At 35.2% G+C, this 144,179-nt stretch overlaps 10 protein-coding genes, 5 non-coding genes and 4 pseudogenes across 19 annotated transcripts; 12 read left to right on the top strand and 7 right to left on the bottom strand.

Annotated features, from left to right (window-relative positions):
• Window positions 1-13,121: 13,121 nt before the first annotated feature.
• Window positions 13,122-13,559, bottom strand: LOC143631857 (uncharacterized). The gene has a single exon (XM_077100481.1). The coding sequence runs from the start codon at window positions 13,557-13,559 to the stop codon at window positions 13,122-13,124; it is 438 nt and encodes a 145-aa protein (XP_076956596.1).
• A 10,272-nt stretch (window positions 13,560-23,831) lies between these two features.
• Window positions 23,832-26,636, top strand: LOC143631856 (GDSL esterase/lipase At2g30310-like). Its single transcript, XM_077100480.1, has 4 exons — window positions 23,832-24,605; window positions 24,737-24,987; window positions 25,516-25,523; window positions 26,191-26,636. The coding sequence occupies exons 1-4, from the start codon at window positions 23,895-23,897 to the stop codon at window positions 26,379-26,381; spliced, it is 1,161 nt and encodes a 386-aa protein (XP_076956595.1). The 5' UTR covers window positions 23,832-23,894; the 3' UTR covers window positions 26,382-26,636.
• Window positions 26,637-29,623: 2,987 nt separating this feature from the next.
• LOC143631814 (GDSL esterase/lipase At2g31550-like) lies at window positions 29,624-33,322 on the top strand. Its single transcript, XM_077100448.1, has 3 exons — window positions 29,624-30,272; window positions 31,001-31,250; window positions 33,030-33,322. Exons 1-3 carry the CDS (start codon window positions 29,649-29,651, stop codon window positions 33,236-33,238), a joined length of 1,083 nt encoding a protein of 360 aa, XP_076956563.1. The 5' UTR covers window positions 29,624-29,648; the 3' UTR covers window positions 33,239-33,322.
• A 4,633-nt stretch (window positions 33,323-37,955) lies between these two features.
• LOC143631855 (laccase-12-like) lies at window positions 37,956-40,370 on the top strand. The gene is made up of 5 exons (XM_077100479.1): window positions 37,956-38,570; window positions 39,010-39,161; window positions 39,256-39,500; window positions 39,593-39,721; window positions 39,961-40,370. The coding sequence occupies exons 1-5, from the start codon at window positions 38,547-38,549 to the stop codon at window positions 40,368-40,370; spliced, it is 960 nt and encodes a 319-aa protein (XP_076956594.1). The 5' UTR covers window positions 37,956-38,546.
• An 8,671-nt stretch (window positions 40,371-49,041) lies between these two features.
• LOC143631904 (laccase-3-like) lies at window positions 49,042-50,126 on the top strand (annotated as a pseudogene). The gene is made up of 2 exons (XR_013153448.1): window positions 49,042-49,572; window positions 49,745-50,126. The product of XR_013153448.1 is annotated as a laccase-3-like (transcript).
• A 25,760-nt stretch (window positions 50,127-75,886) lies between these two features.
• LOC143631854 (uncharacterized) lies at window positions 75,887-77,750 on the top strand. Its single transcript, XM_077100477.1, has 7 exons — window positions 75,887-76,035; window positions 76,131-76,179; window positions 76,269-76,406; window positions 76,655-76,735; window positions 76,968-77,144; window positions 77,462-77,548; window positions 77,652-77,750. Exons 1-7 carry the CDS (start codon window positions 75,887-75,889, stop codon window positions 77,712-77,714), a joined length of 744 nt encoding a protein of 247 aa, XP_076956592.1. The 3' UTR covers window positions 77,715-77,750.
• A 47-nt stretch (window positions 77,751-77,797) lies between these two features.
• Window positions 77,798-77,868, bottom strand: TRNAG-GCC (transfer RNA glycine (anticodon GCC)). Its single transcript has one exon. It is a non-coding gene; the product is annotated as a tRNA-Gly (tRNA).
• An 808-nt stretch (window positions 77,869-78,676) lies between these two features.
• LOC143631919 (U6 spliceosomal RNA) lies at window positions 78,677-78,778 on the top strand. The gene has a single exon (XR_013153457.1). It is a non-coding gene; the product is annotated as a U6 spliceosomal RNA (small nuclear RNA).
• A 1,093-nt stretch (window positions 78,779-79,871) lies between these two features.
• LOC143631911 (U1 spliceosomal RNA) lies at window positions 79,872-80,032 on the top strand. Its single transcript, XR_013153449.1, has one exon. It is a non-coding gene; the product is annotated as a U1 spliceosomal RNA (small nuclear RNA).
• Window positions 80,033-81,125: 1,093 nt separating this feature from the next.
• On the top strand, window positions 81,126-81,224 carry LOC143631921 (U6 spliceosomal RNA). The gene has a single exon (XR_013153459.1). It is a non-coding gene; the product is annotated as a U6 spliceosomal RNA (small nuclear RNA).
• Window positions 81,225-82,281: 1,057 nt separating this feature from the next.
• Window positions 82,282-82,352, bottom strand: TRNAG-GCC (transfer RNA glycine (anticodon GCC)). The gene has a single exon. It is a non-coding gene; the product is annotated as a tRNA-Gly (tRNA).
• A 64-nt stretch (window positions 82,353-82,416) lies between these two features.
• Window positions 82,417-86,000, top strand: LOC143631853 (putative protein phosphatase 2C 26). The gene is made up of 11 exons (XM_077100476.1): window positions 82,417-82,655; window positions 82,751-82,802; window positions 83,750-83,829; window positions 83,957-84,038; window positions 84,258-84,328; window positions 84,438-84,517; window positions 85,268-85,365; window positions 85,428-85,551; window positions 85,643-85,725; window positions 85,803-85,851; window positions 85,948-86,000. Exons 1-11 carry the CDS (start codon window positions 82,525-82,527, stop codon window positions 85,998-86,000), a joined length of 903 nt encoding a protein of 300 aa, XP_076956591.1. The 5' UTR covers window positions 82,417-82,524.
• A 2,442-nt stretch (window positions 86,001-88,442) lies between these two features.
• LOC143631812 (UDP-glucosyltransferase 29 pseudogene) lies at window positions 88,443-90,079 on the bottom strand (annotated as a pseudogene).
• Window positions 90,080-91,380: 1,301 nt separating this feature from the next.
• LOC143631811 (UDP-glycosyltransferase 87A2-like) lies at window positions 91,381-93,307 on the bottom strand (annotated as a pseudogene). The gene is made up of 2 exons (XR_013153434.1): window positions 92,792-93,307; window positions 91,381-92,246 (listed from the first exon to the last, which is right to left on the bottom strand). The product of XR_013153434.1 is annotated as a UDP-glycosyltransferase 87A2-like (transcript).
• Window positions 93,308-94,507: 1,200 nt separating this feature from the next.
• LOC143631810 (glucan endo-1,3-beta-glucosidase 9-like) lies at window positions 94,508-97,860 on the bottom strand. The gene is made up of 2 exons (XM_077100447.1): window positions 97,505-97,860; window positions 94,508-95,718 (listed from the first exon to the last, which is right to left on the bottom strand). Exons 1-2 carry the CDS (start codon window positions 97,855-97,857, stop codon window positions 94,608-94,610), a joined length of 1,464 nt encoding a protein of 487 aa, XP_076956562.1. The 5' UTR covers window positions 97,858-97,860; the 3' UTR covers window positions 94,508-94,607.
• Window positions 97,861-104,693: 6,833 nt separating this feature from the next.
• LOC143631808 (gamma-interferon-responsive lysosomal thiol protein-like) lies at window positions 104,694-105,687 on the top strand. Of its 2 annotated transcripts, XM_077100446.1 has the most exons (4): window positions 104,694-104,829; window positions 105,047-105,187; window positions 105,265-105,357; window positions 105,454-105,687. In XM_077100446.1, the coding sequence occupies exons 1-4, from the start codon at window positions 104,782-104,784 to the stop codon at window positions 105,583-105,585; spliced, it is 414 nt and encodes a 137-aa protein (XP_076956561.1). In that variant the 5' UTR covers window positions 104,694-104,781; the 3' UTR covers window positions 105,586-105,687. The 2 variants fall into 2 exon arrangements, with proteins under 2 accessions (XP_076956561.1, XP_076956560.1); XM_077100445.1 differs by lacking the exon at window positions 104,694-104,829 and having other exon boundaries at window positions 104,927-105,187.
• Window positions 105,688-107,201: 1,514 nt separating this feature from the next.
• On the top strand, window positions 107,202-110,823 carry LOC143631903 (cinnamoyl-CoA reductase 1-like). Its single transcript, XM_077100535.1, has 6 exons — window positions 107,202-107,403; window positions 107,470-107,642; window positions 108,800-108,985; window positions 109,654-109,816; window positions 109,913-110,099; window positions 110,545-110,823. The coding sequence occupies exons 1-6, from the start codon at window positions 107,283-107,285 to the stop codon at window positions 110,687-110,689; spliced, it is 975 nt and encodes a 324-aa protein (XP_076956650.1). The 5' UTR covers window positions 107,202-107,282; the 3' UTR covers window positions 110,690-110,823.
• A 3,181-nt stretch (window positions 110,824-114,004) lies between these two features.
• Window positions 114,005-116,301, top strand: LOC143631807 (gamma-interferon-responsive lysosomal thiol protein-like; annotated as a pseudogene). The gene is made up of 5 exons (XR_013153433.1): window positions 114,005-114,238; window positions 115,340-115,405; window positions 115,620-115,761; window positions 115,835-115,927; window positions 116,024-116,301. The product of XR_013153433.1 is annotated as a gamma-interferon-responsive lysosomal thiol protein-like (transcript).
• Window positions 116,302-123,364: 7,063 nt separating this feature from the next.
• LOC143631806 (protein LIGHT-DEPENDENT SHORT HYPOCOTYLS 5-like) lies at window positions 123,365-124,386 on the bottom strand. The gene has a single exon (XM_077100444.1). It carries the CDS (start codon window positions 124,058-124,060, stop codon window positions 123,410-123,412), a length of 651 nt encoding a protein of 216 aa, XP_076956559.1. The 5' UTR covers window positions 124,061-124,386; the 3' UTR covers window positions 123,365-123,409.
• Window positions 124,387-144,179: the final 19,793 nt, after the last annotated feature.

Below are 144,179 nucleotides of genomic sequence, written 5' to 3'. Positions count from 1 at the left end.
AGGAAAATAGTTTCTTTCAATCATATCTATAAAATGAGAACCCAAAATTTTTTTAAACCAAGTTAGGCATGACAAAACCTACTTGGCAAATCTGTTTTTCCTGTTCAACCGTCAAGATTAAAGTCTGGGCACACTAACTTGACCGTAACCCTTTTTGACATCATTAGTGGCCACGGGGGCGTGTTACTTAGGGCGTGTGCCATGGTGGACCTTGACACAGGAGTCATGTGTTAGCTTGGGCAAAGAGGTGTGTGAAGACACGATTTTCTGCCTTTTAGTGATGGACAAGGGGGGCATGACATATCGGGCACGTCCCTTGCTTGGCCTCTCTCATAAGCTCTTTCTTCAATTTTCTTCGTGCATGTATCCGCACATGTTTGATCATCTAGCTAGCGGCTATTTGTTCTTGAAAATTCAAACTAAACCCAATAAATACAAAACCTACTAAAATCCTCAAAGAGCAATAACTAACGGTACGCAATTGATGTGCATAGGTAAATGATGTGTAAATATTTACACATCATTATCACATGCATTCATAATCGATGTATGTTATCATATTCAATAATCGCATGCATCATCGGATTACCGACGAATCTAACCATTAGTAATACTTCTGTAGTTGGTAAAATAATGGTTCACAAATCACAATTGTTTAAAAGCTCCAATTTTAACTTTGGTTAACGTTGAAAGATCGACTTATGGGAAAGGTCATATGTAACTCGAATCATGCAAAGGTCATATAAATAGGAAAGGCCATCATAATTAGTGTCAACATTAAATATTAAATTGAAGGACAAACTTTTTATAAGTGGTGACGTAGTTAAGATGTAAAATTAATCAAAATAGCATATGCATTCAACTAGCTTTCTAAAAGGAGTGGTGTAAATTAATTTGTTCATTGTAAAATAAAATAAGTTGCCTTCCTCTCACATCAATTGATTATTTTCATGGTCCTATATGCATGTTACAACCTCAAACATGGGGTTGTTTCGCAACCTCTGCGCCGTTAAGCGCTAAGCCAGTAAAAGACTTGAATGGTTAAAACTTTAGAGACTTTGATTCAGTAAGTAACTTGCTGAATGTGTCGATGTAGTGATTGGTGGTGAGGGAGGTGGTCTATTATGGAACATGAATCATCACCATTTGTAGATCTCCACCTTAACAAACACCTTATACCATTGGGTTACATATCCGAATAAGTTCATAACAAAAGAATGCCGTTAGTAAAATAATAATTCAATTGTTATTTAATTCATACAAATATGCCATGATGGTGCATGCTTTGTCACTCGTTTATAAAGTTGTTTAGAGTGGTGTTCGCAAGAAAAAAAAAAGTAGAACATTGAACAAATAACGATATAAAAAGTAAAATATCGAAAATGCATCTCCTTTTTTAGATAAGGAGATGTGACAATATATTAGTTTTTAATAATCAATGTCAACATGTTTTTTTGTAACCTTTTTTCCTTCGATTTACATAGTGCTAGGAATGAGCTCGTGAGATGCCGGTTCAATTCCAAATTTTTCGGTCCCGACTTTATAAAAATTTGATATCATATCGATACTGAAATGACCAAATTTTTCAATCCCGACTATTTAAAACTTTGATATCGTATCAGTACTGAAATGTTCATTTCAGTATTTGTCGATACCTGGTATTATGTGCTCATCCCCACCTAGTAGTTCCATACATCATGTTCATATAAACATGAATATTCTAATCGTAAAATTGCATAATCAGAATCAAGAGGAGCAGTTAAATATTATATAGGTTTTAATCGATGAATAATGAAAGCTGTTACTTTATCAAACAACTACCGGAATTTCAATAATAATATTTAAATATTTTGTACGACCATAATTACTTGACACCTGGAAATAATTTGACCGCCATAATAATATTTTATAATCAACGGGACCGGCAAAATCCTAGTCACCCCACAAAAAAATTACATAGAAGACACAAATTTGTAAAATAGGCTTGATAACTTATTAGATTTGATAAAAGTTGCACTAAAGGAGATAGTACAAAAACTAGTATTTAAAATTATACCGATGGTGTCATAAGATTTTTCTATTTGATTTATAGTTTTCTATTATCGGGTCGGTAGCACTCAAAAGTAACTTCAATTATCATACATTTGCAATAAAATGAACGTTTCCAAACATGTTAAATTTTCGATAACTTTTCGGCAAACTATGTTATAACTAATAATAACTTAGAACTACAAAATAAATTCATTTAATACATATAATGTTATACCTTGTATTTAAACAAAACACACACGCACACTATGATATAAGGTATGACATTGTCTTGGAATTTGATTTTTCAAGAAATAAACCGGCATATTTCATTTACTTGGATTATAAGATTAGTATGAACAGTGATCGACCTGATTAGACCAGACAATGACGTAATTACCTTGTGTCAATGAGCAAACACAAAAGAAAGTAGTGACCCAAAAAGTTAATTGTTGCAACCTTGTGTCACCGAGTAAACAAACACAAAAGTAACGACCCAAAAGGTTTCAATTCTATGTTTGAAATGCGAGGAAATTAGTTACTTTCGCTTACCTTGTTATGTTGTTTGGAATGTAAAAAATATCAGGCTGGGAACCAAGTTTCATAAAATTCATCATTGAGGTTATGTGGTTCTTAGTTTTACATTCTTAATACTTACTCTTATTAATTACTCATAATGTTAGGAGTTTGGATCTGACAGGGTTGGGCCGATGAATCGGGTCAAAGGAGTAAAAAGAGAGGGAAATGGGCCGAGAAACAATGAGTGAGGAGAATGGGCTGGTAAGTAGTTCGTTGGTTTTCAAATGGAATGGTTAGGCTTAGAGGTGAAAAAAAAACCCTTACCCGGAACCGGACCCGAAAAAATACTCGGAACCGGTTTTCTTTATACTCGGATATTCTATACCCGAAACCGGAATCGACCCTACCCGTAGGGTATGGATAGGGTATGCATTTTGAGGTCAATACCCGTGCCCGGAACCGTATCCGATTTATACTCATAAATACCCGGACCCGGTCATACCCTATACTCGATACCTGATACCAATTTTCTAATACCCGTAATAATACATGAGTTTTTATAGTATATTTTTATGTTTACTTCACGACTTTTATGTTTAAGTTTTTTTAAAATGCATATTACTAAGTAAATAATTTGTAATTAAGTGGATTTATGGTTTTTGTAATATAGTTTAATTCATTACAAAGCAAATTTAAATTTTAAACAAATTAAAAAATGTATAAAAAAATTACAAACTCAAAACCAGGTATTAATACCCGGTCGTACCCGGTTCCAATACCCAAACCCGATCATACCCTACCCGGGTACATAGGGTTGAGTTTTTCTCCTCAATACCCTACCCGAACCCTACCCGATTTTCCAATACCCGATCATACCCGAAACCGGTTCATACCCAAACCTGGGTATTAGAAAAAACCCGATTTGTGCACCTCTAGACTTAGGCTTAGTGATAACTGGATTGTATAGTGGGTTCTAAACTTCCAATTAATTAATACTTTTGTGTTAGAGGTGCACAAACCGGTTCTTGGGAGGGAACCGGAATCGGGTATGGTGTGGGTATGGCCCAATCAGGTACACATGAACCGGGTTTTCCCGGGTGTCAAGTAGGGTTACGAGGGGTGGGATTCAATATCCACTAGAACCGATCCGGGTCTGGTCCGGAATCGAGTGCAATCGGATTTTATTTTAACAAAATGAATTCGACCATTGATAACAACTATAAAGTTGATCGTTATGGATTATGATTAATTTTTTTAAGTACGAAATAAATTTCTTTCTTTCTGCTCCAAAAAAAAGAAAAGAAAAAAAACTATGATACGAGGAGTACACCTTGATCCTTGCTTTGGTACAAGTTAGGGCGAAGAAACAAGTGTTCAAGAACCGGCCCTGATTTTTGGGATCTTGTTAAAGATATAGATTTTGAAAGAAACTATATTCTCTGTTGTTTATCTTTACAACAGTACCAATCAATAAATAGACACAATGAGATGAGTGATTTAAGGAGCTAACTGCGGAATACATAATCCACTTCTAACAAACTAATAAATACATTTAAATACAAAAGATATGCCAATAATATCTTTGATATTATCGGTTAACACTCCCCCACAGTTTAAGCCATAGGTTGACGAAGGCATAAACTGGACCGAAACCGTTGGAAGAGATGTTTCGGTAGACCCTTGGTAAAGACATCTTCATACTGATAGTCGGCAGGAACGTGTAGGACTTTAATTGTACCAAGACGGACCTTTTCTCGAACAAAATGGATATCGAGCTCGACGTGCTTCGTGCGTTGGTGTTGTAAGGGATTTTCCGAGAGGTATACCGCCGAGACATTGTCACAATATATAACTGTTGCATGCGTGACCGGAACATGGAGTTCGAGAAGAAGGTTACGGATCCAACAAACCTCGGCAGTAGCATTTGCCACTCCTCTATATTCGGCTTCGGCACTAGATCGAGAAACCGTAGGTTGACGTTTGGAAGACCAAGAGACCAAATTTGCGCCCATGTAGACACAATACCCGGAGGTAGAGCGTCGTGAGTCGGGGCACCTGCCCCAATCCGCATCCGAGTATGCCGTAAGCTTCGTGGGTGGAGATGGAGAGATAACGAGGCCGTGTGATAGGGTACCTTTGATGTAACGAAGGATCCGTTTAAGTAACTGAAAGTGCGGTTCCCGTGGAGCATGCATGAAAAGACAAATTTGTTGAACCGCATATGAAATATCCGGGCGAGTAATAGTGAGATATTGAAGAGCACCGGCTAAACTTCTATATAAAGATCCATCCGAGATAAGTGGGCCGGCGGTAGCACTAAGCTTAGAGCCCGCTTCGACCGGGGTACTAGCAGTCTTACAGTCGGTCATGTCCGCCCGTGTTAAAATGTCGGATGCATATTTCGATTGAGATAAGAATAGACCGCCCTTTTGTTTTTGAACTGTGATGCCGAGAAAATGATGCACCGGACCGAGATCGGTCATTATGAATTCTTTGGAGAGTGACCGGATAATATGTCGGAGTAATATGTCACTTGAAGCTGTGAGGTGATATCATCAACGTATAGTAGAAGGTAGGCCATTTGATCGCCTTTTTTATAAACAAACAACGATGTGTCACAAATGCTACTCTTGAAACCCGCACTTTGAAAGATATGTTGCAAACCGATGATACCAAGCCCGTGGTGCTTGTTTTAAACCATAAAGTGAGCGATTAAGCTTGCAAACATGTTTGGGTTGCGATGCAGATACGAACCCTGGCGATTGGAACATATAAACTTTTTCTTGCAAATGGCCATGAAGAAATGCGTTTTTGACGTCCATTTGATGAATGGGCCAAGATTTGACACTGCTAGACTAAGTACCGTCCGAATTGTGGTGGGTTTCACCACAAGACTAAACGTTTCACCTCAATCGACACCCACGGTTTGACTTTTACCGTTAACAACTAATCTAGCCTTGTACCTTTCCAACGAGCCATCAACTTTGAATTTATGCTTGTATAGCCACATGCACCGAATGACCGGCACGTTCGGTGGTCTCGGTACTAATTCCCATGTATTACTTTTCAATAGAGCTTTATATTCATTTGACATGGCAAACTTCCAGTTCGGATCGGTGAGGGCGGCGAGATGGGATTTAGGTTGAGGAGAGAGAGAGACGGAGACGTTTCAGTGTTTAAAGAAAGAGGGAGAGACGAGGTTTGACGATACCGGAGCGTGACCGGGTTTGCATGGGATGGGAAGAGTTGGAGTCAGTATTGTTTTCGATGGAAACAGAAGGTTGTGGTGGGTTATTTATGGGTGGTGGTGGATTATTTATTGGTGGTGGTGGGTTCTGAGTATTTGGTGGCAGGTTATGTAAGGGTGTGGGGTTGGGTTGGGTTGTGGGCCGAGAGATGAAGGAGGGCTGGGTGGGGAGTCAACATGAGAGGTATGGGTGGATTGGTGGTTAGTAATGGGAGTCAATGAGGTTAGTTGGGTAAATATTATAGGAGATGGGTCTAAGAAAGAGTGTGTTGGAGTGGGATGGTTAGGTTTGTTGTATGGGAATTGAGATTCATCAAAGATGACATGTCTAGAGAAGATGGTCTTTACGCTTGAAATATCAAGACAACGGAAACCGCGATAGTTCGCGGGATACCCAAGAAAAACACATGGCGTGGAGCGAGGGGCTAGTTTGTGAGGGCGAGTGGAAGAGGTGTTAGGATAGCATAAGCAACCGAACACGCGAAGGTGATCATACGCGGGGGTGCGATGGTAAAGAAGGGAAGTAGGGGAGAGGTTGTGGTGTAACACCCCGTAATCGCAGCGGAAACGTAAACGGGGCGCAACAGACACCTCTGATATCAACCACATTGTTTATAAAGAAAACTGAATACATTAATATACTTCAAATTACATTATCTCTTATTTCATTACCGTCTAGGTGATACACACATCATACAATACGATATATAATTCTATTTATTATAATGTATCCTAACATCCCGCACGCAAATCTTACACACATCAAGCACTTAGCACGTAAGCAATCACTTCATCTTAATTGTACCTGAAAAGCATGTGAGAAAACGGGTCAACTACGAATAGTTGGTGAGTTTCACAATTTGAGTAAACCATGATAAATCCATATCTTAAGATAATAGTATCGATGTAATTATGCTGAGCCCACAAGTGAAACCTCTGACTATCCACACACACAACCCCCGTGGCATACTCCGCCCACGGACCTGCCCCAAACCGCTATGTCTAACATTACATAGCAAAATATATATAACAACAAAATAGACATGTGCAACTGGCTGGGAAACATCAGCAAATCCATGCCGGACCAGTTGGGTTTGTCAGACCAATAGTACTATCCACACTCTACTGGCTTTCAGTTAATCACTCGTGTTTCGGGGCCTTAGAATGTTAGCAACTCAGACAATTACCATCTTAGTACATTTCCGTACGATTCCCGTACAATAAAAATATATAAATCCACGCAAATCCATGCGTTCAGTATGTACTTAAACATTTCAGTAGTAACATGCTTCCGCCCCGAGAAAATATTTAAAAACAAATCAGAAAAAGGGGCTCGTGAAACTCACCTTAGCACATGCAAGCAGGTAACAACAGTCATTATCAGTTAACATGTCCAATCTGTAATATGATCCCTACGATAGTTATTATACATTTATAGTTTATATAATCTTTAACCGTGTTAACCGGTACATCTGGGACACTGTTAACCCAGTACTGTACCCATTCCGGGGGCAATGTTAACCCAGAAACACTTCTCCGGACTCAGATTGTGATATCGTTTAGAGTTCAGTAGTCAAAATTACTATTAGTTTGTTTTTCCCCGTTTTGCGTGCCTAGCACGGTTATCCGTTTTTACGTTTCAAAAATGAGTTTGGTCACACACGACCTGAAAATAGTGGTTGACTGATAATTTAATTAAAGTTGTGAAATTAGAGCTCGGTTTAGACGCCCCGATTGGCCGCGGGACCCGTTTCCGTCTTTAGTGCACCGGAAACTTGTTAAATCGGAAAAATTACTCAAATCATCCGAATTATTTTCGGATAATTAATTTTTACTTGTTTAACTCAGTTATATGAAAATAGTTCATTTTTAGGGTTTTTATACACCAGTCAGCTCGTCTACCCGAACTTTGCTGGTTTACGCGTTTTAAACTTTAAAAGTTTGTTTTTATTTTCTTTTTAGCACAAATAATTATCCGTTTAGTCTCGGATCTTGAAATTTTTCACAAATCACTTTTTGACAGTGGGGAATTTTATAAAACTATTTCCAGAATTAATTTTTATATTTAAAATTTATTTATCTATTTTTAAACACCATTTAAACTTTAAATATGTCGTAAATACCAAACTACCTTAGAAAAATCCCAAATTTTTCCTGGATGACCCCTTCCATCCACATAGTCCCCTGTAATTTTTCCAGAACCAAAATCTCTTTTTACATGCCATTTTCACTAAAACCGAGCTAGAAAACCCTAGAACTCGTTTAACCGAAAAGCCTACTTAGACTTCTCCAACGGACCTAAAATTTTGTGTGTAACTTTTACATGTTATAAAAAGCTTATCTGGAATTTTCCATAATTTTTCATGATATTTAACTATTTTTCACGATTTTTGGCCAAAACCAAGCATTAAATTCACCAAATATTCATCCTTTATCCAAAAATTACCAAAATTTCACAGAACTCTTATTTTCATGTGTTTAACACCTCTGTCAAATTTCATGATCTAACTCTAAACCGTCAACAATCTGTCCAAAAACTCTTAACCGAACATAAACCGAATATACCTTTCGTTTTCCGCCACTACAAGCTACAAACTCGTCTTTCCGCCTTATCTACCACTAAATACAGAACCTACAACCAACATACCACAATACCAAGCAAGTTACACTCACAATCAAGCCTCTTACACTATAGTTTCGGTTATTGTTTCAAAACTAAAGTTTAAACCGTAAAAATTCGTTTTTGGTTCGTTTAACTCCTTTCTTGGACCAAGATCCCTTGTATAACCCGTATACATCACTTGATCATGCAAGAATCGGTTTTCATCTTTGAAACCTCATTTTCTTGCAAATAAACTCAAGAAACGAAGATGGAAACGTAAATAACTCGACCTTTTTACCTCGGTTTTCTTGCTAAAATCTCGGTTTTTAGTTCATGAAGTGGAGAGGAGATGAAGATTGTTGAATTGGTTGTTTAAAAAAAATGAGAGGCAATGGGGTTACACCCCCTTTAGGCCGATCGGAATTCAATGGGGGTGGGGTGGGACCCACCTCTCCATTTCTAGCCACATGTTTGGATTTCTGAAATCTGGATAACGTTTTGGATAATCTGGTTCAGTTCCTTTTTCGGTTAAATGTTTAATCTAACTTAAAACGAGGCTAAAATGGTCGTTTTCGGCTTAAAAAAGAAATTTATTTAAAACCGATTTAAAAACTTTAAAAACTTAAACCACGACATTTATCAACTTAAAACATCATATTATTAATAATTGCGCATCTTTTTCGGCTTGATCGATCGTCTCTTGCTCGGTTTGGTATTAAAGGTTTCGTTTATTGTACCGACGTACCATTAAATCGAAATTCTTTTTCCGTGCCGTACTTTACTTGTCCTGAAGCATTAATGCTTCGTAAAATCACTAAATATTATAGATATCGTCTATAATTGAACCCTCGATTCGTTCGGGTTTCAATAACTATCGATCGATTAATCGCATAATCAATACGATGAATTGTATATTCACGTACAATCGATACAGTGAACCATGTATTCTCGTATAATTACTATGGTGATTCATTCCCCCGACATTAAATATAACGTAACTATTGTCTACCGGTTAGGGCATGCCTGGTTTCGTCGGAATCGTTACATTGTGGTGTAGTTTGGTGGGGAGAATATTGTAAATATAAGAGGCCGTGTGAAGGGCCTCAACCCAAAAGGACGATGGAAGGGAGGCATGGGTGAGTAAAGTGAACATGATTTCGTTTAAGCGACGAATCATCCGTTCCGATTTCCCGTTTTGTTGGGACGTGTGAGGGCATGAAAAACGGAGTTGGATACCATTTTTTTTGGCAAAAATTTTAAAGTTTGTGTTGTCAAATTCGCCTCCCATATCGCATTGAAACGATTGTATCTTCATGTGAAATTGAGTTTCAATATATTTATAAAAGTTGGCAAATTTGTCAAATGCCTCGGATTTAAAACGTAAAGGGTAAACCCACGTATATTGTGTGAAGTTGTCCGTTAAAACCATATAATATTTGTAACCGGCGTGGCTTAAAATGGGTGAAGTCCACAAATCACAATGTAATATAGCAAACGGTAATTAAGTACGATTACTGGAATCCGAAAACGGTAATCGTTTATGCTTCGATAACTGAAAAGCATGACAAACAAAAGGAACTGGTAATTTATTACATGAAATAAAATTATTAGAACGAAGGAACTTCATGACTGGTTGCCCCGGGTGTCCGAGACGGTTGTGCCAAAACGAGGAGTCTTTATTTGTCATTAGACAAGCGGTGGTGGCGGAAGCATCGGTGGTGAGGGGATAGAGATCACTTGAGCTATTGTGACGACTCAGGATCGTGCCATCCTTGAAATCTTTCAAAGAGAAACCAAAAGGGTCAAACTCAATAGATGTATAATTATCAATATTGAATTTTCGCACAAATATAAGGTTTTTAATGATGTTAGGATTAAACAAGACCGATTTTAGGTGTAGAGGTTTTGACGGAGTAGGTATGGTGGAAGTTCCCGATCCAAGGACTGGAATTTTATTGCCGTTTCCTACAAATATTGACTCTATTGGTGAATACGAAGAAAAATTAGAGAGTTTACCTTCATCATTCGTTATGTGGTAGGACGCACCCGTGTCAAAATGCCATGGATCTTTCATATCACCAGAATCCATGGAAAGAGCCTGAACCGCATCGGCTAACTGGGTCGGTTGAAGAGGGTCCACTTCGGCTAAGTGGGCTTGCGCGGGTTGATTTCCAGATGTTTGTTGGGCTGGAGCCGAGCTAGTTGGCCGAGACGGGTAAGGCCTCTGTTGCCAAGGTTGAGCCCACCCTTGTGTAGGGTACGGGCATGGAGGAGCCCAATAAGGTGGTGGAGCCCAGTAAGGGTATGGAGTCTGTGATGGTGTATTGGCAAAGTAAGGTTGGGAACGGGGTTGACTTGATGCACGCCCATTTGTTTGGTTATTGCGGTTGTTATCACGGCGCGGAGCATTGGTGCGGCGAGACGGGTTATCACGGACTGGTGGTGAAGAAGCAACTGCGGCTGCAACGACAGGGGTCGGTGATATTTTTTCGCGAGCGGCAATTCGCCTAGCCTCGGATTCGAGTTGGTCGATTGCATTCTCCCACGGGGGAAGAGATTGATTAAGAGTAGAACCGATTGTATCGTACTCGCGAGGCAAACCACGAACCAAGTAAATTATTTGTTGCGTGTTGTTGATTGGACAATCAACAGCTGTGAGTTGATCCGCGAGTTCGCGGATTCGCTGACAATATGCCTCAAGGGAGGGCATGGCGACGAGAGTCAAGTTGGTAAGCTCGTGTTGGAGTGCCGCTACTCGAGAACCCTTGTTGTTTAAGAAAAGATTTTCTACCCGCTTCCATGCCTCATGGGCAGTTGATTCATCAACCAAAACTCGGTCGAAAAGTTCGTCCGAAAGAGTCCCGTATATCCATTGCAACACTATGGCGTCAAGCTTTTTCCAAGAGGGGTACGCGGGTGGTGGCGACGAGTGCCAGCGAACCGACGATGTGTTGTAACACATCGAACCCTGTAGCATGGAGCTTAAAGAGTTTCACCCACGAATGGTATGAAAGTTTTTCTCCGTCGAGAACCCGGATTCTTTGTTGGATGTTGGTGACAGTATAGGCATGGTGAAGAGACGAGGGTTTGGGATCTTGGTTGGCTGCCATGAGAGTAGGTTGTGAAGGGCAAAGGTATGAAGGAGAACAAGGAATAGGTTTTCAGTATGATACCATGAAAGAAACTATATTCTCTATTGTTTATCTTTACAATAGTACCAATCAATAAATAGACACAATGAGATGAGTGATTTAAGGAGCTAACTACGGAATACATAATCCAGTTCTAACAAACTCTTAACAAATAATAAATACATTTAAATACAAAAGATATGCCAATAATATCTTTGATATTATCGGTTAACAGATTTGACGAGGAAATGGGTTTTTCAACCGATCGTACAAGAGATTAAATATTGTCAAATGGAGTCGTGTATCATTAGTTCTTGAAAGGTTTGAGACATTCTATCATAAGCGAATGGATAATTGGGAGATGATCAAAACAATGAGAATATTGTTGAAGAATCATGTGAAGCGTCTCGATTTGGGCAAGTGCGGAACGAGAGTGTAAAGCGTCGAACCAGGGTGCCTAACAGCAGTTGAATTTACTCATATGACAAAGTTCTCAAACAAAACATTTACTCGATCAGGTTTGATGAGACATTAGAATTTCTCACAAATATGATCATTGTATTTAATTTAAAATAGTTGACAATAATTTGTTAGGAAAACGGTAGTTTTTTAATTGAATAACTATTAAAAGGTAGGGTGTTTGTTGTGATGGCGACGACAATGTGGTGCCAACTATGGTAGCGATGGTGAGTTGCCAAATGGTGGTGATGATAGAGGTGGTCAGAGCCGGCTCAACCACTTTTGTGGCCTATAACGATGTTTAAAAATGAGGCATTGTTGTAAAAAAACCATCTTGATTTCACTCCAAATAAATCAAGATGTTGTCATCATTTTATGCAAATACATAAATAATGTAATTCCTCACCCAAACCAAGACCTAATTCAGTTTAAAAGCCGATGAAATCACACAAGCTAATCCAAATCCCAATTTACAAATGTTTAATTATTAATTTTGTTTTGGAATTTGGAGGCGTTAGAAAGTGGGGGCTTAAAGCTCTACCTTCATTTCACTGTCCCTAGAGACGGCCCTGCGTGTTAGTGGAGACAGAGGCGACGAGGGTAGTGCCGATGACATTGGTCTTGGCAGCGACAGGGATGCCAATTGTGTATGCTGGTGTCAATAACTACGAGTATATGGTGAAGACAAACAATGATCAAGGTAATGCTAACCTACTTGGATCCATTCTAATGTAGTATTATAAGTATAACCAGTTTAACCAGCCCGATATATGAATTAACTAGACCTAATTTTCTTCATAGTAGAATTTTAGTGAAAACAACTTATTCTTTGAATAGCAGATTCATAGTTTAACAATGAAATGAACTACCTTAGTACCTTCTATTGTCTTCCTTTATATGTTTACAGATTACATGATATATATGTTTACTTTGAAGGTTCTAACAATAATCCATTAAGTTGATTAACTCACACATATTAATTTGTATTTATCCTCAAACAATATAAAATTTAGCATTGTTCTTGACATTACTTTGTTTACAAAAAAACCATAAACAAAGGTGTACATTTTCCAAAATTGGATTAATGAACTTTTTAAAATCTATGCACAAGAAACCAAAAATTTACAAATAATCATTATTCTTCACATATTCTCTCAAGATGAGGCCTCCAATCTCCATCAACACTCCGGCGAGCTCTTTGCCGCCTAACCTTCTTCTCCACCACACCCGAAACCTCCACCGCATCACCCATCACTGTCTTGATCTTCACCACCTTATCCGAATTTTCATGCTTCGGTTTCCTCTTGTTTTCAGGAACAGAAGAAGCCGGAATCAAGAAATAAATACCACCTCTCTTAAGCTCAGTATTACTTGATAATATAAGTATTCTCCGGACAACCCCTTGTGATGTAGGTTTACTTAGTACATGATTAGGGTAATTGCTAAGAACCTCGCCTGCGGTAATGGGACGTGTGAATTCTTCAACGACACCGTTTAAATGAACAATTCTGATCATGTCAAGAGCTCCACAAGGAATTAGACATGATAAACAACACCTTAAACTGTTCCCCATATGGTAACTAATGTTCTTGCTTGTATTAGTTTAAAAGTGTAAGATGATCAAGAAAATATTTGAGTTTGTGTTGTGGGAATGATTATGGATAAGTATTTATAATATAGGGGAGAGTGGTTGAGTGAGGTTTAAGATAATATCCCGGCAAAAGTTTGGCAAATCTTTTGGATCGTACATTTTAAACTTAATCATGAGATTTAGGAAAATTCCTATGTAACTAGTTTTGTTGTTATATGAGATTATTTTAATGTTAATATTATATTTATCGAATTAGGTTCTTGATTGTACTTAATCATGCTTTTGTAAGTAGCAAGGAAGCTTCAAATCTTGTACGTTTTAGATGCCCACCATTCCCATGATAGCTTAATTATAAGAGTTTTGAGAATAATATCCTCTCATAAGATTCTACTTTTCAATTCACATGATTTAATAATTTCCCTTGTGATAAGATTGTCTCGTTTCTATTTAAAAGGTTAAAAATTTTACGAGGTGCTCAAGTATATGTGATAAACATGAGTAAATTAGTAATTGAAACACTTTTGAAATTTATTTACTATTCTATGACATTTTCCGTTTTCTTCTTTATTCTTTTCGAATTGATGTTATATAAATGGAATATATACTAATCCTGGTTACTTTTGGTGATAGAATTAAAGTCTGGTATTTATTAGTCTCTCTCAATTTGTAGTGAAAGTTAGTGATGTTACTTAAGAGTATGTTGTTTTGTATATATTTCTTTTAACAACAACTGGAACAACTCTTAATATCTTAATAAGTTTGCCTAAGACGTCAACTGTCTATATTGATTTTGACGCTCAATATCTAACTCACCCAGAAACACCATCAAAAATGAAACTCACCACTATAAAGAAAACCCTCATAAATCAGGTTTTAAACCTGAAATCATAAGATCTAACCATCTTCATATGACGTAATATACACGATTACTTTAATACAAAACTGATAAATTAATATTACTACAAGTTAAACGTTCAATATTGTTACTCTGACACCAAAATGCACGAGGGGCGGTTCTATGATTTAACATAGTAAACGACAAAAAAAGACACCAATTCAATATCTTGTGAAACTTTGTCTTCATCCTCGATCTAAGGTGGAAACTTCTGCTAATTAAATTTGATTAAAAGAGCTATTTAACATTAAACTTTAATCATTAAGTTCTAGAATAATAATATTTTAAATTGTTCATTCGTGTTTCTTATTGTTTATTGTACATGTTAGTAGCAACATAGCAAATGATGTAGTTAGAGATATGTTTTCTTATTTTCATCTATTTTTAAATTATATTAAGAACTCCTCTCATGTATTAAGTATTTATAAATAAAGTATTTATATCAATATAATAATGTTAGCCATAAACAAAACTAATTGAATCATAACACATATTTAATGGTAGATGTGTATAGTAAGTTCTTTTTCCAGATAATTATACTTTGTTTCAGGTTTGTTAGTAATCTAGCTAAATGGTTGTTTCAAAAAATAATAATTGTTGATATTTTATAGTTTTAATAATAAATAATTTTTCACAAAAAAAATGACGAGTAACATGGGTTATTAACTTTTTTGTTAATTAATTTATTATTAGTAGTATATTTTGTTAATTAATTTATTACAAGTATACTAATTGGGGGTGGTGGGGTGGGGGTGTGTGCGGGTGGGGGGTTGTTCCAAGTTCATTGTACGGGTTGATTTATAATTAAATTAATTAGTGGGTTGATGTTTCGATAAGATATGTAATGAAGATCTTTTATACAATCATGAATATATGTCTCACATGTTCTTTTTGTTTTCTTTCACATTTTCCAAACTCAAAAGGTTCTAATAAAATGATATATAGTTTGTACTTTTGAAATTACCCTTCTATAAAATCAAATTTCACAATATTGTATGCTTTAATAAATCAATATAAGGTTGGGAATTTTGAAGAACGAGAAGGGTCAAATTTTACATGGGCATTCAGTTTAAAAGTGAATAAAGCTCACGTGTTAGGCATGTGAGAGACTTTCCAATTAAATTTTAGCGATTGTTAGTGTTATTTACCTAATTGTATTACAAAAAATAAAGCATAGAACCAAAACCTGATAATTGAAATCCTTAGCATCCAAAGATGTTAATTATTGGAAACCACATGAATCGACCGTGTAATTAACGCCAAACTTATTTATGTTAGTGATTTGAGTTTCTTTTATGTTTTTACATTACCACACTCATATTTACCACACTCTTTAATGTTTCGTCTTGCTTGCGGTGAACACATATAATGTATATACTTGTGGGCCCTCGAGTGGACAAAAGTGAAATTGCACTAATTTTGATGTTATATTACTAATCTCGTGAAAATAACGTTAAAAGTGGCGGAATGTTAATCATGCATCATGTGGTGGCATTGATAGCCGAAAGACAAGGGTACATGCACCAATCAGTGGTGTCCCGATGGTTGAGTGTTATGTGTCTTACGCCCAAGGCTTGATGCAAAACTACTATCGAGCTGGGGGTCTTACCGGAAGCAGTCTCTCTATTCCTAAAGAGTGAAGTTAAGACTGTCTACATCTTACCCTCATCAGACCCTATCATAACTTTGATATTGGTGAGATATACTGAGTACGATGATGATGATGATTTTACCACACTCATTTATTTGCATATTAATTTTTATATATTTTTTAGATATATTTTGTATGTAAATAAAAGAATTATGCAAAAAAATATTAAAAAAAAAACATGTATGACACCATTTAGTTTTTGTATATATATAGTTGATTAATGAGTAGTTGATTTTAATATTTTAAAACTGAAGAGGTAGGTCCCAGCAGAGCCCAGTTGGACCCGCAAGACTCACCTCAAAGAGGGACGTCTGCGCTGTTGAACCCGCAAGACTCACCTTCAACAGGGACGTCTGCGCAAAGGCTAAACTCGCAACTCACCTTGAAGAGACGTCTGCGCAGAAACCAACTGGATCAGCAGGACCCACCATGCTCAGAGACGTGACGTCCTTACGCGCAGTACGCAAGCTGTTCCCGCAGGAAAAGCCTCCCAATGGTCGACGTACTCCGCCTGTTCCCGCAGCAACGGATACTAGCCATCAGGGAAGGCTACCCGCGCAGCAAGGCTACACGCACAAGACACTTAACTCTTAAATAATTCAGTAATGTCACCTGAAGAAGGAGTGAGCAAGCCGGGAACACTCCCGCACAAAGCCGGGAACACTCCCGCACAAATGAGCCAGTCCGTACGATACTGGAGGATCTTTTGTACTGTACCTGACGAGGTATGGACAAAAGATCTGACCAAAGATACGACAGCTCACTGACAACAGTATGACGAGCAGCACGCTCTTGTACTGTATGTCACTATCAGCCGCTGCCTACTCACCAACCTGTCGGAGGACGTGCATAGCCTGCAGTTGGTGGAACAGGAATAGTACACAGCCGGCCTGGTCACTATCAGCCGCTGCCTACCCACCAACCACCAGCATGGCACGTGCGTAGCCCACAGTTGGCAGAACAGGAATACTATTCAGCCGGCTGTACCTGCTTGGAAACCTACCTTCGGCTATAAATACTCCAACACCTTGGAATGGTATGGACACATTACATTACATTACCTTATCACATCTTATCTTTTCTATCAATCTCTTAATATACACTTATATTCAAGAGCAATCTAGTATGATTCTCACGCCGGAGGGTGGTCACAAGGAGGTACCCCCCCCTTCTAAGTGACGAGCTCACGGTGTCTGTTTTGCAGGTCACCAGAAGAACCATCTTTGCCGGACATAACCCCTCGTGGGAAACATCTATTTAACCCCCAGATTATCCGTAATCTGCTCGGGGTCAATTAGTGTTTCTTCAATAACCTAGAGTCCAATTAGTTTGACTGTCAATGCCACTCTGTTCCAGCTGGATATTTATTTGCAAATCCTTTTGGAGAGAATTTAATAGCGATTAAAAAAACTAGAAAAAAATCAGAAGCTGGTGAACTTAGGATCGTAACTTGGAGATGTTATGAAAGACCAATTAGTTTATTATATTAGCTTGCTTCATGTTTCCGGACATCAAGCTTTCGCAATTTAATGCTTTAGTTATCTCTTTTTTTTTAATCAAAATATTTGAAATCGTTTTAACTGAATACATAATCTAATAAATATATTTAAGTATTTTTACAGGTTAGGAGAGAAAGATACAAAATTGGATAATGATGAGTAATGACCATCAAATATGTCACAAAATTGGTTAACCTGTTAGACTATCCTCTATGCCTCTATGGTGAGGGGCATCGATCTCCTTCTACATTGCCACGTCAGTGTTGCGTAAGAACTTGGAGGCGTCGATGCATTTCTATAATACCCCATTATAATTTAATGCCCTTTGAGCGCCCTATATATGCATATGTATGTATATGTGTGTGAGAGATGGAGAGAGAGAGCCCACAACCCTCCATCACCGTGCCTGGCGTTTTGACAACCCTTCATCACCACGCCCCACCACCAAGGGTGCCCCTTGGTGGTGTTACGCGCTCTCCGCGCCCCCAGGCCGCCCTCCACCGCGCCCATAGAGGATCGTCTTACGGAGATTTGTAACCATTTGACCGCCGTAAATACTTTTTTTTTCTCGGCCGTAAATACTTTAATTGGCGATTTTAGACACCCGATATTATTATAAATTTACAGAATTTCTTCGCATGGTACCTTTAGACATAAATAAAATTAATGACTCGGTTATAATGTTATATGACCTTGGCCTATTTATAAAAACTTGCTAACAATTTTATGCGACCTCTACAACTAACCAGGTTTAATACTTTTTACCTTGATGCATATTTACTCTTCCGGTGCATGTTTTTTGCTAGCTAGAATCCTAGTGTTTAGGATCAGAGTTACTAATTAAGTGGTGCTATAATACTCATACATGTATTTTATACTATTACTAGTTTATGTGTATATACTTGATAATCAGGTATGTTTTTTCTTCTTTTGTGTGTGTGTTATGAAATAAAAAACTATACTTAAAATTATTATAAAGTGTATCTTGAAGTAAATCATACAATTAGTGATTTTACAAAATTTTTGAAAATTTATAACCTCCAAGCTTGGTGGAGAATTTTTGTAATGCATATCCTAGTCATATTCCCGCTATTTGTCCACTTTGTTTATAAAACTTAATTCTACTAAGAATAAGAATATATATGAGTAATCAGGGATAGAATAACTGTGAGAATTTTTCTGAAGAATATTGTGAAAAATGAGTGGCAAATTACGACATAAATAAGATATATTTATTGAATTGTTTAGTAACTTTTTATTGAAATGAATTGTGAATTACAATATATATAAAAGGTAAGAGTTTTTTTTTTGTATATGTGTTCTATATATGTTTGCTTTTGACTCTAATGAATGTAAGTATTTATCTTGTTGATCATTGCATTGTTCCAGCCATTTTGAACAGTAACTTGAAATTTGAAAATGAGGAAGTGAACATTTAACCTGTGTCGGATAAAGTAACATAAACAAGTTAATCCAGATTATTAACTTGTGAAGGAAGAAGAAGTCATGTCGGTTATATGGTTTATCTAGATGAACCCATGATAGCGGATCAAAGGTTTATCCGGATGAATAGGCTATACCAGATGGATGAGTTAACCTAGATAGCGAAGGTTCTGGCGGACAAGATAAAACTAAGATAACTAAAATGGCAGGTCTTGTTCAATCAGATGAACAAGATAAGAATCAAGTGATTCTGGAAGATAACTTGCAAGCACAAGTTAATCTAGAAGAATATCTTCAACTGTTCAAACTATAGAACTCAATGGTTTAACATAATTGAACAAAATTAGATTAGAAATTAACCAATCAATATAGACTTCATTGAGGATTTTGATGAAAATGTCATGAAAGTCACAAAATTAAACATACAAAAAAAGGTAAATCAAACAATATATCACACTCAAAAATGAATTCTGAATTATCTTCAACATTAATCGAAACCAAATTTGGTTCTCTATTTTCTCTCCCTTCGCGATTCTTCCTCTTTTTCAACCAGTCGTTGGTTTCGTATCCATCAAACATTGTTTAGCGAGAAATACTAATAAAATGGCTAGGTTACTCAGGCTCCTAATCCTATAGCCAACGTTCAAATGGCCCCTCTAGCGCGGCATGAACTCCATTTGTACTCAATACGAATGCAAAGTTCAATATTTTTTTAATACAATTGTCATAGCATGACGATCAACAAACTCTACAGCCTACGGAATCAGGCCAACGTTTGTCATAAACTCCATGTCATGAGTTGTAAATCCATTTTCTTTATCGACATGAGGTTTATCCCCACCATAGTAAGGTTTGGTACTCTTGAAGCTAGCGAGATCCAGGTAATTTTCTTTATTTTTTTCAATGCAGAAAAATTACAATTTATAATAAAAAGTGATGATCACCATGATATATCAGTGGAATGGTTTGATGGTTTGGTTAACAAAGATGTAGATATCACTAATGAGATTTACTCTCTTAAACTATTGACTTTGATCATCAAGTAAGTATTTTCTTCATTAAAAAAACATAGATATTACATCAACATAGCAGATAGGCGGGCAACAAACTGCGCGCCACCCCTTTCTGAATTGCAAACCCTAACCTGCTAAAGACATACCCCTGCCCCTTTGGAGTCGACACATTGCTATGCACAACCCGTTGGACCCTGGTTAGGAAACGGATAGCTTCCGGTGCCAAGGAGCCAAAGGTATCAAAAGCCAGAGGGACAAAAACATGTTGGTTCTCTTCGCAGAAACGGATAGCTTCAGGTGTCAAGTAAGTTATTTTCGATTTTTCTAAATTACATATAACGGCATGATGTTACTAGCATTGCGTAATTGTCAAGTATATATTGTTATGAAGGATATGATGCTCTACTCTTTAACTGAAGATTACAAATTGCACGGGATAAGATGGATTTTGTCGAGGAAAATTTCGCTCCCCTAGTGGCTCTAGATATCCTCGACAACACGCTTCGACTTCCCAACTCAGGTCGGTATTGGGATTGACAAACATGAGTGATTAATTGCAAAGAATACAAGTATAAGATGTCTAAGAAGATGAAGATTCTTACTATTGAGATGGAGTAGTCTTTATATAAGAAGTCACTAAGGCTTTCAATGGCCTCTATATGATAGGCCCAAAAGCGGATGGCCTAGGCCCAGTTTAAGAACATACTTCTCTGATATTAATGATTTTTTTAGAACGAGTATTTTTTTTTATTTAAGTCATCACACTTTTTAAATTGGAGAGTTCTGTTGCTTCATTCTGGCCAGACTATGTTGTTTTAACTGGGCCCATGTTGGCTTTGGCGTACGACCGGGAAACCATACCGCCGACAGCCACTTGATAGTCATTGTGCCGCCACAAGAGAAGAATTCTCTGACATAACACACGGTTAGACAAAACCCGGGATTCAAACTGACAGCCTCACGAGGCCTAGCTTAAATCTTTCATTGCCATAATCTACCAAAAGTGACATAAAGAGGGGATCAAACTTAAATCTCTACTAGAAAACCCAAAATTTTCTACCACTAGACCACAAGTGATAGATTCACAACATTAATTATTTAAGGACATAATTTTTCATGTACATTAAAAGTAAACGGTTTTGTTTTTGTGACATGAACAACATAATAAATTAATACTCTTTTGAGAGATACTAGCCAGTGATGCCTCGTCGCATTGTGTTGTAGATGTAAACATATACATTTTTTCCTGCAAATTTAAGACGTACACAAAGGAAAATTGGTTAGTATTTGTTCGACGTCGAACCTAACCCGAATTGACCCATTATAATATAACATAGCCCGAATCAACCCGTTACATATAAATCATAACTTGAGTTAGACATGATAAGAAAAATTAAATGACTTAAGCTCAACTAATTAGAGAGAGAAGACGTTTGTCCCATTAGAGATTATAATCCACAAGGTTTTCCATAATTATTACTTGAGTTTAATTATTTTCTTAAAACTGACCCACTACAAATAAAACAACCCGAATCACCCCGTTATAGATAAAACAAATTTGACAAATTTGAGTTAGACTTGTTTAAAAAAGTGACCTGAGCTCATTTCAGTAGAGAGTAAACACATTTGTCCCATTAGAGATTATAATCCACATTGTTTTCATAATTATTACTTGAGTTTAATTATTTATTTAAAACTTGGCATCCCTATCATACGTCCTCACGTATGTAAGATGATGTAATGAATAAGGAGATAATATGTAAAAAAACAAAACAAAACTCTAGAGTTAATCTAAGAAAATCCAATTCTTTAATGTAGCAATTCATTCTTCTTTTATATATTAGACGAGTGCCTGCGAGATGCGGCAGGTATTTGGTATTCATGGTTCGGCCTAAACCCTTAAAACCGGTCATTGGTGTGGTTTCAGTGTTCGGTTTTCGACGTCAAAAAGATGTTACTAATGGCTGAACTCACGGGTTAACATAGGACCTTCAAAACCGACAGTAAACACCCAACGTAGTAATTTATTTAATTTATAAAACTATTGCAATATTATACTCAAATTAAAGTGAATAAAATGTTCGTCTTTATGGTATAGCTTTTTTAGAAAAATATTAATATACGAAAAAGTTATGGTCGTTAAAACTTGTTGGGAAAAGTTTGTTTAAAATTGAAATTTAATTTAATATATGGTTAAAGATGAAGGGGTAAACATGTAATTATTCTTTCATTTGACAAAAGTTGACTAAATTGGGGGTGTAAAAATGTAAATATTTTATGAATTTTGTTTAAAATACAAGTTTATCCTTTTTATGTATGTACCTTATGCATTATTGGTTATAAATTGCTTAAAACCAAGTGTCTTAATTTGTCATTGTCTCCTATATTATATATAGTATAGATAGTATAATTTTAAAACCAACAATTCATTTTCCTTAGCATTTGTAATTGACATGTTACTCCATTTATTTTATTTTATAATTCTCACAATATATCAAATAAAAAACTATTAAGTTTTTATTTTTGTTTTACAACTTTTTATATATTTTTATTATTGATTTATTATTTTATTTCTTTAAAATCATATTAAAAGATTTATTTATTTTTTACATGTATTAAAAAGTTTTGTATATATACTTTCTCTAGCTAGTCATTTTTATAAAATGTTTTCAAAACAATTTGAATATTTTTTGTTAGCTAGGTTCGGGTACATGAGATTAATATTACTTGAGAAAAGAGCCAAATTTGTTTATCAATTTATATTTTATTTAATCCATTTAAAAAAACAATATAATTTTTGATAAAAGAATTAAAATGTACGTATCTTAACTTCTTATTGAAAAAACACTGTCCTAAAATATTAAACCAAATATTATTAAAAAAAAATTAGAGCAAGAAAAACAACATTTTTTAAATAAGAAAAAAAAGTTTTTTGTTTTTTATTTTTTTTTTAATATACACGAAAAGATAATTAAAAAAACACTTTTAAAAAAATAGACAAAAAAATATTTTCTAAAAATAATAATGATAATAAAAAATACAAAATGATAAAAGAAACAATAAAAACGTCTGAATCATATTTATGTAAAATTTTAAAATAAAGATATATTTAGTAAAATAAATAGAAGTAAATACTTTTAGCAGCACCCTTAAATAATTCTTTTAACACCTTTCTTAAAAAGAAACTCATTAAACTTAAGTCCAACCAACTCATCATCATGTACTCTCGTATTAAATTCTTTAACAAACTTAAATAAATTTAATTGAAATTTTCCTTTTGACCTTATTCGTACAAAACTATAACCTTTTTAAAGATCTATAAGCACCTAAATCTTTCAGTATAAGTAAAAACATCTATATATATATTTTTTTTAATATGGAAAAATAGTTAATTTGAAGATTTTGAATCTAAAATCTATTTTTTTTCTTGTTACAAATGTTACCTTCTATTTTATTTTTGTAAATGGATAAGAATTAAAAAATAAAGAGAAAATTTATAAAATAGTAAACAAGTTTCAAAATTTAAAAGTTTTTGATAACTTAAAAGTTTTTAAAGCACCAAAGGATTCTTGAGGTTTTGGCCTTTGGGTTCAAATCTCCCATATAACAAAAACATTTAATAAAAACAATAAAAAATTGGTATCACATTATTTGTTATGACTCCATCATAGTGACGTTATTTCAAATAAAATGCAAATAATATTACCAGTACGTATTTGATACATGTAATAATTTTAAATTTCAATATATTACAATTTACACATTTAATGCAAAACTCTTTTACATATCTATATATACACACGTACATATTTTTGCATGTCACATAAGCCTCAAAAGGATCCATCAATGGCGTTCACCCTCTTCATCTTCATCGCACTTCTCAAACTAGCCACCGGTGATACAATCCATAACCACACCAACTTATTCAAGGCGATCCTTGTGTTTGGTGACTCGACTCAGGATTCGGGCAACAACAATTACATATCCACCACATTAAAAGCCGACCACCAACCATACGGCCAGGATTTTCCTGGCCGTGTCCCAACTGGCCGGTTTTCAAATGGAAAACTCGTGCCAGATTTTTGGGCCTCTCTTTTAGGAATAAAAAAAACAATTCCCCCATACCTTCAGCCAAATCTCTCCAGTCATGATCTCATGACGGGAGTCAACTTTGCTTCTGCAGGATCAGGTTACGGTGACATCACATCCGGTGTTTCTCAGGTGATTTCGATGAGCACACAGTTGACGTATATTAGGAAGTATGTTAAAAGGTTGAAGAAGACGTTCGGGGTAAAAGAGGCGAAAAGTATACTTTCGAGTTCATTAGTGTCGATTAGTGCTGGGGGTAATGATTTCCTGATTAGCTTCTACGATCTTCGTACACGAAGAGACGATTTCACAGTTGGTGATTATCAAGATTTTGTTTTGAAGAAGCTTCAAAACTTCACCAAAGTAAAACTTCTTTCATTTAGTCGCATTTTATTTTTTATGTGTTATTATACTTTAGTCACATTTTATTTTATCTATGTTACTAAATTTTAAATGTCAAAATTTTCTCATCATCTCATACGTCAATAGCTCTACTATAAATGAAATTGTACTATATGCTTTTTATTTTAATTGCGTTTTCTGAAGACGATGATGGTGATTTTTAACAGGAGCTATACAAGCAAGGATGTCGAACAATTGTGGTTTCAGGCTTACCGCCACTTGGGTGTTTACCGATTCAAATGGCGTCTAAATTTACAAGAAAATGTATAAAGGAACAGAATTTTGATGCAAGAACTTATAATCAGAAGCTCAAGAAGTTATTACCGCGAATACAATCTTCTCTTCCAGGAAGCCGGATTATGTACTCGGATATATACAATCCGTTGATGGAGATGATTCACCATCCAAAAAAAACATGGTAACATCATGATGTTATTAGTTTCTTCACACGTAATAATTAATTAAGAAATGAATTGTTTTTAATGAATTGAGTCAAATAATTTAATTAAAAAGGTAAAAAACGGTTTAAAAGGTATCTAAAAATACGTTTTAATGTTATATCAAAAAAGTTAGATATATCTTTAATGATCTTGTTTTGATAGTCATAAATTATAATGACGTTTTTTATTACCATTAAAATACGGTTGACCGTAAGAAATTACTTTTCCTTAATAAAGTATTTTTATTATATTTTAATACTATGATTAACAAAGCCTTTATTTTAATTATGTCTTGAATGTAAGTATAGTTTGGATGAATCATTAACAAATAAAATGACTACAACTTTCTGTATCTTTATGCATGCAAGTACAAAAAACCAATAATTAATTAGGATAAAAAAGTTGAAGATAGTATACACTTTAAGTATTCATTAATATTTTGAATTTAATCAATTTATTTGGCATATCTTTTGATAAATATTTAAATATTTAAATAATATATACAGCAAAATGGGTAAAATTTAATACTTACAATAAATGTTATAATAGTTTTAAAACTAATGCAAAATTTTCCTTTTTTTTACTCTCCACAGCTCACATATTGGTAAGGCTGAAATTTAACTTTACTATTTTCTGATTTTTATTTATAAATATAGTCTAGTTTCTTTTCCAATAATTTTCATTATTTAGTAAAAGTCTAAAATTACAACTTAATGAACTAATTTTTAATATATTTAAATTGAAAATTAAGTTGTGTCCAACATACTTTTGTTTTTTTGTAATTAATATATTCAAAAAATATTTATAATTATATACAACTCAGATTTAATAAAATTTATAACAAAACTCATGAGACAAATATATGTAACAAATAGTTTGATTTATATTGAATATATAGGTATAGCAAATTTCTTTGAGATAACTAAACTATGTTAAAAAAAATATCAAATATTATTACCTTAAGGTTAAAAGTGAGAAACTTGTATCTTGAAACCCAGGTATATATAAATTATAATAGTTTCTTGTTAAACAATTTGGGTTGACAACTTGACATGAAACAGTTTATCAGCAAACTTCTAAATAAACTATTGATAACACCTAATTATAAGCATTTTTATATATAATTTTACTTTGAAGAATATAAATGTAATTATAGTGAAACAATCCATATGTTTTTGCAGGATTTACCCAAACTAAAATAGGATGCTGTGGATTAGGGTTTTTGGAAGCAGGGCCAACATGTACCCCTTACACTCCACTGTGTCCAAACCCTTCAAACCATCTGTTTTTCGATAGCGTTCATCCGAGCGAGGCTGCGTACCGTTACATTAGCAAGACCCTTTTCAAACAAATCCTCCATTACATGAAATGAAGTCATGAATAACTCCGGCCATCGATCCAAGTCTTTTAAATCACATTGTTGATTAATGATGATGTAAATATTGTCTTCTCGTATGATTGCGAAAAATATCTACTCTAAAGCTGCATTGTTCATTAATGATGATTTGATGGTTGATTTTCTTTAATAATGGGTTATTATATATAGCATCGACCTCTAAAAATGATTTTGTCAACTAAATCAACGAAAATTGCAAATTTGCATAAGGTGTGATCGAAATGCCAAGGGACTACCCTTTTTCGATAATACCCAAGCGCCCTACTTAATTCTGAATGTCGTGCGCTTATATATTGCCTTCATTATGATATGAGGCGGATACACAAAACTTTTGTAACGGGGCACAATACTGTTTGGCGACGGTAGTGAGGCAACATGACGCGATGGGAGGCAGAATATAAGAAGTCGGAGCGGTGTCTGGGAGGTAGATGTTTAATAACGATGACACGACGCGTTAAAGAAGTCAACATTAACCAATCAAGATTGGATATTAATTGGTTTGGGCCTTAGGCTTAAAGTTTTGAAGGGCTAACATTTAGACTAAATCAAGAAAACTTTTCAAACATGGTGTCTTTGTTAAAGTTGATTCACAAATAGTATGGTTTTAAGATGTATTTCAAAAATGGTGTAACCGTGGTTTGAAACCACGGTTTGGGTATTTATTTTTTAGAGTGTGTCAGATGTGAATTATATAAAAAAATATTTTGATTAAAATAAGACAAGCCGTGGTTTAAAACCACATATTGCATAAAATATTAACCTAATACCACCTAGGAGAGGTGATGGTTTTGCTTATTACTAAAGCCGTGGTTTGAAACCACGGTTTGAACTTTTTAATATTTTTAAATGCCGAGAAATATATGTATGTATATGTTTACCTTTTGTATCTTAACTCAAGCCGTGGTTTTAAACTAAGGTTTGAATTTTATTATTATTACTCTTCTCAATTCAATAATGTTTACACGTGATGGTTGATAGCTTTTTCGTATTGAAGTTCTTACCGTGAACTTATATGCTTACCTTTATTAAAAAAATAATAAAAAAACATCAAACTGTGGTTTCAAACCACGGCTTGACTAACAATACCATCACTTTCACGAAAAGTGATATTAGGTTGCAAATTTAGCTACAATGTGTGGTTTCGAACCACAGTTTGTATTATTTTAATCAAGATGTATTGTTTTATGAAATTCTATCTGACATGCTTAAATAAAAGAAGACAAACCGTGGTTTGAAACCACGGTTACACTATTTGTGAAAAAGTTCAAAAACCAATACCATTTTTGAAATAACTTTTATTAAAAGCACCAATTATGAAAAATTTCCCTAAATCAATAAAGGTTTGCACTTTGTTACACTACAAATGAAGACAGGACGGTGTGCCAACGCCCACTCTTATTACACTTTGAACCCTTCTATGGTTATGATATGTTCTTTGAGAGTCTTAAGGTTGGGGGAGAATATACGTAATCGATATGTTTGTGATCAATTCGTTCAATCATGATGACGTTTAATTATTGATATTCATTGTGCTCTTGCTTACTTGATTAAATTGTGTTTATTTCTGTTGCATTTTGTTCTCTATTGTTCAATTAGTTGTGTTAAAGAACGAATCCATCCTAACAATTGATTTCAAAACCTCATTTATTGAAATTTGATCAAATTGTGATGCGTTGCTCTTTTTTTGAATTTTATGTTTATCGATTTCAGTTTCAAATTCAAATATTGTTTTCACGGCTCGTTTTTATGATGAAGGATTACTTGAAAGAAAGATCTTGTCACATAGAATATTGTTTTTATACTAGCTTCCTTTGATTGTGCGATTAGGTTGTTTTGACAAGCCTCTTATTTATGATTATTAAGTTGGATGAATACCCGTCATAATGTTTTTATGCTAGCATTAGATCACTTTTATTGGAGTATAATATTTATTTTTATCTCAGTTTATGATGTTTTGTCATTTTCATTGTTATTATTATTATCACTAGTTAAGTGGATACATGTTCTATGTAGCTTCTTTGGATTGATTTTTTCTTGCGTTTTACTTTATTTCGTTGTATGTTCATTTAGCTAAGAAAAATTCAAACCAAGATTTCTTTATTCGGTTAGTCAATTACAACGATTTAGTATTATAAAATTACCTTATCCATGGATTGACACTCGGTTCTTAACGTCACTTTATTACATTCGATAGGTACAAATGTACAATTGTCTTTCGTGTGTGGTTTAGTTGTAGGTGAAAACCCATTTCATAACCCGATTTGCGTGGAATTTTTGCTTAAAATTAATATATATATTTACACATGTATGTAGTACTGTCGATTTTGATATTGTTAGGGATGGAAATGGAATTGATTCATTTCGACTTTAGGTTCAGATGATTTCGAGTAGAACTTATTTTTATTTTTTTTCTTGTTACCATTTGAGTAGAAGAGTAACATATATGAACATGCCCGTGAATTTTAAAAGAATTAATTAATGAGAGGTCTACATTTAGAAATCAAGCAATCTGGTGTCTATAGAGGGGTGAGAGTGACGTGAGAGTGACACGTAAGATTTTATGTTAGACAATTATAGATAGTCAGATATATAGATTTGATATAAAAAATGGTCATCTTTTTTAACAGCTAATACACATTTGTCCATAGAATATAAGGTAATTCGGCAGATTTCTTCTTCGTAAAACTTGAACCTCTTATTACCAATAGGAAGAAAAACCTTTTGGGAAAACCTCTTTGACAATGCCACCAAGGTGATGGCAAAATGATAGAAAATTGATTGAACTTAACGTATAAAAATATGTGTTATTATTTTATTATTTTAAGTAATGGCTATATTAGCATTCGCCAACATAAATTTACAAGCTTTATCTCCGAAATCCCAAACCGATTCCTAGCTCGATAGGCTAGCGATAGTGTTCCAGAAGTACCCGACCCGATGCCCCGCCACCCTAACCTTGGATCGTCTAATTAGCCATATGACTGTTTTGTTTACCACTTGGTTTTGTTTGATAAAAAAAGTGAGATCACATTATTTGTTCATGATGTATCGTCATAATGACATTATTTCAATTACCATACAACTAATATTACCATGTACGTGCAGTCAAATGCAATCTTATTACAACAATCAAATAATAAAGTAAACATTACACAATAATACATACATTTAATGCTTAACTTTATATAGTTCATAACAATAAACACATATATACACACATGTAAAAGTAAAACAACCCTCCAAATGATCCATCACTCATCAATGACGTTCACCCTCTTCATCTTCATCACTCTTCTCAAACTCACCACCGCGGATCCCACACATAACCTCACTAACTTATTCAAAGCCGTCCTAGTGTTCGGTGACTCCACCGCAGACTCAGGCAACAACAACTACATATCCACCCCATTCAAAGCCGACCACCTTCCATATGGCATGAACTTTCCTGGCAAAACTCCCACCGGCCGGTTTTCTAATGGAAAACTCGTGGCGGATTTTTGGGTATCTTTGTTGGGTATAAAACAAACAATCCCACCATATTTGAAACCGAATTTGTCACATTTTGATATCCGGACAGGAGTCAACTTCGCATCGGCTGGATCCGGGTACGATGATATAACTGCTGGTGTGTCTCAAGTGATTCCTATTAGCAAACAGTTGAGTTATTTTAAGGAGTATATTAAAAAGTTGAAAAATGTTGTGGGAGTCACAGAGGCTAAAACTATAATTCAAGGTGCTATGGTGTCACTTAATGCCGGGACTAATGATTTTACTATTAGTTATTATGGTTTGCGTACAAGAAAAGATGAGTTTGCTATTGGAGAGTATCAAGATTTTGTTTTGAAGAAGGTTCAAAACTATACAAAGGTAATTCCATCTCTCTATATCATTACATTTTTTTTTTGGCTTTTTGCATATATTGTTATACTTCTACGAGAAAAGGTTTGCTCAAAATCGGCTCGGTTTGTAAATGAACCGAGCCAGCTTGGTTTGTAAACATGACAAGCCCTAGCCAAACTTAGTTTGGCTTGTTGGCTTGCTTATTAAGCTTGTTTAACACGCTCTTATAAATTAAAACCCAGACTTTAATATTAACCGGCAAAATAACTAAAGTTTTACGTTATAAATTTTATAGTTTATTAATTATATATTATGGTTTTGTTATAAGTATTGCTTTTGTCTTTTTAATTGGGATTAGGATATCTTGAGAACTATGGTGAGTTTCAAAGACCGGCAAAATTTTATATTTTTTTGAACGACAAGAACTTGTGCAAACCATCAAATTTGTTTCTCATTTTTTCCCAGATGAATTAAGTTCAAATTATCATACAAAATACGTAGAAAACATATGCTTAAATTCGAATTCTTATATGTAATTGTCGTTGCAAAAATGTGTGATTGATAAAAAATTACATATGTAAACATATGACCTGAATTTTTTTGCTAACACGTTTCCACATATATAAGAAGCCTGCATACGTAATAATTTTGTTAATTTTGTATCTATAATTAGCATATAATGCATATGAAAATTCAATCAAACAAGTCGAGGGCACAACTCATTTTTCTTAAGATGGTGATGGTGGTTTTAACAGGAGCTCTACAAGCTTGGAATTCGAACAATGGTGATTTCAGGGTTACCACCGATGGGGTGTTTACCGATTCAAATGTCGTCTAGATTCACAAGAAACTGCTTGAAGGAACAAAATTTTGAAGCAAGAATTTATAATCATAAACTCAAGAAGTTGTTACCTAAAATTCAATCGTCTCTACCGGGAAGCCAGATTATATACGCTGATGTCTACACTCCGATGAGAGAGATGATTCAAAATCCACGAAAACATGGTACGATCTTGACATTATTTCTTTACGCGTGAAATCAACAAATATTCTTAGTTGAGTCACACAAAATAATTCAACAGTTTAAAAGGTAATTAAATAAATGTTTTAATTGTTATATCTTGTTTAATGAACATAAATTTTAAAGATTTTTTTAGCTTACATTAAAATGTGTTGATCGTATTAAATTATTTTACTCTAGTTATATCACGATTATGATATCAATTTTAGTGCCCGTATAGAATAATATTAAAAGTAATGTATTCAAAGATTTTTTTTACTTACATTAAAATGTAATTGACCGTAATAATTATCTCTCTCTTTTGAATTAATACATAGAAGTACAAAATACCATTAATTAAAAAAAATACAGAATTAAATTATAGAAAATAATTGATTTTTCACCCTTTTTAAGTTTTAATATTGAAATCTTTCAACTTAATTAGCATATCTTTTAAAATAATTTTAGATATTGTATTTAGCAAAATGGGAGCTATTTTGTGCTTATTAGTTACTAGTTTTTCAACCCGTGTATTACACGGGATTTTTCAAAATGATAAAAATTAATAAAGTTTGTTATTTGAAATAAAGACAGAAAATTAAATGAAAAAAATAAATGAATTATATAGTATAAACAATAAAAAGTATAAAATCTTAATTTTACAAATTAGAGAAAATCTTTTTATATACAACATTTGTTGTTTTATCATAAGTATGCACTACTTAGTATTATTAGGACTATAAACATAATCAACATTTTTTATTTTGTATCTTTTTTTTGTTTCAAACAATTAATTTTATTAATTTAAACATTGACAAATCTCGTGTATGACACAAGTTCTAGAGCTAGATGAAATGAACAAACGACAAAATAAATTTATTTAGGTTTACATTCATAGTCTAATTTTCCTCCTAATTTTCTAATTTATAACCCTTTTGACAAAATGGTTTTACCCATGACCCATGGATAGATAGGATGAATAATGTGAGAGATTAGAAAATTAGGAAATAAAATTAGGCTAGGATTAAATATTGTTAGGACACCTAATCATCGTTATTTTTGTTTATTAGAAGAGTAGGATTATAAATTTTGAACCAATTATTACAACTAGAGATTGAATCAAATACAAATGAAATTAAATTGCTAATTGTGAGAATTAAATAAAGTAATTATATATATATATATATATATATATTCAAGTAGAGTAATTATTTAATTACATCATAGAATAATTATGTAATTACATTATAGAGTAATTACATAATAACTCTATGATCTAATTACATAATTATTCTATTTGATTCTCATAATTAATATATTAATTTCATTTATACGTTAACTTTCTCCATTACAACTAAAGCAATTTTTTTAATCTGTTTTTGCTTTCAACTTATAAATTTTTATTTTTATTTATAATATAACTTAACTTTTTTTTATCAATGGTCTTTCGCATAGCGGTATAAAGGTGTTGAATAAGAATTTTCTTTTCAAGGGGTGAGGGTTCCCGTTGTTTGTAAAAGAAAAAGGAAAGAAAGAAAAGTTTGATTACTTAGGAGTACTAGAGTTACATCTTTTGTTCTAAAAATACATAAAACTTCGTTTATAAAATAGTTCATATTATTTATTTAATATTGAGTTGTATCCAACATATGATTTATTTTTTTCGTGATAACTAGAAAAAAAAATACTTCACATACAACTCAGTAGAAATGGGTTTTTGGAAGCATTTACTTCTTTAATATGTCAAAAACTATTATAATAAAACAATCCAAATGTTTTTGCAGGATTTACCCAAACGAAAGTGGGATGCTGTGGAACTGGGTTTTTGGAAGCAGGACCAATATGTACCCCTTATACTCCACTATGTTCAAACCCTTCAAACCACTTGTTTTTCGATAGCATTCATCCGAGCGAAGCTGCGTATCGCTACATTACCAAAAGCCTTTTGAAACAAATTCTCGGTTACATGAAGAAATCAGGTCGTAGTTTCTGAGATTGTAAGGGAAGTGAAGTTAGTTTGTTTTCCAGTTAAGAAATGATTAGATATAGAACAAATGTGTAAGTTAGAATATTTGAAATGGTCATTTCTTATTTGGGAAATGGGGTTCTATAATAATTATGTTTAACATTTTAGTTTATATTTGTTTTCCGTAAACTTCTTGTAACTGATGGCAAAAGTGACCCCATATCACAGACAACGTTGGAAGGCCCTAGCTAGCCCACCATTTCTTGTTACAGGGAAAGGCCAAAAAAGGGCCCACTGCGGTTAAATGCGGTTTTTTATATGATACTTTCATGAACTGCTTTTTTAGAACATAATTTTTCAAAAATAAAGTTAAAAGATTTTTCATTCAAATAATGGTTTGTCACCACCACCTCATCGTCGATGCCCTCCACCACTTCCCTTCTAACACCACCTAAACGCCATTGTCGTCACTTCTGCAAATCCGCAATGCTATTGAACCGTAGTTCTACTTAATCCATGTGGAGCGTTTATTGGGTCATTAACGTTTATGTATGAACTGCGTGCATGGGCTGGACTGGCTTTGTCTAACCAAAGTCCAAACAAGGCCGGCTCAATGTGTTCGGATGTCTAAAATCAAGTAAAATGTTGAGGGTTTTTTTTCTCCTTTTTAAGCATATAGTTATAGAGAGTATCCATTAATTATGGAATATGGATTATATGAAGTGATAATAGGACGTGACATTTCTCCTTAACTTGTGACTCATCACTAAGTTATTAATTCAAAAAAAAACACTTTTAAAAACCCGTAATACAAACTTATGTTTTAGGTTGATAAGTGGAGGCCTAAACCCCTTGGCCTTATTTGGCTTACCCACGAGATGGCCTTGAGCCTACCTTGGGCAAAGCCGGCCCACAGGGGGTGGCGGGGTGGTTAACAGCCACAGGCCCGACAACTCATTAGGCCCGAATTTTTTTTTTTTTAAAAAAAATTATATTTATTTTTATTAAAAACAATATGTAAATTTAATGTTTAAACCTAATTACATCATCAATAGTATGGTCTAGTGGTAAAGGGTATTACTCTCAACCGAAAGGTTATGGGTTCTAGTCTCATTTGAGACATGTTTAATCCTATTTTTATACAAATTTTTTTTATACAAACCAAATTATAACCAAGTAAACCTATATAAAAATTTAGTTATTTAAACCAACAAAATACTTCTTTTTAGTTAAAGCCTAAAAAAATCGCCTTCAGCCCAAAATTTTTTTTTGCTTTCTTGAAGCCGGGCTTGACCTTGGGTTTATTAGGGTGTCGAGCTCCAAGTCTTAAAACTATAACATGATCACTATTTTTGTTTATTATTGTTCTAATCTTAACAATGGATCGTTTGGTATTCATTTGATATCAACAAATGCCGCCACCACTAGCAGCGAGAAAAAAAATATTTAGCGAAGTATATTTTTCTCTATACCGTCTTAAACTAAATAAAATTGGTATATTTTGTAATGACCCATTTTATGAACTTGTTTTGACAACTTAGCAAACCCGGCAGCCTATACAAATTAAATAAATACCCATCTTATAAATAGACACTCATCGTATAATTTTTTTTTCTAAAAACGAAATCTTTTATTTTTCGAGACTTGAACCCAAAACATTTAGTTGATCAACAATCCAAGACATTTAGGTGATCAACAGATTTCGTATCTAACACTGAGCCACTAATCCCAGGACACCAATCGTATAAATAAGTTGCAACTAGCAAGTTTAGAGTAGTTAGTTTGAAAGCCCAATTTGGACGATAACAGTACCCAATCGAATAGACCACTAAAGGTAACAAGCCCAACTCTGAAGAGTCAACTCTTAAACATGTAAAAAATTGGTTACTAGCCTCAAAATGACCAAGTCTCTAATGACTATTATTTTTTTTTATTTTGAGTTGGTCAAGTGTAAATACTTTCCCTTTTGTTTCAAGATGTTATATATACTCCTTCTGAATGACCAAGTCTCTAATTTTATTTTAATATTTCAATTTCGTCAATAGTCAAGTGTAAAATACTTTCTCTTTTGATCAACGTAGTAGCAAAGCTGTTAGACCGAGTACTTGCTCGGCATTTGGTCACTATCATTGCCCATTAGACCATGTCAAACAACTCAACTACCATGACAACGGTCCAACAATCTGATAGTTTTATCGTCAATGATCCGCAGAGTGGAGAACCCTATTTCTAAAACCAGACGACCCACACGAGTCTTCATCATAGGTATCATAATATATAAAATATATTTATTTTCATACTTTTATAGGTATAAACTAATGACGCTTCCATTCAAATTTCACTGTTTAGGTAGTTGAGTTGACAAATACAAAGCAAAGGCACAACTGCCATGGTTGAATTTATTTGTTTAACAAATTTTTAGTTTTTTTTTATAAACAAATTTAGTTAGGCCTTATTAGTGCTTGCTAATTATGGCCTTGATTGAAGGCTCACCTAAGTTAACCTACTTTTGAAATTTTGTGGCTCTTTTAATTTTCTTGAGTTACACTATTTACTTATTATTTTCAGTTAATATTCAAATAAAAAAATTGCATATTGGAAAGTTTATATAGAAGATTTGAGAGTATTAATATTGAAGTTTTGAGAGTATTAGAGTGATCGTAGTTTTGTCGTTAAAAAACATAATGGAAAATTTATAGTCCACCAGCACTAGAGTTTCCACTACCGTCGTTGTTGCCACCTATCAGTGCATCTCCACTTGCCGATTGATTAAGTTCTATATATGAGCAGTATATCTACTTAGTAGCGAAGCTTGGATGAAGATGTCGAAGGGGCTAGACGAAAATAGACATTGAAAAACCGTAAACGGAGGGGGGCGGATCAAATTTTTGGTTGAAAACGAGTAAATTTACACTACGTATAAAAAATGTCGGGCGAAAATGAGTAAATTTATCCTACTACGCGAAAAAGCGAATGGCCCCGGCCCCAACTATCCTTTGTCCTTGTATCTACTCTTTAAATTTATGTATGTATAAGTACAAATACAATAGTAGGTCATGTCCATGCTAGGAGTCTATCGTGTGCATAATCTATTTCACAATTTTTATGTATTACACTTTAAATTATTCAAACATTCTAGAAAGAGGTAGCAGAACTAATCTGGTATTAGGAGCCCATTCCACGTGTAACCAACCTTATTATTTGTTATTAGTTATAATCCATTTTAAAAACAAATCTAGGAAACAAATACACATGGTTAAACCAAGAGAATAAAAGTAAAAAGCAAATAAATCTTCTTCAACTTGTACACATTACAAGTTCAAAGTTTCACTTTCATAGTTGACATTTACAATCACAAATATATATTTATATATTGGTGAAAACCCAGTCACACGTAAGAGAAACAAAAGAAGAAAGGAGGTGCCTACTTGTAACTGTATTAGTTTTTTTTTTTGTTGGTTATGAAATTTCATTGCTAAACTCAAGCAATTACAATAAAGTGCCAAGTAAACGGACAACAAACAGAGTCGTCCCCCTTTTGAATAACAAAACCAATCCAACAAAAAATAAAACTTTGGTTCTTAGGTGTCGAAAGGTACTTTATTAGTTACTTTTTTTGTTGGTTGCGAAATTTCATTGCTAAACTCAAGCGATTATGATAAAGTGTCATGTAATCGGGTAACGAGTTACGCTACAACCCTCTTTTGAATAACAAAATCCATCATACTAAAAACAAAACTATGGTTTTTAGGGTCTGAAAGTTACTTAATGTGTTATAAGTTACTTTGTGGTGTAAGTTACGAATGATAAAACATGTCGTGTTGTGTTAAACGGGTAACGTCTACTGAATACAAACATGACATGTATGTCACAGTGTGTCATTTTATTAAATAGTAACATGTTTAACAAACGAGTTACACGACACTATTATGATTAACATGAATGAGAAGACACAACACATTAACACATCAAATATAAGTTGTTCAATAGCATAATGAGACAACATGTTTTAACGCAATTATTAGCATGACACACTAAACACGTTTAACAAGTAACACAACACAGATGACATGATTAAAAAATTAAATACCAAATTTAAAATCCATATTTGAACACTATATATTTAATTATTTATAACTATAAACAAGTCATAAAAGTTGTCATGTCGACCTACTAACGTATCTAACAAGTAACAACGCAATGTAAATATGTTTATATGTCTTACGCGGGTTGTATTTAAATGTGACAAAACATGGCGGGTTAGGTGGATATGAGAGGGCAAAACAACATATGATAAATAAATAAAAAAGTTATTAATTTGCTTGAGGTCAAAACGGATAGACTCAAATTAAAATGAGTTGTTTTAGGAAAAAAAGAAGTAATAAAATAGGTTATATGCTATTTTTTAAATATTTTATGGTGGCTAGTAGCGAAGTGTGGAGGTGGGACGGTGGCGACTATGGAGGTGGCTTGAGTGGTAGACTGGTAGTGACATTGTGGTGGCAGAGATGGGCGCGACAATGGAGATGATGGTGACAAGTGGCGGCGTTGGAGGCGACAATGATTGTGATGCAACAACGATGGAGACAGACAGTGGTTGTTGGCGGTGCTAACCCTTTTGGACATATTTATGTTAACGAGGATTACAAGAGGACTTGATGTATAATTTTAGTATAAGTAAATCGATTCGGTCTCTAGTTTAAGTTAACCTAAATGAACCCATATACAAAATTGTTTTTGTCTAGTAAAACTCATTCTTTTAGCAATTAGTCATGATTGTCACCTATAGTTGAATCTATTTTTACAAGTTTATAAGCACTCCGAACTGTTTATGACCCATACATGTTTTAACCCAAACACTTATTCGGTTAACTTTGAGTCGAGTCAAGTCGAGTCAATCCTCTTAAGGTATCATACCATAAATGGCAACTCTAGGGAGACCTCAACTGAACTTATATGCTAGAAATATTAACATACTAAAGATATCGATACCTATGCATACATAAGTCACAAGCGAGGATCCTTAATTAATATAAATTCAGAAATATGAATGTATGATTCCTTGGAGTTTTTCAACAACAGAGAAATAACAAAATAAAAAATAGTTTGAAAGTTTAAAAAATAACCATGTTATTAACTTAAATGTCAAAATTATAATTGATTTCTAGTTTGTGGTTGCACCAAATCTTACTTGTTTGTTGGACTAAGTTGCAAAAACTATTTTGTTTACTATTGACTCATTAAGTCATTAGTGATAACAACATAGTCACCCTTTATTAATCTTACTATAAATAGACCACCTCTTCTGGCAACAAAAGCCACACTTCCAAACACAATGGAGTCCAACCTTGTCTTCATTGTTGGCTTACTTGTCATTCTCTTAACACTTGTTTCCGTGACCAATGCAAATGAAGCAACTCATTAATATGAATTCAATGTATGTTTCTAAATCTTGTTTATGTTCATTAAACTTCTATTTGTAGGTTTTTTTAAAGTCGTCGTTAGAAAGTTTGGCCAATTAAATTATCGTCGATAGAGTAGTTAAAGTAAATGTTAAATATACATACCATGGCTTTCTTATTACACCGTTTTACATTCGTCACTATTGTTGATTATTAAATATGCATGATATATGCATGATTTATTTTTGGTAATCGGCTTTCCATTATAAAAAATATGTGTTTATACAATAAACAGTAGTAGACTTTCTATAAACAATTGTAAACGATAACATTGTTGGTTTTGTTTTTTAGGTTCTCATTTTTATTTGTTTTTGCTAACTTTTTTACTAATAAAAGGTTCAAGAACAAACAGTGACGCGGTTATGCAAATCCCATCAAATAATTACGGTCAATGGACAGTTTCCCGGTCCGATTGTGGAAGTACGTAACGGAGATGCCGTTACCGTCAAAGTCACAAACAAAGCTCGCTACAATGTCACAATCCATTGGTACTTTGCATGTCATTAAACCTTAAATTCTTCCATAACAATGTAAAGTTATAAACTGCTAACATATTTTTGGGTGCATAATAATGTTTCCTAGGCATGGGCTTAGACAGATGCAAAACCCATGGGCCGATGGGCCCGAGTTCGTGACACAGTGTCCAATCAGGCCCGGCAACTCGTACACATACCGGTTCGTCATACAAGATCAAGAGGGCACCTTGTGGTGGCATGCCCATAGCCGATGGCTACGAGCCACGGTCTATGGTGCACTCATAATTCATCCAAAGTTGGGTTTTTCATACCCTTTTCCTAAACCAAAACTAGAACTCCCTATTGTTTTAGGTACATTTATTAAGTTATTACATGTCTAAAACTTTATATACCATTTTGATTTTCGTAAAATATTGTTAATCACTTGACGATGATCGTCACAGGCGAATGGTGGAACCGGGACATAATTAGTGTCATGCAACAAGCGTTATTTAGTGGTGCGGCTCCTAACATTTCCGATGCACTCACCATCAATGGTCAACCCGGTGATCTATTCAAATGTTCACAACAAGGTTTGTTGGCACTAACCGAAATTAACAAATAAGTGGTTGGGGGTTCGGAGGTTTAGTCTAAGACTCTCCGCTAGAGATGATCAAATGAACGGGTTGGTTAACGAGTTAAACTGTACTTTTTAACCGGGTTATAACAAATTTAAACAAATATGTTACTTTAAGACAATTTCTGTTTAAAACTTTCATTAACATATCTTTTTCAATAATATTATTAAGTAACAATGTATGTAACAATGTAGGTACTGTAAGATATATAGTGAACTCTGGTGACACTATTTTACTACGAGTCATCAACTCTGCACTCAATCAACAACTTTTCTTCATGGTTGCAAGCCACAAGCTAACCATGGTCGCCACCGACGCGGTCTACACTAAACCATTCGCCACCGACGTCATCATGGTAGGACCCGGACAAACCACCGACGTCCTCCTAGCCGCCAATCAAAAACCAGGCCGATACTACATGGCAGCCCGAGCCTACGCTAGCGCTAGAAACGCCCCTTTTGACAACACAACCACCACCGCCATCATCGAGTACAAATCCGCCACTTCACGGCCAATCCTACCACGACTCCCCGTCTATAACGACACTGAAGGGGTATGCACCCGCCTTAACATCGAGCGGGGTGGATCAACCCACAAGATATAGACAAGAGGCTTGAAATCAGGATGTCACGAAGACACAAAGCCAAAACCTATGCGCGTGGAGCATATCACATATGCTCACGCATCACATATGCTCACGCATATCACATATGCTCACGCATATCACATCTGCGCGTGGCGCATATCACATATGCTCACGCATATCACATGCTCACGCATATCACATCTGCGCATGAAACATCTGCGCGTGAGAATAAAGAGAAGACCTTGCGCATCCCCGGGATAGGCGCATAAAGGACAACACAACAAATGAGACAATAGTCTAATCCAAATCAGGATAAGGACAACCATGATTGTACTCATCAGACAACCTTCCAGAAGGTATCTTTTAAGGAATAAAGAATGTGCTGATGTTGACAGCTGCCAATGAAGGGTGGACAACTCAGCAAAACCCATGTGCCACCACGTGATGGCACATGGGTCAGGTAAAATACCTTGGTCAGAGAATAATCAATGAAAAAGCACCGGGTGTCCTAAGTACACGTGGCGCGAAGCAATAGGAGGAGGCCAAAAAGGCCCTAATTGGGTCTGAGCCCAATCATTGGAAACCCTAATACTATAAATACCACACCACCTCCACAGTTGGGGGAGGGCAAGAAATATATTCTGAATCCTTTACTCATTTTCACATTCTTATCTTCTCCTGCAATATCTTATTCTCACACCGGAGGGTTACCCCAAAGAGGACCCCTCTGTCCCTTTCTGAGGGGTAAGCTCACGGTGCTGTTCGTTTTGTAGGTGGAAGAACCCGTATCTCGGAAAACCATCGGTGATATAGCATACTCGTACCCGAGGAACGTTGATCGTATACAAGTAAGTCGATACACGTTTCTTCATTGGCGCCATCACCTGTTACAACGGCAACAAAACCACTATTTCATCAATTTTCTCTCTGAAAATCTTCACCATGGTTTCCGGTGTTCAAAACAACGATCAAGTTCTGGAGGATAATGAGCTTGAGGATGTTAATGAGGGACATCAGGTTCTGAGGGCGCCGCGTGACACTGCGCGCACCGCCAGTAACCATCCCTTCAACATAACACCTCATAATCAAACTGAAACTCCCCCAGACGATCTCACGTTCCAAAATCTGACTGGTACAAAACAAAAAGGACCAATGGGCCCGGAAGTTGAAACCAATGACCCTAAAGAATGGCTCATAAACGAACAACGGCGTTTAATGGACAAATACAATGAGTTGGTAAAACACAAAAAGTTAGCCGATTTAACACAAAGGCTCGCGTTTGATAAACAAACCATTCAGGGAACAACAAAAAAGACGCGCGCGCTGGAAGACGGTCATTCTGTTCACACCGAACAAGCTGATATAAGTGATGAGGAAGAGGTGCACAGCATGAAGAAGACGCGAGATACTCATGCAGGAGGATCACAGCTTCGCGCACACGTGCACACAGCACCTGGAGCCAAAGCTGATATGGATTTATACACACCATACAACCCACAAGAGAAAGCGCAAGTGGACGTAACCACACCATATAGGCCAGCCATCTTGGTAAAACATTCAAAATTCACTGAGCGCATTGCGAAGGCTCCCATTCAACACAAAACCAAGATGCCAAGTGGTTTAGGCAAGTACGATGGTACAACAGATCCAGATGATTTCTAACAAGGTTTTTATAACACTGGAAACTTAGAAAGCTGGACGATGCCAACATGGTGTCACATGTTTGCTCGCTGCCTCACGGGTGCAGCGCGTGTCTGGTTCGAAAGCTTGCCGACAGGACAAATCGATGGGTTTGAAGAGCTATTGGAAAAGTTCCAGGCTCACTTTATACAGCAGCGCAGACACACGCGCGACCCCGATGACATCATGCACTGCGTACGCAGAAATGATGAAACCATTGAAGACTACATAACTCGTTTCAATCAGGAATCTCTGGCAATTGGAGGCATCACTGAACAACTCTTGCGCGTGGCCTTTATACAAGGTGCGCGCAGTGATCAACTCCGCAGAGCTCTCGTGAGCAGAGAAGGCATGCCAACCACTTGGGCTAAGCTTATGGAAGCATCGCGAGTCTTCGCGCGAAATGAAAAACAAATTGCCCAAGACAGAGCAAGAGATAAAGGGCATCGAACAGAAGCACCACGCAACAATGAAAGGAGGGGCAAACAAAACTCCGTATGGTCCAGGTTGCAACAAACCAATTATTCTCCCACAGAAAAGCAAGCGCAACAAAGTTCACCCCCACCCCAAAAAGACATTCTTAATCGCGGAGAAGGTGACAAGAAGGAAGGTGGCAGAGAACCTAACAGACCTCTACCAAGAATATGGACTCCCCTCACCAAAACGCCTTCGCAAGTGTTAAGCACAGAGAATGTCCAGTTTAAAAGCCCCAGGCCATTACTCCATAAGGGACCACCGAACAGTGGCAAATATTGTGAATTTCACAAATCCACAGGGCACAACACCGATGCATGCCATCATTTGAAGGATGCAATCGAAAAAGATGTGAAATCAGGCAAGTTGGCTCACCTGGTAAAAAATCCAAGACCAGAGAATGAACAACCAGACGGAGCCTCAGCCAGTAAAAAATTCAAAAGAATCTGTGTAGCTGAAGGAAGAAAGCAAGGGCAAAGATCGAGGAAGAGAAGCGCGCAAATCCAAGGGGATTGGCGCGAGCAACAAGTAATCTTTCCAAGAATCAAAGGAGGCCCGTCTATCAGCAGTCCTCTAGTCATCACTGCACACATCGCTCATTATGAGGTGTCAAGAGTCCTGGTGGACACCGGTAGTGAGTCAGACATCATGTATGAGCAATGTTTCAGGAAGTTGGATCCAGAAGACCAAGCAAGGCTCGAAGTTGTGAGTGCACCAATATCGGGTGTCTCAAACGAAATTATTCACCCCTAGGTCAGATACAATTCGAACTAACTATGGGGGATGAGAAGCACAAGCGAGCTGAAATTGTCAACTTCCTGGTCTTGCCCACCACTTCATGCCATAGTATGATCTTGGGTAGAGGAACGATTGCCCAATTCAACGCCATACCGTCACCAGCGCATGGCGCGTTGGGGTTCCCAACACCAACAGGAGTAACATTTGTGTATCGAGATCATTTATGCGCAGTAACAAGTATACCTCGAGAAGGGAGAATGAAGCTTCCAATGGCAAACAACGCGCCAGAGGAATGGATTCTCAACCCAAAATTCCCAGAACAGACAATCACAATCGGAGCTACGATATCAGATGACACAAGAGTGAGAATGAAAAGATTGCTCACAACGTATATGTCAGTCCTCGCGTGGCAACATTCTGATATGACTGGGGTTCCGCGAGACCTGGCGCAGCACTCTCTCAACACATTCAAGTCTGTAGAGCCAATTGCTCAAAAGAAAAGAGTCATGGGAGACGAGAAGGCAAAGGCCATGAATGAGCAAGTAGAAGATCTACTGCGCGCGAATATCATTCGCCCAATACGATACCAAACATGGGTAGCCAATCCTGTGATGGTAAGGAAGAGCAATGGGTCATGGAGAATGTGTATTGATTTCAAGGACCTCAACAAGGCGTGTCCAAAAGATTGTTACCCCCTCCCAAACATTGACATGAAAGTGGACTCTGTGGTGCCATTTAAGCTCAAATGTTTCCTGGATGCCTATAAGGGCTATCACCAAATTCAAATGGCACCGCAGGATGAAGACAAGACTGCTTTCAGAACTGACAAGGGTGTTTTCTGTTACACAAAAATGCCCTTTGGTTTGAAGAATGCAGGAGCCACTTACCAAAGACTCATGGACGCAATTTTCAACGAGCAGATTGGAAAAAACTTAGAAGTCTACGTGGATGATTTGGTGATTAAAAGCAGGGAGGAAAAACAAATGCTCAAAGACATCGAAGAAACCCTTCGACGCCTAAAAGAAGTAAACATGAAGCTCAACCCGAGCAAATGCACATTCGGCGTGGAAGAAGGGAAATTTCTCGGCGTAATGGTCACCAAGGATGGTTTCAAGGTGAACCCAAAAAAGGTGGAGGCTATCCTCGGCATGCCCTCACCATCCACCATGAAGGAAGTTCAAAAGTTGAATGGTAGATTGGTATCAATTAACAGGTTTCTAGCAAACCATGCAAGCAAATCTACCCCATTCATTAACACATTGAGAAATTGCTTAAAGAAAAGCCAATTCAAGTGGACGCCTGAGGCCGAGCAAGCTTTCAATGAGATAAAGGAGTGTCTGATAAATCTGCCTGCGCTCACAGCTCCACTACCTGGTGAAACTTTAACGTTGTACCTGTCAGCAGGAGAGCGCGCCATTGGCGCAGTATTATTGGTGGATCGCAAGGGAATCCAAACACCAATTTATTATGTAAGTCGGGTGCTGACAGATCCTGAGACGCGCTACACCATCATAGAAAAGTTAGTTTTATCACTAACGCATGCGTCGCGCAAGCTTCACAGATATTTCAATGGTCATCCTATTGAAGTCCTGACTGATTACAACATCCAGCAAGTCTTGCGATGTCCCGCGCTCTCAGGAAGGCTGACAAAATGGGCGCTGGAATTAGGGGAGCACACGATCACCTATAAGCCTCGTCCAGCAATCAAGGGACAAGTCTTAGCTGATTTCATCGCAGAAATTCCTGAAGGAAAAGTCGAAGAGGCTCAGCGCGAAGTAGACCCTCCGCCAGCCAATAATGAAGAAAACGTTTGGAGATTATTCACTGATGGAGCTTCAAACAACGAAGGGTCCGGCGCAGGCCTCAAACTGGTGGATCCAGAAAATCATGAGTATACTTACGCAATCAGGTTGGATTTCAAGAGCACCAACAATGAAGCTGAGTATGAAGCCCTGCTGGCTGGTTTGCGCATCGCGCGCAAGTTCGGAGTTAAAAAGCTAGAGGCTCATGTAGATTCATACCTGGTAGCAGCACAACTCAATGGCCTTTATGATGCCAAGGAGAACACCATGCCTCTGTATCTAGAGCAGGCGAAGAAACTCACTGAACAATTTGACTCTTTCAGAATCATACACATTCCACGCAGTGAAAATAAGTCTGCCGACGCGCTAAGCAAGATGGCATCAACCAGCTTCGATCATTTTGGCAAAGATGTCAGGGTGGAAGTAATGAGCAACCCGTCAGTGGGAGCGAAGTCTGTCCTTGTAATTCATACAACACCTTCATCATGGATAACTCCAATAATGGAATTCTTGAAGGAGGGAAAGGTACCAGACGATCGCGCACAGGCGAGGAAGATAAGACACAAGTCGCAGAACTACGAACTGCTTGATGGTACGTTATATCGACGCTCTTATCTTGGACCGCTCATGAAATTCCTAGACGCCGAGGAAGCAAGCTATGTGATCAAAGAGATACACGAGGGAATCTGTGGAATACATGCTGGCCCGCGCATGGTGGTTGCCAAGGCAATGAACGCAGGTTACTATTGGCCAGGCATGTACTTGGACGCGTTAAAAGAAATCCAAAAATGCAAAGCGTGTCAGAGCTATGCGCCAAACACCATGCGGCCAAAGAACAACTTGATTCCGGTGACCCCTGCATGGCCTTTCCACAAGTGGGCAATCGATATTGTGGGTCCCTTACCACAAGCGCCAGGGCGAGTAAAGTTTTTGGTAGTGGCAGTAGACTATTTCACAAAATGGGTTGAAGCCAAGCCACTGACAAAAATCACAGCTCAGGCAATGAAGCAATTTATTTGGTGCCACATCGTATGCCGTTTTGGCCTGCTCATGGAAATCGTGAGCGACAATGGCAAACAATTCGCTGACAGGAAGATATCCAGTTGGCTCAAGGAATTGCGCATCAACCAGGTCTTCACTTCAGTATACCACCCTCAAGGGAATGGCCAAGTGGAACGCGCGAACCAAAGCTTGCTGAATGGGCTGAAGAAAAGGTTGGAGGGAGAGTCCCATGCATGGGTCGAGGAGTTACCCAATGTCCTGTGAGCGCACAGGACATTAAGCAAAACCAGCAATGGTGAGTCCCCGTTCAGCCTAACCTATGGAACGGAGGCTATGATTCCAGCAGAGATTGGATGCCCATCCTATAGAGTGCTCATGATGAGTAAGACGGATAACGAGCGCGAAAGGAGGTTGGATCTCAATTTACTTGAAGGACGCAGAGAGGCGGCTATCATCAGTGAAGCCAAATACAAGAAAAAGCTAGAAAAATACTACAATCAGCTCGTGAAAGAATGCCACTTCAAGAAGAATGATTTTGTCCTTCGGAACAATGAAGCTAGTCGCGCAATACCTCCGGGAAAGATGTCTCCCAACTGGGAGGGACCTTATCAAGTCTCGGAAGAATTGGGAAAAGGCGCATACGCTTTAAAAGATTTAAATGGAAAGAAGATCCCGCCCACATGGAACGCAGCACAACTTAGAAAATGTTTCATGTAAAAGTTGTCAAGTTTGTAATCAAGGCTTTTTAAGCCATTATGAATAATGATACGCGCTATTTTCTCTTAATATGCGTTCTATTACCTTTTGCATACATGTTTCACACTTCCCTTTATTAATTTTGAGCAATATGACAACATTGTATTGACATCAAACTAAAGATAAAACGAAGTAAAACATACATGCGCGAGCTTCAAGCTCAAACGCGTTAACGAGCTTTAACTCTAAAACGTCAGGGCCTTAGCCCAATAATATGAGCCTTAGCTCAAGGCCTTAGCCCAATAATATGAGCCTTAGCTCAAATTACTCATAGCATCCATCCTACGTATTGCGCAGCTGGCCCATAAAAATACCTAAGCACAACTAAGGCAAAGCACATGCCAAAGCATAGCTGTTAAGGTCTCAGGTCGGGGCCGCGCATGGGATTATAATGGATATATGCAGAGTAACACATACTGACACGTAAAGGCTAAAAAATTCATTCATAATTCCCTATAATAAATGCACGATAACGTCGCGCAAAAGAGGAACAATGAAATGCTAAGGCACGTGTCAGCATATTCAGAATATTGCAAAATAACTGGAAATATGACAACTGTTAAGGATTAAATAAAATAATTTCCTTACAGCCTTGTCCAAGTTTCAATGTGTAAGCATACCTTATATTCAACGAGCACAAACATGCAATATAAAGAGACAAATTGGGAATGCGCAAGATGCGAATAAGGGAAAAACAAAATTTCATTCCACAAACATAGAAGTTTACAAATTTACAAATGATGAGGTAAAAACTACAAATACAAAAAAAAAAAAAAAAAAAACATGAAGGGCTTTTCAAGTCTCTATATCAATATCAGCCTCTTCATCGTCCTCATCATTACTTCCTCCCTCAGCATTTGGCGCAGCCCGCTCCTCGTCATCTCCAAACTTACCATAATCAAGCTGTTCGTCTTGAATATAGTCGTCTTCTATTATGATAGCGTCAGGAGTAGGTCCTTTGGCCACGCCAGAGCCGCTGGCAGAGGTAGCGTTGCCCGCGCCATCATCATGGCCACCAGTCCCTTCACATTCATCAAGTAATTTCTTTAAAGCGCCAAGATCGGGCTGGTCAGCAAGCGCGGCTATCTGCAAGTCACAAGGAACAGTATGAGAACAAAAGATTATGAAAATAAGTCAAGTAAACTCATTAAGGTTAAAATACCTGCTCAAGGATGGGAATTGGAGTATTCAGGTACTTCTCCCCCACCTCAGCCATGTCAGCGCAGACAACGTCGAGCTGATAAGGGTAGTCGGATGGATTCTTCTTTAGCATGCCATATTCATAACCATCCTTAAACCCTTCAGCTCGACCCACCAAGCGCGACGCCGCATTACAATCCATCACAAGGGTCTGAAACTCGTCTGAGTATTTCATCGCATAAGCGCAACGAGTCACACCCTGTGAAATCAGCCATTGACGGTCCTGCGCGAGGGAAGAAACAGACGTCTCAAGAGCAGGGATCTGAGAGTTTAACAACTCAACAGTTTCCTTGGCTTGTTTTAGCTCTTCTTTGTCAGACGCCGCTGCCGCCAAGGCTTCATTCTTTTCCGCTCGCGCAGCATCGAGCTCTTTCTTCAGGCGCGCAACCTCACTCTCCAATAAAGATTTGTCAGTATTAACCTGCGCAATAGTTTGGTCACGCGCCTCTGCTTCCAACTCCAGGTCACGCGCTCGACGCGCGTACTTGGCCGCGTCTGCCTCTGCCGCTTGCAGCTTCTCCCGCGCAGCTTGCAGCTCAAGCCCGCGCTTCACAAAAGCAGCGTTGGCACTTGCCCGGTTCTCGCTAAGTTCTGCTTGGAGTTTCTCAGCCCTCTCTCGGGCATCAGAAAGATTCCAAGCAGAAATCTTAGCCTTTTGCTTGGCCTCCGCAAGGGCATCACGTACCTTTATATAATCATTGCGAAGCTCTTGGGAGGCAACAAAGAACGCAGACCCAGCAAAAAGGTGGTCATTAAGCAAGTCCACGCGAGCGCGGTCCTCTTGAAACATCCTTTCAGCTGGAGGAACAGAGTGAGCCCAAAAGTCTTCACATACGCCCATGGATTGGAACGAGCTCTCTTCAGTGATATTCCAGCTCGGGCGGTATATGTGATCGGCTCCCTACAAACACAAAGCAACGCAAAGAAAGGTTTTAGTTATCTAAACACTAATTTGGAAGTCTACACAGCGGAGCAAAATAAACTTATACCTGCGGAGAATCGGCAGAAAGGTTAGCGCCAGCTGGTGAGCTCCCGAAAAAGTCAACGTCCCGACAAAAATTGACCAAAATTTATTTTTCACCATCGGTTTCGGGTTATTCAACTGTTCTCCAGGTCCAAGATGTCAAGGACCAAACAACACACGGTTCGGTGCTAGCATGAACAACGTCTCATTCGTGCTTCCTAGTCGAGTTTCATTACTTCAAGCGTACACGAACAAGATTCCTAATGTTTACACAACCGATTTTCCACAACACCACCGGTTAAATTCGATTACACTGGTAACGTCTCTCGGGGACTTTGGCAGCCGATTAGAGGAACAAAACTTTACAATTTGAAGTTTGGTTCTAATGTTCAAATAGTGTTACAAGACACATCTATCTTCACAACTGAAGACCATCCTGTTCATCTACATGGGTACCATTTTTATGTTGTGGGACAAGGTTTTGGTAACTTTAATCCTTCAAGTGATCCCGCTAGATTTAATCTAATCGATCCGCCACAAAGGAACACAATTGATGTCCCGGTTGGTGGGTGGGCAGTCATTCGCTTCGTTGCCGATAATCCTGGTAAGTTTTTTTTTTCCATTTACTAAAAAATCGATAAACTCGATTAAATTAACTAAAGTAACTCAAAATTCAATTCGTTGAACGCCCTTACGAAAAACTGATCGAATAATAATTCTCTTGTACTCCAAGTTGTGTAAAAATCGGCATTGTTAAGTGATTTGAAGTGCAACAGGTGTATGGTTGATGCATTGTCACATTGATGCTCATCTAGCTTGGGGTTTTGCAATGGCGTTTATTGTTGAAGACGGAGTTGGACCGTCGCAGAAACTTCTGCCACCTCCTTTGGATCTGCCTCGTTGTTGATTGATCAAGATTCTTGATTCGATCTGTTTTCAAAGTAACAAAAGTTTTAATCATTGAGAGGCTTGTTGGTTTCTTTCAAAGTTTGTATTGTACAAGCTATGTTCATTGTGTCATTTATACTTGTTTTAATAGTTGTTCCATGTTCTATTTCGTTTTAAGAATAGGTTGTTGTTGGTATACTTGATAGTTCCTTTTGATCATTTTAATTTAAGTATAGGTTCTTGTTAGTATACTTTATATGTTCTATTTCGTTTTAATACACTTCTTCTAGCAAATCCTTACACACTTGAAGAATCAGAATATCGATCGGTCTGTGTCTGGTAACTTGTATAAATGGGATGACCTAAAGAGCATGCTCCCTAATGCTACTTAAAGCCCGCTCTTACGCAACATTTGGGCCTTAGAGATTAACGAGTATTGAATAATTGTTGATCACATATTGGCCAAATACAAAAGTAATTGTTTAATTGTTGTATGTATTGTAGTCTATAAAACAAAAGTAAACAATTAAACAAACCTAGGTCCATATACAGCGGCCCATTCACTAACAAAAAAATATATTAATTTATTTTTCTTAGGATTTATTAGACAACGTTTATGGTACAATGTGAGTTCGGAAAAATCAATGTGTAGGACGCTTGTTTGACTAGGATATAGAACACAAGCACAAGTGTTTTCATGGTTGTTCAACCACCTTGTTTTACTATCTCAAACCAACGATCATGCATTTAGTTTGACTAGCTTAACCTCTCTCAAGTGATGGCCAATAACAAAGTTAAATTAATAAACTATCGTGTGTGACAAAGAAATCAACACATGACCACCCCCCCCCCCCCCAAAAACAAAAGAAAGATAAGTTGTATGAGAAAATACACTAATCGTTTTTAAGTTATCATCACATGATGTAACTGGTCATGTGTATCTGACATGTGAATACGAGTATAAAGAGTTGAGCTGAACCCAAGGTTGTCTAAGCTGTAGCTTGAAATATGATGCGCTCATATGTTATATGTAAATTATATTAAACATATCTGTAATTATGTTATATATGATGTTAATTTTATCAGTGGTGTGTATTTCCTAATGATATATTGATTATATTAAATGAAAATCGTTACTCTTGTAAATAATAGACTTATAGACATTTTTAGTATCGTGATTGACGACTCTGATCAAACTTAGCATGTGAAACTCGGACTCAGTCATTTTTTTATTAAATGATCTCTAGTTTTTAGTTTTGTTTTTGAACGCCATTTATATATGCTCCATTAAAAAGTAAGTTAAAGCTAGTTTAAAAAATAAGCTAGTTTAACTCATCTGGTTTACTTCATAGACCAATTGACCAGTTTTTTTTTTTTTTTTTTTTAATTGACAAATCACATATTTAAAACTTTACTTCTTAATTATATCTCTTTTTTTCTTATCACATGACTTTAATCTTTGCCACTTGAAAATAGAAATATTATCTAACATAATACCAAGTGACAAATGAGATGGCCTTTTTGATGAATTATAAAGTCAAAATTAAACTACTATTAAATATGATGAATATTGGCGTCCGGTGTCATCAACAGACGACAACACTACTATCACCACTAGCAAAGTATCAATATCTATTTTCTTTTATGTTCTTCAAAGGGTTTTAATATCATTTCTGTAGCTACATACATATACATATAATATTAGTTTAAAAGTGGCGTGTAACTATTTTTTAAATCAAAAATCAAAAAGTAAGATGCATTGAAGAGTCAAATATAATAATGAAGGAGACGTGACTTAGACGAAGTGGGGAAACAAGTCAACATCCATTTTACGTTAAAGACCGCCATCCCAATCAATATCATAAAAAAAAATACACCTACAAGTCAATAAAATACATGTTTTATTGGATTTAAATACTCTTAACTTTCACTTATTGACCGGAACAATTTCAACTAACGAAATGTTTACAACCAATATGAACTTTCACCTTATTTTTTTCTAACACTCCCAAACCATTTCAAAAAATGTCATATCATAAAAAAATGACTAAGTTTCACGTGGGAGTACCAGAAGAAAATAAGATGAAAGTTGAGAGTGATGGTAGAGAATACTAAGGATTTCATTAGTTGGGAGTGTTTAAGGTCGATGAGTAAAAGTTAAAAGACAGTAACTAAAATACTTCAATTTCTTATTTTTGTATATTGTTACCAGCACAGATTGAAATGAATCAGAAAGAATCTGATATAGGGGTTATATACTTATATATATAATCTGCTGTGTCACATTTAAAAAATAGTACAACTCTTTTATTCATTCCCATGTCATTTTATAAAAAAAAGTACAACTTATTTTCGATTTCCATATTTATGTTTAAATACTGATTATATAATGAGCATTCGTCTATTATTATATATCTTTTAAATGTTTTCATAAGATTAATATAGCAATAAACCATAGCACTGTTGATCATATAGCATTAAGCTCTAACTTTATTATAAACCTAATTAAATATTTTATAAGAAATATTAAATTCATTCAGATTTTATAACAACAACCAGTTGTATCATTAATAAAAAATTGTTTCATGAAATTATTTTAAAGTTAATAATATATAATAAAAAAAACTAGTATTTATTATACTGCATCAAAATAATGCAAAAATGCAGATCTAGTTTTATTTAGCAGAGATACCTGATGTCTCAGATAGCATTAATGGACAACTGCTGCTAATTATCCTGCTTACACATGAGTGATGAGTCATATATCAGACTCGCTCGTATCTGGATTTTGTTTATATTAAATATTTTATTTCATGAAAATCACTGAAAGATGAATGCAATCTTAAAGGTTTATGAAAAAAAAAATATAAATAAAAATACAAGTTTGGTTGGGTATTCTGTTCTACGTATAAAATAGTTTTATTATAAAACTACGATAAATCTAAACATGTGTACGTTTGGATAACATATAAAATAGTTTTATATACATAATACATTATCACTTTCTCTAAATGTGAAGAGAAATATATAAAACTATGATGCATAAAACTACTCTTTATGCACTTTTTTCTTACATAAATAAGATTATCTACAAAATTTTGTATGCAGAAAATTAATTTTTAATGAAATATCAAAACTTGTTTTTATTTGAAAAAATTAGCATGCATATGTATGCATGTATGTGTGTATATATACGTGTAATAATGTGTGTGAATTGTGATGGGTGAGTGGGGAGAGAGTAAAAAGAAATCATACCATCAAGATCTCGAAGAAATGTGTGTTTTGTAAGTTATTGTGAATGTAGCAAGAAGAAGCGGTGAGGCTCAGGATAGATAGCGCCACATAAACATGATACATATGTATTTTGTACGGGCGCTATCCTTCCTGAGCTTTACAGATTCTTTCATACTGGATTGGATTTGTCCTTTTCAAGAGATGAAAAATGCATTGCAAGTCCTCATCATCACCTTGGTTATCACTATACATATGTGTAAGTATATGTATGTATGTATGTATAAATTTAGAGTGTAAGGCTCAAAGTGATAGTGGTGGTGTTCATAATGATGGGTGGTGAAATCAAAGGGGCCATGGTCAGTATATATAGTAGGGGAAGAGGAGGGGTGATCGAGGTGAGGGTGTGGAAGGTTATTTTACACACACATAAGGTGTGTAGTTGGACATATTATAAAGTTCAAATAAGATGTATAGTTTACAAAAGATAGGTAATGATATAAGTAAATGCTAGTTTTAATTTATTTTAACAATAACATCAAGTTTTATAAATCATATCATGAATATATTTCAGTAAAAGGGAAATATATATTTGTTATTTTATTTATAAAATGAAAGATTTAATTGTGATGTTATAGTCAAGAGGATTGAAAAAAAGGTATATAGATCGTTTGTGCGGTAAGAATGGATTACTATTTTAAAATATAAATTTTAATAAATTATACGTCTTGTCCTATTAAAAGCGTATATATTTCCTTTTTTATTTGTTCAATTACAAATATCATTTTCAAAATTTATTAGCTAATTTTCAAGTTACCCTTAAACACAACCAACATTAATAAACAATGTTAATGTACCAATCTTCAAGGACATTATTTTCATTTGATAAACAAAATAAATAATCATTCAATCTACCTTAGACTTTATGTTTTTCAAAATATGACACTTAAAAGAGAGACGGAGGAAGTACTTATGTTTATTTAGGGGTTTGTTTGGTGGTCTCTTAACCGTCATTAAAAGGCTACCAAACAATCCCTAGTCATTACATTAGTCTTTTTTTTCATGAAATAACGTTAGAATTTCTATTGAAAGTTTCTTGTATTTCAGGTATTATAATAGTTGTTCTGTACTTCTGTAACAAAAATACAAATAAACTTAGTCGCTTCATTTTCGTTGGGGTGATAACTGGTAAGGTTGTTAGAGTGTGTAACAAAGGTCAGGGGTCGTAGAGCGTAAAAATTTAGTTCAAAGAAAAAAATATACAATAACGTTTTCTTTATTTAACAATATCTAAATAATAAATATACGAGGCCCAAACATTATAGGGTATCTTCTTTGTATTTTTGAAAGTAAATCCCAAAAATCTACTCAAATATCAACTACTTGTCTCCACATAAAATTAAATATAAACAAAAATACAAAATTATGATTTTGTGAATACAAAAAAGGACATATCAAACTATGAAATCATTCGACCAAAAGACAAGAGGCCTTAAATTCATGACTTCGTCTTCGAATAATACAAAGAAAAGTAGCCAGTTTTAGAGGATTTTTCGTCCAAAAATTACAAAGTATTCTTAAAATTGGAATTCAATATATTCCAAAAATTATTATTTTCTATTAGGGAATTCGGATATGTGATATTTTCTATGCTTTTTATTTTTGTATTCTTTGTACATAAACGTGTTTGCATACAAAGCCGAGTTTAATCATACTAACATTTATAGATTGCTTGTTTTGTCTTTCATCTAACCTTTTTTGTTACTTTCTTATTTTTACATTCTAAATTTGATCTGTTGAATATAAATATAATAATTCGTGTGATTAAGTTTAATTCTATCTGATTATCTTAACTATATCTAATGTTACCAACATATTCCACCCTATTTCTCCTATAATTGCGATGAAAGGCCATACAATGCTAGAAAACTAGACTTTAATCGACAGATTATTCTGTCGCATTTTCGTGGGTGAAAATCAACACCGACGGAAAATCCATTAGTGAAGAGCTGTTGGTATGGTTATACTTGTGAGTAAGCTTTCTTCCTATGCATTACTGACCGATATTTCAAATGGATCACCGAATATTTTTTTCTCCAGCCTCCAACTATTTACCGACGGAAGAGCTATCGGTAATCTGTCTTTATCTTTAAGAATCAAAAAATAAAATAAATTAAAGATGTTCTTATATTATCCAACAAGAATATAAATAAAATTTATAAATACATTTAATTCCTGGAAAAAAATTCAAATTACAAAATATGAAATTACAAAGACTTTATCTTAGATCATGATTTCTCATCGCGCTATACTTACATGCTCAGCCTCAGCAAGGAGCTTAATGCGAACATACTCTATTAAAGTTAATTTTGTTAACGTAATGCGGTAGAAATGTGACCATGGTTGTAATTAAAACCATGAAGCTCAATAAAAACCTTGGTAATACATAATTTACTTCCATTGGTCTCTCTCACTTGCACTCCTCATGACGGTTTTGTGACTCAATAACATACCATACGTGATGTCGATCCAAATTTATAAAGAAATTAAAAGCCATGACTAAGGGTTCGAGGATTAGAACACACTAGTATCACTATAGAACCAATTACAACAATCTTCATTCATACATACACATACCATATCAATCTAAACTTTTTATGTTGACAATACATGTCCAATTTTAACAAACCTAATCCTTTTTCACTAAGTTTTAGCTATGGATTAATAAACAATCAATACACTAATGACAAACATACTTAGTGCTTATATAATATGAAGGTAATAATGATCTTGTCTTCCCATCAAACTTCTATTCACTTGAGATGTTACATTATACAACATGATGTTCGATACAATTTACATTCAAGCACAGCGTTCACGTACCCCCATCTTGTACAATTACACCAAAGATTGTAAAGAGTTTCGATATCTATACGGGAAATAGTTACTCATTACCTTCATCATCCTTTTCTCATTCTCTAGTGCGATCGTCTAGTCCTACTTCAAAGGCACCTTACTGTCCTTTATGTTCTTATCATGTGTATTTAACTCTTTCTCAAATTCTATTTTTCTTGATACGTAACAAATGTGTGTACATAAAAATGGACTAAACGAGTGAAGCTTCACATTATCAAGTAACTAACACAATAGATGTGAAGAATCATGGATACCCTTCAAGTCTTTAACCATCACCGACACATAATGCCTTTCCTTCACCTCCAAACCGATGGATATTTGTCGTACGTTTAGACGTTTTCCATACTTGTCACCTTCACAATATAAAGCTACTTACAAAATAAGTAGAAAACTTGAAAATTATGTTAGAGTTTTGACAATAGGCTAGTGGGATGTCTACTTCAAAATATATTGTTTGATTTGGTTGGTCTTTAGTTGTTTTGTAGCTTATCACAAAATATTATACTCAACTGAAAAAAATAATAAGACTTTTGGAGGAGTCAAAGGTCAAAATCGGTAATCACAAAAGTTCAAATCCTTGCTTCGTGGCTTTGTCCTTCAACACCCGAACATCACATTTGTGCACGTACTTTGAAAGCTCTCCTTTTCATTTAAGCAATGATAACTGCGCTGAATTCCATTAAAGTCACCAATTTGTATTTTTATATTATTGTTTAGGAATATATACACCCTATAGCCGAATAATATATAAATATATATATATATACACACACATAAATAAATGAAATCGTGACAAAAATTGATGTCGTCAAAACTTCTATAAAATAAAATCAAAACATTTATGTAAAACCACATCTCGTGTTGTGACGAGGGCGTTAAAATATGACAAAACTTGATGTCGAATATGTGTATAAAATTCCTCTTCTTAAGTTCAACCCTCAACCTACAAACACTCCTACCCGTTTAATAATCGTGTTTAACATGACTATGGTAAACTATGGTAAATTTGTTAAGAGGTTCCATAAACTATGTGAATATGCTAAGAGACACAGATTTTGAATATTTTATATATCATAAATTTATATTCATTTATAGTTTTCATACAAATCTGAGTGAGGTGAAAAAGTTAATATTCTTTTAGCGTACTTTATATTAGACTTTTAATTATATGTTGAGAAATATGTATACTATTTTATATTTTAGTTTTACTTTGTTTTTATCTGATGAATAAATTATTAGTTTTCTAATAGCAAAACGCCAAAACCCTTGTATCTGAGAATTTAAAGTACTGGATTTAAGTAGTGCAACTATTAACTTTTAAGGATGATGAAAAGGTATACCATTTGAGATGTGTGAAGACATAATACATCAATTAGGTTAGATCTCGTGTTACATACGAACAGAAAAGTATATAAAATTTCATGTATATATGTGTGTTATATATATTTTGATGAATTGTAAATGTCAGATTATCTAGCATTATTATTATTATTATTATTATTATTATAAGGTATCACATTGATGTTTAATTAAAAAAATCCAACATACAAAAAAAACAGAAAAATTTACAATTTAAAACATAATTATAAGTCATGTCACATATTTCTAACTTATGTCATGAAACAAAAAAAACATATTAATTAAAACTCCATTATCTATTGAAGTCATATGTTGCAAACTATTAAGCGTAAACATGTAGATATAACATAAGTTGTGTGTTCTAAAAACTGTTTTTATTGAAAATATAAACAGATAAGCACATTGCATAAAGAATGCTACAAATATAAATATAACAATAAAATCCAAACCTCGTGACGTAAACCACCATTTCAATCCAAACATCATACATCAAGTCCAAACGTTTATAAATAATTTCCTAAAATAAAATATATAAAAAAAACAAAGTCTCAAAATTTTAAAAAATAACTATGAAAACAATTAATTGTCTTTATTACTCAATAAATGATGATTATAACCATATATTTTGAAACTTTATTCAACTTAGGAGTTAATATTTAAAATTAATGTTCAAATTAACATGTGGAATTATATAAATGGAAAAATGATGAATTGTTAGCCTATGTGAACATGTTAGTTTAATGTCATGTTGAAAATTGTATTGCTTTAATAGTATATTAAAATACATATACAATAGTTTTTCAAAAAAAAAAAACGAAATATTAAATGATTAAAAACTAGATAATTATGTTATAAAACATGTAACCAAACAGTTTAAAGGGATTATTCATGCCTTAAAAATTGGTTGATCAACGAAGGAGGATACAATCATCATCGGGTTTAAACATTTATACATTCATTTAGTATTATTTGCTCAAAACTGGTCGATTAATTTGTATTAGTTGCATTAGGCCTTAATGAATGGGCGGTGCCGATGATTCGCAACGACCCATTTTCGAAAATTGATAACATCTGTGTTAAGGTGTTCATAATCTAAAGAACGTTGTTGTATTCTTTTCTTCACAAACACATGTGTTTTTATTTAGTTTGCAGATTATGTAACCAAACAGTTTAAAGGGATTATTCATGCCTTAAAAATTGGTTGATCAACAAAGGAGGATACAATCATCATCGGGTTTAAACATTTATACATTCATTTAGTATTATTTGCTCAAAACTGGTCGATTAATTTGTATTAGTTGCATTAGGCCTTAATGAATGGGCGGTGCCGATGATTCGCAACGACCCATTTTCGAAAATTGATAACATCTGTGTTAAGGTGTTCATAATCTAAAGAACGTTGTTATATTCTTTTCTTCACAAACACATGTGTTTTTATTTAGTTTGCAGATTTCTTTAGAAAAAAAATTCCCTACAATATAATTATCAACTTTCATGTTTCCCAATCATTAAACCATTCATGCTTTCAAAAACCGCTTGACTTTCAAATATAAAACCAAAATAAAATATCAAATGTACATGGTATTTTAAAAACTTATGACATACAGAAAACCTTTTTTTAAACGACGGAAATATCATATATATAGTTATATACATCTTGGAACGACAATTTCATTAAAACAAACTAACAAGACGTTAAAAGCCAAATAAAAACAAAATTTAAAAACACACACAATTAAACCAATTTTTTCATACAAGATTTTTACAAAGTCAAGCAAATTTTATATCCAAATGAAAGCTAATGATTTGATATCCTCTATGTTTTTGAAACATAAACCAAATTGTTAGAGAAAATGACTTCATCTCTTGTCTTTCAAATTATGCTAACTCACTAACCAATCCGATGTAAAACCAATTACTAACGTAATCCCATGATATTTACAACTATCACATTATCATAAAGTTTTAAAACTGGATATAATATTATTATTTTTTACGAAAAGTAAAAAAGGTAAAGTGAGAATTTAGTAGCATTGCAGTGCTACTAAATGCCTTCATATTGACAGTCGGTATATTTAAAACAAAGCCTGAAAAGGAATTCATTGACCATGATGTCAATTCATCAATGCTTACCAATCTATGCTCCATTTTATTAAAATCTTTTCAATTATAATATAAAATATTCTTCGACTCGCTTATTGTTCGTATAGTATGTTATGGTCATTAACACGAATTTATTGATTGGTTGCAGGCCAACTTTTATTTTAAGGGCACAAATGTAATCTCAATTCCGTTGTCGTAAACTTGTCAGGTAAATATTCACATGATGAGTAGTAAGATAATAAGATATTATCAGCAATGTTTTGAAACTCAAACCGGACTGATCAGGACCCACTAGGCATTCTGATCCGTTTCGTATCATATAGCTGTTTTCTAAAAAACGGATCATGTTAGCAAGATGCTACAGAATGAATATTATAAAATATCAATATGATACTCAAGACCTCAATTTTAGACACCCGAATCGGTGTTGGAATGGTGGTTTACAATAATGTGAGGGGGTTGTCAGATTACGAGTATCTAACCCATAAGCAAAAAAAAGGAGGCAACTTGGACCGTTATAGTGTCATTGTACGGGTGCTTTGACATCATTAAACTTGGAATGTCTAAATGATATGCATGTTTTATTTCAAACAACAATCATAATTTAAAGTTAGAAAATACTTATATTTATCATAAACTATACATCTAAGAGGCTAAGAACATGATCGTGTTTTTGCCTACTTTGTTTAGTCAACATGCACGATAACTACCATGATGCTGATGTTTGATATGTCATTTTTAGGTCATAACTATTAACTAATCCATCAATGTTTTATATGGTTAGACAATGACATATTTTTTCCAATTAGTTAATTTAGGATGTTTAATTAGTTTGTTTAATGTACTTACCTGTACAATGGGCGCAAATGTCGTTTTAATTTTTTTTTTAACGCCACCTTGTTTGATTAATGTTATTATTAAAATTAAAAATATTAATAATTGTGTTACATAAAAAGACCTCTCTCTTATGACATGCCTTGTTTAGGGGTTAAACATAACCAAAACATTAAGCTTTCTAGGACATATTATCCTCTCGTAGCTCAGTTGGGTAAGCGTTTTGAATTTAGAGCGAGTTTAAATGAACCAACCCTAGTGTATACACACACAAATATATATATATATATATATATATATATACATATATATATATAGAGAGAGAGAGAGAGAGACGTGCACACATAAACATTAGTATATGTATATGTGTGTATAAATTAAATTAGAAAAATACAAATTCAACAAGGTGCTAAGTGTTGGTTCGGCACAATAAGCAATGGGCCCAACTTAAACCCGCACATGATTAGCATAATCGTATTCAATATGGATTTGGCATCACAATTCAAGCCCAATCATAATCAATACACTTCGGCCCAAACACATCCCACGTGAATTCGGTCTAATCATACACGATAGGAACCCCCCTCACACACACATATATATGTGTGTGTGCGCGCACGTGTATGTAAACACTTGAAATATAAAATAACCAAGATCAAAGAAGAATACGTCAAAACTTCTTTATACAATACAAAACTAAATGTTATCAATTTTTTGAAACACACGTGTTTTGGACAAAAATCTGCTAAGGATAATGTATCCAAATATGTTATGTGAGGTTTGGTGCTAAAATGATAACAACGATTATATGAACGAAATAGAGATGAACACCGTGATTTGATCACGAGGAAAAAAGCCCTTAATTACGATAATCTTACTTTGGTCAAAACTTAACAAGACAATCTTTGATAAAATGACTTCGGTCAAGGATTAACAAGATAATCTTTGGTCGAATCACTTCAGTCAAGGATCAACGAGGTAACCTTTGGTTGGATAGTACGTGATTATAGTAATCTCCGGCACAAAAAACCCCCCGGACGGTGAAAACTATCACCGTCAAGTTTATTAATGGCAAAAATCGGTTACAAGTGTTGTGGAGATTAGATCAATGTTACAAGAATTGCTAATGTGTACAGAGAGTGTTTGGTTCTGCTCTGAGTGTGTGTCTATACAGTGATGAATGAATCTCCTAATCGATCATAATCTCAGTATATAAAGAAAATAATTAATAACTAACTAACAAACAGGTCCTAAAAATCCGCAAATCCTCCACTATCCACTCCATATCTTTGACCACGTGCATAAAGGAGTCTTGTAGCGAAAGTTTAGGCAGACTTGGTCCTTGGAGCCGTTAATGTTGATAAATATCAACATTCATATGAGAAACAACCGTTAACAGCATCAAATACTGAGGATCCATGATCCTGACATAGCTCTGGAACTCTTCAGAAGGATAATTGATCCAGACATGTCTTCAAGAATAACATATCCTCAGTACTCAGTTATTTGTGACACAACAAGAAGTCCTATAAATCCGCCACTTCTCCCACTAAACGTGTTACAGCCATTTGACCACGTGTTTGACAAGTCCAATAGCGAGATATCCGGTGGAATAAGTCTTGGAGCCGTTATACTTATTAAATAACAACCTATACACAGGAAACAATTGTTAATAATACCAAGTACTGAGGACCACTGATCCTGACAGGATCTGTCTAAGGATAACTGATCCAAGAACATATGTCAGGATAACGTATCCACAGTGTCAAATTTTCGTGCCCTAACAATTGCCCCCAAAATGACGATTGTGATAAGATCACAGCTGTCATTTTGCCTTTGAATTCAGACTTCCTGCAAAAACGGATGAGATTTGACAAGCTAGATATAATTATCATATATTAATGGAGTTTCCATGGAAACTTCACTTCCGGCTGTATATCCTTCTCCCTGCAAATCACGAACGACTAGTAACACCTGTTTATCTTGGGTGGATGGTCCATCTTTCGTATGGTGAAGTCCGGGTTAAGAATTTTGGATAAGTCCTCGTGGCTTATCTTAATTAATATATAAATCTTTTGACTACTTACTTGTTACTTGTTATTTTGAAAGTTTGTTTGATATAACTTAAGTCTCATTGAAAGTTTTAAGAAATAATATATTTTAGTAAAAAGTTTTTAGGATAAAATATCCTTGCAAAAATAAACCAGGATCTCAAATCCTTATAAAAATAGATTGAGAATAATGAATCCTTATATCTATGAAGATATAAACTGAAATCAAATAAGTGTAAACCGATAAACAGAAATCATACCGTAAGGTCTGGTTAGACCTAATTTACCATAAGTATTGATCCTTATGCAATCCTTATAAAACTGAATTAAAGGATTTTGAATCCATAAGTATTGATCCTTTGGTGTTCCTCAGAATCTAATTTATGATACCTGATGCAAATAACTTATGATATTATCTGGTATTAAACCCAATAAATCAGGAACAAGCCCATAAAATAAACTGGGGACAAGCCCAACAAACCGGGGACAAGCCCATAAAATAAACTGGGGACAAGCCCAATAAACCGGGGACAAGCCCATAAAACATACTGGGGACAAGCCCATAAAATAAACTGGGGACAAGCCCAACAAATATTCTGGTATTAAACTGGCGACATGGCCCTTGAGAAGAGGTGAAAACCCCTTAAACTTAGGGTTAAACTGGCAACAAGGTCCTTGAGAAGAGGTGAAAACCCCTTAAACCTTAGGGAATGGTACGTTTACCATATATCGTAGATCCTCCATATAGCCGGAAACAACGAAATTGTCAGCCACTAAACGTGTACTGGTCCCGCTGCCCCGGACTATACGTCGGATATCGTGCGCAACTGGCGATCGTGAGAAAGGTGAAAACCTTTAAACCTTAGGCGATATGACCATCGGGGGTCATACCCAATCGTGGGCAAGGCCAAGGGAAATAGTAAAGTACCTTACATGTAAAGGAGATGTGGCCAACCTCTTAGACATTGAACTTCTTATTGAAATCTGCATTGTTACTTAAAAACTTGGAAAAGATAAATGTTAAGAATATATTATCCTTAGAATAACAAGAATATAAAATGGATAAGTAATCAGATAGATATTACCGATTTTAGGATCCTTGATCCTTTAAGGATAATATATCTTCTCAGGATACTGGATCCTGATTAGAAAAAAGTACTTCTTTAGATGGATAGCATTCCATGCTCTTGGTAGTCTATTGCCTTCCATCGTGAGCAAATGATATGCCCCCTTTCCTGCTTCCGACTCAATCTGATAAGGTCCTTCCCATTTGGGCGCTAGCTTCCCATCAACTGGATTTGTTGTGTTTTGGAAAGCTTTCCTTAATAATAGATCTCCTTCTTGAAATCTTCTGATTCTGATATTTTTGTTGTATGCCCCAGCTACCCTTTGTTGATAAGCTGCCATTCTAATCTTTGCTAGGTCTCTGAGTTCTTCTATAGTATCCAAGTCTTCAAGAAGTATTTCTTCATTGGCTTCAGGATCACGGATGCTCGTTCTCTTAGTAGGATCCACCATTTCTGTGGGAATTACTGCTTCTGATCCAAACACCAATGAGAGGGGTGTTTGGCATGTTGCATTTTTGGGCGTAGTCCTGTCTGCCCAAAGAACATAAGGAAGTTCTTCAGCCCATTTTCCCTTCTTGGATCCTAGCTTCTTCTTTAGATTGTTGATGATGATCTTGTTGCTAGACTCAGCTTGACCATTGGCTTGGGGATGAACCGGAGTGGAGGTAATCATTTTGATGCCCCAACTGTCATAAAAGTTAGTGGTTCTATTCCCGATAAACTGGGAACCATTGTCACAAACAATTTCAGCAGGAATACCAAATCTAGTTATAATATTTCGTTTAATAAAAGATATTACTTCCCTTTCTCGGACTTGTACAAATGCTTCTGCCTCAATCCATTTGGAGAAGTAGTCAGTCATAGCAAGCATAAAAACTTTTCCATCGGGTGCTTTTGGTAGCTTGCCTACAATATCCATACCCCATTTCATGAAAGGCCATGAGGAGGATATAGGATATAAAGGCTCCGCTGGCTGATGAAGGATGTTTGCATGTCTTTGACAAGCATCACATTTCCTTGAATACTCCACTGCATCCTTCTTCATTGTTGGCCAGAAGTATCTGGTTCTAAGTATTCTAGAAAATAATGCTCTTCCACCTGTGTGATTGCCGCAATCTCCTTCATGAAAATCCTTGAGTACTTCTTTGATCTCAGGATCCTCAATGCATCTTAAGTATGGACCTGCAAGAGATTTTCTATATAGCATATCATCTAATAAAATGTACTTTGATACCTTGAGTTTGAAGGATCTGGAATTCTCTGTTGTTGGAATTTCTCTTGTTTGTATATACTTTTTATCGGGAGGATCCAGGATCCTTGATTGTCCAAGGATAATGGATCCCAAAGCACAATCTGCTTATCATTTGTTATTTTCTCAACTTCTTGCTCTCCTATTGCTGGCGCGAGAATGTGGATTATTGGGATCTTCAAATCCTCAGGAATCTTCAAAGATGAGGCTAAGTTTGCCAAGGCGTCTGCCCCAGCGTTTTCTGCCCTCGGTACCTGTGTAATACTAAATATTTCGAAGGATTTCGATAACTCCTTCACAACATCTAAATATTTCATTAGTTTCTCACCTTTAACAGCATACGAGCCATTAAAGTGGTTAGTTATCAATAAAGAATCTACATAAACTTGAAGATACCTAGGTCCTCATTTGTTTGGCTAAAAGTTAACCTGCGATAAGTACTTCGTATTCTGCCTCATTGTTGGTGGCTTGGAATGCACATGCAATGGACTGGAATATTATGTCCCCCTGTGGCGATTTCAGTAGGATACCCAATCATGTTCCTCTTATGTTGGATGCTCCATCTGTGAAGAGGGTCCAAGGATCCTTTGTTTCTTCTAGTTGCTAAACTTCCAAATCAGCTTCCTTCTGCATGTCGCTACAGAAATCAGCCACAAAATCTGCAAGCTCTCGTGACTTAATGGTTATTCTAGGCTCATACTGAATGTCATATGCACTCAACTTCACAAACCACTTGGCCATCCTTCCTGACAACTCTATTTTTCTAAGCATATCCTTAACATAATAGTTAGTTCTCAAAATAATAGTATGGTGTTTAAAAATAATGTCTCAACTTGGTTGAGGCAATAATCAAAGCAAGAATTAATTTCTCAATGTGAGAATACCTGACCTCTGCGTCTAAGAGGTTTTTACTTACATAATATACCGGATGCTGTGGACCTTCATGATCCTTGGCCAGAACAGCACTGACTGCATTACCTGAAACGTCTAAGTATAGAGACAACGGCTCACCATAAATTGGCTTCATCAAGGCTGGTGCTGAGGATAGATAATCCTTAAGAGCCTTCATCGCATCCTCATGCTTTTGAGTCCATTCAAACTTCCATGGTCTTGCCTAACTGGTATTTGAACATCATATTGACCAGTCTTTGATATGTTGCCCCTGTCATGTCTGAATGCTTAAAGGCAAAGGTAGATTTTCTTCGCCCTAAGAAGGATACCAAATCCTCCTCAATCTTGATGGGTATACTGGATCCTATGAACACCTTTATGTCTGGATCCTCGGGATCGAAGGATACTTCTTTAACGTCTTTCTCCCGAGCTTCCAGAACGTCCCTAGGATGTTGCTGTGGTTGCTATGCCACAGTCTGCTTGGCTGTCGACTTCATTGACGAAGAATAGTAGTTCTTGGCTTCCACCTGATCACCGTCTATCCTCACTACTCCCCAAAGGGGTAGGAAGCTTGATGCACTGATGGTATGTAGAAGCCACTGCTTTCATTCCATGTAGCCAAGGCCTGCCTAAAATAACATTGCAACAAGAAAGGTTATCAATTACACAAAATCTTTTATAAGAATTTAACCCTTCGATGTATATCGGGAGGTTGATGTCCCCCAATGTTTTCTTGGTTTCTCCACTAAAACTAACTAGCACCGATGTTCTTGGGATGATGTCTGGATCTGGTATGTTCATTTTCTGAAGTACATCATGTTGGATGATATTGACCGAGCTACCACCGTCAACTAGGATCCTGCGAACATAATGGTTAGCTATAAATAAAGTAATAATAAAACCGTCGTGGTGAGGATCCTGGATGCTTGATTTGTCTTCTTCATCGAAAAAGATTCTTTTGTCAGTGGTCAGAGTGGTGAATATAATCGGTTGGTTCCCGCCATCCAATTTTATTTCCTTGGTTAGCCTCTTAGCTGCAGAGAAAGAAGTGCCGCATATGTCTGACCCTCCGGAAATGAAATTGATCATGCGAGCATCTCGATGAGGATCATGGATCCTTATACTATCTTCTTGTTCAAAGAAGATTCTTTTATCGGCTATTGACGTAGTGGGGATAAGCGGTCTTTCCCCATTATTCAATTCGGTCTTCTCAACGAGGGTCTCTGCTGTCGGAGAGGAACTTCAAAATATATCTGCGCCTCTGGAGACGAAGTTGATCACGTGCGCATATGGTAGTGGTGCTGCTGCTTTCTAAGGGGCTTCTTCAGGATCCTGGATCCTTGATTTCTTACCGGGTGACTCCTATTTTGTTGAAGTACCCAATCTTTCCTAGATCCTTTTATCATCCTCTAGTCTTATGAATATGAGTGCCCTGTTTCTGACTTCATCTAAAGTCCTGCATGGAGTCATCACAAGATCGTTATAAAATGGGGAGCCCCTTTGAAGTCCCATCTTGAATGCTTCAACAGCTGTAACTATATCAAGATTAGGAATCTCTAGGGCCTCCCTGCCAAACCTTGTAACAAAATCCCTAAGGGACTCATCATAAGGTTGGACAACTCTATATAAGTTACTAGTTAACTTCTCAAATTTCCTACTACAAGAAAATTGGATGTTGAACAAGTTAACTAAATGTGAGAAAGAAATAACAGAAAAGGGAGGAAGACTTAGCAGCCATTTTAATGCAGATCCTGTTAGTGTGGATCCGAAACCCTTTCACAGACAAGCCTCATTGAGTCTCTCGGGAATTGGATTGATCTCCATTCTTTCCCTGTGTTGGGCTATATGCTCTTCAGGATCAGTGGTACCATCGTACGTCTTCATGTTGGGAGTTTGAAACCGCTTCGGGATTTCAGCATCACATATGGGAGGAGCGAATCTGGATAATTTGTGACTGCCCTACGGTATTTCAGGGATTGGACGTATCACTCCCGAGACACTGGATATCATATCCTTTAGCTTCTGTAATTCTCTGGCCATGTCCTGGTTGATACCTGAATCCTGCATGGGAACATGGTTAGTATCTAAAGATATAGGATCGTACCGGTTACCTCTCTGCTGGGTGGAGTTTGGTATTCCAGACGAGTATCTGGGATAAGAGGAGTCAGCAATCGGAGTAGGTCCTCCAGAAGCTATGGTATGCATGGGGATTATATCTCCTTCATGGACTTCAGAGGATCGTTGATGTTGGACGCCCTAGGATCCTTGATTCGGAAAGAAGGATCCTTGATTCGGGGTGAAGGATCCTTGAGGTTGGGTACTACAGGATCCTTATGGAAGGATGACCGATCCTTGCCGATAATATGAGGATCCTTGAGGTTGGGTACTATAGGATCCTTGTGGAAGGATGACCGATCCTTGCCGATAATATGAGGATCCTTGATTCTGCTGACCCATGGATCCCTGTTGAAGGATAGATGATCCTGGCTGAACTAGCGAGGATCCTTGAGTCTGTTGACCTATGGACCCCTGTTGAAGGATAGATGATCCTTGAGAGAACTGAGCCATGGATTCTGGACTGGTGAAATCCAGCATCCTTGGCATCAGGGGGTGAGATCCTCTGCTGGCCTCTTGTTCTTCTTGAGATCTTCTATCTCACGAAGGATCCTCTGGTTGGTCTTGTTCTGCTGCTCCATGTATGCTTTAACCTGCGAAAACATAGATGAAACATCACTGTTAGTATTAACCACTGAGGCAGCAACATTTTTTGAGCTCTGGAAGACTGGTAGTTGCGTCTTGCTTCCAGCAGCAGTAGGCCGTTGCGTTCCCGTGATTGGAGGAGGCATCGGTGGCAAAGTCCTTGATGAGAGAGGAACCGTAGCCGGCATGGTTGATGAAGCAGAGGTTGATTGAGAGGCCATTGATAGTGATATGGGTATGAAAAAGTTGAGAATGATAGGAATGATACGGATTATAGCACCAATTGCCCCACGGTGGGCGCCAAATTGTTTTGGACAAAAATCTGCTAAGGATAATGTATCCAAATCTGTTATGTGAGGTTTAGTGCTAAAATGATAACAACGATTATAGGAACGAAATAGAGATGAACACCGTGATTTGATCAAGAGGGAAAAAGCCCTTAATTACGATAATCTTACTTCGGTCAAAACTTAACAAGGCAATCTTTGATAAAATGACTTCGGTCAAGGATTAACAAGATAATCTTTGGTCGAATCACTTCAATCAAGGATCAACGAGGTAACTTTTGGTCGGATAGTACGTGATTATAGTAATCTCCGGCACAAAAAACCCCCGGACGGTGAAAACTATAACCGTAAAGTTTATTAATGGTAAAAATCGGTTACAAGTGTTGTGGAGATTAGATCGATGTTACAAGAATTGCTAATGTATACAGAGAGTGGTTGGTTCTGCTCTGAGTGTGTGTGTATACAGTGATGAATGAATCTCCTAATCGATCATAATCTCAGTATATAAAGAAAATAATTAATAACTAACTAACAAACAGGTCCTAAAAATCCGCAAATCCTCCACTATCCACTCCATATCTTTGACCACGTGCATAAAGGAGTCTTGTAGCGAAAGTTTAGGCAGACTTGGTCCTTGGAGCCGTTAATGTTGATAAATATCAACATTCATACGAGAAACAACCGTTAACAACATCAAATACCGAGGATCCATGATCCTGACATAGCTCTGGAACTCTTCAGAAGGATAATTGATCCAGACATGTCTTCAAGAATAACATATCCTCAGTACTCAGTTATTTGTGACACAACAAGAAGTCCTATAAATCCGCCACTTCTCCCACTAAACGTGTTACAGCCATTTGACCACGTGTTTGACAAGTCCAATAGCGAGATATCCGGTGGAATAAGACTTGGAGCCGCTATACTTATTAAATAACAACCTACACACAAGAAACAATTGTTAATAATACCAAGTACTGATGACCACTGATCCTGACAGGATCTGTCTAAGGATAACTGATCCAAGAACATACATCAGGATAACGTATCCACGGTGTCAAATTTTCGTGCCTAACAACACGCACTTTTGTTTAAAAGTGAAAGACACTCTTAAAATGTCCTCAAATCTAAAGTAAAGAACTAGAAATAAGATTGAAAGGTGGACTTGATAATTCAAAACGCCGGCCTATAACCCAAAAGGCGAGAACAAACATGAATTTGACGTCCATTATCGATTTTGATGAAACGTTTTGTTTTAACAAATTATATAATTCGCATAAACTAGCCACTCTAATTAAACAAAGAAACCTTCACATAATTAAAAAGCTGTCTAAGTTAACTGAAATACAAAACCCATATCACATATATAGAAAAATACTTATTCATTCATCATATAGACGAGTCATATACTAGATACTTTTGTGTTCAAATCAACTTTCCTCTTCGTTTGTCAACTTCAATTGCTTAAGTAGTTCGGTTACTCAAACCGTAACCCGTGTATATCAATAAACACTCAAATCAAACATGGTACGAATATAGTATATTATTGTAAAGAAAACTTTGTGATCCGTACGTGACCCCCCAAGTGAGCCGGCGTAATACTCGGAAACATAGTACAATGTACTCAGACACAATTGTGTGCCCACACACTCTCTTATCGTATCCCCTGATTCATTATTATGACCATACATGCGATATCATTAAAAGGACATTAATACCCTTCACATGGCTACTCACCTATGACTATTGACCACCCTTTGACCACTCACTAAAACGGAAAGGACATAAATACCCTCCACATGCCTATCTGAAACTTAGAGTAGTAGGGAGGTAGGTAGGCCTATGCCTATCATCTAATCATAAAACTGTGATTCGACTCACCAAGTTTCTACACCATCGGGAAAGCACATCTCTGTACTTGTGTTTTTTTTAACATTCACACCTTTGAGTTTTAACAATTTAGCATTTACAACCCCTCTTAAATGTGTTTAGAAGACGGTTCCAAAGGTCGCTAGGCGACATATTGATAAGTTGGGTGTGCTCGGAGTACTAGAAATGGTAAATAAAAAATAAATAATTTTGGATATTATGTATATATCAAATATCATAAGTTACTAATATATATAACATAATATATGAATATCTGTAAAAATAAGAGAAATACATTTCTAAATACTAAATTATAATAAAAATTGCTAATCTGTAATTAAAAAAATATGATATTTGTTATTTAATCAAATAGAAATATAAATTATGTTTTATTTTTTAGGTTAAAATCAGCCTAAGTTGACCGCCTTGGATTGATAGAGCCAAGTTTGATCAATCTAGTTGGTATTATTTTTTATTCTGGTTTGATTTCACTATAATTATAATACTTTGTTTGCTTTTGGGTCTTTAGTTTCTTGCTTGATTTTCCTTTTGTCAAATTGTCATCTTTAAAAAAATGTATTTATTTGTTGGTGCTTAAATACCTTAAGTTTTGTTAATTATAGCTCATTGAATTAATTTAATGTTCTCTGTCACACCTTTTTTTTGTTCTGCTGAACAGCCCTTGACACGCTTTAGTTGATATATCATGTTGTAACAAACTTAATATGAAGCTTTGTGTTGAACTTCGTTTGATGAAAACCAAATATTTATTGGTAGATTCTCCACTTAAACATTAGCAAGAAAAAACAAACTTAAGATCATGCAACAAAGATATTCATTAGATTATATTCTGGCATATGCTTTGTAGTTGAAGAGGAAGAACATATATAGGCGTGTGTCATTGTAGACATGTGGATTAAAGCAAGGATAGAAGATATGCAATCTTTGTACAATAATAGCATATAAAAATTGGTTGAAAAATCATGTAAAGTTACTAGGTTAGTGGGATGTAAGTGGATGTAGATAAGTAAGAAATGTTTTCCATGGTACAAAAGGCAAGGTACAAGGCCATGTTATTGTGTAAGGGTTTCACATGGAGGGATGAGATAGATTGCAACAAATTTTATCTCTATAATGATGAAACATGGTTTGTTTAATCAAAGTTGATATTAGCTTAGGATAAGCATGTTAGGATATGCACGGTAATATTATGACTTTCCATTTCAATGTGTAACAAATCGAATTGAACATATCTATGTGTAACAAATCGAATTGAACTAATACGAACCGAATTCTAGTGTCTTATCGTATAGGCGAATCTGCTAGTTTTTTCATTTTAAAACTAGTTGCACTTAATCTCATTTTATAATATAAATAATTTGTAACTTTTTTTGTTTTTTGTTTTTTTTTTCAAATTAACAACAATTAAATCTTATTTTTTAATTATTATATACCGAGATTATTACTATTTAAGAAGATATATTGGAAAAGGTGTTCCTAGGGAAGGAACTAAGTGATAGGGGTTGACAATCAATCATGAATAGTTACATCTTTGCATATACGTGATGTTTCATCTGTGGGTATTATGCTTGCTTTTCATTGATTTCATTGTTCTTTAAAGCAACTACACCCATAATCTACACCTTCTCACCAATTTTTCAGTTTCAATTAATTTAATTTATTTTAAAGTATAGGACTCAAGACTTGTTAGTGTATGCGTAGTGGGCGAGAAGTTGGTGGTCTTTTGAGCGATAAGAGGCTACAACACCCCTCCTCTAGGCAATAAGTGGGGTTGGGGGATTTTTGGGTTACAAACCATTACACCATTAAAATTAAAATAGCACATCTGCTGACGTGGCGTCACGTGTCAAAAATCTTTCCCTCATTTTGTTGCCTTCCACTACATATAGCCTTTGGTATGGTGTCCAACTTCACAAATGTCATAAGATCCGTTGGTTTAAATCCTTGCATAATCATCCGCAGCGGCGCCGCCCACCACCCACCATCGTCACCATCACCTACCACCACTTACTGCCATTTTAATTTTATCGCGTCTTTTACCTACCAAACATCACAAAATAATAGTTCATTTCATTTCTCATGGTAACCTAACATCCAACGGAATGATAATAATTCATTTTATTACCTTGTCTCTTCCATTCTCTTGTCCGTTTCATTTCCTTGTCCATTTTATGACCCCATACCAAACAAGCCATGAGGGTAGAAAGCATAAAATTCATTAATGGAAATGTTTATTGTGCTTATTAGCTGAGCACAATGGTAGCTCATTAATGAAAGTGATCTAACTCAGTAACTCACAATCTTTATTGGGCTTGAAAATGGAGCACAACAGTTGGCCCATTAGTAGAATTGATCACATCACCATTTTGTTGGGCTTAAAAGTTGAGCACAACGGTAGCCCATAATAGAAATGGTGACAATGTGACATCATCATGTAAATGGGCACATATATTGAAACAGCTGCAGCCCATTAACACTTGACCCGGCATTTTGGTCCATGGAGCAAAATATTTTTTTTACGACATGGCATATACAAAGTTTGATTTAACATAATTTCAGTAAAAATAAAACAAATTTAAAGGTTGATGATGACTAATAATAATTACTATTATATAAAAATTAACTATTATAAAAACAAAGCACAAAGATGTATGTATCATTGTTTTCGGATTCGGACATAATAATAAACCGGGCATTTACCTTATCCATTATTCGGACAGGTTTAAGAAACGAATGACGCAAAATTTATTTAATAGTTTATAGCATGAAGTTACGAGACTCGGTTATTCATAAATTTAATCGAGTTACTATATTTTAAATTAGTTTACATGTCGATGAACATTTTTTTTAAAGTCTAGTGCTGCCATTCTAGATGTGTGTTGAGTTACTGTGTATCTGGTTAGCTATCCGTGACACATGCGAGTGGAAATAAAAAAAAACGAATATATATATATATATACACCTATATATATATATATGCATGTTATATATTTTAAGAATTGTAAATGTCATATTTATATGATTTAATTTAAATAAAACATAATAATTATTTGATTTTGGTCAATAAGATAAAGAAACAAAAAAGATATAAATCGTTTGCATATTATACAATTTGTATATTCAATCAATCAATCAATCATGCCCAGTAAAATCCCACCGACAGCAAAGCTATAAGTAGGGTTTGGGGAGGGTGGGATGTAGGCACACCGTACCTCTATCCAAAGGAATAAAGAGGTGGTTTCCAGAGAGACCCTCGGCTCTAAGTACATGTGTATGAAGCAAAATAAATGAAATCCAAGTTTAACAGTTATAAAAAAACTACTACTAATTATAATAATATTAATAATAAGATAACAGTTTAACAGCTATATAAAAGCTAATAATAATTATAATAATAATAATAATAATAATAATAATAATATATGTAAGGGAAATACCATTATGGTATGTGACCTAAATAAGTTAAGTCTAAGCCCTAAGGTATTCAATTCTCACAATATACAATTTGTATATTGTGAATTATAAAAGGTCAACAATTAAATATAATTTTGGTTTTATACTTTAAGAGAAGACATATTTATATACGTCAAGTCAAAAAATATAATACATTAGCACTTAAGTGGAATTGGTAAAACATCTTTAGTTTGAAACATGAGGCTTTGGTTCAATACCCGTATCACACAATAATTTATTTTTCAAAATTTTACAAAATCTTACTGCTATGCCATGGAAAACGAATCATGGGTCATGATATAATATGAAATAACTGACATGAATCTATTTAACATCATATATGTGGAGGAACTAGTTGAATGTCGTATGGATGAAGGATTCTTTTTTAATAGTTAGATAGATAAGATGCATTTATGAAAGTGGAGTTATGTTAGTCCCAACTTGGATGGGTCTGTGGCTATTAATGTGAAGGAAAATCAAAAGGTTATGATAGTGTGATGTGATTTAGAAAAAAACTTCAAGAAATAACTATTGTGTTAGTTATGATTTAATACAATGCTGTTAGAATAATAATATAATCTAATAATGTATACAATGCTTTAAACTATAAATTCAAACTCAAAGATACTATCTTCAACCTTCATTCAAGTCTTAATTCTTGAAAATGGTGTCATTGTCTCTAGTGTTTCCTTCGGTTTCATTGAATCACCATGCGCGTTTTCATGCTCACGATTCGTCCATTTTAAAAATCTCATCTTCAGTTTGGTTTAGAGGTCTTAAACATGGATTTCAACGTCGTAATGTGAATAATAAATCTAGAGTTTCCATGAGCGTATCAGTTGGATCAAACACTGCAGTTGACGATGCATTGTTCGCGAATTATAAGCCTACAACTGCCTTCATGTTCCCCGGTCAGGTCAAATTTTGAATTGATTTTTTTGTTCCCATTGTTTGATTGGAATGTGATTACAGAAAATTGTTGAAACTGTTTATGAAATTATGTTCTACTAGATGACTTTAGAGTAGCCTCAAATTCGATATTACGTAGAATCTATATATTTGGGTAGGTTCTATAAATGGTTAGGCAGGTTCTGCCGGTAATTCGGTTTGGTTTTGTGTTTTTAGACAAAATTTTTAATCATAATTTTGTATTAATTTTTTTTAACAATATATGGATATTTGACTATACGTATAAAATTATTTTTTACGAAGTTTACGAGTTATATGGTTTGAAAAAGTATTTTATTAGGGTGTTAATGTTGAAAAGACACAATTACCCTTTAATATGATTTATGACACATAACACCACTTTTCTATTAATAACTAACTGCGGTGACTAAATGCGTAACTCTCTCATAAATGTTTGGACTAATTAAATTTATATTTCTAATGGGAAATAAATAACAAATGTTAAAGTGGTAGGTTCAAAGTTTCAGGCTCAAAACCGACTCATAAATCGTCAGACTGTTAAAACCAGACCGTACATATTTCAAACTGGCCAAACCGGCTAACTTTCTTGGTTTGGTCAGTTCGATTGGTTTGGCGAATTATGAACAATCATATAGTTAAATTTGTTTCAGGGTGCCCAAGTAGTTGGAATGGGACATGAGGCTCACAAGGTACCTGCTGCTGCAGAGTTGTACAACAAGGCAAATAAAATTTTAGGGTGGGCTCGATCAACGCTTTCTTTAGTAAATTATGATTATACAAATATATTTTGTATCAATTTTTTCATCCATTGTTCTAAATTTGAGTATAAAAGTATAAAAAAGTTCATCTTAATGATTTAGTGACCAAAGTTTTGATCTTTACATGCATGAAGGTTCGACATCTTGGACGTTTGCATTAACGGGCCAAAAGAAAAGTTGGATTCCACTGTTATATGCCAGGCATGCTATATTTTTTTCAGTTAAAAAATGATTTATGTTTAATAAATTTATTCAAGAAGTTTTATGCACTAAAACCACATATTTACTAATTGACTTATTATTGTATAATGATGCAGCCAGCTATCTATGTTACTAGTCTAGCTGCTGTAGAGATATTGCGTGCCCGTGTTGGAAGTCAACAAATAATCGATTCTGTAGATGTTACTTGTGGATTAAGTTTAGGGGAATACACTGCTCTTGCATTTGCTGGAGCATTTAGGTGAGTCATCTGTCATTATTATTGTCGTTATCGTCACAACTATATTTAACACACAATATAATCTTTGTAAGTATTTATTAATTTATTATTGTTAGCTTTGAAGATGGTCTCAAGCTGGTTAAATTAAGAGGTCAAGCAATGCAGGTATTGGTTTTATGAATTAAAGACTTTACACACTAAACTAGATAAAAGTTTTAATAATATATAAATATTTGTGGTATTATAATTCTCAGGAAGCTGCAAATGCTACTAAAGGTGCCATGGTCAGTATCATTGGACTTGATTCATATAAGGTGCAACAACTCTGTGATGCAGCCAATGAAGAAGTCGAGGAAGACGGGAAAGTTCAAATTGCAAATTTCTTATGCAGTGTAATGCTCACATATATATATTATTATTATTAATATTATTTTGCTCTGGTATAAGTTGAATCTTTTAAAAAGAACTTGTTTAACACACCAAATTTCATAATATATATTGTTGAACTTATAAGTTATAACATAATAGAAGGCCATAAGAACTTTTGGGAAGTAATAGATTTGACCTCAAAAGTCAAGAGTCAATATTCATGTTTTTACATTTTCTTTAATGTGGACTACTGATATATTCTATCAAGCAGGGAAATTACGCAGTCTCGGGAGGCGTGAAGGGAATTGAGGCTGTGGAAGCAAAAGCAAAATCATTCAAGGCCCGAATGACGGTATGCCCTCTCTCCCTCCTCTAAGAACCTATTATGTAATTATGCGAATTTCAAAGCATCAAGTATAAATGCATTGTGCAGTTCTCAACATATTATTGGTTCTGTCCCTTTAGGTCATAGTAATTTGCTATTAATGTTTGAATAAGTAGATTTTGTGGGTAAATTATATGCAATCTTATTAGAGTTACATCTTGCTGGTAATTATATGCAATATTTTAATTTTCTTTCGCAGGTGCGCCTTGCTGTTGCTGCGGCATCCCACACAAGATTCATGAACCCAGCTTTATCCCAACTAGAGTCGGCTTTGGCGGCCATCGAAATCAAAACTCCAAGAATAACGGTTATATCTAACGTCGATGCACAACCACATGCTGACCCTGAAACAATCAAGAAAATCTTGGCTCGTCACGTTAGTCCTGATAAATTTTTTCCTCCTTGCTCAATCTATAACATACATAATAGCATGTGAATACAAATAGCTAGACAGTATTTAGATGATATGATGCTCCATTTCTAAAAAAATTAAGAAAACATGTCTTTAAATGTTACGTTAGTTGAATTTTAATGATCCAAACTATGACCCATTGGCCAAAAATTATTGATGCTAACAATTTGACAAATGAAACTTCATATGCTCCAAATAAATAATAAATTCTTATCTTGAACAAAATGTTTAAATTGTTTTGAAACAACATTATTACCTTTAATGATTAATGATTGTCTTAGATTACATCACCGGTTCAATGGGAGACAACGGTGAAGACTCTTCTTTCACGAGGATTGGAAAAAAGTTATGAACTTGGACCTGGAAAGGTAAAAATAGTCTTTGTTTATTATCAAATTTAATGTTATTTTGGAATTTTCTTTTTACCTTTTTCGGTTATCAAACACGTACTAACTTGAATGGTAAATTCAGGTTATTGCCGGGATTGTTAAAAGGATAGACAAAATGTCACTAATTGAGAACATTAGCATGTGATGATGAAAACAGGCTTTGATTTGTTGCCAGTTTACATTGGAGCTTGCTATGTTTTGTGTATGTAAAAAATTTAAAATGTTAAATGCACTAGCCGGGAATCGAACCCGGGTCTGTACCGTGGCAGGGTACTATTCTACCACTAGACCACTGGTGCTTCATGATCAACTTGGTCTCAGGATGTTACTTATAACACAGGTGCTTTGTGGCGATAAATGATCGTTAGAAAATGAATGAGCCAGAATCTAATTTATATAGTAAAAACTTGACACATAATCCGTGTAATTAATTGCATGCAAATCACAATCACAACATTATAAGGAAATATATTTTGACGTTTAATCACGACAGTAACAATTATTCAAGAATCGTATCATACAATTATTATCATTAGGCTAGTCTTAAACATTTGCATTATCGCATAAGAGGGTGCATTACATTATAGGATTTCCATAGACGATGATTTATAGTGGTTAAGGTGGATTTAACAAACTCACTCTACGTCAAGTCATTGGTATCACCAAGAGTTTATCTTCACTACTAAGCTTGTCACTAAGCAAAATGATGATCACCTTCACAGATCTTCACAGCAAACGAGTAGTGAAAGATCTCGTTCATGATTTATTTAATAAAGGTTATGTATATATATAACTACGTGTTTATATAAATAATAATAAAGGTTACGTATTTAGAGAAAGAAAAGATAACCTTATAAAAAGTTGAGATCAAATACTCTCAATGTTTAATCCAAGAGATTTTTTTTCTTTTGCAGAAGAATAAAGTGAGAATTAACTAAGCATATGCAGATATAAAGAAAATAAGCAAAGAAAATATTACAAAATATTAAAATGTTCGGAAACTAGGAACAAACAAACTAAAAGGGGTTTTTAACATCAGTTCGTCCCACATCGGCAAGAATAAAAATACGCATTGAGTTTATATAGAGCATCTGGATGTGAATTGTTGTCCCTTCGGGGACATCCGATAAAATTGGAACAATACAGAGAAGATTAGCATGGCCCCTGCGTAAGGATGACACGCATAATAAAAATACGCATGACACGCATAAATCGAGAAATGGTCCAAATTTTTTTCCGTACCTCTTCCTTGATCTTATCATTGAGTTCACCAGGTGGTATGAGCAAAAACAGCGTAACATGTCTGGACTTTGGCCATTATCCAAACTACTCATTACTCAAACTCTTGCTAAATGCGAGCCCTTTTACGATCTTCCATTTTGAATCATTCCTCTGCACAGAACGCAAATACATTACTTGTGTTTACATATAAGTTTCGCCAAGTAATTTTATTTATGCAAAATCACCCAAGTTTGATACTTGGGAAGTTGTATGAACTCACCTTGGCGTGTAGAACTTTCCGGTTATGATTCCTTTAATGTTACAAAGTGAAACAATATCACCTTCTGATCTCAATAATTGAGTTTGAACCCACCCATTGACTCGTTAGTTCCTGTTCAATCACGTTTTGGCTCGTTTAAATAAAAACTTACATGAATGATACGAATCATGCCGAACATATTCCATTTGTAACTTTAACACCATAACCACATCAGATTAGGTACAAAGGATCAATCCTTGTCCATACGACTAGCCAATTCACCGAGAAGAATACCACTGATTGCACTTCTAGACTTCTGGGAGACACTAAAAAACTAGGAAAAAACAGCATGTAGTTCCTTTACGGACTATATCACACAAGTTTAATATTTTGAATTTTGTGCGGTTGTATGATGGCGTGTAGAACTACCCGGTTCTAATTTAGGCCATACATACCAAATTACCAAAACTTGACCATTTTCAAACACTGATCATGTTTAATGATCTAAACACATTTCAATAATCAATTTAGTTCATTCTTATCACTAGGTAATGACTGAAATATCCTTTTTCGTTTGCCAAATCACTATCTAGGTCAAATTTAGGATATTTACTTAAAAGGTCCACGGATCAAACACTAGGTTGGTGTAACAAGCAGAATTTTTATAAGTTATGATTCAATTTGCTAATGTTTTACAAGTTGGATTGAGAAACAAAGAAGGAATAGCTAAATAAGCCGTTTAGAGGTTATCCCACATCGGTCAGGGAGAAAAGGAAAGGGAGTGTGGTGTTGCATAAAAATAGAGCCAAGCCACAGCATTACTTACTTACCTGGACGGGGTCAATGGATGATCAAGAAGGTCCGTGTCCTAGGATGGTGACCTTCATTGCACTTAGGAGGGGTGCCCACCTAAGGTCGGCCCAAGTGGTCGAGCCTACGTCATAATTTGTGGCAGTGAGGGCTTGCGTTCGCGCAGCCCCTACACAATACTTAACTAAAAAATGTTTTCTGTACTCTTAAACTTTAGATCAGTATATATGCTTAATGTTTGATCATGGTGGTTTTCTTTTTCAAATTAAGGTATTAACATGAATTTTTACAAATCATTATATACAGCGTTTGAGTTCTACTAGGATTTGGTGTTATTTTGGTTTGGGTTGCTTTTCTAATAAAGATTTTTATTACTGTTTTATCGCTATGGCTTTGTTCTTGTGTGCATCTCTGTTTCTGACCACTCGGGGTGACAAGATTCTATTGAGAATCGTAGGAAATATGGAACAATCTTGATGTATATAATGATTTGTAAAAATTCATGATAATACCTTAATTTGAAAAAGAAAAAAAACCACCATGATCAAACATTAAGCATATATACTGATCTAAACTTCAACAATATGAATAATCAACTGATCAATACGAGTACTAGATTTGAACAAACACACAATAAAGCAAATCAGAGCAAGAGGAGAAAATCTGGACAATCAAAAAATGATTGTGGCATGAACGTTGACGACAGATGAAGACAATATGCATCAGATTAAGGTGGGTTAGAAGTTAGAACTCTCAATGAAATTGAAAACCCTCCTTCAAGATGTCCCGTCTCGTTTCATTTTATAAAACTTGATAACAATCCGGTCTTCTCCTATTCAACGAGCATACAGTCCAACCTAAATATAATATATTTCAACACCAAGGAAGCTTATCTGTTTACCATCTATATAAAGTTATAAACACCTAACCATTCTCATCAGGTAAAAGACATAACAACAACAAAAAAAAAAAGTTAATGCAAGCTAATACTACAACTCTACAAGAATATTGTAAGGACCACTAGAGCTAAATTAAGTTATGTCTGATTATTTACGTTGTTTGATAAATTTATTATATTAAAAAAAATACCTGTAAATCGGTTTAACTAATTTATACACGCAATCTGTTGTGATTATTAAAATTCTAAACATACGCTTTTCATAATGAGGAAAAGAACTAGAATTCATATAATGTAACATTCATCCCACATCGGTCAGAAGACTAATATTTGTTGGGTCTATATAGAGCACCTGGGGAAGCATCATTGTCCCTTCGGAGACATCTGATAAAATTGGAACGATACAGAGAAAGATTAGCATGGCCCCAGATGACATGCACAAATCAAGAAATTAATGATAAAATTTTCCGTTTATTTTAACCTGTCGTTCAGGAATTAAGCCTTTTGAGACTACAAATTAGCTACCATGATCTCAAATCATGGTTTATGTACATAGTCTTTAATGCATTAGCTAGTGTTTGTAAATATAGTTTCAAATAGACCAAAATTCTTCTTGCTTACATGTTTTGTTCTTCACCTATTAGATAGTCTTGGTTATTCCAATTCACACCTAAAACATCTAATTCCGAAAAACCCACTTTTTACTAATATTTTAACCTGACACTCTATGAACATACTTACGGAAATAAAAACACATTCATATAAGTTTTACCAAATAACTTCCTTTACCAATCTTTTCGCAGAAGTTTATTTGGGCAGTTGTTTGAACTCGCCTTGGCGTGTAGAACTTCTCGGTGAATCTTATCGCAGATTAACCAACTAACTCGCCGAGAAGAGAAAGGGTAGCATAGCTTATGATGGGTTCAGAGAGGTTGAGTGGTTGGTGTTAGTGGCCAAGGAGTGTTGAAGGGAAATGAGTCAACTTACCGAGTCAATAGTTGGATCGGCTTGACGCTAGGGGTGCAAACGAGCCGAGCTGCTCGCGAGCTACTCGAGATTGGCTCTTTAAAAAGCTCGATCGAGCCGAGCTTAATCGATCCCGAGCATTAGCTCGAGCCTAAAAGTAAGCTCGTTTAATAAACGAGCTTGAGCCCGAGCTTCACTTATCGAGCTCAAGCTGGCTCGTGAGCCTAAACGAGCCAGTCAATTATATAATTTTTTTTAAAATTGTATTTATTAATTATAAAAATAACTAAACAATATATATTATTTTATACATAAAGTTGTAATAGAAAAAAATATACAAAAATAATTAATAAATAGTAAACGAGCCGAGCTCGAGCTTGAAAATCTACTCACGAGCCGAGCCTTAAAAATAGAGCTTGAAACGAGCCGAACTCGGCTCGTTGACTACAAGGTACATGATAAAAAAAAGTTGCTTAGATGCGCTAATATAATTCGAATATTCAAACATCAGTGATAACCCAACATCACATAAAGCGCTAATTCCTCACTGCAAAAAAGTGCACCAGCCGGGAATCGAACCCGGGTCTGTACCGTGGCAGGGTACTATTCTACCACTAGACCACTGGTGCTTCATATCTTCTCAACTTTTACAAATCCTCTAAAGTAAACGGTTCATAAGTAAAGAATGACGTGGCAAAATGTCCATCAAATAACCCACAGGCGCAAACACACCCACACTTAACTAACTGAACTGCTAACCTTTGTAACCAACACGAACAGCTGAGCAACGGTGGTCGGAAAATGACTGTCACACTTTCTTATAATCAATTATTATTCTTATCTTCTTCATCTGGACCAGCAATTCACCTTCCAAAAAATAGATTCAGTTTTATTCGCTGTTCTACTTCCCCTGTATCCAATCCTGTTTTAAGGTATTACACTAATTTCATCTTTCACTAAATACTATTTACCATAACTTTATAAATATGATTAAAGGCATCATGTATATATACTTGTTGTTTTACAGGCCCGAGTTAACTATCCGAGTTGGAACTCAACTCATTCCACACCCCAAAAAGGTATCTCAACTTACATGGAGACATGCCCCGTTTGTTCATTTATGTTCTTGAACGTTCGTTTATTCTCGTCTACGTATCTTTGATTACTTACGTTTTGAAGCTTGAACTATCTAATAGTTCTTGGATTTTATGTTAGACTTAATTTACATACTTTGTTTACTTTTGAAATGTTGGATGTAAATATGATGGTACTAGGGGTGGCAATCTTGACCCATGGGTTGAATGAGTTGTATCAAAATGTATAAGATGGGTCAGAATGGGTCAAACTAAAAAAAGAAAATGATTGAAACGGGTCAAAACGGGTTGACATTTCTCGGGGGTTTTTTTTTATGGAACGAGAAAAACGGAGGAAACTTTTTGGTATTTTTACTTTTTAAGTTTTTGATTTATATTTCGAATTATAATTTTTTAATTATTCTTTTTGAATTTTTTGGTGAGGGGTTTTGAAATGAGTTAAAATTTCAAAACCCCTCACCAAAAAATTCAAAAAAAGTAATTACAAAATTATAACTCGAAATATAAATCAAAAACTTAAAAAGTAAAAATGCCAAAAAGTTTTATCCGTTTTTCTCGTTCCATAAAAAAAACCCCCCGAGAAATGTCAACCCGTTTTGACCCGTTTCAATCATTTTCTTTTTTTAGTTTGACCCATTCTGACCCATCTTATACATTTTGATACAACCCATTCAACCCATGGGTCAAGATTGTCACCCCTAGATGGTACTCTAGATTTAAAGTTGGGTATTTACGTTTATTTTAATTGGTGTCTGTTTATGTTCGTTTGTCTCGTTTATGTGTGTGAACCATTTAACGAACATGAGCGCATTCGTTTTCCTTACGGATGGACAAGAAATTCGTTCGTTTAAGTGTATGTGTTCGTTCGTTTGTTTGGTTAAAGTTAATAAGACGAACACGACCTTGTTTGTGTTCCTTTGGTTCGTTTACAGGTTGACAAAGGCGGGGAAGATGCTTTCTTTGTGAGTGGTTATAGTGGTGGAGTTATTGCAGTTGCAGACGGTGTTTCAGGGTATGTTGTATTGATTTCTTTGTAGATTGTAACCATAAATTAACCAAGAATATTATTTAATCTGTTATTATTAAATGTAACCTACACTTTATACTATCTTTTGAATTTGCAATTTATATGATGGTAGCTGGGCAGAAAAAGATGTGGACCCCGCGCAATTCTCTAGAGAACTTATGAGAAGAGCTTCATCTTTAGTTGATGATGAGGAGGTAGTTATTACATATTACCTCATTTATTTATTTTATTGTTATTATAGTAATAATTTTAAGACATTTGTGACAAGTGATCATATAGTTAGAATATTTTCCATCTAATATCGAGGTTAGTGGAAATGACGAAAAATGTGACAAATTTTCAAATAAATGACGGCCTTTGTAATTATCTTAATTTATAGTTTTATACTATACTTTTAAAAATTTTTGGTACAGGTTAACTATGATCCTAGGATGCTTGTTAGAAAAGCACATGCAGCCACATCATCAACAGGTTCAGCTACTGTGTATGTTTTAACATGTTATCTTAATTAAATCATTAATCACTTGTTTAATCCGCATATAAGTATTTTCTCACACACTAATTCTTTTTTTTTTTTGTTTTTTTTTTTGTAGAATTGTTTCTATGCTAGACAATAATGGGATTCTTAAGATTGCTAATGTTGGAGATTGTGGAATTCGGGTTATTCGCAAAGGTAAAACAACATTTAATTATTTTGTTCGACTTTGCTGTTATTTCTTTAGTAACATTGTTTAGGCTTGTAAACCAACCGCACATTTAGTCCACTGTTCGGCCGCAAGTTCGTTTACTTATAAATGAAAACACGAGCAGCATTTTTTTTCATTTAGTTAAATGAACGCTTATGAATGCATGTCTTGTTGGTTCGTTTATGTTAGTGAACGTTCATTTGCTTAAGTTAATTAATTTATGTTCGTTTATTTAAGTTGATTCATTTATGTTCGTCATTTTTTAAACGAACAAACATCAACACGTGTCTTGTCTTTTCATTTTTGTTCATAAACGTTAACTTATTTATGTTTGTTTGTTAATGCCCGTTCAGTTATGTTCGTTAGTTTAAATGTGTTTCAGTTTGTTTGTTTTATATATTATAAAAAAAATTGATCCGTTACAATTTAGTCTAATTTTATGAAATTATGACTACGCAGCTTTACAATTTAGTTTAATTTTATTAATTTTTTGCCCAACAAGTAGATGTTCATGTTTATTTATTATATCTGGTGTTTGCTTAAGTATATTTGTTAATTTATGTTCAGTTATGTTTGTTCATTTACGTTATGTTTCTTATCGAGCGGGCACGAACAAGTAAACGCTGTTTGTTTAATTGTTCGTGTTCGATCGTTTGTTTAGTTAAAGTTAAATGAACATGCACCGTTCGTGTTTGTTTACAGTCCTAACATTATTCCTATAAAACTTGAACTTTTAGGCCAAATAATATTTTCCACATTTCCACAAGAGCATTATTTTGATTGTCCGTATCAGTTGAGCTCAGAGACAGTCAGCCAGACATATCTAGACGCCACGGTAACAAAGTTCAAGTTTCTTATATTTTAATATTATGTTAGTATCTAAACACACAAATGCAGGTTACAAGTATTGATTCAATGAAAGGGGACATCATAGTAATGGGTTCAGACGGGTTTTTTGATAACGTGTTTGACCATGAAATTGTAACAATAATTAAAGAACATAAAGATGCCGTGACAACCGGTAACTCTTTCATGAAAATATTGTATCATATTTTAAAAACAAAAAAAAAATATTTTTAAGTGTCATTAATAAGTTTTTATTTAAATTTTAGCTAAGGTATTGGCTGATCTTGCGTACAAACACTCAGTTGACTTCTACTTTGACTCGCCATATTCAATTGAAGCAAGAAACAGAGTAAATATTTATTTACATCATTATATTCATATTATTTATATAAAGTATTTTGAAATTATATAATTTTGTTGACACAGGGGTTTGATGTTCCGTGGTGGAAGAAGGCGCTGGGGCAGAAGTTAACAGGCATGATTAAACGAAATTTAATCGGTTTATAAATTTGAGTTAAAAAAGTTTGTAAATTGTGGTCAATGGGCCGTGTTGACCGAGTGTTTTGTGCAGGTGGAAAGATGGATGATATAACTGTAATTGTTGGTGAAGTGGTAAGTTATTGATGATCCTGAATGTATTGCTTGCTTCTATGGTAAGATCACTATACATTTCTTGTAAATCTTAGATAATTGTTTTTATTACACTATTATTTATTGATTTGTAAATTGCATTTTAAAGACTTAACAAATTACATAACCGGCAATGGAAAATGGATACTCGCCACCCATATTTGAGATCAAATGTGTGTAGGTTGAGTTTGAGAGTGAAATGGTTTGAATGAGACTCGCCACCCATATTTGGGGTGAATTTTAGAAAAAAAACGAAAGAAAGAAAAAAAAAAGGAAACGAAAAGAAAAGATATATATTATTTCAAAATGCCCTGACATCATAACCAAATGTGAGGCCCACCCGGCTAATGTCTGTGAGGTGGCGTCCGCCTCTTTGCCAGCTAGACCCAGACATCGGAGTTTGTTGCACGCTGGAGATGCTCTAAGGATAGAACGGAAAACTTTAAAAAACAGTTTTAAAGTGGGACATTAAATGATTAAAACATCAAATTGACACGTTTGACTTTTAAAATCAAAGTTATAAGTTTGACTTTAAGGGGGTGTTTGTTTTTTCTTCAAACATCTTCAAGGGAGCTTATGTCTGCAGGCGCGCAGACGTCACCCTTGAAGACTGTTTGTTTTTTTTTTTAACAGATCTGAACACATCTTATTTCCTCTTCAAAAATAAGACACAGATCTCTTTCTTATAACATCTTCACAAAACCCTACTCCCTCTTCTCCTCCGACCAGGTACGCACACAACATCAGTCACCCAACCAACCCACGCCCAACTTTAAATCTGATCTAAACCCGTCACGATTCATTTCATGTCATTTCAACAAAATAATAATATCATTATCAATCATCATGTCTTTGAGATCATCGATCTGTTTGACACTAGCAGCAACCCTAGCTCTCGTCTTCTTATTCTCACCGGCCGTTGCCGACCTCGTCGTCGTTTTAACCGAAGATAACTTCGAGAAGGAAGTCGGTCAAGATCGCGGCGTTCTCGTTGAGTTCTACGCGCCTTGGTAATTCAACTCAACTCATCTCATATTATTATTATTATTATTATTATTAACTGTTTCTTATATTGATCTAATTAGTTTATTTTGTTAATGATTAATTAGGTTTGTGATTCAGTTTCTAGTGTTTATGCAGCTATTTGAAGTGTGTTTGATGATTAAATTAGCTTATAGTGTCTAGTTTTGGATCCTGTTAACTGTATTTTAGTCGATCTGATTATTAGTTGATTTGATTATCGCCGATGAAAGTTAGATGTCACTGATTATTAATTTTGTTTCTGGTAAATTAGGCTTCTAGTGTTTATTCAGCTATTTGAGGTGTGTATTTGCTGATGAAATTTGCTTTTAGTGTCTATTTTCGATTCTGTTAACTGTATTGTTAGTTGATATGATTGGTCGAGTTGTTTATTGTCGTTTAAATTTAGGTGTCGCCGATTACTAGTTTTTTTTAAACAGATCTGAATAAATGACTTCTATCTTGTGAGATAAATGTTAGAAACTAACCTTACCACAAAATCACCAACATTAATAATTGTCACTAAACTGTGACCACTAAAACACAAGTAAAAGATAAACCCGAAACAGGTGGCATATTTGTGATAAACGATGTAATTTTGTGTTTTCTTCTATATACACAAAATATCGGTTTCTCTTCCCAAAAGATTTCCAAAATCATCAAAGCGTGTTATTTGTAGATTGCACAAACGGTAAAAATGATGATAAAAAGATTATTTGTAGATTACTATCACATTCGTCCATGAGAGTCAAAAATACCAAAATGCCACCACGACTCGTGTTGCATATATATTTTCGCAAAAGTTTCAAGATAAGACATAAAAAAAACACAATATTAGCGATTCATGTAAATTACCATTAGAATGCTAATTAATCTTTTGACAGAAACTTGTGTTATAAGTCTTGATAATTAAAACCCTAAATTACCAAAGAAACATTATCTTAAATCACTTTTACTCAAATACTCAAAACCCTTACACCTCAATAAAATATGGTGATCAAATTCAGTTCATTAGAAAACACCAACAAGTATTATCAACGTTAAATATAATATTGTAAAAAATATAAATAAAACAAAGAACAAAGTAAATCATGTAATAAAGCAATGTATAGGTGGCATACTAAGTTACTAACTTTTTTTCGAACAACAAATTTTATTAAACAAACAGCCTATCAACCCGCTAACAAGCAGCTAGCGGGCGAGACAAAACATCACACTAAGTTACTAACTACTAACATAATCTTTGCATTTTCTCAATTTAATTATTAGAAAAGGGCCAAATATTATGGTTTACTACTCCTTTGAACTTAACCATTAAAGTGATCAACAAACACCAACTCCCATTATTATATAACTAAAAAAATTGAAAATGCACTCCAAAATTTCATAATAGTTATATATTAAAATAGAACTACATAAAAGAGGGTAGCCTTTCCCAAAACCAAAATAAAACAGTAGAAATTGAGTTTGTCTTTAAGAAAATAATAATAAAAAGCATGTTCATTCCAAAAACAAACCTTTAGCTAGTTCATACTCTGAAGGAGCATATTCTTAACTCTCTCCTCTAGGTATCTTAATGGCTTCATCTTAAACTTCAGTTTTCAACTCACAACGCAAGTTGCCAAGGACAAAACTGTCGCTTTTTGTCTTCCGAAGACCGTTGCCTCTGCGGTTGGTGTGACACAGCTTCAACAGCTCCGCAGCCACAACATCTATCTCCTTGTCCCCTTTCTTCATCAAACAAGCACTCATTTTCTTCGCTTTTTCTTTAACAACCTGTCCTAACTCACTCGCCACCACACGTTGCACAACCGAAGCCATCTCGTCCCTCATGAGCCGCCCATTATCATCTCTAACCACCTCCACCGCAACCCCTACTTCCACTGCTAACCGAGCATTGACCGGCTGGTCAAGATGCATTGGCATTGCAATTATTGGAACACCAAATTTCATTGCTTCCAATACTGAATTCCACCCACAATGACTCACAAATCCGCCTAGGTTTTTGTGTCTTAATATTTTTGTTTGTTGGGCCCACCCATCAACCAATAAACCCCTATCTTTTACCCTTTCAAGAAACCCTAATGGCAAACGTTCTGAAGGTTCAACCTTTGTTTCACTTTTTGGAAACCTTAAAACCCATATGAAGTTCACATTGCTCATTTCCAACCCATGTGCTATTTCTTCCAAATCTTCACTAGAAAGAAAATACTCACTCCCAAAAGAAACAAACACAGTGGATCAGCCACTGCATCACCCTGTCCTGGTTCATGTTTGCATGACAAGGCTCTGCAACAAGTGGACCCACTGATACAATCTTTTTACCAGTTAGCTTAGAAAGATAATTAGCATACTTACCTTCAACCTCCTTAAAAGACTTAACAAGAACAATACTTGACTATTTCCCAACACACTCCATGACACGATCTTTATCTTTCCAGTTATTAGCCGAGCTCTCGAGAATCTCATGCTTGTGTTTTTCTTCGTAGGGACGAAAGAAAATCCTACTAAACGGGAAGTCAATACCTTTAGAGTTGTACAAGTAAAGATGGAACATGGTGGCAGCCATAGTAGCACTAGTGGTGACAAACACCACAGAAGGGATTCCAAGGGAGGCAGCCGACACCGGGGCCCACGATTGAATCATGTCGTATATGAGCAAATCGGGATCAAGGGCTGACAAAATTTTTGCAAACTGTGGGCTTGACAAGTCAAAAGCTTGTTTGAGAGTAGGCATGAGATGAAGAGGGAGGCCATTGGTGGTGTGAAGGTTTGGTGGTAGGTCGGGTAATATCGGAAGGTGGAGTTCGATGAGGTTAATCGATGGCAAACCACCCTCGGTTTTTAAGGATTTCTTGACGGATTCGAGGTTAGCAGGAGTGGAACATATGTAGATGTTGAAGAGGTTTGTGTTGTGTAGTTTATTGGCTAGTTCTAGGAAAGGTGATATGTGACCATGGCCTAACCATGGGAACATTAAAACTGACTCCTTTCTTCTGAAGTTCATAATTGACATACTTGTGAATGTTTTTTGATTTGATTTGAGGTTGTATGTGGTATAAGAAGAATATGGTTTAATAGGTGTAATGTATGTATGTATGTATGTATGTATATATATATAGCAGACGATGTTAGTTTATTTACATGCAAAATCTTTAATACTTTAAGCGCAAGCTAAAAAATAAAACTGATTTTTAGAGTTTATATTATAGAAAATAAATTAGATTTTAACCACCTAACTATATGTTTGATTTAATTATAGAAAATATTAATTGTTTTTAACTATTATTGGGATGTGATTTTGGGTTTTATTGATACATATTTACTTATTTAGTGTTACCAAGATCCTTTGCATTGTTATTACATCGATCCGTAAATAATGCGTAGTCTATATACCAAGATCTTTGTATAGTGGTTATTACTTATTCCTCTAAACGATAACAACTTTTCTTATTCAATTTGATAAATATTTTTGGAATGGAATATAAACCATAGATATATATATTTTTTTAATCATAAAAAGCAAAATTTTTCATTCTATAGAAACATAGATAATGAATTATTATTTCTCATGTTTTTTGATTAATTTTTTGGGTTATCTCATTTTCAATTGGAGTATATGTTACAATATTACAAAATATACTGATAAACTAAGAAATAAGAATCAAACATATATGTAGAGGATTTTATTTATTGTTTTTGATTTTTTATTAAAGTTTCAAGAATCTTGATTAATTTTATTTAGGTGTTACATTGAGAGTTAATTATGATATAATTTTATTTAAAAGCAAGGCTTTCTGAGTAAAGATTTTTCATTAAAATATGAATAAAAACCCGAATTAGTATAATGGTAAAAAGATGAACCAAAAACCTATTAATTAAAAACCGATTTGATTAGTGATGGTTTAGTTTTCGGTTTCGTAAATCTAGAATATGGGTATGTTAATTATATAGTATACATGACTAATGAAAGCTTTAGTTTTGTAAAGACTTTATTTGGTTGTCTATCTTCTAGTGTATTTAACAAAATTATAAGTTGTTGCAAAAGAGGCTAATTAAAACTATAACTCAATTTCATAGTTATTTTTTGTCTTAGAAAACTTGAGATATAAAACCCCATGATCCATATATCAAACATCAGTATTAGTATTACAACGACTATAAGCAAATAAAAATACATACACAATCCTAAAACTAATATAGAATATTAGCTCTACGACGTATGCTCATAAATACTTTTTTATATCATTAATCTTTTTTTTTCATACACTCACAATTAATATACAGAGTAAGCTTTGAGCCTTTATTAATAAAGAAGTTAATTTCTTTAAACCATGTCTCTATTTTATCTATATCATTTTGAAATGTCGTTAATGAAAGATTCGATGTCGTTTTGAGCAGAACCTCCGGCTTCTATCGCGCATCGACAAATACTTTTGACTTCTTTCACGCGGTCTCTCATCTCTTTCCATGTTTTGCTTTCGGGATCCATAAAACTCCTTAAGAGTTTTGAAATTTCTTCTCGAGTGACTATAATACCCTCATCGACCCTCACCCTCTTTCCAATCTTCCAATCTTCAACTATCATCTTACTATTCGGAACTTGATCCCAAACTATTGGAAAAGTAATCATCGGCTTTCCCGAAAAAGCACCTTCTTTGGTTGAGTTCCACCCGCAATGTGACCAAAATGCCCCTACCGAACCATGACACAACACTCTTAGTTGGTCACACCAAGGCATCACAAGTCCTTTTTCGTCATTTTCTCTTTTAAAACGAGACGTTTCCCCACGCGCAATCCACATGTATCGTATTCCACTATCTTGCACACCCGCCACAATTTCATCTAGTTGGGCACTTGACACCGAAAGAAAACTCCCTTGTGAAATATACAACACTGAACCCTTGGGTTGACGGTCTAACCAATTTACGTAATCAGGGGTATTTTGGTCATTTTTCACGTTGCGCAAATTAAAGTAAGGAATTGCAGGCCCGATAGCATAAACAGGTATGGAAATATCTGACTTTAATGCATCGATAACTTGGGCCTCGAGCTCGTAAACCGATACGAATGTAAGAAACAGAGCTTTAGTCGCCATCGAAATGGCATCTAAAGCAACCTGAGTGGTTTCCTTGCCTTTCCCATTGAAGCCTGTCACAAGATCGGCCACCCGAATATTAGGAACTCCGGGTATGTAATCGACTATTTCATCAGTGTTTCCTGCATAATATCAAACCAACTTTCACACATATTCAAGATTTTCACATAATATTGTATGTTCAAATGATATTCTATATATACCCTAGGGGTGTAAACTAGCCGAGCTGAGCCCGAGCTAGTTTAGGCTCAAGATTGGCTCGCTAAGAGTTGTAATTTTAAAACTTGAGCTTCGCTCGTGAGTAGTATGTAAAGCTCTGCTCGTTTATTAATATTTAATCTTTAATTATTTTATTTATGTAGTTTAATAAATATGTACACATGTATATGTATATTTATAACTTTTAAATATCTAATAAAATCTGTACTGCTTAATTCTTTTTTGTCATATGCTAATAATAGTTATATAAATAGATTAAATAAAAATTATAAAAACAAAAACCATGCTCGCGAGCCGCCTTCAACTCGATATGTGAAGCTCAGGCTCGAGCTTGTTTATTAAATGAAGCTTGCGCTCGTTTAAGCTCGGCTCGATTTATGTTGTTATCGAGCCGATCTTCAGTAGTTCACGAGCAACTTTGCTCGTGTACACCTCTAATATAATATACCTGAGAAGTTATCACCAGTGTGGCCATTTTCAACGAGAAGATGATGATGATACAACATGGAAAACACAGTTGCCGACATGGTGAACAAACTAGCCACCGGAGTGTTCAAGCGGCTGCCCATGTTTAACACCCATGTAAAATACGTGTCGTATATGATCATGCTTATCGGTACCTCCATCTCTCGAAGCAGTAGCTCCACCGGCTCTTCCATTTTTGTTTGTACGGCTTTTACAAACCCTAGGAAGTCATTTGCTCGGTTTACCTCGGATGGAATAACGTTTGGGATAGTCGCAAACCGGATGTTATGTGGTTTTGATTCACTTTCAATGAAACCGAGCCATTCTTCGGTGACAATATGAGGAAGTCGGAAGGTCGTTGCATGGCAATGAGCTTGCATAGGTTCATCATGGGGTTGACGTGGCCTCGGCCAGGAAATGGTATCGCCACGACATGGTGGCTTACGGAGTCCGGCATTAGAAGGGATAGGGTATGCTGGATGGGTGGTCTTTGTTTAGTTGTGTATTCCTTTTGAAAGCTCAGTTGCATAAGTTTTTGATTGTATATAGGACCACCAATCTTGACTCTGAAGGAGGCAAAAATTGATTTTGTCTTCCATGAGATCCATTTAATAATTTATCCAGCTTTTTTAACAGCTAAATTACTATACCCTAGAGGTGACCTGAAACCGGTTCCTACCCGTACCTGACCCGTGGGTACGATCTGGTATTGGATTTCTCCTCGGAATCGGAACCGATCCGGACCCGCCGGAACCGAAACAGGAAATACCCGGTCAAAACCCGACCCAACCCTACCCGAAACCCGAAAAAACTGGGAAAACCCGGTCAAATACCTGACTATACCCGAAACAGGTTCCTATCCGACCCGGTTTTGACTTTTGTTGACCATGCCCAGAACCAGGCACCTCTACTCTACAGCATCACTGGGTATGTACACAGGTCGAGCCCAATCCCGAGCTAGACTATGCCCAAACTCAGCCGGTTTAGAGTTTACAAGAGCTTGAGCTAGGCGCTTTTCGAGCTCGAGCTCTGACTTGTTTCGAGCTCTTTTTCTAAAGCTTACGTTTGGCTCGTGAGTTGTCTTTTACAAGCTCAGGCATGGCTCATTTACCATTTATTTATTAATTTATAAATCTTTTTAATTATTTTTAAATAAATAGACAAAGATCTTAAAACAAGCCAAGCTCGGCTCAAGCTCGTATAGTACCTTAGACGAGCTAAAGCTCGCTTGAGCTCGACTGTGCAACGTAAAAATAATATATAGAAGTACAAAAGAAGGTAAAAACTTAAAAGTACACAGGCTCGTTAAGCTCAACGAGCCCAAATGAGCTTCCCACACAAGAGTCAAGTTCAGGCTTGATAACCAAACAAGCTTTACTTGAAACTCAGGCTCGGTCATTTCGAGCTTTTTCACGATTCGAGCTCAAGTAGCTTGCAAGCGTCTCGGCTCGTTTGCACCCTTAACCATCACCTCAAGTGAGACTCGTGTCCCGCCATTTTTGCTAGATTTTAAGTAACTATTAAGTGCTATAACGATTACGGTGCACCGCTGGGATCAAGAAGCAAGAAGCGGCAAGATTCGATTTATACAATCTGATGTAGACAAAACTAACATGGTTGCATCACATTCCAATCATCACTTCAATCACATAACCAACTAAACTACTACCATTAGCAGTGCAATGAAAAAAAAAACTAAAAAAACATAAATATTAGTGGAAAAAATTCCAAATGTTTCATAATAAAATCACAAAGAAACATCAATAACCCTAATCTACTTACTAAATAAAACTTTACCATTAGAACCTATCTAACAACAACCAACCCAACAAAGCAATCAAGATAAAAAAATAGTCAAACTTTGACCCGCGAAGCAGGACCGATGAAGAAGCTTTCAGTTCTACATTAAACCTACAATTACCAACCGATGGATCAACGGTTGTGATCATTCCCAACCCCCCAAAATCACAACTATCCGCCCGTTGATCATGCTGCTGATAATAACTATTAAACGCATACGACACGTTACCCGGCCAACTAAGGTTGAAACACGAACTACCTGGCGAAAGCGCAGTACAGTCGGCATTTGTGCACGCTTCCATCGCGCGTGCGGTCGCATTCGACATATTAATGTTATTATTCACCACACACCATCTAGAAGCAAAATACTCCACGCCCTGTGCATTCCCAACCCTTTTCGTGCTTTGACCAAAGTCAACCTGGTATTTGGCTTGACCGTCAAACGTAAACAAACCCCAGTGTCTTTCAAAATTCCCCGCGGTTATATTTTTTTGATCTTCATCCAAAAGGGCATAAAGGTAAATTTCAAGCGGCATCACCTTAGGCCGAAGCGGTGTCCCTTTTCCGCTATGGAAAAAGTCCAAAATACCCTTGGTGAATATCTCAGCATTTGAAACTGTGGCATTTGGAGCTCCATCAGTCGGCCAACAGATTTCACTAACTACAATGTCTATATTAGGAAACCCTAAAACCGTTAAAGCAGTAACAAGTGTATCATAGCTTAACTCAAAACTGTTTTTATATATTCTGCGCGTGTCATTATGAGGGCGTGCGGTTTCTTTGAATAATGCAAAATCGAGTGAAATTTTTTTGTTTTGATAGTAACTAAGAAACGGTGAGATGTTCACAAATAGAGGGGATCGCGTTTTGGTGAGAAAATTGAGTACTTCAATCATGGTTTTGTTAATATCGTGTCGGAAGTGGCCTTTCGAGGGCTGACCGGATTCTGACCCGAATGCATCAAAGCTGCATGGAATTACAATTTTGACCTTGGTTGATAATTTAGCTCGGATCAGTGCTGCTTCGACATTAACGGCTGCACCGACTACATAAGGGTAGAACTGGGAACCGTATCGTTGGAGAAATGGCTCATCTCCGATCGTGATGTACCTGTAAATGTGTGTAGACATTTTTGTAAAATCAAGTTATCAGAAAAAACATAATGTACTTCAATTAAAAGAACATATAGTCATATACATCTTAGTTTAAAAGGCGAACACATCACATACACGAGGCGTTGCTCTGTGTACAATCAAATAAACTTTGTATAGAACCAGAAGTTTTGTCTCTATTGTCTAATTTACATAAACCATTTTATTAAGTAAACAATTTATAATTTCTTCATCCTTTGGTAGTTTCAACTACGGCAAGCCAAGATGGCTTGCGAGCTACTCGAGATTGGCTCGCTAAAACCTCAAATAGAGCCGAGCTTATACAAGCCCGAGCTTCACTTATCGAGCTCGAGCGGGCTTGCGAGTCTAAACGAGTCTACAATTTATAGAATTTTTAACTTAACGTACTGAATATATATTTATATAACAATATTTATTAGATAAAAAAAATAACTAAATAATACACACTGTTTTATATGTAAAAATAATTATTTTAATAAATATATAAAAACATTAAAATGTATATAAACTAACTAATAAACAAGCCGAGCCCAAGTCGATCTTGAGCTTGGAAAAATGATTTTCAAGCCGAACTCAAGCTTTAGAAAAAAGAACTCGAAACAAGCCGTGCTCGACCTTAAGCTCTCGTAAGTAAAAAAAAAACGGGCTCCTCGAGCTACTCGGGCTCAGCTCGTATACACCCCTAGTTTCTGCATATCCTAATTTTAAACAACTTTGACCCAGGAAACCGGAAAAATAATCGTTTTGTCACTTAGTCCATTTTTTAGAATATGTTCTATAAATAGGTTACATAGACACTTATATAAACAATGTTCTGTGCATTAGAAATAGACTACTGCAGCCTTTAACCCATCCAACTCACCCCTTATACTACTGTTTTTTTATATTTCACCAATGTGAAATAAACTGCAACCCAAATTAACCGGTTCACAAGAAAACAGGTAAAAAAAAAACTGTCACAAGTAAACAAAGGTGCAAACGAGCCAAGCTGCTCGCGAGCTACTCGAGCTCGAATCAATAGAAAGCCCGAAACGAGCCAAGCTTTTTCGAGCTCGAGCCTTAAATAAACCTCGTTTATTTATCAAGCCAGAGGTCAAACCTTGCATAGGAAGCTCGATTAAGTTCATCAGGCCCTAACAAATAACAAGCCTTGTGTGTTTTAAAATTTTACCCTTTTGGACACTTATGCATTAAGTTAACACTTCACAGCCAAGCTTGATCCTAGCTTTGGCTCGTTTAAGGTAGTAAACGAGCTCAATCCGAGCTTACGCTCGATTAAGTTTTTTCTCAAAATATATAGAAAATGTATATAATAAATAATAGCAAACAAGCCGAGCCTCAAATAAAGCTTGTTATTTATCAAGCCCAAGCTCGAGCCTCGTATGGGAAGCTCATTAAAGCTCGTCGAGCCTTACTAAGCCTTGTGTATTTTAAGTTTTACCCTTTTAGAAAGAAACTTATGTATTAAGTTAACACTTAATACTTAATACTTAATACCCAGGCTCAAGCCGAGCTTACGCTCGATTAACTATTTCTCAAACTATATAATCATAATAATAACAAAATGTATATAATAAATAATAAACGAGCCAAACCCAAGCTTGAAAACAAAGCCTTCGTAAGTCAAAACAAGCCGAGCTCGGGCTCGAATCAGCTCGTTTACACCCCTAGGCAAAATAATCAAACTTAAAAAACCCCTAATTCCATTTATATCAATGCCTATCAATATAACATCACTATCATTATTGTTCAAATTAACATACTCTATACGTGTACGCCCAGATATATAACGAGTGAGGTTATCATGGACCCAATTCTCGGCAACCTTAACCGAAGCATTTAACGACCGGAGCATGGAATTAGGAATGCCGACAGTAACATCAATTGAAGACCCAGAAAGGGCTTCTAGGATTTGTGGGTCGGTGTCGAATAGTTTAACCTTGGTGATTTTGTTGAGTTTGAGTAGGTCCACCACCGTGGACGGCGGCAGGGGGTGGGATGCGGCGGTGCCCCAGTTTACTCCGATGGATTGAACCCTAGATGGGGTGTGGAGGAGTGTGATGGCGAGTATTATTATTGTGACCGCCGTTGATGAGTGGTGGTGGTGTGGAACCATTGTAGTGTGTGACTGTTTTCACTTTTTTTTGGGCGTTATTTCATATTTTAAGTTATGGTTTGAAAGTTACATTTGTATCTTGTGTTTACAAATTATTATAATCTCACTAGCTAGCGTTAGGGTTGTGCAACGGTTCAGAACCGAATCAAACCGAAACCATTAAATGCTAGATATAATATACAAATTACGAGTGCAAGTAACGTGAAGGAGCAATTGTCTTCTTGATACCCAGACGGGTGAAAATATTAATTCAGAGATTAGAGCTAATGTGTTTATGGTCGTGATAAATGGTAGTTGGATTGAAATTAACACCCCTTTTCACATTTGAGACGTGGACTTAATACCACAAGCGTGAATGGCCTTAGGCACATTTAATGGCTTGCGTCATTATGCTGGCTAGTGCTAGCCTTTAACCTACGGGTAAAAAATAAGCTTGATGAACAAATCTAAGACTGGTGATTCATGTATAATACAGAAGATTCAAAGACCATTGCTAAGGTCCTGTTCATTAAATTCATTGCAAGTTTCCGTCGCAAGGCATTCATTCCCGACATGTCCAACATTTCTCCTTCCCAACTTGCTCCTTCTCCAATTTGTCTTTGGAGATGTCTAATATCAATTCTTCTATGTGTAAACGTTTTTGGCTGAAATCTATATATAAAGTTATCTCAGACCTTATTTTCTTCTACGAAATTGAGTCAACATATTACAGATTACCTCATACATACGTATAATGAGGAACTAGCTAGGCAGTCACATGTCTTTGGTTCCATAATCCATGTACATCATATTTTAGATTTGGGGAACTATTTAGACAATTGTGCACCATTCATTCCCATGGTTCATGTATCTAAGATATATTTTATGCACATTGAAGAACTTTTTGAACACTTATGTGTTTCTTTTTAGACGGGGTGTAGTGGTGGGTGGGTGGGGGGGGGGGGGGGCTACCTTCTTAATCATGAATTGGCTGAAAGTTTGGTTGACCGAAGTCAACATATCAACGCTTTCCACAAAACACCCAAGATATATTTGCCCTCCAAAAGCATCCAAAGCACCCCATAGCCTCAGGGTGGTGTTCTGTGCGCTATGGAATTTTTTCTCCTCTCTTTGACGCCCCACTACACTTGGTCTCAGTTTTCTATTTCTATCTAGTGTATCAGGTCGAATACCCCACCTAATTCATTACGAGTATCGGCAGTTTAAGTTTAAGCATTCGTCTGGTGAATGCTTAAATCCCTCAAACCAAACATTTAGACATATCTTTTAGCCATTGACATTATTGGATACTTACATGTATTAGACTTGTTTGTTTATGTTTCTTTTTTACGTTCATTTATGTTCGTTTGTATGCATTTACATTCACGATATGTTATATATATATGTATTGGATCATTTCAGAAGTTTTTTTACAGCGAGAAGTGCGAGAATTGAATGTGTAACTCCATTAAGCCCTATTTTCACTCCCTTTCTTATGATGTTACCTACATGTATGTAGGTTGGTTGTATTTATGTGTTAGCTACAAACATTCAAACCTACCTACACACATACAAACGTACCGAGCCACATTCAAACCTACATACCTACACACATACAAACATACATACACATATACAAAAATACGTACCTACACACGTACATACGCACCTACACAGTAAGAAAAGGGAGTGAAATTAGGGATTAATGGAGTTACACATTCACTTCTCGCACTTCTCGGTGTAATATCACTTCTCGCATGTTAATGTTAAAAAATTGTTCCATCGATCAATTTGTGTTAGTTAAAGTAATAAAATAAACAAATATGTTTGTTTTCTTAACGAAGAACAAGAACAAAAAAAATTGTTCGATTAACTGTTCATGTTCATGTTCACGTTCGGTTTAAGTTAAATGAATGAATATGAGTGTAACATCCTAAAATTTATAATGTTGAATAAAGAAAGTTACGTTTAGTGAGTTCGCGTTATTAATTAATTAATATCGAGTAAAGAACGGATCATGGATTTAGATTAATGGAGATGGGTTAAATGAGAATGAGCCTTAAGTCCATGGGCTTTAACGGATATAAATATCCCCTAAACCAACCTAAAACCCTAAACCCTCATTTCATTTCCATCCTAATCTCTACACACTCCAAAACACACAACCCGAACCAAGATCCAAAGGCAAGGACCCGAGCTCGTTGGTGCTAGATCGTCGTGACGAACCAAAGCAACAAGACCAGCTCGTGTTCGTAGTTCGACTTATTTACGGTACGTTTATATCGAGAACATGTTCGTTTAGGTTTGGATTAGTATAGAAATGATAGATCGGTGTTTGTATGGTAAAAACGAATCCTACAAAGCTAAACTTACTGAAAATGGTTAAGATTTGATGGGTTAATCGATTGATAAAAGAACCCGTAACCTATATGCCTAAATCGCACCCCTTAAACATCGATGTTAGGCCGATTGGATGGTTGGGGTTTGTAGGCGCTGGTCAGACGATTCCGTGGATACCTAAATCGAGTTATTTGGTTAAGAAACGAAGATGATTAAGGACGAACAGTAGCTGCAGCCGACAACTTCGCCTGCAAGCTAAGTTCGCCTGATGAACTTCGCCTGCAAAGCTAAGTTCGCCTGATGACAACTTCGCCTGCAAAGCTAAGTTCGCCTGATGACAACTTCGCCTAAAGCTAAGTTCACCTAAGGTTTAACTTCGCCTAAAGCTAAGTTCGCCTAAGGTTTAACTTCGCCTAAAGTCAAGTTCGATTAGAAAATAAATTAAAACGAAAAGTAAAAGTAAGCTAATACTAGGCCACCAGATTAGATCAGGCGAGTATTGATACGTGTAACTTATACAGTCAGCCGAGCTCAGTTAAAGAAGGGATTTACAACTATCGGAGGAAGAAGCAGAGTTCAGGTGAGTTTCTAGCCCCATTCCTTGTTATGTTTTCGGGGCTGTGTGCATACTCGATGTGTTGTTAATACATTTATCCTAAGTGATAAGTGTATGCCATATGTGATATATGTGATGGATATGAATGATTGCTTGTCGGTACGCGAACGATCTTCGGATATTGCGCGTACTGTCAGGTTAAAAACAAAGATACGAATATTATATATCGAAGATGTATGAACATTACAAATGAATACTTGTCGGGGCGTGAACGATCTTCGGATATTGCACGTATCGACAAAGGGCATGGTTGTTAAATGAATGATGTAAAGAACGCCTAGAGTGTTCTTATGCTATAATGTAATTATTGTATATGTGAAGTATGTGTATACAGGTACACGAATGGTATGTGAGTTCTACGTTCGACATAGTAAGTTAGGATGGCAAATCCCTCTAGCTTCTGTCGGACATAGACTCGGCTGGTGATGGCGTAGTTAAGGACTGCGGGCCCTATACGTAATGTAGATGATAGACGTAAACGTAGATAGGGACGGTGGGCCTTATACGTGTTACAGATAATAGACGACAACGTAGTTAAGGACTGCGGACCTTATACGTATTATAGATAGGCATCAGCATAGGGGAGGACTGCGGACCTCGTACGTGCTATGTATTTGTATTGGGGTAGCATAGGGGAGGACTGCGGACCTCGTACGTGCTATGTATTTGTATTGGGGTAGCATAGGGGAGGACTGCGGACCTCGTACGTGCTATGTATTTGTATTGTGGTAGCATAGGGGAGGACTGCAGACCTCGTACGTGCTATGTATTTGTATTGTGGTAGCATAGGGGAGGACTGCGGACCTCGTACGTGCTATGTATTTGTATTGTGGTAGCATAGGGGAGGACTGCGGACCTCGTACGTGCTATGTATTTGTATTGTGGTAGCATAGGGGAGGACTGCGGACCTCGTACGTGCTATGTATTTGTATTGTGGTAGCATAGGGGAGGACTGCGGACCTCGTACGTGCTATGTATTTGTATTGTGGTAGCATAGGGGAGGACTGTGGACCTCGTACGTGCTATGAATTAGGTTGCAACATAGGGAAGGACTGCGGACCTTGTACGTGTTGTGGATGTAGGATGGTATAGGGAAGGACTGCGGACCTTGCACGTACCATGAATGGTGAACATAGGTAAGGACTGCGGACCTTTTACGTGTTCACGACCTTGAGTACAGGTATAGACGGCAGACTATGAACGTACTCTCGGTAGACTGAGGTTAGTGATTGTAGATATGAATGTATGTATGGTAGTAAGTATGTATGTAGAACAGAAGGGTAACTAGTTAAGTATGGATATGTATCTTCGGATATGTATGTATGTATATGTATTGTATGGCGTCCGATTAACTAGAACTCACTCAGCGTAGCTGACTTTTAGTATGCACGCAGGTGAGTAGAATGAGACAGCTAGCTTGAGCGGGCACATGGTGGGCGAATAGGAGACTGGCATCTGAAGACTCAAGATGTTTTAATGTAATTGACGTTTATTTTGAAAGACAAGAATGTTTAAATAAGGCAAGTTTTGGATTGTTGTAACGTTTCATGAAAGTTTTTATATTCCGCGAAAGTTTTAATGAACTCTGATTTGTAAGAACTGTGTTTATGAGTAAATCCGACGCTAAAGTAAGGCTACCGGGTTCGGGGCCTTACAATGAGCATGCCCCCGTTTATGACCATTCGGTTCGTTTACATACCTATAGTTGAACCAACTAGTTTGTAGCTTATATAAATATATGGTGTGGGATAATATTAATTAATAATATGGATGTAAGTAATGCTCGTGAGCCGCTCTAAATCGACTTGTTAAATGCTTAAAAATAAGCTCACCTAATAGATGTGAGTCTGAGTCTCCGCTTTATCTATTAAGCTCGAGTAAATTCGTGAGCCTAAACAAGCATTTTTTTATATAATTTATATTTAGTATATCAAGTATATTGTTATTTACATAATAATAATTATTTAGTATAATTCTATTTAAAGTTAATAAAATAAACAAACTGTATTATGGGTGGTCACAGTTAACTACAGAAGCATCATATATATAACACACACCACACTTTTTGTTCACCGTGGTTAGCCTAATATGGATTCTCATCGTTGCAACAATCTCCGATCAAACATTGCAATACTTCTTCTGTTAATCGTCTCGCATCTCCTCCTGTCACCTGTCGCGGCAAAGGGGGAGAAAGTGAAATTAACATTATACTACGAATCTATGTGTCCGGCTTGTGCAAATTGCATAATCAATCATATATACACGGTATTTGATGACGAACTCATGTCGATCGTTGATTTCAAGCTTATTCCCTATGGAAATGCTTGGATCGATTCCAATGGCACACTCGTTTGCCAGGTTTGTTTATTATTTGATTCATATTGATCAATGTTTTACGTTTATTTAATTGATCTACACATTTTTTAGATCTGATTCCACCTAGGTGAATATATTCACTGTTTGATTGATTGCTTTTGTTTTAATATAAAGATGGTTCATGATTATAATACATGCATGCATGCACGTAAATGCATATTCGATAAATAAAAATTTATAAAGGTTAAATGGTTGGTTTGATTCCAAGCGAATCAAACCTTTAACCCGTTGTTTGAATCTCAATCTGACCTGCTTTGGTTCGGTCGGTGTCAACGATTTATTAACACCTCTAAAGCTCTAATCAATATCACATTAATTAGTATGATATCAATCATAAACATTTTATGAGCTAAATTTTAGTTTCTAAGGTATTAAGGTATAAGAAATATCATAAAGTATGCATAAATAATGTGTTTAGTTTTTATTTAAAATAATAATAAATATAAATTGAATGTAAAGAGGAACTCTATGATTAGGGGTGACAATCTTGACCCAAACCCTTTCAAATGGGGTCAATTTGAGTTGTTTTAAAAGTTAAATGAGTTGGTTTGGGTAAAAGGTTTAAATAAATGCGTCAAAATGAGTCATTTGAAATTCCATCCTTTTTATTTTCGGGTCAAAATGGGTCAACAAGTTCAAAGAAATGGGTCGATGTGGGTTAGTGTCCTAAGGAAATGTGACAGGTTTCGGATCGGAACGGGTTTTCGTACAAGACAGGTTTCGGCACGAAACGGGTTTCAGATCGGAATGGGTTAGGTTCAGGTTTCAAGTCAACACGAATTTTCACCCGTGACGTGTTGGGTTTTGGTTTCTTTTGTTTATTTTTGGTCGATTCCGGACTCGTTTTTGTTCGGTTTCGGTTCGATTCTAGATGTTTTTTTTATTATATGGAACGAGGACAACGTATGAAACATTTTAGTGTTTTTATTTTTTTTTATGATTTATATTTTGAGTTATAATTTTTTATTATTATTTTTGAATGTTTTTTTGAGGGTTTTTGATCTTAATAGTAAACCCCTCAAAAAAATAATCACAAAAAATAATTAAAAAAATCATAACTTAAAATATAAGTAAAAAACGAAAAATCTAAAAAAACTAAAATGTTTCCGCCGTTATTCTCGTTCACAAAAAAAAAAAAAAAAAAACCTCAAAACCCGGTTTGACCCATACCTATTTTGACCCAAACAAAAACAACCCTTTTTTTAATTGACTCGTTTTGACCCAAACTCATTTTGACTCATACTCGTTTTGACCCATAACTCATTTCAACCTATGACTCGTTCGACCCAACCCAACTCATTTGCCACCTCTATCTATGATATATTAATTAAACTGAAAGATAGAATAGATGAAGTTAAAACTTAAAAAGAGAAATGTATATTCACATTAAGCTAATATCTTTTGAAGTATTTATCATCCTTAAGTACAATTAAGAATTAGCTTAACTACCAAACTAACCGATCTACTAGTACCGGTTGGGCTAATCATTCAAAAACATACATTCTACATACGAAAATGAACAATCAAGCCGTTATTTTATTTGTACCGATTAACCCTATTCTGTAAACGGCTGGTTTATTTCATTTGTATTGCAGCATGGAGAATGGGAGTGCATGTTGAATGCTATGGAGGCTTGTGCAATGCATGTCTGGCCTGTTCCGGTAAGACTATTGTTCAAAGCCTTTTTATTTGAACTCATCTATTAGTGATCATAAGTTCAGGAGTCCATCAATACTCTTCTAACCAGTGAGACCAGGTAAAGCACATCTGAAACTATACATGTAGCATTCAAGGGGTTAAGACAGGAAACCAATGGAGAATTATTTGACTTTACAATATTTAATATTGGTCCTTCTAACACGAGTATATTTGATGCAGACTGATCACTTTCCGTTTATATACTGCGTGGAAAAGTTATATCAAGAAAAGAAGTACACCGAGTGGGAAACTTGCTTTGAGGAATTAGATTTAGATCCGAAACCCGTTCTTGATTGTTATAATAGCGGTATTGGACAAGCGGTTAGTTTTCCTGGTAATTATCGCATATTAAGTTTATACCCGTTTCATTGATCTTATTCTTAGCTTGGTGTATACAGCTCGGGCTACAATATATCGATGAAGTAAACGCTCTGGAACCTCCTAAACAATATGTGCCATGGATCGTTGTGGATGGAAACCCGCTTTATGCTGTGAGTATTTCCTATCTTCTTAAGATTGTAACCACTAAATAAAATCGAAATTTATCTATTCTTGCTAGAGAAATGATGTTATTTTGTTACATGTAGGATTACACAAATTTCGTACGTGACGTGTGTAAAGCTTATAGAGGTTCCAACATCCCTCGAGCTTGCCTTGGTATAACCCGCCCAGTTACTATTGGACCTAACCGAGTCGGTTTACACGTGAACGAGTTGTGAAACAGGCTTAATGAATTTGGCATGAGAAGCTAGCTAGCCAAGAGAAAAGACTGATATATTGGGTCTAGGTTTATGATTTCAAGGGTCATGGTTTATTGTTTTGAGCAAGTAAATTCCTTTTTTTGTTATCAAATAAAAGCGTGATTTTTTTATCAAGTTCTATGTTTGGTTTTTCGTTTCATATTGTTTCATTTTATCTGGTATAGTGGTATACATCGATGATCTACTGTTCTAAATCGAATATTAATTATCGCTTCAACGGACGCCCGTAAAGTCCTTTAATCATTGCAACATGAATAAAACGCTAAATAGCCAATGAGCTAGTGATGAAGTGCTAAGGAAAAGACTTGGTGTTCAGTGTGGCCCATGTTCGATTCATGCCCCTAGCATTAGTTTCGATGGCATCAGGTGAGATGATGAGAAACTAGACAAGTATGCGGTATTTACTAATTGGACCCTTGAAATAAATAAGTTTTATCTTACTGTATTGCCGTGTCTGCTGGCAAGTGTTCATGAACGTTACCCTTGGTAAGGGTTTTCTCTGAATTAAAAGACGAGTGTAACTCATATATGACGAATTCGGCTGTTAGCCGCTGACAACTAAGATTATCCATTATGGTGGCCATTTATCACAACCAGTTGTAAGGTGGCACAAAAAGACAAACAAACATTTTAATTAAAATTTTTGAAATTCTTTTTTGTCCACAACTGGTTACAACCTAGTGTGTTCCAGCAACCTAAGTTTGCAACCAAACTTTTATATATAACTTGGTTTTTCATGAAAATAACAACTTCTGACCCTTATTTACAAAATGTAATGACACGGTTTTATTTATAAAAAAATATTAAACATTTGATATAAAATGAAACATGTTTATTTAATAAAATACTGGTTTATGTTAGGCTTTGATAGTGAGTAAGATATTAGATTGGGTTGTATAGGTAGAAAGAGAAAAAAAAAGAGAAATTGATTTTTTTTTAATAAATGATTGGGTTGGATTGAGTTTGGGTTGTGACCAATGTTGTAAAAATCGCTAGTCGCTAGTGGGGAGGTGAGGTGGGGATTTGCGATTAATCGGGATTAATCGAATCGAACTTTAATGTATAATTTTCAATTTTATACATACATACACACATTTTTATATGTAGTTTTCAGTTTTATACATACACAAACATATTTTGGTTAGAATCTCGCTTGAAACCGGGGGTTTTTATTGAAATATCCCGCGGAAAACGGCCGATTTTGGTCGAAATATCACCGAAAACCGTTGTTTTTGTCGGAATCTTGCCGGAAACCGCCAATTTTGGCTTGATTTGACTGAAAATCGCCGATTTTTGCCAGATTTTATCATTGATCGATTAATTGACCAACTAGCTCGAAATTAATCAGTAAAAAAGGGACTAACAATTAATTAAAGATTAATTAGTAGTTAGTCAGGATTTTTTTTACAACACTGGTTGTGACATAGTCTAAAAAAATTAATAAGACTACATACACCAAAAGTGAAGTAAAATCTTTTTAAATTCTAGTGACAAGTATACCAGGACACGAGTCGGGTATCTTTACCACGTCACTGGACCCAGCCGTATGAATCAGGATTCAGGACATGTGCAACCCAAATATCAGAGATCAGATTAGTCAATAGGTAGCAACGGGTGAAACCGAAACAACAATATACATATACCAAACTGAAACAATGGCGGAATCAACAGCTAAACTCGTCTGCGTTACCGGCGCCAGCGGCTTCATCGGCTCATGGCTCGTCCGGCTCCTCCTCGACCGCGGCTACACCGTCAACGCCACCGTCAAAAATCTCAGTAACTTATTATTATTATTAATCACTCACTTAACTGTTTATTGATTAATTACGTGTTTAATTGTAGAGAATGAGAATGAAACGAAGCATCTGGAAGCTTTAGAAGCTGCAGATTCACGGCTCCGTCTCTTTCAAATCGATCTACTCGATTATGATTCGATCGTGGCCGCTGTTACAGGCGCATCCGGTGTGTTCCACGTGGCGTCACCGTGCACCGTTGATAAAGTTCACGATCCGGAGGTGATTTACGGTTATTTCAGGGATGAAGTATTTTTTTCGATTTAACCAGTTGAATGGATTTAGATTTTAAATTAGGAGTTGTGAAGTCAGTGAATGTTCGTGTATGAGAAAGCTATTGTGTAATCTGAACTAGCTAGGGCTCAAGCTCGGCTCGGTAACTTTATTGAGCTGAAAAATCAAGCTCGATCTAAGCTCGCGAGCCGAGCTCATTAATTTTTATTTTTGTTTATATAATTTCTTAACAGATATTGATATATAAACAAAGAAAATATAAAATTAGAGAATTTATAACATTATATGTTTTATTTTTGTTCTTTTTATGAAGTTTTAAAGCTCAAGTGGCATAACATATGTATTATTTTTATTTTTTCTTATTTTAGCATGCTATTATTATATATTAAATTTAGGGTTTAACATAAACGAGCCGAGCCAAGCCGAGCCAACCATAGGTCGAGCTCGGCTCGTTTAGAAATTTAGCCGAGCCAAACATAAACGAGCTTTTTTCGTGCGACCTTTGAACTTTCTGAACAGTCCTATCTGAAAGCAAGTTATATCCAATGTTTTGACTTAATTTTGCTAATTACACTTTTTTTAGTCTGCGATTGTTTGAATTAATGAATTTGAATGCCAATGTAACTACTTCTAAAAGCAGTTTTAGGTTAATAAATTTTCTTGCAAACTTTACATTCCTACAAATTGTATGTTCCTCTTTTGCACCAATATAACTGAAAACAGTTGAGGTTAGTTTGAAGTGAGAGAGTAGCGAGAGAAGTTAGGTAATTCGATTAATTGTCGTTTTTGGTTAAAATACAACAAATCATAAGACTTCTATATGCATTAGAGCATTCGCATTATATGCTCTATATTACCCTTCATCTTTACAATATATAGGAAAATATAGTTCACTTATTGTGCTAGTTAGACTAACAACAAACCTAACTAACTCAAAAGTCAACTGAACTAACTCAGCCAACTCACTAATAATAACTTTCCAATTGCAACAACATTTCCATAACGCATACAGAATTTGGTATGAGCATAAGTAGATCATTATAAAAAGATGTGGAGAGATTACTTGTTGATTTGCAGTTTGGTTGGATGTGTAGAATATTGGATATGATATAGCTATAAATTGACATATGGTTTATGATTGATAGAATGAGTTACTGGCACCTGCAATCAAGGGTACAATCAACGTACTCACAGCAGCAAAGGAGCTGGGAGTTAAGCGTGTGGTTGTCACTTCATCTGTTTCAGCCATTGTGCCTAGTCCTTCCTGGCCATCAGATGTCCCAAAGAGCGAGGATTGTTGGACGGATGAAGAATATTGCAAGCAGAAGGAGGTCAGCGGCCTTTCTTTTGCTCTTAATTTTCAAGATAATTATTTTTGTGGTCATTCTTTTTCTAGTATGTTGTCAGTTACCTTTTAGATCCGATAATGAACAAAAAGCTTACCGAATTTAACCAATTCTGAGAAGTTGCTAGAGAATAATCACGTGGCCAGCATTCTTAGAGATTTTAAACTGTTTGCACTAGATGGGTTGATAAAAGTGTTATGAAGTCAAAAGGGTGAAACTTTAAAGCAAGGTTGGGTTGACCAGGCGTGACCCTGACCCTTCAACAACACATATGTATTTATTTTTTGTTATATAACTAATATCCTAACTTTGTTTATAATTATATTAACCTTAACTTAAATCATTGTCCCATTTCTATTAGTGAAGAAATTTTAAAAGGCTCTAAACAGTTTTAGGTTGGGTGATGGTTGACCAATATCCTAGCTATTTAAGATTTTCAATTTTGAATCATTGGGCCTCTTAGAAATAGATTGATAGAGACCAGCTGACCATTTTACATGTTTACCCTCTATGTTTGGAAACATTGAAACCAACATGATGATTTTGTTTCTTAAACAGTAATGTGAATGCTATTTGAAATTCATGAATTTTTGGATAAAGGTAAGTGATTTAGTGTGTATTTGGAGAAACTTACGCCCTTTTTATGATGTTAGTTGTGGTATCCTCTCTCAAAAACACTAGCTGAGAAAGCTGCATGGGAATTCTCTAAGGAGAAAGGTTTAGATATAGTTGTGGTGAACCCGGGAACAGTGATGGGCCCCATTCTTCCTCCAACAATTAACGCAAGCATGCAGATGATTCTTCTTCTTATCAAAGGTAACCGGCACAATTATATTAGTTGAATTTCACGAAAGCGATTAATATTCTTACGTTTTTGTAAATTCAATGTGAATTCATGTGGTATTGGAGCAGGATGTACAGATACATATGAGAATTTCTTCATGGGTGTTGTTCATGTGAAAGATGTGGCGTTAGCTCATATATTGGTGTATGAAAATAAATCAGCGACCGGAAGACATATGTGTGTTGAATCCATTTCTCATTATGGCGATCTTGCAGCCAAGGTTGCAGAATTATACCCCGAGTATAACATCCCCAGGTACTTTATGCTACTTTCTTACATCTTGCATGATTGAATTATTACATGAGTTACTGGTTATCCACTTAATAAAATCGTCATCAGAATACGGAACTTCATTTGCTTCTAATATAGGTTCTGACAAGGTGACTGGAATAGGTTATACCCGAAACTCGTCATAAATGAACTTGAAACAAACATATAATGCACTATAGGTTCTGATTAGTGGTTCATTTTCTAGCGTTCGGATGGAGTGATGTTGGTTATGATTATTTAACGTTTTAGGGGATACATAGTGAATTTCATACTAGCTTCATTGAAAACCTATAATTGGTTTTTAGATTTTCATACCTTATTGATTTTGGCTATAAACTGTTTGGTTAATTCGGTTATTGAAAAAGATGATTGGGTCAAATAAAATATTAGTGTTCTTTTTAATTTATACACACTTATATGTATCTTTTAGGTTCCCAAAGGACACCCAGCCCGGGTTACTGAGGTCGAAGAACGGAGGTAAGAAGCTCATGGATTTGGGCCTTGAGTTCATACCTATGGAGCAGATTATCAGAGACAGTGTTGAGACTTTGAAAAGCAAAGGCTTTTTATCTTGAATGCCATTTGTCTCACTAGAGATTGTATTTTTAGTTTAAACAATCTCCCTGTTTTTTATTTTATTATGTGTGTACTATATGTGAAAAGAATGCCACTTTGCATTATATATGTGATTTGCAGGCAAGTTCATTATAGAGGTGTAAAAAAATCGGTTCAAGATCGGAAACCGCTTTGTAACCCAAAACCAGAATCGGTATTGAAATTGGTTTGGCAAGAACCAAATCGTCAGTTTGTGATCGGGTTGAGAATACCTCTGTTGAAAACTGTAAAAACCAAAACGAACCAAACTGGTTAAAGTATCGTTAAAAAAACAGGAACTGGTTTTGAGCTGAACTGATCCTTTTTCTCTTAGAAATAAGTTCGGGCAAAAACCGGTTTAGAAAAAAAAATAATTCTCATGCTTGTAGTCACTTTAAAAAAATCTAACCAAAATAACTTCCAACAGGTTGAGCCTGTTAGTTTGTAAGTTGTAACATAAGAATTTATATGATTTGGGATAACATGAGTGTAAATAAGTGAATCAACTAATGAATTATTTGAGATTGACTTGTTAAATGTTCATATTGAGCCAAGTTAAAAAGACCACCCTGAGCTTAAAAAATAAGCTCATTTAGTAAATGAGCATGATCTAAAAGAAGCTTGACTTATTGAGCTTGAGTAAACTGTTAAGAGTCTAAATCATACAATTATCCTGTATATTAAAGGACAATGTTGGCAGTATTTTAGCAATCTACGGTAGCAGAGGCATTTAGGGAATTCAGTAAAGTAACAAGGTTGTTTTTATAATTTCATTAACATTATAGAGGTAGGGTACCAAAAAGGCCCAAATACCCTTAAGCAACATCTGCGGGTAAGAGAGGAACCCCTCATATATCACCCGCGGAACATATGGATCACCCGCACAACATGGTAGAGGAAGAACATCCTTGCACCACACGCGGAAGCATCTAGGCACCCTCGGAAGTCATCTGCAGGACAGGACATCTGTCCGCCAAAATGACCGGAAGGCAGTGCCAATAGGACAGCTGTAGATAACTAACTATCTTTTAGAAGAATAACCACGATCGTTACTTGAAGAATACGGGACTCACCAACCAATGAGCGAAGGACACCTGGCCAGGTTGTTATAACCGTGCACATGGCAAGGGTATGATCCGTCCTATCAGAAGGTGACGTGTGTCCAGGTTGTTATACCCATGCACATGGGACGTATAGCTCAACCTATCACAAAGGGACACACGTTCAGACGGTTATTAAGATCTTCTAGAAAGGGGACAGCTGGCCTAATCACCTTCCCATATCCTTCGGCTAAATACCTTGTCAACCTGCATGAGGTATTCATTCACTCACTCACATAATCACTCTCATATACTCCCACTGTACTTACTCTGTTTACTTGAGTACTTCCTCTCTTAAAGAACTGTACAGATTCTTATGCCGGAGGGTGGTTACGGGAAGACCCCCCCCTCTTGTCCTTCTCGTAACGAGACTCACGGTGTCTGTTTTGCAGGTTCTTGTCACTGGACTTTAGGAAGTTTCTACTCATATTGTGTTGGTTGTTATCATATCCTACCCTGTGGACTAAATGGATCCAGGACCCGAATATGGGATCGGATCCGTGTTTCTTCTCTGGCACATTCATTAATCGCAGAACTGCAATACTCATCCAACCTGCCGTGGAACATGTCAACAAATCGATCGCCATTGATTCTTAGGTTGCCGCCTTGCATATTCTTAAAGCCTTAGCTCTAGATTTTCAAGGATTCACGACGTTTGGATTGGCGGAGAAATAAAGTTGTACATGGTTTAAGAGGGCGGGGATTAAAAGTAGGGTAGAATATTATTTGTTGAATTTGTGCAGAAATATCAGCATGCATTACTTTAGTTTCGATAAATGGTTTATGAGGTTTGATTGTTTATTCATCAGTTTACAACAATTTGTATTTGATGTGATAAATGAAAGTTGATTTGATGGTGGCATAACTTCGTTTACAGCAGTTCGTTTTATATGCATGTCAAATGATTATATGCTTACTTTCATTGATGAGATTCTGGGTTTGTTTGTGGCTTAATTACTTTGAGAAATAATAGATCTAAATTCTAGGTGCTTAGTAGTGTGTCGGGGGGGGGGGGGGGGGGGGGGGGGCGCTAATACATATATTGACATAATTTAATTTGATATTGTTCATGCTATCATATTTTACCAAAAGGAATTCTCTTTATACTGAACTAAACAACTTAGGTTATGTGATGGTGTAGTTATTTGTTCATGAAGTATGAAAGAAAGTGAAGGTAAAAACTCACTATGGTATAACTATGGGAAAAAACGAAGTTTGACTTATTGGGTCAAAGAGGTCAACTTTCTAACATAAAAATTGTTGTGGGTATATTACTAATTAGGCCCTAGCTTAGCTCATGTGAACTTACGAGAGCTTAAACTCCACTTGTTTCATCTTTTTTTCTAAATTTTGAGCTCGGTTGCTAATTAATTAATTAATTTATATATATTTTTAGTTACTTATATATTTAGAAAATTTCTATAAAGTAATGATCCAAGCTCGACTCAAACTCGTATCCAAACTTTGAACGAGCCATTGTTTTGACTCAAACTCAGTTTAACACTGTGAATCTTATTTATTCTTACTATACTAATAAAAGAAAATGTTGAATCTTAGATGTCAAACTTACATTTCTTATAATTCTTAATTTTCATCTCATTCTATCTAGCTATCCATGGGTTATGAGTCAAAACCATTTTGTCAAGTGAGTTATAACATAGTGTGAATTTTATTCATTATTAAATTAAGTGTCATTTTCATACATGAAGTTTGACAAACTACACAACTTTAATGTCTTTTTAAATTTCTTGTAAATCAACACTTGACGTTGCCATTAAAATCATGCTATTTTAGTACTTTTTGTTAACCTAGTTTATTTTTTCCAGTAAATAACAAATCTTATTTATTTTCTTCATTTGAAAATTTTTATGTATACATAGACTTAAAAAACTAAAAAGTATACAAGAATTCCAGTTGAACTCACCCATAGATATTATTTTATTCGTATACACGTGTCATCACATCCTTTCTCTCTAGTCTCTACACTCAACAGACATTCGTATACACTGACGGTGGCATTCAATGAACCAACCGCCACCCTTCCGCCAATCCACCATTACCACTTTTTCTAACCGGACAGTTTCATGCAATCCCCTAAAACAACCAAAACACACAGTGGCAACACTAACCCCAAATATAAAACCATAATAATAATTCACATTCACCCCATACTCCATTACCATTATTCACCGTAATATGAATTCTCATCGGTGCAACAGTCGCCGATCAAGTATTGCAATCGTGTCATTGGTGGTGGTTGCTGCAGAAGAGAAAGTGAAGTTGACGTTATACTATGAAGCTTTGTGTCCGTCTTGTGCCGATTTCAATCTGTACAAGATATTCGATAACGGATTGATTTCGATCGTTGATCTTAAGCTTAGTCCGTACGGGAACGCTAGGATCAGTTCCAATGGTACACTCGTTTGCCAGGTTTGTCTGTTTTATTCGAATAAGCATGTAAACGGACCGGACACATGTAGACACGTTTTGTTTGTTCCGTTCATTTATGTTTGTGACCGTCTATTTGTGTTCGTTTATATATGTTTGTTCGTTTTGTTTTTAATTTTAATAAATATACAGGTGGTCATTATTTTATAGGATTTGGATCAAATACAAATGAATATAACGTGTTAAACGTGAGAATCAAGTAGTGTAGTTATATATACAGTATATTTGATTCTCACGTTTATCATATTAATTTCATTTTTATGTTAGCCTTCCCCTATATTTATATACCCCTATATTTATATACATAAAAATATAAAAGCGAGCTACAGAGATTAAGTGGCGTAATTATCAATAAAATTAGCGTAATTACACTACACTACAATTACATTATCTTGTATATATAATTACACGACTTGATTCGTACAATTAACACGTTAATTTAATTTGTATTTATACAAACCTTAACTTTATATACATAAAAACATTAAAGCGGCTCGTTTGAAACATAATTTTCTAAAAATTTACTCGTAAATATATCACTATAGTCTGAATTAGTATTTTTTTAAAAAAATCATGATTAAAGGTACGGACCGATTTTTATTAGTTTATTTTTCTCGAAAATCTTTAGTCTATGTCATTAGTTATAAATTAAATATATATGGATTTTCTTGATTACATATTAGTATATTACACATGCTTGCATATTCGAATTTTTTTGAAAAAATGTATCAATAGTAAAGTTTAAATTGTCAGTTCGGTTTACACAATTATTTGCATGTTGCAAACTGAACCAAACCAAACCGTTAACCTTTCAAAACCAAAGCATGAATCAAACCGTTTGAATCTCAAAGTCTCAAACGGTCGAACCAGCGATTAATTGTTAACTCGGTTTCAATGATAATATATTATTATATATTAACACCTCTAATCAAACATACTTTAACTGGTATGATATTATAATCATAAATATCATGATGAGGTAAATTATAAGTCTTGTAAGCAATAATAATATAGTCACTCAACTTACAACAATTATAATCAATCCGTTATTCTATAAAATTTATTTATTCATTTTTGTTGCAGCATGGTGAATGGGAGTGTATACTTAATACTGTAGAGGCTTGTGCAATTCATGCATGGCCTGCTGTGGTAAGACTATTGTTCAAATCTCTTTATTTATTTTCCTTTTTTAGTAACCATTAAAACCCGTTAGGAAAAACTCAGAGGCCCATCAATACCCCGCTAACCAGCGGGACCAGGTAAAATTCAACTTACAGTGTGCTGGTAGTCTTCAAGGGGTTAATAGTTAAGACATCATTTGACTTTGTAGTATTGATCCTTCTAACACGAATATTTGATGCAGAGCGATCACTTTCCTTTTGTATCTTGCGTGGAAAAGTTAAAATGACGAAGGGAGGTACACCGAGTGGAATACATGTTTTACGAAATTAGATTTGGATCCAAAACCCATTGTAGACTGTTACAAGAGTGGTATTGGACACAAGGTTTGTTTACTTGCTAATCGCGTGTTAAGTTTATGCCCGTTTCGTTGCTCTTATTCTTATCCCATGTATGCAGCTTGAGCTACAATACGCGGATGAAACAGCCGCTCTTAAACCTCCTCATAAATATGTGCCGTGGGTCGTTGTGGATGGAAAACCGCTTTATGATGTGAGTATTTCATATGTTTGTAAACGATAAACAAATTTGTCATTTGTTGATTTTTGTCTAGAGAAATTAATGACATTATTTTTTTGTGACATGTAGGATTACACAGATTAAGTTTCATATGTAAAGCTTAAAGGTTCTAACGTTCCCCGAGCTTGCCTTGGTATTTCCCGCACAAATACCGCTCCAACGGACAATGCAAGGTTCTTAACTCATGTGTGCTACAACGGAGAAGATGTGAAGTCAAAGGGGAAGTCACTATTGGAAGTCATCTCATCAACGGTGGCTTCTTGGATGATCATGTAGGAATAAGATAATCTATGTAAGGTTAATAACTTAATGATAAAAGTGTTATCCTAGTGACTTCTTTTCACAAATGTCAATCAGCTAGAAAAAAAGGGCTTTTAATGAGGATCCATAGGCCCAAAATGCTGCTTATTCTAAAATTGCACACACACCATAAGTGGGCTTTCCTACAGTACAAAATTTCCAGGTTTCGGCCCAAAAAAAGCTCCTTAAAAAATTGCAGTTTGTAAACTAGAGTAGAGGTGAATAAAACCCGAAACCGGAACCGGACCTGATAAAAATACCCGGTATCGGGTTTTTAATACCCGTACCCGACCCTACGCGTAGGGTACGGATATGGTATGCATTTCAGTACCAAAAACCATACCCGGAACCCAAACCAGGTCTTACAAATACCTGAAACCAGGATTTTCAAATACTCGATTTATACCCGATATTATCCGAAAGTACCTGGAAAAATAATCTTAAAAGGTGCAACCTTTTAAAAAATCCAATATATATCCGAAAATAGGGCTGGCAATTGGGTACCTGTTAAAGACACGATTAGACCTGTAAATCAAAAAAGTGCGGTATGTGATTTTCCTATTTTCTTAAATAATTGAAATTAGTAGGCTAGACTCTCTCATTATCCCTTATTAGTACACAAAACTTAAAACTGTCTTATAGTCATGGCATATAAAGTAGTTGAACGAGTCGTATTCAAGATTTATATTTGTGTCATGTGCGTCGCCTCTTACTTGTTAAACCTGTTAAGACACGAATTGCCAGCCCTATCCGAAAATACCTGGAAAAAAGCAAAAAAAACCGAAAATAGGGTTTTTTCAATAGCCGGTTTAGAATACCCGGTTCTATACCTGACCCGAACCCAATACATAGATTATGGTTTCTAGAGAAAAACATGGACCAGGACCTGACCTGGGTATTACCAATACCCGGTTTCATACCCGAACCCGGGTGTTCGAAAAACCCAATTCGTGCACCTCTACACATGAGCATATTAATCTTATGGGGTGTTGATCGAGTTTTTTGTTTGAGTTCCAGTTAGTTCAAGCCAGGTTATTCGTATTTTTTGTGTATGGTATTGTATCCGATAAAGTAACTGCAATGTGCATTTAAAACTATAAGCAGTATTTTCTTTTGTAGGTTTGGTTTTACTAACAAAGATCATATATTACCATGCACTTCTCATCTCAATATTATTCCAAATACATATTTAGAAGTTCCGCCTATGCTTTATATAAAGAGTTTTAAATTGTTTTATGTATTATTTTAGATTTTTACTTACACAAATGCTGCATGCAGTCTTTTCCCGCGACATAAAGAATTACGTTCATTGCAATATAACGAATGTCCGATCTTATTGATATATAAAGAATTCTGTTCACCGCATAAGGAATGCTCAAGCTTGTATGTCAAGAGGGCATGTGTGCTATATGTACATATTGATTGTGAGTAATAGCATAATTTCACAGTTAAACATGTTTGATGGAAATAATTCAATGTTACTTTCTTAAAATAATAAGAAAAATATTATTTGATATAAGAGATGGATATTACAAGCTAAGTAGTTCGTCAACAAATCAATAAAATAATTGACAAGTTTTACCTTCAACTTATAGTTAACACAAGGGGGATTTATTATCCAAAATAATAACAAAATCTAATAAACCGATCTATGTTTGCTTAGTATTAATTTGACACTTCACATAACACATCTTACGACATTTGGGTCAATAAATCAATAATATTTTGGTGTTTTATAAAATTTTAGAGTAGTTGAGGTGAGTGCCTCAAAATTTTGTGGACCCAAGAAAGTAGGCTGAAAAAAATAATTCATGGGCCTAAGGCAGAATGCGTGTCCTAGGCTATGTGTAATGAACTTTATAGAAGCAGATAAAACCGCCATACCATCCCTCATGTGTATTATGGGCTGCATAAAGACATGGACGTTTATACAATAAAGCCCTTACGTGTCTTGAAGTGATCATTATTGATGGGCATTATCCATTAACATGTTTTTAACCAAAATGTGTTTTGATAATATGGCGGTAAATGCTCTTTAAAATGCATTAATCATCATGGCCCTAAGGTAGCTGGCCCTAACTAGTACACCTAAAAAGCTCAATGGTGTAATCAATAGTTTCGAGCTTAATTAAGCTCCAATCAAATTATCCATGTCATAATTTTCTCAATTTTATTAATGAAATGTATGATTTATCCACTTATACTTTTATTAAATTTTAAGCTTGAGTCGGTTTATTGGTAAGCTATGTATATGTATGCATACACAAAGACAAACACATAAAAGAATTGAAGGCCATTGGACCTTTAAGAGATTTAACAAGTCTATTTAACAGTTAAAGCTTATTAAATAATGTTAATGTTGATTTCAAATATATTTCTAGATGATGTGGTCATGTGGAGCAGTTTTTGATTGGACTTGACTTATTTCCACTCAAATTTTGATATAAATAAACAAATGGTGCATGGGTCCATGAAAAGCTTAAAGAAAAAAATGTGGTGAGTACTTTGAAAGGAGAGGGGCCTATTTGTTAATATCAGAAAGTGAAAGGTCACACCAAATTATGTCTGTTCGAATTTATTACCCTCGTCCCGATTTTATTTCGTTGTCGGAGTCTTCTACTACAATTTGTCAAATTTAACTCTATATATCCTTTTATCCATTTTTTTTTTCAAAAATTTATTTTTTGGATGTTACTCGACTTTTGTTAACCATGAATCCCATAATTTTTGTTTCTTGATTTTAAAAGAATTGTTCTAAAATTTACTCTAAAAGATATGTCAAAAAAGCGTTCTTATATTTTCAAATCGACATGTATGAAGTCGTGTCTTTCAAACTTTATAATAATTTTATCAACAATCGAAAGAGTCTAGTTCTAGATGTAAAACAATTAATATACAACCTGCTTAAGTTGATACTTTAACAACAACCATCACTTTCAAAATTTTGTGTTCAGTGATTCACGTCGAAACTCAATTTTAAATTAGTCGTCAGTTTGGATCTATGTAAATTCAATTCATTTGAAAATTTAAGTGAGTTTGTGTCAAACCAAGGTAATAACTTGAGTCTCAAACAATGAAACAAACACCGATAAAATTTAATCCTAGCGTATAGTATGTGACCCTGTATTTTGCTAAGCTTGTTTATAACAACTTCTTTGGGTGTAGGCTTCTCGAGACCATTGTTTGATGCGTGGTGGGCATATCATATGCCAGCGACATATGAGTTTTTAATTTAAATAAAAATCTTAAGATTATTTTCTTCATTTTATATGTTTCTTTGTCGAAATGGTTTACACCTTTGGGTGGCACATATGATGCGTGCACGACGTTAGTGGCAGGGCCGGTCTGTTGGGCAGCGACATCAAACAATGGCTTTAGGCCCACACTTGATTAAGGTCTTCAAACTCGAAAAAAAACATTAAATATAGATATATTATAATTGGAAGATTAAAAAGAAAATTATCTATTGATCTAGTGATAAACTTAAGTGTTGTTAAGCTCTAGGTCATAATTTTTCTAGACTTGGTCCAAGTGTTTTTCTTCTATTTTTTTATTCACAGTTATTATAAAAGGCACGCAAAATCTCATTTCAATTTAGGCCTACAAAATCGTTCCAAGCGTTTTCTAGTGGTAAACTTGAGGGTTGTTTAGCTCTAAGTCATGATTTCTAGACTTGTTCCAAACGTTTTTATTATTTTTGTATTCACAACTATTATGAAAGAACTATAAAATCTCATTTTGATTTAGGTCTTCAAAATCATTGAGTTGGCCAGCTAAGAGCAGATCTAGGCTTTAGAGATAGGGTTCACGTAATTGAAGAGAAAAGCATTATTTTTTTTTTCTTCTGTGGTGTATATATGTGAGACTTTTGAAGGAAGAAAGCATATGCTTTTGGACGTTATTAATAACATATGTTTTCGGATAATAACGCAGTAAGCCCAAAAGAAACTTGGTTTCTTAATGAATATCCAAGTTCAGACCCCACTAATAACACTTTGGAGAGGACATGGGTGACTCAACGAAGGAAGACTGAGATCTTTGTGATCTCCATTTCGATCTTGAGGGCGTCCAGGTTTTACCATTCTACATATTTCTTGATCATTGAGATACATAATTATTTGAAAATCAATGATCTAAAGGATACCAAGTGCTAAATCTGCTAGAAATCTTAAAACCAAAAAATGTCAAATATAAAAAGTGTTGAACCAGAAGTTACTTAAAAGAATAATAAAAAAAACAAGCTTGTAAATGGAACATGGGGAAAAGAAGATGCAGGCAGGCACCTGAGGTCAGGTATTGTCTTAGAAGACTCAGTCACACGTGAGGGTGAACTTGTGTCTTGTATGGTCTGACCCGAACCCCCAAAAATTCTACTGGACCATGACTCTTTGTGGTCCATACTTCATTCCTAATTACAAAGTAACTTATTTCTTTGTCCACTTTTAAAGACAAACAAAATTCCGTAACTAGTTTTAACTTGCTATTTATATTTTTAAAGAGAACATATTATGATCCACATTGTATTACTTACAAGGTTCATATATTATTTTTACAACTATTTATTAAGACTAACTGTTTTTTTATACAAAGAGATGAGTGGAGAGGATGTGATTTGTTGGATTTGTAATGGCCCCACACACTTAAGCCTCATGTTTCGTTAATCGGCTGGCGCCCAAAGGGGAAATTCATGTTTTTGGCGGCCGTATGGAATTGCATAACTGGTTTGGCACCTAAAATGAAGGTGCGGTAGGTAATGAAACAACCACCCCCCCCCCTCCCCCAAACAAAAAAAAAACCATCACCACTATAACAAATGGTGCATAGTTGTATATGTACAAAAGTGTGTGGATTTCTTTTATCGTTTGAAGAATATTTAACCAATAGAAATATGAGGATATACAACAATTATAAAACATTTTATAAAATCCTACCAGTAATTCAATTGAAGAAGCTTGATACAAAAAACAAAAAGCCATTCACCATTCATAGAATGTTTAGAATATTGCTTCAATATTTGAAGAGAAGTGGTTATCCTTTGATGAGAAATTGATGCTCCATCTAGAAGAATCCACACCTATATATCAATTAGTTCCAGCAAGGTGCTATAGCTAAAACCAAGATTGTCAAGATGAAGACTAATGAAGAACAACATTCTTCAAGATATATGATGTTTAATGCATGCAGGTAACACACAATATTGCTTTAGGACTCACCAATATATCTCTATTTAGTTAGAATTTTAGCAAAGCCCTTGATTTTGTGTCTGCTAACTCTCATGCCCTCAATACCCGCCTGAACAAACAAACACATATACTTAATTGCGGTTTTCGCAATGTGTAGATGATGTGTGATGCCATGTCACTTGGAAATTAGAAAATAGTACGTTGGCTAAATCACATTTGCCAACCCTAAGCTTACGACTTTCCCTCTAATACCAAAAGTATATTAACTTGTACACCATGAATTGGAAGGTATATATACCCACTTAGATTCTAACTAAATTAATCCAAGAAAAAATAGATACCAAGTATTTAGTTACATCATGACTAAAATGACTTGATTTAATTATTTAGTAATCTAATATAAATGGTCTTAAATTAGTTGTAAAGGTTAATAAATCAATATTTATCAACACATAATAAATACTAACAAAGAATATATCATTCTATTGATTATTTCATCATGACTAAAATGACTTGATTTAATTATTTAGTAATCTAATATAAATGGTCTTAAATTAGTTGTAAAGGTTAATAAATCAATATTTATCAACACATAATAAATACTAACAAAGAATATATCATTCTATTGATTATTTCATCAACTCAATAATATTTTTATACCTTTAGTTTTCATGCGGTTTGCACTTTACCGTTTAATCGTACATAATGTTCCTAAGTGTGCCACATTATTAGATGTTGTATTTTGTATATATCCATCAAATTAAAAGTTCATGAGAAATCTTGACTCACAATTGTGATTGTAGTTTTGGGACGATCTTTATAGTGAAAACTGAAACTATTAATATTATAACTAGAATTCAAAATATATTACAACGTAAATTAAATTTTTGAGTTCATTTGACGCATGATGGCTGATGCATCATTACAAACTATTTAGTGTATCGTTATGGAAAGTTGAATAATAAAGTACAATATAAGATTGCAACAAATTTTTACAGTATTGTAGAACCATCGTGTGTATTTTGTTGTCTCTCTATACATATGCATTAAAATGCGATACAACATTGCATTAAAAATTAAGACACTATGTTTATATGATGCATCAAAATCATTATAATGATGTATCAAATATGCATTTTTATGCACGATTGTAAACAACATTACATAAAGCATTAATAAAGCCAATTTTCTTTTTTCTTTTTTTATAACTGATATAACATGAGTCAGGTGAAATTACATTGCGTACAAATTTTGGTTTTTTATATAGTTTATTTACTACTCCGTAAAACACAAAGGACATTAACCGATATTTGAAATTGAAAAATCGGCTGAAACTCTAAAATGTAAGGTCTATGACTCTCTGAGTGAAGTAGAGTGGTAGGTTTATTTTTTTATTTTATCTACCCATTAATATTTGACATTTTATTATTTATAATCTTGACACTATCTACTACTATATTAACCATTCATTAAAATAATTTAAAGCAATATATAATTGACCAAGAATTTTTATGTGCTCTCAAGTATAGAACAAACACAAATATTGCAAACTCCCACCAATCACTTGATTATTCAAAGCTGCACAATGCTTAAGTACAGATGTACATAAATATACTTTCAAATAATAACTTATTCAACAACATCAAATTTGTACCGTAACTGGAAGATCAAATGGTACGACTTTCACAACACATTATTGAGGTAGCATGACGTTTTGCAAATAAAACTAAAATTTAATATAGTCTTCTTTTTACCATATCATTAAATAAACAATATTTGTGATTCTAGTTTGAAAAAGAAAATCATTACAAAATTTGAGTTTAATTTAAACTATTTAAGGACAATCACATGTTTTCAACAATAACAATATTCATCATAATAATGTTTCAACTTTTAAATAATGTTTTGAAAATTTTCTACAAATAACTTGTCTAACAATATAAACTTATAATAATAATAATAACAATTAACACTATACTGTGGAAGTAACAGGAGAAAACTCACTACCGGAGATTCCACCACTAGCTCCACCAACGCCGCCATCACCACCACCACCATCATCCACCACGGACGTATCCGCTGTAGTAGCCGCAGCACTACTACTACCACCAGCTCGTTTCCTCTTCTTCTTTTCATAAGGAACACCCCTAGCTTTAGCTTGACTATCTTTAACTTCCCTTAAATAAATCCTCACCGCTCTCGCACCAAACGGGTTCGACTCCTGGGGGCCACCGTTCTCCTCATAGGCCGCCCGGAGTCGCCCGATGAGAGCGTCCAGGCTCCCCCACGCTTGTCTGAGTGGACAAGCGCAGGGAGCTGGAGGATTCGGGTGTCCAAAATAAGGACACCCGATAACATGAACCTTGGTTTTACCAAACTGGTCTAGGTACTTTAAGAACTCGATTACGTGTGCGCCACTGCACCGAGACAACGTCAAAGGCGGTTTGTGGTTTTTAAGATACTGTAAAAACGTGTTCCAGTCACGTCTCTTTTGTGACTCGTATCTGCTGAGTGGTGGCGCGGCTGAAGATCTTAACCTTTCAGAGGGTGAAAGTGAGTCAGCCGCGCCACTAGCCTGCAGACCGAGAGGATCTCCAGATCCTCCTCTTGAGGGTAAATCCATAGGTGTGTGTGAAAGTTAGGATTTTTTTGTTTTTTGGATTTAGGGTTGGATTGAGTGAATGATTGATTGTGGGAGGGTGGTGGTGTAGAGAGAGAGAGAGAGAGAGAGAAAAGAGGAGAGAGATGATGGGACGTAATATAGAAAAGAAACATGAAAGAAGGCTCCTCCTCTTGCCATAGACAAGACTGGATGGATGAACTCATTATTGTTGTAGGATCCACGGTTTCTTTTTAATATTATTAAGGACATTTTTGCATGGTTGAAGTTTAATTAACCACCGGAAATACACATTGTTTAAAGTATTTTCATTTCCTACTTTTGAAGAATATCATAACTATACATTAAGAAATGAAGAAAGCTAGAAGTGTTACTATAAAATATACATATAAATAGCTAGAATAATTAAGTTAATATAGAGTAATTATTATTAATTTTGAATTAAATTAATATATTATTGTTATACTACTTCATATAACTGGTCTGCATCAAAATTAACTACCATAAATTATTCTCTAACTCAAAACTGTAATATAATAATTATTATTATATTATTTTAATTATTTGTATGTTTTTCACGTTAAAAATCTATTTGTAACGGATTCTATCCAAATAAGAAAATTTTTTATATGTTTTGAACTAACTTATGCATTATAGTTTAAACACTTATTTTATACGATTTTACATTTCCTTGGTAGCAATTATTTTTGAAAATTAACGCTTTGTGAGAAAAAAAACAAACTAACATGCTTATATGTTTGTATTATTTTAAACCTTTAACAACACATATGTAGGTTGTTTTTGCTAGTTTCCCGTTAGTCTTTTTTATGAAATTTGTCGTTCAAGGTTATGCAGTATCATTAGTAGCATATGATTGGTAAATGTGTAGGTTATAGAGGCTATGCTTTATACCATGAATAGAAATCAAGAATTAGGGTTTGTAGAGGGTATTATAAGTGAGGCAACAAACCACCGATAGTGACTCTTCCTCTTTAATGAAGCCATTGAAAGAAATGTGTCAACAATAAGTGCACTGAAGATGCATTTTCAAATGTATCACTGAGTAAGTTCCAAGCAACATAAATAAAACTTATGACAATTGCATTCAAGATGTCGTATAAAAGCTTAAGGTCAAGAATGATTCACTATGAATACCGTAGGGTATAATCAGATGATTATCACCTTTATATGAACAGTAAGTCAAATTTGTTTCAATGTTTTTTTTGGTTTTTTGCATCACCACAAGAAAACTTCTTTGACAAATCAGCCTATACCGATAACATGTCTTCGGTGTAGCTTTGGCCACAATAAACTTGCCTGTGGCACGTGTGCTTACCATAGTAACAAAATAATAACAACACTACTAGAAAACTAATGCTAGATTTTTGTGACCGGGAAAAATGTACGTAGCAAAAAATTAAACTGAAAAACGATTGAATATTGCGACCGAATTTTAACGGTCACAACCGATGGCAATGTTAGTACTGACCACAACAGGCTATGTTGTAAACTAATCGTGTTCGCTAAACAGATCAACCTAGCTACAAGGATTTTAGAACGAAAAATAATCTTAAATGCCCAGTTATCTACTAGTATTATACTATTACCTTTACGGCTTTACGTACATTTGGAAATTACTAATTAAGTATTTGTTAACTAATGAATACTATTTCAACCAAAGCAGCTCGTGATAGTTACGAAAGATTCTTGTTAACAGTAGCCATTGAGCAATACTTTGAAAATCAAACCATACACAGTACCACTTTGAAATCTGAATATAAATTATAAAGTACCATTTTGAAATAGAAAAAGAAAAGTACTAATGGCGTGTCTGGGATTCCTTATTTACACCTACTTATATAAGGAGTTTTCGATAAGTTACAAAATCCTAACCTATGAAAACTTTTTTTTTCCTTCTTTAAAAGGTTTAATAAGTTATATTACCAAACATTATTTTAATCTATAAAAGTGAATATGTTATAAGGAGGTAAAAATAAGGAAACCGGCCCAAACACCCCCTAAATTGGTACTTTAAGTTGTTTAGTTAAAGCTTAGATTAAAAGAAAAATTAAGTTACCAAACACGTGAAACGTGTATTAATAACCAATACGCGTTTATATCATTTGCAATTTGATTTACTTTGGCTTCCTTGTACTTGAACCTGTAAGGCTACTAATTAGTCGTATCCAACGGGTACATTGTGAATAGTAATGTTATGACATTAATATCTATGAATTTTATTTTTAAAAGAATTAGTTTTGCTATACAAAAGTAATTAACAACACAACTTGTTACACGTTTAACTTTACGATATAAACATTACTCTATTATGAATTTTATGAATAATAAATAAAAATTACTTGTTTGGATGCAGAGAACAATATTCCCCTCTATACCCTACTAACCTATTTCTAGGTCCATTTTTTCCTACAGGCCACTGGGTTGATGTACTAACTTTGACCACATGGAAACAGGTTTTCACTCGTGTGCTAGGGTAAATTAGTGTCATGTTTTGGTTTGGACAAGAGCTGCAAGATTACCTATACAAAAGGCTTTCCAAGGATCTACTGAAAATCCGACTTTGCAAGTGAGACGCGTCTATAATCCGTTCTTGATAATCTTTCAAAAAACATGTAGTGGGCAAAGCATTTTTTAAGAGTGAAAGACCTAATTTACTCAGGATCACCGACATGAGTTTTAGCGACAGAATAGTGACAAAAACTCATGGATGTTAATATATTTAATTAGGATTAAGTTATTTTACAAAAGGGACAAAAATGAGAAAAAAATTTATAGTCATACAAGAAAACCCACAAAACAAAAAAAATCATAACTCAATAATTTGAGAAAAAAAATGAAAATAGTGAAAACACAAAAATGTTTCACCGTCTTTTTCGTTTATAAAAAAATACACAAGATTAGGGGAAAAAGATCATTGTGTTTTGTGTTTATTTTCGTCATTGATTGTTTTTTTCTTGATATTGTGTTATATATTGCGATATATTATGTCTTTTTTTAGTTATAATTCTGTCTTTTATTCTCTTTCGTTATTGTGTCTTTTCGTCTTTTTTAACGAGAATGACGAATGAAACATTTGAGTTTTTAAATTCTTTTTCATTTTTTATTATATTTTGCGTTATGGTTTTTTAATTTATTTTTTTTTTTGAATTTTTTGTTGAAAGGTTTTTTGCATGATCACAAATCATTCTCACGCTTCTTATTTTTATCTTTCTTTATATTTTAACATTTTTGTATAGAATTAATCATCAACGATAGAGTCTTCACTAATAGATTAATAATGGATCTTTCTGTAAATTTGTATGAAACACATACATCAATGTGGTCAAGTACTTTATAGTCGCGGGGACGAAGCTTGAAGAGTTTGACCTAACATGAATTGGTAGCTTTCGTGTTGTCAGGGATACTGATTAATCTTGTTTTAAATGTATGTACGTAAATGTGCAAGTGAGATGAAGATTTGAACTTTGAAGTTTGCTTTGGTGTGTCAACTGGTCTTAGGAATGGTAAAGTCTTTGGGATTTAGATTATTTAGTTCATTCGGGGAGCTATTGAGGCCGGGGTTTTATTAACGTTAATTAGGTTAATATTTATGTTTTTGATCTTTAAGTTAGAAACCGTAATCCTAGTTTATTTATATCCTTTAAATGTCTAATTATAATCTTACACCAAACTTAATAAAGAAAACCTCAGTTGCAGTTAGTAGACGTAGGTCACCTTAACCAAACCACTTAAAGTTCTTGTTTGCGTGATAGTTATTCTGTTTCGTTGTTGCTCCGCTCGATTCCAAACAACCTGTTGTTGTGTCACCGAATGACATGGATAGCAAGTCTTCAACCGTGGGCAATGCTAAGGCCATGACAATGAATAATGGTAGCCATGGAAATGAATAATTGCCATAATTTATGTGACCATAAAATTTGGATGCCTAAAGCACTTGTCTTACTTAGATTATGCTAGAGATGAACCTGGTTATCTTCTATGAACATCTCAATAAATAAAAGTTTATATATATCTATAATATATATAAACGAAGATATAAAAATCCTACGTGTCACAATTTGGTCGCTCCCCCTTTTTTTGGAGTCATCAGATTTGCTTGATTTTTAAATGGATGCTTCTCATGCATTTGACCCGAATTTATGGGTATGAGTCTTACCAAACCCAAATATTCTTTAAACGGGTTATAACATCTCATTAAATTAAAAATTATTCTCACCAAATTATTTATGTAAAAATCCTATAAAATAGAATATAATAAAAAATAATACCTTATTTATTTTAAAATATCTATATATATATATATAGAGAGAGAGAGAGAGAGAGATAAAGGATCCAATACAATAATCCCTAATCGTACATTACGTATGCGACTCGCATCCCCGTCGATTTCGAGTAACACGCGGTGGCAATATTGTAATTTTCATCAAATCGTTGCTCCCTTCGATTTCGTCCACCTTCAACATGACCGTTCAGCAATCCGTCACCATCCAACGATCCTATCCACCGTCCACCATCCAATGATTCCGTCCACCGTACACCATCTTCCTCCGTCACGACCTGTTGATAAAAGTGACCAGTTGAAATTCAAATTGTTGAACTAATTGACCAATTAAACTTTGAAATTGGTCTCATTAATCATCAATTTGAAGTTTCAGTTGATCAATTTTGAGTTTTGAGTGATGGGTTTTAACTGAACGTTTAAAGTTTTAAGCACCATTTGCGGAAAACCCAGTTGTAGACGTTCATATTTTGTTCATATGATTGAATCGATGATCAAATTGATGGTCGATTGATAATTGTTTGATGATTACGAGATTATATGGAGTGAATTGAGTGTTCAATTTCATGTTACAGATGTTTAATTTTTTTGTTAGTTTAGAAGTTCTGATAAAGTTTAGAAGTTCTGTTTAGAAATTCAGAAATTCTAAACTTTTTTGAACACCCAGAACTTCTTAGAACTTCTAAACTTTATCAGAACTTCTAATTTTTTTTAACAACCTGAACTTCTTAGAAAGTATTAGAACGTTTAAAGATGTTCATTGTTTTTTGAACACCCAGAACTTCATTGAACGTATTAGAACGTTTAAAGATACTCTTTTTTGGTCAGAACGATTAAATGTCTTCAGTTTTGTTTCAGAACGTTTAAACATAATATTTTGAACCCTCTTTATCAAAACTTCTAAACTTTTTTTAACAACTTGAACTTCTTAGAAAGTATTAGAACGTTTAAAGATGTTCATTGTTTTTTGAACACCCAGAATTTCATTGAACGTATTAGAATGTTTAAAGATACTCTTTTTTTGGTCAGAACGTTTAAAGGTCTTCAGTTTTGTTTCAGAACGTTTAAACATAATATTTTGAACCATCTTTATCAGAACTTCTAAACTTTTTTTAACAACCTGAACTTCTTAGAAAGTATTAGAACGTTTAAAGATGTTCATTGTTTTTTGAACACCCAGAACTTCATTGAACGTATTAGAACGTTTAAAGATGCTCTTTTTTGGTCAGAACGTTTAAAGGTCTTCAGTTTTGTTTCAGAACGTTTAAACATAATATTTTGAACCCTAATCAGAGCTCGATTGAGTGCGTTATTTCTGCAATTCCATAATCGATTTGATGATTTTAAAGCCTCTTACATATCAATTCGATTGATTAAATCATCAATTATGGTGTTTATTTTGGTCAGAACGTTTAAACTTTGAGCAGAACGTTTAAACATGAACCCTAATCATAGCTCAATTAAGTGTGTTAATTTGTATTTTCATAATCGATTGATGATTCTATAGCCGCTTACACATCAATTCAATTGATTAAATCATCAATTTTTGATCAATTTGAAGATTTTTAATTTTCAGGGACGTTCTATTTCAATTTTGGTTTTTGACTTTAGAAATTTCATACTTTAAGCTGTGATTAGAGTTTAGAAATTGGATTAGATTGAGCGACAAGTTCCGAATTTGGATCAGAGTTGATTTGTAATCGACGAATTTTGATCGCGAACTATTGTTGGGTTATTTACGAAATAGCCACCACGGGTTTTTTAATCAAATGCTCTGGAATATCGCGTACCTAATGTATGATAAGCCATTATTGTACGTTAACCCATCCCTATATATATATACATATTATTTAAATTAAAAAACCAATTTGATAGTAAAAAAAATAAACGGGTCTTGGGTCTCATCAAATCATAAGTATATTATTAACTTTCATAAATATTATTTATAATTAAAAAACCAATTTCATAGTAAAAAAAATAAACGGGTCTTGGGTCTCATCAAAACCATATAGCTTTTAAATCGGGTTATAACATCTCATTTATATGTGAAACAATTTATCATTAAACCATAAGTATATTATTAACTTTCATACAATAATAAAAATATAAATTAAAAAAATGAATAAATATTAGAACAAACAATATAAAACAACCCCCGTAATACGGGGGATAAAAACTAGTTATATATAGTTAGATGCTTTAATTAAAACATAAATTTAAGGTGCTTTTGTATATTTCTGAAATACAAATTAATCAAATCTATTTACAGTAATATAATTTTGTAAACTAACTATATTATATATATTAAACGACATGATCATTATTTATACGTGAGTTATTAATGTTATGTGTATGGAGTATGATAATATACAAAATTTATCACATATTGTACGTGACTAAATTTTTTAATTTATTATGAGTATGTTATTTCATAGCACTATAATATTTATTGTTGTTGTTTAATAAACTATAGTTCTTTTTAAAAAAAGTTTATTTATAGGGTTGTTTCACTTTATGAATCAGTGTTACGGAATGTCCAAACTCCACACACACACTATTGAGACCAAAGCAAGTAGGTTTGTTTAGCCGGTTTAAAATATTAGAGTTTGATTTACAATTCAGCTTTTATAGTTTATTATTTACGGTTTAGTTTACAATATTGAACTTGGAAATGGAATGTAAAAACCAAATCAACCGTTTAATACTCATATTAATATACTATTCTACTTATGCCCTTTCTTTTATTTTGTGAGCCATGCAATATTTTTAAAAAATGATATAAAATTATTGTTTAAATAAACAAAAAAATCTTATTAGAACCATTAAACCAACACAAACAAGCCGAGCCGATCAACCAGTTCGAACGAAGTTGTTTTCTTAAAAAAACCACCCATATCGTTTCGTTCTAAACCTATCCAATTAGGTCATTTGGTATGCGTTAACTACAACCTCGCGGCCCACAACATGGCACGCACGGCTTGGTGTTCCCACAATCCCGCATTGGCCTTTATTAATTTACACACCAAAATGCTGGTCATTTCTCGACCTTAGCTCACGAGAGTATAATAGATACAGTGTAAATACTAGAGGTAGCTTTATGTAAATATAAGATACATAACTCATCATTTTATACAAACCGTAATTACAATTATCAATACCCGAGTGGTCCTCCAACCACCGTGTAAATCACACGATATCACACCGCGCATGTCTCTTCGCCATGTCAGCCCGCTAGATGACGTGGCATGAGCGGGAGAGTTATACGGACGGGCTTAAAGTGGGTACATCAAATCAATTAAAATATGTTTCTTGTGTTTTAACTTTTAAATAGAAGGAATGATCAAGCGCTGATTATTAAATGGCTTGGGAGATTTCTAAATGATCATCACGCGATGTGGAGAAGAGTAGTGTTGTCTATTCACGGGTCCTCGCGCTGTTGGGGGCTTGCTCCGGTTAATAATGGGGTTCCCGGGGTTTGGAAGAATTGGGTCATGTTTTGGAACAAATTTAAGGTTGATGGTGTGGGTTTTAATAGAGTGATCCGGGCAACAGTTGGGAATGGTCGCCAAGTTCGGTTTTGGATGGATTTGTGGTTGGGTTCGGCGCCGATTATGGACAAGTATCCGTCCTTATATGCGGTAGAAAAACATAGAAATGTCTTGTTAGCAGATCGGTTGGTGGTCACTGGATCCTCTCGTCGCATTGTGTGGGATTGGCTTAGAGCTCCTTGCTCCCAACAGGAGGTGATCGAGAAGCAAGAGTTGGAAGATCTCCTTTAAGGGGTGGTGATGGTTGACCGTGAAGATGTTGGAATACCGTATGCCCGAGACACATAATTAGGTTAATGTGGCTAGCCGTGTTTGATCCAAGTCGGGTCATACCCAATAACGAGTTAGACACACGCCAATTATGTATTTGTTAAGATAAGATCTATAAGACAAATACAGAACACGACACATTCAGAAAAACGGGTTTCTGAATAATTACTTGAAAGTGTTAAATAAATTAATTGGTTAATTTATTTATTCAAATAATTATTATTGGAATGATTATTTAACTATGTGTTCTTTTATAAAATGGTTTATAAAAGATGGGGTGTTTATATATTTTATAAAGTATAAAATAAATAATAAAAAAAAAAAAATAAAAAATAAATAAATATATTTGGGGCCGGTTTTGGGTGGGCCCCACACCCCATGGTCTTGGTCAAATCTTGTCATATATTTGCTGGAAGTTGAGTGTTTTTACTTGACAAAAACCTAACACCATGTTTGCATTATGGTGGTGTAATGATAAAAGGAAAGATCAAGATCAATATACATACTTTTTCAAGAAAACAAAATAAACACAAGTAACAAAACAACAACCCTTTTCTTTCTTTCTTTGTTTCTTGGTTCGGCCGAAATCAAGAAGAAAGATTCGGGTCTCGGTTTTTCGTGTTCAAGCTCCCTAACATAGCTCGGTGTGTGTTGGAGGCTCGGGGTATATTCCGTTTGAGGATTTTCCCTTTGAAAGTCTAGCATCAACATCATCATCTTCTTCAACATCAACTACACTCTTAAAAGGTTAAGAATGTAAGTGTTTATAGTTTTGATAGTTTAGTTTTTCCGTATCATTTGATCCTTGCTTCGGGTTTCTAATAAATAGATTATTGGTAATCTTATGACATGAATAAACTAGGTTGTTCATGAACATATCTTATATAAACTTGTAATATATACATATATAAACACATGGATACATATGTTTAGTTTGTAAATATCACGCTTCCGCCTTAATTAATGACTAGTTAAAGTGGTTAACTAAGTTATAAATTCCATAGATTCCATAGAAACCCAACAAATGGCATCAAGAGCCGGGATACGGGAAACTAAGCTTCGGGTTCTCGGTTTTATATTTTTCCCCTTGAAAGATTTTATACAAAAATAAACATGCATGTTTTTTTTTGTATTTAATCTTGTTATTATTTTGGCTTTGTTCAAAAAAAAAAAATATATATATAAAACCGGGTTAATGGGCCGAAGCCCAATTCGGGTGAAATTGGGCCGAAGCCCACTTGTTTTGGTTAATGGGCTAACCGAAAAAAAAAGGGAAAGAGTAAATGGGCCGAAGCCCATTTTTGGTTAAATGGGCCGAAGCCCATGAAACTTTCTATTGGGCCGAAGCCCATGTGTTTTGGACATATGGGCCGAAGCCCATAATCATGTTATTGGGTCAAGCCCAAATGGGTTAGGCTAGGCCCGATAAGGTCAAGGGGTTTTGGAACGGGTTCCTAAGACATAACGGGTTATGTTTGTTAAAACTAGACCGAGCCGTAGACCAAAATGGATGTTTGATTGTGGTTGATGTTGTGATTGTAGTTAATTATTCAAAGTTTCGGTTTGTAATAATTAATTAGGGGCTATTTTGTAATTATTTATTCATATGGGTATGTAATAAATAGATTATTTGTAATATCTTTATTTTATAGAAAAAATGTATTAGGACATTTGGTTTTGTAAAATTAAAGAAGATTGCAAAATTGGAAGTTTGGGCCTTATTGGGCCGGGTATGGTGATAATGGGTCTCACAAGCCTATTAAGGGGATTCAAGCCCAAAAGGACCTAAGCCCACCAATTGAGCCCAAATGAAAGCTTATGGAAGCTAAGGCCCAAGTTCAAGCCCAATGGATCACAACGGGGTTGAAGAAGATGCTCGAAGCATTTGGATGCGGGATCGAGTGGGAGCTACAACATCCATGTGTCATGTGTCCCTTAGGATCGGACCTAAGACACACACTTGTTTCGGCTAACAAGTGTGGTCTAACTTAGTGGCTCGTGTCTAGTATAATTGTGTATGCTTGTTAATTGATTGTTTGATTGTGTGGTTGTTAGATATTAGGATATCTACTTCGTCACATAGAATTAATTAACAAAGCATAAAACGGGTTCTAATAATTATCGGTAATTACGTGACACGTAGTTTAATAAAATGGACTTATTAACTAGCCGTCTCACGCCCATAATAAAATGGTTTTATTATAAATTAGAATTTTGAAAATGGTTTCAAAATATCATGTTACTAAATGCATGTTAGAACATGATTTAAAGTTTTACAACTAGAATTATTAAAACTAAAAATCCCTTTTAAAATTACGGATAACAAGTTAAACACCATCCTTTTGTATAACGCTTAACATATTAGTAAGCTCTTAGTGGGAAAAAGGTCACCTAACCGCGTAGAGTAAATTAATATGTTGAGGTAATATTGGCATATAAATGGGAAAAAGGTCACCTAACCGTTTGTATGTTGATATTACAAGTTGATACAAGTAGGACGACTTAAATTGGAATCATGTGAAGAGGGTCACCCAAGCATGGGGTCTAATAGGTGTTGATGGGATAAACATGCCGACACGAAATATGATTTCGAACCGGTCCCATAAACTCTAGAAGTTGCAAAAGGGTTTGCAATTGTTATGAATAACTACCTTGATAAACCGACAATGGGAAAAAGGTCACCTAACCGGAGTCGGGTTTGTCGTTGGATTCTAGATTTTAATTATTAATTATATTTGGTATATATAAAAGGGTATTAATAATTAAAAGGTAAAACACTAAAATGAACTTAATTAAAATTCTGCAGATGGCCGCACACGTCGACGACAACATAATCCCTAACGTCCAAAACGTATCTCTCCGATCTATTCTCGCTAAAGACCGTCTTAACCACAATAACTTTTCGGATTGGTTCCGAAATTTAAGGATTGTTCTAAAACAAGAAAAATTATATCATGTTTTGGAAACACCTATCCCCGAAGAACCGGAAGAGGGAACTGAGGTCGAATACATGAATTGGGTCAAACACACGGAAGATTCCATTCAAGTGTCATGCCTCATGTTGGCGACTATGGTTCCCGAAATCCAAAAGGATTTCGAAAACCATAATGCGTACGACATGATTACTCAACTTAAGGAAATGTTCCTTAAGCAATCGAGGGTTGAAAGGTTCGAAACGGTTCGAGCCTTGCATGCATGTAGAATGGATGATAATCAACCAGTTTCAACTTATGTACTTAAGATGAAAAGTTACATTGATCGCCTCGCCAAGCTCAATTGTCCCATCTCAAAGGAGTTAGCAACGGATTTGATCCTTAACTCTTTGTCGAAAAGGTTCGACACTTTCGTGTTAAATTATAACATGAACGGGTGGGACAAAAACATTGGAGAACTTCACTCAATGCTTAAAACAGCCGAGGCGAGCATGGGTAAAAGGGTTTTGCCCGTGTTTGCGATCAATGAAGGTAAATCCAAGAATCGATCTCAACCCAATTCTAAGGCTAAGGTAGCAAAAAGAAAGGGTCCTCCTGTGCATCTTAAGGGTAAGGGCAAATCACCGGTTATGGCAAAGAAACAAAAGGTTGTGGAACCGAGGGGTCATAAGGATGATCCTTGTTTTGGTTGTGGGGAGACCGGACATTGGAAACGCAATTGCCCGGTCTACCTAAAGGAGCTAAGAGACAAGAGGAATGCGGGGCATGCCTCGGGTAATGTCTTTATGATTAATATTGAGCTAAATCTTATTTCTTCTAACACATGGGTATTGGATACCGGATGTGGAACTCATATTTGCAATTGGTTGCAGGGGTTCAAAAGGAATGAAGACTTAAAGAAGGGCGAAGTGAGTCTTTTCATGGGCAACGGTGCAAGGGTGCACGTGGTCGCTAGAGGAGACTTCACTTTATCGCTTCCAAGTGGTTTGGAAGTTGTTTTGAGAAATGTTTTGTATGCTCCTAGTTTGACTAGGAACATTATTTCCGTGCACCTTCTTAGACAATGTAACTTTGACTTTAAATTTGTAAAATCAGAAATGCATGTATCATCTAATGGTATCTTTTATTTTAAAGCTGTACCAAACAACGGTATTTATGAATTGGTTCATGACAATACCTCAAATAGCTCATTATATCAAACTTCCACTAAAAGACTCAAAAAGGATTTGAGTGATTCCTACATTTGGCATTGTCGTCTTGGACACATAAACAAGAATCGTGTAAATACTCTCCAAAAGAATGGTCTTTTGAAAACAAATGAGTTAGGTTCGTTTGATGAGTGTGAATCTTGTATTCAAGGCAAGATGACCAAAGAACCTTTTAAAGGTACAAATGAAAGGGCTAAGGACTTGTTAGGTATCATACATACGGATGTATGCGGACCTCTCAAGCCCACTAGTAGGAATAGTGAAAGGTACTTCATTACCTTTACCGACGATTTTAGTCGATATGGGTATGTGTATCTAATGAAACACAAACATGAAGCCTTTGAAATGTTCAAGGAATTTCAAAATGAAGTACAAAATCAGCTCGACCGAACAATCAAGGTACTCCGCTCCGATAGAGGAGGCGAATACCTAAGTGATGCTTTTCAAAGTCATCTTAGAGATTGTGGAATTGTTTCACAGCTCACTCCTCCTGGTACTCCCCAACATAACGGAGTATCCGAGAGGAGGAATCGAACACTGTTGGACATGGTTCGATCAATGATGGCACGAAGCTCACTACCACCATCATTTTGGGGATATGCGCTACTTACAGCGGCTCGTATTTTGAATATGGCCCCGACCAAAAAGGTGGATCGAATACCCTATGAAGTGTGGCATGGAAAGGTTCCATCCTTTTCATATTTAAGGGTATGGGGATGCATAGTTTATGTTAAACGTGACACCCCAAATAAGCTTGAGGCTCGATCCATCAGGTGTATCTTCATAGGATACCCAAAGGATGATATAGGATATATATTCTATGATCCTAGTGAACAAAAAGTGTTTATTTCACGCAAAGGATACTTCTTAGAAACTAGGTTCCTTATGGAAGGACCTAGTGAAAAAAGAGTGGAACTTGAAGAGGTTCAAGAATCACTGGATGATACACAGTTGGTCGATACTAGCTTTCAACACGAGGATGTTGAAGATGATCAAACGGTTGATCATACACACGTTGCTCGCAGATCTAATAGGATTAGTCGACCTCCCAAGAAATATGGATTTCTTGTGGATAATTGTTACTTGGTCGATTCGGATGAACCGATCTCCTACAAAGATGCTATGTCACAACCTGATTGTGACAAGTGGCTTGAAGCCATGAGCGCCGAGATGCAATCCATGCACGATAATCAAGTTTGGGAATTGGTTGATCGTCCACTTAACTCCAAAATGGTTGGATGTAAGTGGGTCTTCAAAAAGAAGACCGATATGCATGGAAATTTAGATACTTACAAAGCACGACTTGTAGCAAAAGGTTTCACGCAAACTCAAGGGATTGATTATGATGAAACCTTCTCGCCGGTCGCGATGCTTAAGTCGATCAGGATATTATTTGCCATTGCAGCTCATTTTGATTATGAGATATGGCAAATGGATGTCAAGACCGCTTTTCTAAATGGATATCTTGAGGAAGATGTCCATATGGTTCAACCTGAAGGTTTTGTCGATCCATCTAATCCTGATAAAGTATGTAAGTTAAAGAAATCAATCTACGGGTTGAAACAAGCATCACGGATGTGGAATCATCGTTTTAATGAAGAAATCAAAGCGTTTGGTTTCGTCCAAAACGGTGATGAGGCGTGTGTGTATAAATGGGCTAGTGGGAGTATAATCATGTTCCTTATTTTGTATGTCGATGATATACTTTTATTTGGAAATGATATACCAAGTATGGAAAGCGTTAAAACATGGTTAAATAGTCGTTTCTCAATTAAGGATCTTGGAGAAGCGACATATATCTTGGGAATAAAGGTCTATAGGGATAGACAAAGGAAATTGATCGGACTCAATCAAAGTGCATACATTGATAAAATCCTGAAAAGGTTCAGGATGGAAAACTCTAAGAAAGGTTTGGTACCTATTCCTAGAGGAACCGTGTTAAGCTCATCCCAAAGTCCTAGCTCTAAGGAAGAGCAGGATAGGATGAAGCATGTTCCTTATGCTTCGGCAATAGGATCTATTATGTATGCAATGATGTGCACCAGACCGGACGTCTCGTATGCTTTAAGCATAACGAGTAGATACCAGCACAACCCAGGTGACAGTCATTGGATGACTGTCAAGAATATATTAAAGTACCTTAGAAGGACTAAGGATATGTTTTTAATATATGGGTCTGGTGAGGAGGAACTAGTCGTAAAGGGTTACGTGGATGCGAGTTTCCAAACTGACCGAGATGATTCTCGATCACAGTCGGGATATGTCTTCATTTTGAATGGAGGCGCTGTCTCTTGGAAGAGTTCGAAGCAGGATGTTGTCGCGTTATCCACTACAGAATCTGAGTACATCGCCGCTTCAATGGCAGCCCAAGAGGCTGCATGGATGAAAAAGTTCATCATGGATCTAGGAATTATCTCTACCATTCAGGAGCCCCTAGAGATATTCTGTGACAATGAAGGTGCTATTGCACAGATCAAGGAGCCTCGTGCTCATCAGAAAACGAGGCACATTGAGCGCAGATTCAACTACATAAGGGATGAAGTTGAAAAGAGAAAGATATGTATTCATAAAGTTCATACCGATCAAAATATTGCGGACCCACTCACGAAGCTCCTCGATAGGCCAAAGCATGAGGGTCATGTTTGTGCATTAGGACTTCGGTATTCTAGTGAGTGGATTTAATCTGTGTTTAGTGTTTGTATAAAAACGAATGTAATGGGTATCTCATGAAAATTAATTATGTTTTAATTTTTCAATGGGTTATGTTCTATATTTGCATGTTTAATCCATGAATGACTTATGTTGTTCTAAATGTCCGTAGTCGATCATGCTTGTGGGAACAAGTATGAAGGTAAGACTATTATGAACCCGGATTGGTTGATATTCATGTGATGAATATAAGGCATAGGTTTGCCACCAAGGTTCATAGATATTTGTGGGATACAAATATTGGACATGATCCGCTCTCAAGGATCACTGCATGGAGTTAGTGCAACTGATCATAAGTAATCCTTGAGTAAAGGCGAGTATCATTGTGTCGTTTGACCTGAGATGCATATTGGATCTGGTTTTTCATCAAGTCTGATAACTTGACTCTCTTCTTTGTTATTTCGGTAACACGATGACGTAAAAGAAAGAGCTCAGATATCATACGAGATGTCAACAAGGATGTATGCAGTCAAGATGGGATTTGTTCCTCTTATGTGTTGAGAGTTTAGATGTCTAAGGCCTGTTAAGTTAAATCATTGAGAGAATGATCACTCTGTGTCTCTTCGATTTGACAGGACATCTAGTAACAAAGGGATGTAATGATAAGACTTACCTATATCATATCAAGTATGGACTTGAAGGGGATGATGTTATTGAATGGCACTTAGTCAAACACACTAGGGATGGTGACCTGTTGTTAGGCGGTATTCACCATTAGCATTAACTTCTTATGAGTCTCGTGCAAGTGGGAGATTGTTGGAATACCGTATGCCCGAGACACATAATTAGGTTAATGTGGCTAGCCGTGTTTGATCCAAGTCGGGTCATACCCAATAACGAGTTAGACACACACCAATTATGTATTTGTTAAGATAAGATCTATAAGACAAATACAGCACACGACACATTCAGAAAAACGGGTTTCTGAATAATTACTTGAAAGTGTTAAATAAATTAATTGGTTAATTTATTTATTCAAATAATTATTATTGGAATGATTATTTAACTATGTGTTCTTTTATAAAATGGTTTATAAAAGATGGGGTGTTTATATATTTTATAAAGTATAAAATAAATAATAAAAAAAAAAATAAATAAATAAATAAATATATTTGGGGCCGGTTTTGGGTGGGCCCCACACCCCATGGTCTTGGTCAAATCTTGTCATATATTTGGTGGAAGTTGAGTGTTTTTACTTGACAAAAACCTAACACCATGTTTGCATTATGGTGGTGTAATGATAAAAGGAAAGATCAAGATCAATATACATACTTTTTCAAGAAAACAAAATAAACACAAGTAACAAAACAACAACCCTTTTCTTTCTTTCTTTGTTTCTTGGTTCGGCCGAAATCAAGAAGAAAGATTCGGGTCTCGGTTTTTCGTGTTCAAGCTCCCTAACATAGCTCGGTGTGTGTTGGAGGCTCGGGGTATATTCCGTTTGAGGATTTTCCCTTTGAAAGTCTAGCATCAACATCATCATCTTCTTCAACATCAACTACACTCTTAAAAGGTTAAGAATGTAAGTGTTTATAGTTTTGATAGTTTAGTTTTTCCGTATCATTTGATCCTTGCTTCGGGTTTCTAATAAATAGATTATTGGTAATCTTATGATATGAATAAACTAGGTTGTTCATGAACATATCTTATATAAACTTGTAATATATACATATATAAACACATGGATACATATGTTTAGTTTGTAAATATCACGCTTCCGCCTTAATTAATGACTAGTTAAAGTGGTTAACTAAGTTATAAATTCCATAGATTCCATAGAAACCCAACAGAAGATTCATGGTCTTGGGCGGTTGGTAGCTGCAAAGAGTTTGAGGTTTCGTCGATTAAAAGATGGATGGTGCGGTCCGTTGTGGATGCTGGGAGTTTCGGTTTTCAATGGAGCGATTGGGTCCCGAAAAAATGTAATATTTTTATGTGGAGGGCCGTTCTGGATAGTCTTCCAACCAAGGAGGCTTTAGCTAGACGTCATTTGCATTGTGATGATCATAGGTGCGCTTTATGTGAGAGTAATGAGGAATCGCTCGAGCACTTGTTAACCGGGTGTTTCATTTCTATGGCCGTTTGGAATGCGATTGGTTCATGGTGCAACATCCCTAGATCTTTTGTTTTCCATGTCAATGATTTGGTGGAAGTGCATAAGGTTAGTGGTGCGATGGGGAACAAGAGATCGATTATTCATGGCATTGTCATCATTACTTGTTGGAGGATTTTGCGGGCTAGGAATGAAAAGATTTTTTCGGGCGAGAACACTAAGGTGGTAGAAATGGTTGCGGATATAAAATCATTGGGTTTTCTTTGGTACAAAAATAGATCTAAGATAGGGGTAGTGGATTGGAAAAGATGGTGTTTATTTGATGTAACGTGATTGTTGTTTTTGGTTTTTGAATTTCGGCGTCTTTCTCCGTCTTGGTGATAGTCTTTGGTTATGTTTATTTTTGATGAAAGTCAATTTTCAAAAAAAAAAAAAATAGAAGGAATGACCATTGACCAAATGGTGTGTATATTTTGTTTGACATAAGGCACCCAAGTGAGGGTTTCACCACGTGGTGGGTCCCAGTCCACGAGACAAGGTACTATTCACCATCCTCGCGTCGCGGGCCTACCATTCTCTCTCCGGATCTTCCTTTAACTTTTAATATTTTTATTTACTATTTGCTCTTTCTCGTGACATCAATCTTTTAATGCTTCTAGTTTGAAAAAAATCTTATTAATAATAAATAATCATAGGTGTGTGAGCATTCACGATTTACAGTAAAATCTCAATTTAACTTGTTAACTTCTTTTTTAAACATAAATCATCTTCAATATGGCTAAATGGTCACATTTCGGCTTCTGATCGATCCTGGTTTAAAACCACTCTTAAGGTTTCCCTCGAAGAGCATAACCTTTGGTTCTTAGGTTCTTCTCTCATCTTTAGAGGAACTTTTTCCTTTAATGACACTTGACACCGGTTGCGCCCACAATGGTCAAAAGTCGAAACCATATGACGTAACACGTACATAATAAAACATTCGTGTGGCTCGGATTTGAACTGACGGCTTCCCAAAGAAAATCTAAAATCTTATTTTCATTGTTATAACCAATTGGGCTAGCTCAAAAGGTTGAATCTCTATCAGATCTCGTTTTTTTTGTTTTTATTTTTAATTTTATTTCACTGACAAAATTTATTATTTTATTTATTCTTTCTATAGATAAAAATTATGGAATGAGTTAATGAACAATAATCGTTTAACATACCTTAGTTACAAGGATCATACTCAAGATTAATTAAAAAATAAATACAGTTAAAAATCAATTTTCAAAACCTAAATATTCAAGGTTAAATCTTAAAACATTCAAGGTCAAGACCTAAAAGGTTCACGGTTAAAATATTTAAGTTTAGACCCCATCACTCAAAGTCAAAATTGATCGATTGTAGCTTCAAATTAGTTATTAATTGAATCAATTTAAAAGTTTATTTGAGTAATTAGTTTCAAGTCCAATTACAATTCTTATCAAATAGCTAGACAAACATGTGAACAAAAACAACGGTGATTATCTCACGGCGGTGAATGGTAGATAGAATTGCTGGACGTTGACGTTGATGGTGGACGATGACCAGCTCACGTAGTTGTGATTTTAGGTTTAGCATGCTTTTTGAATCAATGGTCTAGACTGTCGAGTATGTAGGACAACAGATTATTGTAATGAACTATTTACCCATTAATTATATAGTTGCGAATACTTGATGTCTAAAATTAGAGAATCAATCTTTGAAACTTTAAATTTAAGAGATAGAGATAAAGATAATTAATGACTAAAATGTGAAATAAAAAAATCTGTTAATTTTTAAAGATAAAGATAGAGGGAGTTTCTGTTATAAAAACTTTGAGTAACTTTTGAAAATCACAGCTTTGTTATATATGATTTTTAATTTTTAAGGTATTTGAGGTTTAATGCTAACTTTTATTTAAAAATTAAAAGTTCTATTAAATTACTAAAAAAATAACAATGTCGTCTTTTTAGCAAATTAGATTTACATAAACAGTTTTTATGTTTTACTAACACTACTTATATAATTAACTAATATTATTTTCAATTTACCTTTTCTACCATTTTCCAAGCGGAATATGGACTTTAGCTTTAATAGTTTATTTATTTTTAATTTGCATTATTTCAATTTTTTTTCTTCGTTTTACTTATACGACCGATTTTTAATTTCTAGTTTTTCCTTTTTTCAGTTTTTAGACTATGTTGCAACTTGAATATAACTTCTACTGGTTAGAACCCGTGTGACATACGAATTGGTCAAAAATATAATAAAAACACATATATATATAGATAATAAGATAATAATGGATTCATATTATATATACAATTATACTACTTTAAGTAAAAATATAAATTACAGTTCTCTAAATATTTCCTGAACTTTGGTTTACAGTCATCGCAACATATGTATCGGAAAATTTTAATGTATATCAACTAAATTTCAATAAAACTAATCAAATGTATCGAAAATTTAAGACTACTTTAGAAAACAAAAAAGTTTAATTTATCTTTTTTTAGGTAACGCATTATTGCAAAGTTATAAAAATAATTTAAATGTTTTCGTGAATGGCCCATTTACAACTTGATTGAAAACCATTATAATATCCACATCAAATCCTTTAACCCAACTACTAACACATGAAAATAATAATAAAAAGAAGAAGAAGAATAAACGTTTTCTTATGTTCGGACTTCAGAGAAGCAAACAAAGTACACATACCTAGTGAACTATATATACAGGGCCGGCCGAAGGGGAGGGCGAGGAGGGCGACGGCCCCAGGCCCACTCCCTCCATGGGCCCAAGGTTTTTTTATAAATAATATATTTTTTAACTTGACCGTATGAACTACCTTCCACATGATTGGCTGTTAAAGTGAAGATAGAGAAGAAAAGAGTAGAGAGAAAAGAAAATGAGGTTTTTCGGCGATCGACCTTGCTCTGTAATGGAGAATAGAATTGTGTTTTCTAAGAGAAAGATAAATAGGAAAGAAGACAGATAAAAGACTTTAAAATAAATGTGAACATCTAATTAATAGGCTTAAAAAATACCTAAAAGATGACTTGTTAAAAGAGAAAGGCAAGTGGTGCACCTATTATAGACAC

The sequence above is a fragment of the Bidens hawaiensis genome, unplaced genomic scaffold (genome assembly GCF_021521415.1).
Source record: "Bidens hawaiensis isolate Kalapana, Puna unplaced genomic scaffold, B.hawaiensis_p1.1 tig00006258_1, whole genome shotgun sequence".
NCBI lineage: Eukaryota > Viridiplantae > Streptophyta > Magnoliopsida > Asterales > Asteraceae > Bidens > Bidens hawaiensis.
The sequence above is the reverse complement of the archived record's forward strand: the minus strand, read 5'-3'. Positions and strand labels throughout refer to the sequence as shown.

Coding starts and splice junctions, on each gene's coding strand:
- LOC143631857 (XM_077100481.1), bottom strand. CDS start 13,559: ATGGGGAACAGTTTAAGGTGTTGTTTATCATGTCTAATTCCTTGTGGA.
- LOC143631856 (XM_077100480.1), top strand. CDS start 23,895: ATGTCACATAAGCCTCAAAAGGATCCATCAATGGCGTTCACCCTCTTC. Junction 24,606..24,736: donor TCACATTTTATTTTATCTAT/GTTACTAAATTT, acceptor GATTTTTAACAG/GAGCTATACAAGCAAGGATG.
- LOC143631814 (XM_077100448.1), top strand. CDS start 29,649: ATGATCCATCACTCATCAATGACGTTCACCCTCTTCATCTTCATCACT. Junction 30,273..31,000: donor AGGTTCAAAACTATACAAAG/GTAATTCCATCT, acceptor TGGTTTTAACAG/GAGCTCTACAAGCTTGGAAT. Junction 31,251..33,029: donor TCAAAATCCACGAAAACATG/GTACGATCTTGA, acceptor ATGTTTTTGCAG/GATTTACCCAAACGAAAGTG.
- LOC143631855 (XM_077100479.1), top strand. CDS start 38,547: ATGGAGTCCAACCTTGTCTTCATT. Junction 39,162..39,255: donor TACAATGTCACAATCCATTG/GTACTTTGCATG, acceptor AATGTTTCCTAG/GCATGGGCTTAGACAGATGC. Junction 39,501..39,592: donor AGAACTCCCTATTGTTTTAG/GTACATTTATTA, acceptor TGATCGTCACAG/GCGAATGGTGGAACCGGGAC.
- LOC143631854 (XM_077100477.1), top strand. CDS start 75,887: ATGCAGCCAGCTATCTATGTTACTAGTCTAGCTGCTGTAGAGATATTG. Junction 76,180..76,268: donor TAAGAGGTCAAGCAATGCAG/GTATTGGTTTTA, acceptor TATAATTCTCAG/GAAGCTGCAAATGCTACTAA. Junction 77,549..77,651: donor ATGAACTTGGACCTGGAAAG/GTAAAAATAGTC, acceptor TGGTAAATTCAG/GTTATTGCCGGGATTGTTAA.
- LOC143631853 (XM_077100476.1), top strand. CDS start 82,525: ATGACTGTCACACTTTCTTATAATCAATTATTATTCTTATCTTCTTCA. Junction 83,830..83,956: donor GTTGCAGACGGTGTTTCAGG/GTATGTTGTATT, acceptor ATATGATGGTAG/CTGGGCAGAAAAAGATGTGG. Junction 85,852..85,947: donor GCTGGGGCAGAAGTTAACAG/GCATGATTAAAC, acceptor TGTTTTGTGCAG/GTGGAAAGATGGATGATATA.
- LOC143631810 (XM_077100447.1), bottom strand. CDS start 97,857: ATGGTTCCACACCACCACCACTCATCAACGGCGGTCACAATAATAATA. Junction 95,719..97,504: donor TCTGGGCGTACACGTATAGA/GTATGTTAATTT, acceptor ACACATTTACAG/GTACATCACGATCGGAGATG.
- LOC143631808 (XM_077100445.1), top strand. CDS start 104,981: ATGGAGAATTATTTGACTTTACAATATTTAATATTGGTCCTTCTAACA. Junction 105,188..105,264: donor ATAGCGGTATTGGACAAGCG/GTTAGTTTTCCT, acceptor TGGTGTATACAG/CTCGGGCTACAATATATCGA. Junction 105,358..105,453: donor ATGGAAACCCGCTTTATGCT/GTGAGTATTTCC, acceptor TGTTACATGTAG/GATTACACAAATTTCGTACG.
- LOC143631903 (XM_077100535.1), top strand. CDS start 107,283: ATGGCGGAATCAACAGCTAAACTCGTCTGCGTTACCGGCGCCAGCGGC. Junction 107,643..108,799: donor ATAAAGTTCACGATCCGGAG/GTGATTTACGGT, acceptor TATGATTGATAG/AATGAGTTACTGGCACCTGC. Junction 108,986..109,653: donor AATATTGCAAGCAGAAGGAG/GTCAGCGGCCTT, acceptor TTATGATGTTAG/TTGTGGTATCCTCTCTCAAA.
- LOC143631806 (XM_077100444.1), bottom strand. CDS start 124,060: ATGGATTTACCCTCAAGAGGAGGATCTGGAGATCCTCTCGGTCTGCAG.